At 45.9% G+C, this 132,230-nt stretch overlaps 5 protein-coding genes and 1 long non-coding RNA gene across 17 annotated transcripts; 4 read left to right on the top strand and 2 right to left on the bottom strand.

Annotated features, from left to right (window-relative positions):
* Positions 1-8,634: 8,634 nt before the first annotated feature.
* Positions 8,635-11,923, top strand: DEFB129 (defensin beta 129). Its single transcript, XM_004061626.4, has 2 exons — positions 8,635-8,723; positions 11,315-11,923. The coding sequence occupies exons 1-2, from the start codon at positions 8,666-8,668 to the stop codon at positions 11,806-11,808; spliced, it is 552 nt and encodes a 183-aa protein (XP_004061674.4). The 5' UTR covers positions 8,635-8,665; the 3' UTR covers positions 11,809-11,923.
* A 28,161-nt stretch (positions 11,924-40,084) lies between these two features.
* Positions 40,085-43,757, top strand: DEFB132 (defensin beta 132). The gene is made up of 2 exons (XM_004061627.5): positions 40,085-40,197; positions 41,733-43,757. The coding sequence occupies exons 1-2, from the start codon at positions 40,140-40,142 to the stop codon at positions 41,957-41,959; spliced, it is 285 nt and encodes a 94-aa protein (XP_004061675.4). The 5' UTR covers positions 40,085-40,139; the 3' UTR covers positions 41,960-43,757.
* A 9,666-nt stretch (positions 43,758-53,423) lies between these two features.
* Positions 53,424-100,027, bottom strand: C21H20orf96 (chromosome 21 C20orf96 homolog). 11 transcript variants are annotated; one of them, XR_010132318.1, is made up of 12 exons: positions 73,035-73,214; positions 72,706-72,754; positions 72,007-72,124; positions 66,342-66,460; positions 61,674-61,832; positions 60,954-61,053; positions 59,845-60,002; positions 59,663-59,764; positions 59,412-59,498; positions 58,586-58,704; positions 56,307-57,906; positions 53,424-53,830 (listed from the first exon to the last, which is right to left on the bottom strand). XR_010132318.1 is itself a non-coding variant. In XM_004061628.5 (11 exons), the coding sequence occupies exons 1-11, from the start codon at positions 73,052-73,054 to the stop codon at positions 53,770-53,772; spliced, it is 1,092 nt and encodes a 363-aa protein (XP_004061676.5). In that variant the 5' UTR covers positions 73,055-73,214; the 3' UTR covers positions 53,424-53,769. The 11 variants fall into 11 exon arrangements, 9 of the variants coding, with proteins under 9 accessions (XP_004061676.5, XP_018872984.4, XP_055229541.2 ...); XR_010132317.1 differs by having other exon boundaries at positions 59,412-59,582; positions 73,035-73,201; XM_004061628.5 differs by lacking the exon at positions 56,307-57,906.
* Positions 86,490-89,842, top strand: ZCCHC3 (zinc finger CCHC-type containing 3). The gene has a single exon (XM_031004901.3). It carries the CDS (start codon positions 87,105-87,107, stop codon positions 88,317-88,319), a length of 1,215 nt encoding a protein of 404 aa, XP_030860761.3. The 5' UTR covers positions 86,490-87,104; the 3' UTR covers positions 88,320-89,842.
* Positions 100,028-109,286: 9,259 nt separating the features above from the next.
* On the bottom strand, positions 109,287-114,898 carry LOC101131837 (uncharacterized). 2 transcript variants are annotated; one of them, XR_002003868.4, is made up of 3 exons: positions 114,756-114,898; positions 111,986-112,173; positions 109,287-110,383 (listed from the first exon to the last, which is right to left on the bottom strand). It is a non-coding gene; the product is annotated as an uncharacterized lncRNA (long non-coding RNA). The 2 variants fall into 2 exon arrangements; XR_010132311.1 differs by lacking the exon at positions 114,756-114,898 and adding an exon at positions 113,959-114,150.
* Positions 114,899-115,055: 157 nt separating this feature from the next.
* On the top strand, positions 115,056-118,347 carry SOX12 (SRY-box transcription factor 12). The gene has a single exon (XM_031004917.3). It carries the CDS (start codon positions 115,539-115,541, stop codon positions 116,484-116,486), a length of 948 nt encoding a protein of 315 aa, XP_030860777.1. The 5' UTR covers positions 115,056-115,538; the 3' UTR covers positions 116,487-118,347.
* The last annotated feature ends 13,883 nt before the right edge of the window (positions 118,348-132,230 follow it).

Here is a 132,230-nt window from a genome sequence, read left to right on the forward strand (position 1 = left end):
TATTTAGAAGGCTGATTTATTATCACCTCCTGCCAGTCATGGGAATGAGACAGAATCACCTTGAGAGTATCTACAGGGAGAATCTGGAGTCCAGATCCCTTCTTAATCAAGAAATGCTCTTTAATCAACTCCCTATATATAGGGAGGTTGATGTTGGGACAAGAGGGGCTGAATAACTTGGGGTTCTAGTCTTGGATATGGAATGGGGGCAAGTGTGTAGAATCTCTTTGATTTTCCCCAGGGCTTCCATCAATATTCCAAAAGACTAGAAATTCTGGACAGCAGCTTTTCCCTTCTCTCCCTTTCACACTTCAGTGACTTCTGTCTTCATCTTAAGACACTCATCTACACCCAATTTTCTCTCCTTCCTTTTTGCAGGAATGCTATTCATTCAAAAATGCTGGGATGAAAGAGCAAACTTGCAAGGATATCTGCTACAATAATTAAAGAGAAATAGATGCCTATAACTAAAAACATTGCTGCTTGTCTCTGAAATTATTTGAACACTGTATACATCATAATGTACATAATCAGTTTCCATCTGATATCCCAGACATCTAATCCTGGAAACAACGTCTAATATCTCTACCCCAAAGCAATAGAATTAGAGCTGGAAGGGGCAGGTAAGCAACAGTGTGGACCTTTCTCAGCAGCAGTGAACTTGGGGTGCTCACAACCTCTGCAAAACCAGCTGTGGTGGCTAAGGATTGCCTATGTCACCTCTCCCCCAACTCTAGGCAATGCAGCTTGGGGATAGACTCCTTCCACTTGGGGGAAGAAGAGGGAAGAGTACAGAGGGCTTTGCCTTGCAACTTGGGTACCAGCTCAGCCACAGTAAAGTAAAGTATCAAAAGTAACCCAGCACGGTGCCAGCTGTGGTGGCCACTGGACTTGCCCTTCCCCCAACTCCAAGCAGCCTGGCACAGAGAGAGAGAGAGAGACTCCTTTTGTTTGCGGGGTAAATGAGGGAAGAGAAGAAGAAACTCTGCCTGGTAACCCAGAGAATTTGGCCAAATTTTAACCCCAGCCCACTAAGGTGGTTCCTCTAGGACTCAGCGAGAGTTGCAGTGTTTCTGAGCTTAGGGCACCCTCTAGTGCTGATATAGTTTCAATAATCACAGGCTCAAATCACAACACTCAATCTCCTTCAAATACCTGAAAAGCCTTCCCAAGAAGGATGGGTGCAAACAAGCCCAGATTGTGAAGGCTACAATATGTATCTAACTCTTCAATGCCCAGACATCAACAACCCTCTTCAAGAGTTAAGAACATCCAGGGAAATATGACCTCATCAAATGAACTAAATAAGGCATCAGTGACCAATCTGAGAATGATGGAGACATATGACTTTTTAGACAAATAATTCAAAATAGCTGTCTTGATGAAGCTCAACAAACTTCAAGACAACACAGAGAAAGAATTCAGAATTACATCAGAGAAGTTTCACAAAGAAATAGAAGTAATTTCTAAAAAATCAAGCAGAAATTCTGGCACTGAAAAGTTTGATTGTCAAAGTGAAAAATGCATAAGAGTCTTTCAACGGCAGAATTGATCAAGCAGAAGGAACTGGTGAGAACTGAAGACAGGCTATCCAAAAATACACGAAGCCAAAAAAAGAATTAAAAAAGAATAAAGTATGCCTACAAAATGTAGAAAATAGTCTCAAAAGGGTAAATCCAAGAGTTATTGGTCTTAAAGAGGATGTAGAGGGAGAGAAAAGGGTAAATAGAGAGATCTTTTCCTCAGCACATGGAACATTTTGAGAGATCAGGGTAGAAAGATCAGAGAAATAAAAACAAACAACCTTCCAAACCTCAAGAAAGATATAAACATCCAGGTACAGAAAGGTCAAAAAACACCAAGCAGATTCAACCCAAATAAGACTACCTCAAGGCTTATAATAATCAAACTTTCAAAGATCAAAGATAAAGAAAGGATCCTAAAAGCACCAAGAAAAAAGAGGCAAATAACATATAAAGGAACTCCAATACATCTAGCAGCAGACTTTTCAACAGCAACTTTACAGGCCAGGAGGGAGTGGGAAAACATATGAAAACTGCTGAAGGAAAACCAACCTTCAACCTAGAATATTATCTCCAGCAAAATTATCCTCTAAACATGAAGGAAAAGTAGTCTCCCAGACAAACAAAAGCTGAGGAATTTCATCAATACCAGATCTGTCTTACAAGAAATGCCCATGGGAGTTCTCCAACCTGAAATAAAAGGACATTAACTAACAACAAGAAACCGTCTGAAGGTATAAACTCACTGGTGATAGTAAGTACACAGACAAATACAAATACCCTAACACTGTAATTCTGGCATATGAACCGTTCATATTTTTACTAGAAAGACTAAAAGACAAACCAATCAAAAATAATAATGACAACAACTTTTTAAGAGATAGTATAAAAAGATACAGAGACAATAAAAATCAAAAAGAGTGTAGAGTGTAGAGTGGTTGTCTCTTTGCTTGTTAGTCTGTTTTTCTTTTCTTTTTAATCAGGATTAAGTTGTCATCAGTTTAAAATAAGTGGTTACAAGATGTTATTTGCAAGCTTCATGGTAAGTACAAAACAAAAACCTGTAACAAATATGCAAGAAATTAAAACATACTACCACACAAAGTCAACTTTACACAAAGAAAGATGGAAGGAAGGAAGGGAGGGAGGGAGGAAGGGAGGGAGCAGGGAAGGGAAGGAAGGGAGGGAATGGAGGGAATGGAGGGAAGGAGGAAAGGAGGGAAGGAGTGAGGGAGGGAGGGAAGGAGTGAGGGAGGGAAGGAAGGAGAGAGGAGAAAAGGAGGGAGAGAGGAGAAAAGGAGGGAGAGAGGAGAAAAGGAGGGAGAGAGGAGGGAGGGAGGAAAGGGAGGGAAGGAGGGAGGGAGGGAGGGAAGGAAGGAAGGAAGGAAGGAAGGAAGGAAGGAAAAAGAGAACCGATGAAGCAACCAGAAGATAAATTTTTAAATGGCAGTTGTAAGTCCTTACCTATTAATAAGAACATTGAATGTAAATGGACTAAAGTCTCCAATCAAAAGACATAGAGTGGTTGAATGGATAAAAGAGCAAGACCCAACTACATGCTGCCTATAAGAAACTCACTTCACCTATAAAGAAACTCATAGACTGAATATAAAGGAATGAAAAAAGAAATTCTATGCAAATAGAAACCAAAAAAGAAGTTATTATACTTATATCAGATAAAAATATCTTTCAAGACAAAACTGTAAAAAGAGACGAAGGTCATTGTTTAATAATAAAGGAGTCAATTTTTGCAAGAGGATATAACAATTATAAATATATATGCACCCAACACTAGGGAACACAGATATATAAAGCAAAAATTATTAGTTCTAAAGAGAGAGGTAGACCCCAAAACAATAATAGTTGGGGACACTAACACCCCACTTTCAGCACTGGACAGATCATCAAGACATAAAATCCACAAAGAAATATCAGACTTAGTCTGCACTATAAACCAAATGGACCTAACAGACATTTATAGAACATTTCATCCAACAGCCATGGAATACACATTATTTTCCTCACCATATGAACATTCTCAAAGATAAACCACTTGTTAGGCCACAAAACAGGTCTCAAAAGAATCTAAATAATTAAAACCATATCAAGTATCTTTTATGACCACAGTGGAATAAAAGTAGAAATCAATAACAAGAGGAACTTTGAACACTATACAAACCCATGGAAATTAAAAAACATAATACTGAATGACCATTGGGTCATTGAAGAAATTAAGACAGAAATTTTAAAATTTCTTGAAACAAATGAAAATGGAAATACAACATTCCAAAACCCATGGGATACAGCAAAAGCAGTACTAAGAGGGAATTTTATAGCAATAAATGTGTGTATCAAAAAAGTAGAAAACATGATCAATAAAGCAGTCTCAGTATCAAAAATTATGCCATATGTCATTCCCTTCCCCAATATAGAAATTATTTAGAAATCAATAACAAAAAGTTCAAGAAAATGTATATTATGAAAAAAATCATGTAAGAATTTCAAAATGTTTTGCACCAAAATAAACTAATACTGACTGGTTATAAAATGTTTGAACAAGATCTAGTTTCAGACACTAAAAAAGATAAGACATCAGTCTGAAAAGAGCTCCTATCAGAGCAACATGAATTCTGCTAAAATTGAAGCAAGAACAAACATCAAATGTACAGTGAAGCTTGGGTAGAAGAATGATGAAATCATTGATGCTTTACAAAAAGTCTATGGGACGATGCCCCAAGGAAGTCAGCAGTTTGCAAATGGATAACTCATTTTAATAAGGGATGAGATAATATTGAAGGTGAAGCCACCAGCAGCAGACCACCCACATCAGTTTGGGAGGAAAAAATTAATCTTGTTCATGCCCCAGTTGAAAAGGACTGATAATTAACAGTAAAAACAATTGTCAACATCATAGACTTCTCAGTTGGTACAGTTAATGGAAATCTGACTAAAAAATTAAAGAAGAACAAACTTTCCACTTGATGGGCGCCAAAACCATTGTGCCAAAATCAGCTACAAACAAGAGCACAGCTTTCAATGAAACTTTAAACAAGTGGTATCAAGATCCTGAAGCATTTATTCAAAGCACTGTAACAAAAGTTGGGATTTGGCTTTACCAGTATGACCCTGAAGACAAAGCAAAATCAAAGCAAAGAGATGGAAGTGATCCAGTCCAAGCAAAAGCTGACCAGTTAAGAACAAAAGTCATGTCAACAATTTTTGGGGGTGCACAAGGCATTTTGCTTGTTGACTTTCTGGAGGGCCAAAGAACAACAACATCTGCTTATTATGAGAGTGTTTTGAGAAAGTTAGCCAAAGCTTTAGCTGAAAAATACCCAGGAAAACTTCACCAGAGAGTCCTTCTCCAACATGACAATGCTCCTGCTCATTCCCCTAGTCAAACAAGGGCAATTTTTCAAGCGTTTTGATGGAAAGTCATTAGGCATCCACATTGCCATCCTGACATGGCTCCTTTTGACTTCTTTTCATCTCCTAATCTTAAAAAAAATCTTTAAAGGACACCAATTTTTCTTCAGTTAATAATGTAAAAGAACACTGATGTGGTTAAATTCCCAGGAAGCTCAGTCCTTCAGGGATAGACTAAGTGGCTGGTACCATTGCTTACAAAAGTGTCTTGAACTTGATGGAGCTTATGTTGAGAAATAAAGTTTATATCTTTATATTTTTATATTTTAATGTCATCTTCCACAAACTGTTTGAAGTTCCCTCATAACTAAAATGTCCCCACATGCTCAGATAAGAAACACATTTCTCAACCAATGTTTCTCAGATATTAAAGTGCATACAAATCACCTGAGGATCTTCCTAATATGCAGATTTTGATTGACTCATTCTGAGATGAATTGAAATCCTGCATTTCTGACAAGCTCTCTGGAACTGTTGATGCTTCTGGTCTTTCCACCACACTGTGAATAGCAAGGTTCAAACTAATTCATATGTCAGAAAAGATGACACAGTGGAAATTGAAGTGTTTATTTTTAAGTGAATGATTATGATAACGAAACACTACAAATAAAAACTTATGAAGCCCAACTAAAGCTGCATATAAAGGGAAAATTAGAGTCTTACCCACTTGGTTATACTGAAGAAAAGCTGAAAATGTATGAGATAACAACACAAATAATAAGTTAGAAAACAATAACAGAATAAAATGAAATTTTATTCAAAGAATGAAATTTTATTCAAAGAAGTTCAAAGAAAGGAAGATAAAGCTGAGAGGAGAAAATAATTAAATATTTTTTAATTTTCATAATATTTAAAATAAAATATAATTAAATAAAAATCAAACATAGAATCAACAAAACCAAAAGCTGATTTTGAAATGACCAATTAATTAATTCACTATAGGAATAACAAAGAAAAAATTGAAAACACATTACCCATATGAAGAATAAAACACGTAGCCATCACTACAAACTCTATAGATAGTAAAGAGATCAAAGGACATATTGTGAGTGACTTTATGCCAAAAATGAAATTTAGAAGAAATAAACATTACTTGATGTGACCCAAGAAGAAATTGAAAATTTGACAGTTCTAAATTGTTAGGGAAATTAAATCTTTAAACTCAGTTGAGTTTTTCTGCTACATTCCAATGTCTGATCCCTAGCTCTATGGGTTTCAACAGACAGTTGTAGAAGCAGCAGAAAAATATCCTTGCTCTTATATTACAGCTACCATGGTGTGTTCTTGAAGTCCAACATGTCTAATCATGGGATCCTGTCACCGTACTTTCCTGACTATGAAAGAACTAGCAGATTCTCTGCTGGGCCAGTTTGTTGGGATGTTCTGGTAGTCATTCTGGGAGACCAAGCCCACAGTCAGCTTCTGTAGAGAGTTTATAAGCACATAATTCTGAGTATTAAAAATATTTCTGTTGAAAAAAGCTAGTGTTTTTCATTTCCCAACTGATACACATAAATGCAACACTTTGCACATGTGAATAATTTGTCTTTTTACAAAATTATGCTACACTGTTGATAGATTCATTCCATATATACATGCAACATACTTAATTTTTCATAACTTTCCAATTCTTATTAACTCAACTTTTTGTTCCATAATAACTGTGCTTCTCTTTGTACCAGTACTTTCCATATTCTTCTTGCTTTGGGACTAGCAAGACACAATGAGGTGAATAATGTTATTTCAATGCATCTTAAAACACCAGAAACCAATTAATATGTGATATTCAGGATTAACTGATTCCAAAGGGCTGTTAATTCCATCTCTTGATATTGACAAGTAGTAAGTAAATATGCCTAAGCTTGATTATTTTTGTTCATAGAAGTAAAATATACATTTCATAAAGTGAAAGTTCATAAGATTTGCTTTTATTGTTTTAAAAAATAACAGTTAATTTAAACAAAACTGAGGAGTCATTGGATACTATAGTAGCTAATGAAATCCTAAGAAGACATGAATTTCAGGAAGGCAAGGAACCAGGGAAACTCTTGAAACTTGAACAATTAATAATATTCAGAGCCAATGAGCTTCAATATCTGAGTTTCTTAGGAAATGTCCCAAATTAGCAGGGGAAAGCATCTGATTGGTAGGCTTGGTTCTATTGTTACACCTGGATCAATCAGCTACGACCAAGGAATCTGAGCAGTACACTATAAAAATTGCTGCTTTTAATTATTTCAACCATTGTGGAAGATAGTGTGGCAATCCCTCAAAAACCTAAAGTCAGAAGTACCATTTGACCTAGCAATCCTATTACTGGGTATACACCCAAAGGAATACAAATGGTTCTATTATAAAGACACATGCATGCATATGTTCATTGCAGCACTATTCACAATAACAAAGACATAGAATCAACCCAAATGCCCATCATTTGGCCATTTGGATAAAGAATGGATAAAGAAAATGTGGTACACATATACCACGGAATACTATGCAGCCATAAAAAAGAATGAGATCGTGTCCTTTGCAGGGACATGGATGGAGCTGGAGGCCATTATCCTTAGCAAATGAAGGCAGAAACAGAAAACCAAATACTGCATGTTCTCACTTATAGGTGGGAGCAAAATGATGAGAACACATGGACACACAGAGGGGAACAACACACATTGGAGCTTACTGGAGAGTGGAAGGTGGGAGGAGGGAGAGGATCAGGAAAAATAACTAATGGACACCAGGCTTAATAGCTGGGTGATGAAATAATCTATACAACCAACCCCCATGACACACATTTACCTATGTAACAAACCAGCACATCCTGCACATATACCCGCGAAGTTAAAAAAGTTTTTTTTTTAGTTGCTACTTTAAAAGGATGTGGGAATCATTGTAAACTCAAAAGTTAAAGATATGCCAAGAGCTGTCTCCCACAAACTTGTTTAACAAACGTACTGACTTTGTATGTTGATCCAATACCCATGCTGGCCACTGGACATACCAGTACAAACAAGGCAGAATCTTCACTCTCCTGTAGCTCTTCTAATTCTCATGCACTAAGTGCCAACCTTAGCATAACTGGGCTGACAATCAGTGAATCAAATATCTAACTCTTATCCTACTCCAACGTTAAGAAAGAGACATGCAACTGGGTGCGGTGGCTCATGCCTGTAACCCCAGCACTTTGGGAGGCCAAGGTGGGCGTATCACTTGAGGTCAGGAGTTTGAGACCAGCCTGGCCAACATGGTGAAACCCCGTCTCTACTGAAAATACAAAAGTTAGCTGGGCATGGTGGTGCATGCCTGTAGTCCCAGATACTCTACTTGGGAGGCTGAGGCAGGAGAATTGCCTGAACCTGGGAGGGGGAGGTTGCAGTGAGCCGAGATCACGCCACTGCACTCCAGCCTGGGCAACAGAGTGAGACTCCATCTCAAAAAAGCAAAAGAGAGACACATGCAAAGGGCTTGCTCTTTCTTTCTCATCTTACCTATCTTATGTTTTCCTCCAGGATCAAGAGCAAGGAATTTGTTGCATAGAGGTGTTCAAGAAAGGGTGTTTTCAAACAGAGTCAGAAAAAACACAACTATACTGCGAGCAGCATACAAACCTGCTTTGGCTGCACTTCACTGCTCATGGCATAAGGCCATGAAGAGGCCAATAAAGGCTGGAGCTCAGGAGGATCAACCCAGATCCAAGGCTTCCTCTCTGGCACCCAACCATGAAGCTCCTTTTTCCTATCTTTGCCAGCCTCATGCTACAGTACCAGGTGAACACAGGTAAGGTGGATTCCCAAGTTTAAGATGGGTAGATGAGAGGAACCAAGGATTTGGCTGCCCATGACAATGGAAACCCAAAGAGAGGAGACTGAAAGATTAGCTGTTCAAAAAGATGGCTAAAGAGCTTACCTATTGTATCAGTCATGCACTGATACATTCTCATAGGCCCCAACTGCCAGACTGTGTCCAGTGGAAATACCCAGGAAGCTACAGAGAAAGCAGGGTATTTTTTGTCTATTCAGAAACTATCCAAAATATAATGCTGCCTTCCTGCCCTGTATATGTCTATCATGCTAAGACTAAGCCCAGGTCTACCTCCTTTTAGCTCTATTTCTATCTTAAATGCCCTTTTTTTTTTTTAAAGTCCTGGGGTACCTGTGCAGGATGTGCGGTTTGTTACACAGGTAAATGTGTGTCATGGTCCTGGGGTACCTGTGCAGGACGTGCGGTTTGTTACACAGGTAAATGTGTGTCATGGTCCTGGGGTACCTGTGCAGGACGTGCGGTTTGTTACACAGGTAAATGTGTGTCATGGTCCTGGGGTACCTGTGCAGGACGTGCGGTTTGTTACACAGGTAAATGTGTGTCATGGTCCTGGGGTACCTGTGCAGGATGTGCGGTTTGTTACACAGGTAAATGTGTGTCATGGTCCTGGGGTACCTGTGCAGGACGTGCGGTTTGTTACACAGGTAAATGTGTGTCATGGTCCTGGGGTACTTGTGCAGGATGTGCGGTTTGTTACACAGGTAAATGTGTGTCATGGTCCTGGGGTACCTGTGCAGGACGTGCGGTTTGTTACACAGGTAAATGTGTGTCATGGTCCTGGGGTACCTGTGCAGGATGTGCGGTTTGTTACACAGGTAAATGTGTGTCATGGTCCTGGGGTACCTGTGCAGGACGTGCGGTTTGTTACACAGGTAAATGTGTGTCATGGTCCTGGGGTACCTGTGCAGGATGTGCGGTTTGTTACACAGGTAAATGTGTGTCATGGTCCTGGGGTACCTGTGCAGGACGTGCGGTTTGTTACACAGGTAAATGTGTGTCATGGTCCTGGGGTACTTGTGCAGGATGTGCGGTTTGTTACACAGGTAAATGTGTGTCATGGTTATTTGCTGAACCTACCAACCCATCGCCCAGGTATTAAGCCCAGGATGCATTAGCTATTTTTCCTGATGCTCTCCCTCCACCCAACAGGCCCCAGTGTGTGTTGTTCCCTTCCTGTGAAACCACCTCTTGAAGCAAAGGTTCCTATCAGTTTGTGCTTGGTGTAGAAAGGAGGAAGTTCTTCCCTCATGCTCAAAAAAAAACCCTTTCAAGATCAAGTAAACAGGCCTGTGTTCTCCATCTTGAATTCTTTCAGGTTTTCCAGAGCCTTTATCACTTCTCTCAGACTTTGTCTTCCTGAAAACCCCCAAACTACCATAAGAGCATCTAGGAATGCATTATAGCAAAAGGCTAAGCCAGGGGATTAACCATTGTTTTTGGAAAAGAAAGGAGAAGCACTGAGATTTGTTTCAGAATACAAGAATCATCCAGCTATTTGAAAAAATTAGCAAAGGGTTTCGGGGCAGGGAAAGTGGAAGTGTCAAAGATGCTTCTAATGTTTTTATCTTCTAATGTTTTTATCTTGGGACCCTAGGAAATGGGTAGTACCATAAGCAAGTATGGCTGTGTCATCTTGGGTAAAGTCACTTAACCACTTTGAACTTCAATTTCACATGAGTATAATGGGGTTAATCAATGCAGCTGATTCCAATATAAGAATTTTTCTGTTTCCCGTTTGATGAGAAAACAATGTGGAAATGTAGGCAAATATGCTTTGAAAATTAGCAGATGCTACATAAATCTCTTGTAATTTATGGAAAATCATTGGGTTATTAAGATGAACAAGGGAGAAAAGCTTTCTTGATTCAGAAAAAAGAAACACGAGACATTAGGATGGAAAAGTCATTCAGCAGATAAAGATAAGGTACTAAGCCGAGCAGGAAATTTAGAATTATAGATAACAATACAGATGTTACCTTGGTGGATATGAGGTTAAGGCTAGCATAATGAATGAGACTTCTGAGAGATAGAGTGTCCAAAGAGGCTAGAAGAGATAGAACACCATGCTTCAGGAATCACAGATCTAGTGATTGTTGAGAAGAGAGAAGTCATGGGCTACTGAGTTTGGTGAAAAGATAAGACTCCTGAAAATTCTATTGATTCTCTTTTGAACTTCTTTCTTAAATTAGTTTTATGATGGACTTGGCTCTCATTGGTATTTCCCAAGATTATGGAGATGGGATAGTGATGTCCGACAAGGTCTAAAATTCCATCCGAAAAGCAAATAATTACTCTATCATCTACGTGCCCTTTGCTTCTTAAAGTTACTCAAGGAAGGCAGACTAAACAGGAAATTTATTTTGGATTCAAGAGGGGCATAGAGACGCTCTCAGCCTGCACATTTGCCTTCATCAACATTCCTAAACGCTGGGCTTAAAATGTAGTACGAGTAAACTCTCTCTTAGTCTATCCATCTCCCACTAGCAGTTTTAACATCATCTCTAGTTATTAACCTTGGCTCAATGGCTTTCTCTTTTTTTATACAGAATTTATTGGCTTGAGACGCTGTTTAATGGGTTTGGGGAGATGCAGGGATCACTGCAATGTGGATGAAAAAGAGATACAGAAATGCAAGATGAAAAAATGTTGTGTTGGACCAAAAGTGGTTAAATTGATTAAAAACTACCTGCAATATGGAACACCAAATGTACTTAATGAAGACGTCCAAGAAATGCTAAAACCTGCCAAGAATTCTAGTGCTGTGATACAAAGAAAACATATTTTATCTGTTCTCCCCCAAATCAAAAGCACTAGCTTTTTTGCTAATACCAACTTTGTCATCATTCCAAATGCCACCCCTATGAACTCTGCCACCATCAGCACTATGACCCCAGGACAGATCACATACACTGCTACTTCTACCAAGAGTAACACCAAAGAAAGCAGAGATTCTGCCACTGCCTCGTCACCACCAGCACCACCTCCACCAAACATACTGCCAACACCATCACTGGAGCTAGAGGAAGCAGAAGAGCAGTAATGTGGATCTTTCCCTTAAAACTCCAAGTTCCTCTCTATTTTTGCTATCTATAAAATGACATAGAACTGTTTCCTCTGTCATCAGTCATTCAATAAACACTGTTTGAGCACCTACAGTTTATGTAATGTTATCATTCTCACAAGAGCCTCACAGAGGGGGTAGAGCTAGGGAGGGATGGAATTGTTTAAGTTTAGATGCCCAGGAGAAAGTAAGCCTCAGGAAGGTGACTACAGCATCGAGTTTGTCCCAAGCATGGCCTAGATTAGGCCTCTGTAGCAAGCATTTATGTCTCTCATATGGTGTGTTTTTCCTGGAGCAACAGTAAGGAAAGCATCAGGAGATGTATTTTCTTTTCTCATGTATTTGGGAGGAAAGGCCCAAATGCAAAATAGAATATGTAGGAATCAGAAAAAGGTTAAATTAATTGTAATAATATATTTTTGTTTCATTTTGTTTTGAGACGGAGTCTCAGTCAGTTGCCCAGGCTGGAGTGCAGTGGTGCGATCTCAGCTCACTGCAACTCCACCTCCCGGGTTCAAGCAATTCTCCTGCCTCAGCCTCCTGAGTAACCGAGATTACAGGCGCACACCACCACACCCAGCTAATTTTTGTATTTTTAGTAGAGACAGGGTTTCACCATGTTGGTCAGGCTGGTCTCGAACTCCTGACCTCGTGATCCGCCTGCCTCGGTCTCCCAAAATGCTGGGATTACAGGCATGAGCCACCACACCCAACCAATAATATGTTTTATTGAATGCAATATATCCAAAACATGATTATGTTGACATGTAATCAATGTAAAAATTATTTATGAGAGAGTTTACCTTTTTTGGACTACATCTTTGAAATCTCATATGTGTAATTACACATAGAGCACATTTCTATTCATACTAGCCACATCTCAAGTGCTCATAGTCAAATATGAATAGAGGATTTCATAGCATATTGAACAGCAACAAGGCTAGAGAGTTTTAGGGCACAAGTAATTATAGTGACTCTTCGGCATAGGGGATGCCCCTAATCCAGAGGAGACAGGCATATTTCTGAGGGCTGTGGCATATAATTTAAGAGTATAGAAATTCAGGTCTGATATGCCTGGACTAGCATCCCAGATTCTGGCACTTTTTAGCTGTGTGGTCTTGAACAAATCATTTATCCACACATAAGCATCAGTTTACTTATTCATAAAATGGAGATGTGAACATTATATTATATCCCAGAAATCAGCAATCTCAGATCACTCTTCCTCTTATTGCCCAAATTACAATGGCACAGCCACCTATTCTAGTTTTTTAATAGCTTTATTGAAGCATAATTGATATACAGAGAATTGAACATATTTAATGTGAATAATGGCATGAGTTTGGGCATATGCAAAATCCTGTGATACTATCACCACAATCAAGGTGATAGACGTATACATCACCTCCGAAAGTAACATGACCATATTTGTAGAAAACCCTGAAAACTTCACGAACACACACACAAAAATGTAGAACTAAGAAATAGATTCAAAAAAGTCAACATACAAATATCAGTGGCATTTCTATACACTTAACAATGAACCATTCCAAAAGAAAATCAAGGAAACAATCTATTTACAAAAGCAACAAAAAGAATAACATAGGAATAAACTTAACCAAAGAAGTGAAAGAGGTACATTAAAAACTTAAAAATATTGATGAAAAAATCAAAGGAAACACAAATAAATGGAAAGATATTCCATGTTTAGGTATTGAAAGACTTAACATTGTTGAACTGTTCATTCTGTCTAAAGCAATCTACAGATATAATACATCTCCCCACTTCCATATCCCAATGGCATTTTTTAAAGAAATGGAAAAAACAATCCCAAAATTCACAGGGTACCATAAAAGACCCAGAATAGCAAAATCAATCTTGAGTAAAAAGAACAAAGCTGAAGGCATCACACTTTCTGATTTCAAAATATATTACAAAGGTATAGTAATTAGGCCAGGCGCGGGGACTCAGGCCTGTAATCCAGCACTTTGGGAGGCCGAGGCGGGCGGATCATGAGGTCAGGAGATCGAGACCATCCTGGCTAACACGGTGAAACCTCGTCTCTACTAAAAATACAAAAAACAAAAAATAGCCGGGCGTGGTGGCGGGCGCCTGTAGTCCCAGCTACTTGGGAGGCTGAGGCAGGAGAATTGCTTGAACCCGGGAGGCAGAGCTTGCAGTGAGCCGAGATCGCGCCACCGCACTCCAGCCTGGGCGACAGAGCGAGACTCTGTTTCAGAAAAATAAATAAATAAATAAATAAATAAATAAATAAATAAATGGTGTTGGGAAAACTGGCTACCCACATGCCGAAGACTGAAATTGGATCCTTATCTCACCCCATATAAAAGAAATCAACTCAAAACGGATTAACGACTTAAACATACGACCTAAAACTGTAAAACTACTAGAAGAAAACACAGGACTGTTCTGTATTTAAGCTCCATGACATTGTTCTGGGCAATGATTTCTTGCATATGACCCCAAAGCACAGGCAACAAAAGTGAAAATAGATAACTGCATCCAGATTTTTTAACATATTCTTCTCTGCTACATATCACCTACCTCCATTCAAAGATCACCTTTCCCCATCCTACTCATTTTTTAATACAGTGTCACTCTAAGAAAGACAAAGATTTTTCATGATGCCCCACAGTGATTCTAGAATATAACTTTAAGAAATATTTTCCCGGAAGTGTTTGCACAACAGAAAGGAGTTGCAATACAAAGCATAAGTTTAACACCTGCTAGATATGTGTTCTCTGAGGAACCCCAAGCCTACCTGATGGGTGTCAGATTCTCTCCCTGCTACAGCTATTTGTCAGACTCTTGAAAGTCCAGCTTTCCTTCCCATGGAAGGAAAATTCCCACAGAATGCTCTCTTCCGTGTTTACCCACAGAAAGGAGAGAAAGGTTCTTTCTCACACAAGTCTAAGGCCTTCCTCTAAGTCACCTTTTCCTATCATAGAACTCACCCAGCACTTCCCAGGATAAATGATACTGCAGAATATGAGTTTGCTTCAGGGAAATCCCATACCCACTGTGAAAAATATGGTAACTCTCCAATATCAGTTCTCCCCCTTTGCTACGTAATAGAACCCTCCAAATATTAGGTTGACACAAAGCCGACCAGAGAAAAGGCTGAATTTCCCATCTAGAACTGGTCATTCTTCAATTCAGACCAGCCATAACTGGACACTTTTGCAAATATTCATTAATAGTCTTGGTAAAAACCTCAGATTTCCATTTTGCCAAAGTTTTCCAAAGGAAAAGAGGGCCTTTTTCTAAGCCCTGAGAGCCCCACAGTGACAGTAAGTTCTCCCTTGGAATTCACCCTGGCATACCTCGGTGCTACCCCAGATCCTTTCCCTCAGGGGCTATGAGATTAGGTTTCATGGCTGAATGTGATGGTTCATGCCTTTAATCCCAACACTCTGGGAGGCCGAGGCAGGAGGATGGCTTGAGCCCAGGAGTTTGAGACCAGTCTGGGCAACATCATGAGACTCTGTCTATGTAAAAAATAAAAATTAACCAGGTGTCATGGTACATAACTCCAGTCCCTGCTACAGTGGGGCAGGGGCTGTGGGGGCTGAGGAGGGAGGATTGCTTGAGCCCAGAAGGTTGAGGCTGCAGTGAGCTGTGGTCGTACCACTGCACTCCAGCCTGGGCAACAGAGCAAGACCCTGCCTTTTAAAGAAAAAGAGAAAGGAGGGTGGGCATGGTGGCTCATGCCTACAATCCCACCACTTTGGGAGGCCGAGGCAGGTGGATCACCTGAGGTCAGGAGTTCGAGACCAGACTGGACAACATGGTGAAACCCCATTTCTACTAAAAATACATAAATTAGCTGGGTGTGGTGGCGGGCACCTGTAATCCCAGCTACTCAGGAGGCTGAGGCAGGAGAATTGCTTGAACCTGGGAGGCGAAGGTTGCAGTGAGCCGAGATTGTGCCACTGCACTCCAGCCTGGGTGACAAAAGCAAAACTCCATCTCTAAATAAATAAATAAAAATAAAAAAGAGAGAGAGTGAGATTAGGATTCACCCTGGCCATCCCAGGTCCTGCCACTCCAGGTCCTGCCACTCAGGGACTGTGTGACTCTAAATTTTTTTTAATTTCTCAGGCCAGTATTAGAACCCAATCTGATCAAATTAGAAACCTATGAACATTCCACTTACTAGCAGTGCATTCATGGAGCACTTCACAGGGAGTCACCAAAGTATCAATCAATAAATAAACTACTACCCTACCCTGAACTACTAGGTTGGTGCAAAGAAATTGCAGTTTTTGCATTGTTGGAATTTGCTGTTTGATATTAGAATGCGTTCTTAAATAAATGTGGTTATGTTATACTTTTTTTTTTTTTTTGAGATGGAGTTTCGCTCTTGTTGCCCAGGCTGGCGTGCAATGGTGTGATCTTGGCTCACCGTAACCTCCTCCTCCCGGGTTCAAGCTATTCTCCTGCCTCAGCCTCCCTAGTAGCTGGGATTACAGGCCTGTGCCACCATGACTGACTAATTTTGTATTTTTAGTAGAGACGGGGTTTCTCCATGTTGATCAGGCTGGTCTCTAACTCCTGACCTCAGGTGATGCACCCGCCTCAGCCTCCCAAAGTGCTGGGATTACAGGCGTGAGTCACTGCTCCCGGCCTATACATCATTTTAATAAGCATTTCTCACTTTATGTTTTTTTGATAATGACTTATTACTTGCTGTTGATTTTATGTTTATTTTAGACTATGGAAATGATGTCAGACAAAAAGAAAATTCAAGCGATTTTCTTATTCAAGTTCAAAATGGGTCGTAAAGCAGCAGAGACAACTTGCAACACCGACTACGCATCTGGTCCAGGAACTGCTAACGAACGTACAGTGCAGTCGTGGTTCAAAAAGTTTTGCAAAGGAGAGGAGAACCTCGAAGATGAGGAATGTAGTGGCCGGCCATTGGAAGTTGACAACCACCAATTGAGAGCAATCATTGAAGCTGATCCTCTTACAACTACACAAGAAGTTGCTGAAGAACTCAACCTTGACCATTCTATGGTCGTTTGGCATTTGAAGCAAATTGGAAAGATGAAAAAGCTCAATAAGTGGGTGCCTCATGAGCTGAGCAAAAATCAAATCATCATTTTGAAGTGTCGTCATCTCTTATTCTACGCAACAATGAACCATTTCTCAATTGGATTGGGACATGGCAATGAAAAGTGGATTGTATATGACAACCTGCTACGAGCAGCTCAGTGGTTGGACCAGGAAGCTGCAAAGCACTTCTCAAAGCCAAATTTGCACCAAAAAAAAAGGTCATGGTCACTGTTTGGCACTGTGATCCACTACAGCTTCCTGAATCCCGGCGAAACCGTTACCTCTGATAAGCATGCTCAGAAAATGAGATGGAAATGAGATGCACCGAAAACTGCAATGCCTGCAGCCGGCACTGGTCGACAGAAAGGGCCTAATTCTTCACGACAAGGCCTGACCTCATGTTGCACAACCGACACTTCAAAAGTTGAATGAATTGAGCTACGAAGTTTTGCCTCATCTGCCATATTCACCTGACCTCTCGCCGACCGACTACCACTTCTTCCAACTTTTTGCAGGGAAAATGTTTCCACAATCAGCAGGATGCCGAAAATGCTTCCAAGGGCTTGTTGAATCCCAAAGCACGGATTTTTACACTACAGGAATAAACAAATTTATTCCTCATTGGCAAAAATGTGTTGATTGTAATGGTTCCTAATTTGAGTAATCAAGATGTGTTTGAGCCTAGTGATAGTGATTTAAAATTCACGGTCTGAAATCGCAATTACTTTTGCACCGACCTAATACGTATGCAGGTGAATTCTGTCTGTTTTTGCTAAGCAGTGAGGTGATTCCGTGCTTAATGATGTTGCTGCAAGCATGACAGCAGATAGAAGCGGGGAGGGCCAGTGATGAAGATAACTATGAGAGAGGGCATCCCAGTTGACTAGAAGGTCATCCCTAACTAACTACATCACTCCTAAAGGCCTGATTTCCAGTCCAGAACTACTCTGAAAATGTTGTTTATGAACTCAAATTGTTAGCTGTAAAAATTATAAAATGAAAGACTATTATGAGCATATGTAAAATAAATTAGCCAGTAAATAACCTAAGATGATGAAGAGAAGACCACTAAATAAAACCATAAATAAAAAGTTGGGAGCTTGGTAATGTCCAGAAAAAAATATATATTTATTGTAACAAAGCAAAGGCCTTTTGTTAGTACATGAGACTCAGAATGCCTTAAGGAATGTGCTGGGCTCTAGAGGGCAGGGCAGGCACACAGCAGCTGGCACTGCTTGTCCAGACTCCTGCCTGGACAAGTTGAATTAGAAAAATCCAAGCAAGAAACAGTGTCATTACTGGCTTCCCTGCTCTCTACTCATCTGCTCAGAGAGCTGCATGCTAGTTTGGCCTGTCCTGCACCCGTAGAGGACAATAGGTTATCTACATCCTTTACCACTAAGTGAGCCAATGGGCTGAACTGTGTCACCACTAAGTGAGCCAATGGGCTGAACTGTGTCACCACTAAGTGAGCCAATGGGCTGAACTGTGCTACCACTAAGTGAGCCAATGGGCTGAACTGTGCTACCACTAAGTGAGCCAATGGGCTGAACTGTGTCACCACTAAGTGAGCCAATGGGCTGAACTGTGTCACCACTAAGTGAGCCAATGGGCTGAACTGTGTCACCACTAAGTGAGCCAATGGGCTGAACTGTGCTACCACTAAGTGAGCCAATGGGCTGAACTGTGCTACCACTAAGTGAGCCAATGGGCTGAACTGTGTCACCACTAAGTGAGCCAATGGGCTGAACTGTGTCCCCTCAAAATTCACATGCTAAAGCTATAACCCACAATGTCACTGTATTTGGAGGTAAAGCCTTTAAAGAGGTAATTAAGGTTAAATGAGGTCATATGAGCAGGATCCTATCCAACATAATTGGTATCTTTACGAGAAGAGGAAAAGATACCAAGGATATGCATACACAAAGAAAAGGTCATGTTAGGGCACAGCAAGAGGTCAACCATCTGCAAGCCAAGGAAGGAGGTCTCAGGAGAAACCAAACCTGCCAGCACCTTGATCTTGGACTTCTAGTCTTCAGGACTGAGAGAAAATGAGTATCTGCTGTTTAAGCCACACAGGCTGTGGTATTCTGCGATAGCAGCCCTAGACTAATACAGGCCATAAAAAAGATAATATCCTTTCTTCCTACTTTCTGAGCTCTGGGTAAATGGAGGTCAGATAAAGCCAAGTGTGATGGCACATGCCTGTATTACCCGCTACTCAGGAGGCTGAGACAGGAGGATTGCTTGAGCCCAGTAGTTCTAGGCTGTAGTACACTGTGATTATACCTGTGAATAGCCATTGCACTCCAGCCTGGGCAACATAGTGAGACCCTGTCCCCTCCCCAACCAAAAAAAAAAAGAAAGGAGGAGGGGGAGGAATGAGGTAGGAACAATAGGAACAACAGATGCTTTTTTTTTTTTTTTTTTTGAGACAGAGTTTTGCTCTTTTCACCCAGCCTGGAGTGCAATGGCGTAATCTCGGCTCACTGCAGCCTCCGCCTCCCAGGTTCAAACGATTCTCCTGCTTCATCCTCCCAAGTAGCCAGGATTACAGGCACCCACCAGCATGCCTGACTGATTTTTGTATTTTTAGTAGAGATGGGGTTTCACCATGTTGGCCAGGCTGGTCTCAAACACCTGACATCAGGTGATCCACCCGCCTCAGCCTTCCAAAGTGCTGGGATTACAGGCGTGAGCCACCGCGCCCGGCCAACAGATGCCTCTTAAAACACCCTGAGCTTCTGCCTTTATTCTAAATTTGTCAGTCACAGGCCCGGGAGAAAGCTGAGCAACTTCAATAGGATTTTTAACTCAAATCTAAGACAGAAGTTTATATAAAGTTGTAGTCAGACTCGGCTGACTACTATATTTCTTCCATTGCTCAGCAAGTATTTATTAGCATCTATTCTGGTCTCTGGGCAAACATTAAGGACTAAGAAATGAACGAACTCTAATCATTTTCATTCTTTAAAAATTGTGCAGCCAAGAAAGAGAAATAAATAGGCAAATGACCACATAACAGCAAGACATGTATAGTGAAAGTCATGCTCACTGCAGATAAAAAGAACCTCTAGCTCTGAGTGAGGAAGGGGGAGTGGGTGCTGAGGATGTGGGAAAGAGGAAGCGTGGGTAGAGTGAGGCAGACTGCTGTGGAGTGGAGCTGTGGGAGTGGCTTAGAGCTTGCAGGAGTAAGGGAATGAGGTGAGAGTGGAGGAACAGCAGAGTGCATATTCTCAGTTGCCAGAGATTCTGGGCAGCTTCTTTCGATCTTTGAGGATTTGGGCAGGAAAGGGTGAGAAAGGCCCATCTAACAATCCTGTGCTTCATAATCCCCTGAATCCTTGAAATTATTGCTAAAGCTTAATGCTGGGAAAGATCTCTGATTCCCCTGAATCTGATTTGGCAAGCCAATCAATCATTTGTATTAATCGGGAAAGAAAGCAAATATTTCTGTGTGAGTATACTCATCTCAAAACATTTTCAAGATAAAGTGTTTTACAAACTATGCTTCTGAGTCAATAGGATTCAGCTGTTCCGTTTTCATTTCAGCAACTTAGAGGAAGTTTATCTTCAGAAAAAATTGCTATAAGACACTTCCTATAAGCCAGCCCTGTGCCAAATTATTTACAAGAATCACCTTCTCTAGTCTTTAAACAGCCCTATTATGAATGGACAATTATCTCAATTTGACAGATGATGAAACTGAGGCTTGAAGAGATTGAGTTACCTAAGATCACACAATATGCCTCCAAAATTCGAAGAGGGCCGAAGGTTGTAATTGTGCAAGAAGAAGCAAATTTTCTATCTCTTTGGACCATAGACTGTGGATCCACTGCAACCTTGCTGAAATGGAAGTCTTTGTTGTTTCATGGGGGTTTTGCTGAATCTTCTGGCCTGTAGCAAGAAACTACTTTATCTTCACCAGATCTTATCAGCACATTGTATACCTGTGTGATACTCTGTGTGCTAATAAAATTATCAAGCTTCCTGCGGGTCCAAATTATGGCAAAAACGTAAGACAAAATGATAATCCCAGCACTTTGGGAGGCCGAGGTGGGTGGAACACAAGGTCAGGAGTTCAAGACCAGCCTGGCCAACATGGTGAGACCCCCGTCTCTACTAAAAATACAAAAATTAGCTAGGTGTGGTGGTGCGCACCTGTAGTCCCAGCTACTCAGGAGGTTGAGGCAGGAGAATCGCTTGAACATGGGAGGCGGAGGTTGCAGTGAGCTGAGATCACACCACTGCACTCTAGCCTGGGTGACAGAGCTAGACTCCATCTCAAAAGAAAAAAAAAAAGAAAAAGCACACGACTAGTTATCATAGATACTGTTGGCTACTGTTTCCTCTCTGTTGTGTGGGTCTGAGCAAAGAGAGGGAATGGGATGCACCATGCTTTCAGCTCTCTATAGTCTCTTCTGGATTTCAGTGTTTCAGCACAGCCCTAAAAACTAACGCATGATCATGCCCCACATAACAGTCAGATCACCTTGTCTCTAGAGAGACCACGCATCCGTAACGAAGAACCTCTTATAACCGTGGGTTCCACATCTTTACGGCTTAATCACTGATGCTCTCAGTGAACCTGAAAATTGATCCTGCTGAACAAGATCAATAAACAGAGTTTTGATTCAAAGGCAGCCTGATGAGTTAATAAGTGCTCCATGACAATGCCAAAGAGGATTAAGGAAAGAATAGCAACCTGGAGGAAGATGTATAGAAAAGCAGACCAGGTGCTGTGGCATGCGCCTGTAGTCCCAGCTACCCAGGAGGCTGAGGCAGGTAAATCATTTGAACCTGGGAGGTGGAAGTTACAGTGAGCCGAGATCACGCCACTGCACTCCAGCCTGGGAGACAAAATGAGACTCTGTCAAAAACAACAACAACAACAAAAAACAATATTAATAATGCAAATATTTGAGTTACAGGGCATTTTTAAGAGCCAGATACAGTACTGGGAACCTTGAGTATATTATCTCATTTAGTCCTTAAAACAACCCTATAGATGTTATATAAATAATACAACTGAAAGTTTAACTTAAGTTGCTGAAGTTCACAGATAAGCAGTAGAATCAGGATTGGAACCCATGTCTCATCATATCAGAGCCCCTACGCTTAAGTGCTATGCTTCCTTGACTCTCACTGGCAACAGCTTTGGTGCATGTACCTAATGCCAGTTATATCACAAAGGATCTACATGGATAAGCTTATTTCATACTCTTAGAAATGGTTTGGAAGAGGCCAGGCGTGGCGGCTCACACCTGTAATCCCAGCACTTTGGGAGGCCTAGGCAGGCAGATCACGAGGTCAGGAGATCGAGACCATCCTGGCTAACATGGTGAAACCCCATCTCTACTAAAAATACAAAAAATTAGCCAGGCATGGTGGCATGCGCCTGTAATCCCAGCTACTCAGGAGGCTGAGGCAGGAGAATTGCTTGAACCTGAGAAGTGGAGGTTGCAGTGAGCCAAGATCACGCCACTGCACTCCAGCCTGGGTGACAGAGTGAGACTTCGTCTCAAAAAAAAAAAAACGGTTTGGAAGAAGCTATCGAAGTCTTGATATTACTGGTGACCCAGTATAAGGAGGAGTGGTGAATATCCCTATTCTAAAGGATTTCCTAATCCTGAAGGATTTGGACAGCTCCTGCAATTGCCAAATGTAAGCGGCCTGAAAAGTTCACACTTAGATTATTGCCTTTATTTTTGGCTCCCACACTGTAAAAGAAATTAGAATTAGAGCACAGATACAAAAGCTATGATAATGAAAGTCCTAAAAAAAATTCCATTAAGAAACACACACATATAAGTCAGAAATTCAGTGGGAATACCTTTGCATTTTAAGAGATGAGAAGGAAAGAGTTAACAGTAGTCCTGAAATCAATTCTCTCTCTTTAACAGGGGATACTTCTGGCAGGAAAGAAAAAAAAAAAAACTTGACTCTGACTCTGTCAGATCTCCTTATAACATGCTAATAAGAGACCTTCTGGTAAATATGCTAATGATATTCACTAGCAGAGGGGTCTTTATCTAGCAGAATGCATCTGCTCAGTCCTCAATTGCTTCTGGTAAACAAACTTCCATGAGTCTATGAATTTACAGGGCATGGCTCCTTGAAAAATGTCATGTGTTTGTAATGCTAAGTAATTGCCAGAGAATAAAATGGAGATGTTTCTAGCTAAAATAGCCCCTTTGGGTAGCTGATGGGCACCCATGCATCACAGACATCACTTAGAGATCTTTCATGTTAAACCTATCCCATGGCTTATTTTCATGAGGCAAGAAAGGACCTGGGAAGTGGTGTGGACATCCCAGACTTTTGCATTTTTACCTGCTTCATAATTACCCGTATCCTTGAAATTATTGCTAAAGCTTAATGCTGGGAAAGATCTCTGATTCCCCTGATTCTGATTTGGCAAACCAATCAATCTTTTGTATTAATCAGGAAAGAAAGCAAATATTTCTATATGAATATACTCATCTCAAAACTTTTCAGAAAAGATGTTTTCCATACATGGAAATAGCTTAATTAACTTTTTCTGATTATGAGGTTACATATAGTCATTTTGAACACTCAGACAAAACAGAAAACTTTATGGAAGATAAAATAAGAATCACAAAATCTTTCCCAAAGAGAAAGACCACTAAATTTTTGTATATATCCTTCCAGAGAATACACAAATTATATGTATATATATTTTACATGTATACATATATAACAAAGACTAGCTTATACTACCCACACTTTCCTGTCATTTTTCTTTTCTACCTAAGATATCACTGACAGTCTTTTATACAATAAGGATAGTCCTCAATTATCATCATTGTTTAAATGGAATTCTAATGTGTTAAGTGCCATAAATTAGCAGATTCTCTATTGATAGACATTTAGCTTACTTTTCACATTCTCACTATGAGTAATGCTAAGAAGGCAATATAGTTCTTGCACCTTCATGAACATATTCTTTTATGCTATGTGCATTATTTTGGGTCAAAAGGCAAGCAGAGTTTCATTTAATTTTGTTTTAGACATGGGCTATATATTGACAAATTGCCCTCCCAGGAACAGTACACAGTTTTTCTTATGTTGCCTCACCCATGCCAGCAGTAGCTAGAAAATGCATTTCCAAAGACTGGTGCTAATTTTCTGTGCATTCTGTGAGTGCTCAGTCAATTTAAGCAATAACCACTTAGAGTAACAAAATCTATTCACCCTAATAGCAGAGATTTCTACTTCATCCCTGGCTCACTGCCCAACTTTTGATCTCATCTAAGGCCAATAAATGTAGCTCCAGACAAGTGACACAGGTAGCTCTGTCCCCATCCAATCTACCCAGCTACATTCTCTTAAGGCACGTTCTGATCCTTCAAGCATGAAGTTCTTGCCTCTGGCTTTTGTTTCTCTCTTGTTTCTGGCTTCAGTGACCTTGAGTACCCTGGAATCTTCCATATTGAGAAAGAAATGATAGAGGGGAGGGGACATGGAAAAAAGAATTAAATATATCTATTTTTAAAAAGAAAGAAAATTTTAGAATGGACATGTCTAGAAGGAGGAGGAAACAGAGGAGGGGGGACAGGTATAAAAACTGGACTTCTCTGAATATACTCTGCTTTGAAGGTTTGACTTTGGAATCATCTATATATTTTATCTAATACAAGAATATCAAAACTTAAATGGCAATCCCAAAAATCTAAAAGGAATAGAAATCAAATTAGCCTCTGTAATAAATGGGTTGTATAACCACACAAAGGACTATTTGAAATGACTTTCAAAGAGTAATTTGAGAATACTTCCTTATTGGAATATAACCTAAAAACAGAAGAATTGCAAACTGTTTTCAATGTTTTCAGTAATCATATTGAGACTTTAATACATATGTTGTGGGATAAAGGAAATGAATGTTGGTGTCACTGATAGAGATAAGAAATAAAAGTTCAGGTAAAAATTCTGTAAATCCTAAATTTGAATTGGAATCTTATATTTTATTTTTAAAATACCTTTTTCTACCCCCATCCACTGAAAAGCCCTAGAAATATTGGCCAACCTAGTAGAAATGATTTCCCTCTCACCCGGGATATTATCTCTAAATATAATTTACCAAAGTCTTATTGAAGAAATTGCTGTTTCTGAGCTTGAAGCAACTATACAAATGTACCTGGAAGATTTTACCATACTGGAAAAAAGCAACTTGACAAAGACTACTGAAGTCATGTCAAAAAAACAAAGAAGTCAACTTGAAGAGGCTTTCTCTTGGCAAAGATGGGAAAATGTGAACCTTGATAAAAAATAATCGCATGCATTATTCACAGTAACCAAGATATGCAATCCACCTAGGTGTCTATGGATGGATAACTATATAAAGAAAATGTGATACACACAATGAAATATTATTCAGCCTTTAAAAAGAAAGAAATCCTGCCATTTGTGACAGCACAGATGAACCTGGAGGACATTATGCTAAGTGAAATACGCCAGACACAGGCAGGCAAATACTGAACGATCTCACCTATGTGTGGAATCTTAAAATGTCAAACTCATGGACACAGAGAGTAGGATGGTGGTTACCAAGGGAGTTGAGGGAAATGAAGAAGTACTAGTCAAAGGGTGCAAAGTTTCCGTTATGCAGGGTGAATAAGTTCAGGAGCTTACTGCATAGCGTGGTGACTACAGTTAATAATACTGTGTTGTATACTTGAAATTTGCCAAGAGTAGATCTTAAATATTGTTACCACAGAAAAAAATGGTGACTATGAGAGGTGATGAATATGTTAATTAGCTTGATAGTGGTAATCACGTCACAATGTATATGTCTATCAAAACATCACGTTGTACGTCTTAAATATGTACAATTATTATTCGTCAGTTATACCTCAATAAAGCTGGAAACATAAAAATAAAATAACTACAATTAATTGAAACATATCAAACATGTCCAAAACTGATAAAGAAAGGTAAAGAATTTGGCCTGGCACAGTGGCTCACACCCACAATCTCAGCAGTTTGGGATGCCAAGGCGGGCGGATCACCTGAGATCAGGAGTTTGAGACCAGCCTGGCCAATATAGCAAAACCCCATCTCTACTAAAAATACAAAAATTAGCTAGGCATGGTAGCAGGCGTCTGCAGTTCCAGCTACTACTCAGGAGGCTGAGATACAGAATCACTTGAACACAGAGGTGGAGGTTGCAGTGAGCCGAGATCATGCCACTATACTCCAGCCTGGGTGACAAAGTGAGACTCTGTCTCAAAAAAAAAAAAAAAAGAAAGAAAAAAAGAAAGAAAAGTGAAGAATTTATCCTGGCTTTTCTGTAAAAACTGCACCTCAGAAGAACCAAATTATTGATAAGGAATTTTGCTCTTTAGAAATATTTCCAGCTAATAAATGAAGGAATAATAGCATTGAGACAAATCGCCATTTTGTAATCTCAGGTGAATTTACGGATCTAGGCAATGATCATTAATGGCTGAGAAAATCACAGCAAAAAGAACAATTAGACATTTGTGCCTCCTGATAGAAGTATACAATATCACCTTCAAAGCTGTTTTGCCAAAAAAGAAAAAAAAAATCAACCCAAATCTAATCAAGGCTCCCACTCTAACTCCCAAGCTCTAGGATATACCAAGGACAAAGGAAGATCATGAAATACCACCATGGGGATTCAATCAGCAAATTCTGAAATGCAACATTATCCTTCACCCTGCTTGGCCTAAAAGTACAAAATAACACCAGGAAAAATTAGTTTCCAGAGCCAGTTATATTTTGAAAAATCATCAGAAAACTGAGAATCAAGGATAGAATTTCTAGAAAGTTCCTTCCCCTAAAGCTTTCACACTTGCCTCAGTGTATATATGTGGCTATACCTCTGCTTGTCCCACTGACGGGCCGCCAGTCATTAAATTCAAGCTCCAAGAGACAAACTCTTGAAAAAAAGGCAGCCTAGGAGAAAGCAACATGATTTTTCACATATTTTAACTTGGTTTTTCTCATAAAATGGTTTCTGAATGTTTCTTAGCTTTCAATGGGCAATAAATAACTTTTAGGGAAATAGATGTGAGCCAATCTGAGGAAGTATTTGAGGTGAAGAGAAGGCTTTGCTGTCTATGAGGAGTGCATTAGAATAGAATCGCTCCAGGAAAAGGTCACCTATGTTGATTGCCTTTATGAGGTGACATTTAAATAAAAGTACTCGTTCAGTTTTCATTGAAAAACATTAAAAGACGTCTCCAAAAATTTTTTTGTGAATGTGAGAAACTCTGCTGCACAAATGATCATGTTTTGTCAAATAAGATGAAAAGAAAAAAAACACACACAAAAATGAAAAAACAGATGGAGGGGTAACATAAATTAAGAAACTCAGAAGACACATCTACAAATTACAATTTATGGATCATATTTGAATGCTGATTCTAAAAATTTGAAAAAATATACATTTGAGAAAATGAACGCTGACTTCATAGTTTATAATATGAAGTCATATTATAAAATATAATAAGAATGAAATATTAATAATTTATCAGGTATGATAATGGTTTTAAGGATGTGTTTTTTGTTTGTTTGTTTTTTGAGACAGAGTCTCATTCTGTTGCCCAGGCTAGACTGCAGTGGCGCGATCTCGGCTCACTGCAAACTCTGCCTCTTGGGTTCAAGCGATTCTCATGCCTCAGCCTCTCGAGTAGCTGGGATGACAGGCACCCACCACCATACCTGGCTGATTTTTGTATTTTTTTATTAGTAGAGATGGGCTTTTGCCATGTTGGCCAGGCTGGTCTGGAACTTCTGGCCTCAGTTGATCCACCTGCCTCGGCCTCCCAAAGTGCTAGGATTATAGGCATGAGCCACCACGCCCAGCCTAAGAATGTTTTTTAACTGTATACATTTAAGGTGTACAACATGATGTGTGTGTATATATATACACATATATATGTGTATATATATATATAGAAAGAGAGAGAGAGAAATAATTTCTATGGTCATGCAAATTAACATATCCATCATCTCACAGCTACAATTTTTGTGTATGTGTGGCAAGAGCACCTAAAATCTACTCTTAGCAAAAATCCTGAATACAATACGATATTATTAACTATTGTACATTAGATCTCTAGACTTGTTTCTCTTACATATCTGCAACTTTGTGTCCTTTGACCTACATTTCCCCATTTCCTACCCCTCCACCACACCCCAGTAGTAACCACTTTATTCTCTATCTCTGCATTCAACTTTGTTTTTTCTAGTTTTTAAACTCTGCATATAAGTGAGATCATGCAGAATTTCTCTTTCTGTGTCTGGTTTATTTCACTTAGTACAATGTCCTCCAGATTCACTCACGTTGCCCCATATGGCAGAATCTCCTTCTTTTTTAAGGCTGAAAAATAATCCATTGTATATATACCATAGTTTCTTTGCCCATTTATCCTTCAATGAATACTTCAGTTGTTTCCACACCTCGGCTATTGTGAATAATGCTACAATGAACGTAGGAGTACAGATATTTTATGAGGTGATGATTTCACTTCCTCTAGGTATATACCCAGAAGACGAATTGCTGGGTCCTATGGTAGTTCTATTTTTAATTTATTTAGGAACCTTCATACTGTTTTCGATAATGGCTCCACTAATCTACATTCCCACCAAAAGAGTATACAGGTTCCTTAAGGGTGTATTTTTCAAAAGGGTCACCGAGAGATACCTATTAAAATATATACAAGAGAAATCTTATAATATCAGGGATTTGCTTCAAAGGAGGGGAAATCCAAGAAGGGGAAAGTAAATTGGGTTATATAAGAAACAAGATTGGCCATGAGTTAATGTTGAATTTGGATGATGAATACATGGGGGCTCATTATATTATTGCTTGACTTTTACACACATTTAAATTGTTCAATAGTATGTATTAGTCCATTCTCACACTATATAAAGACATACCTGAAATTGGGTACTTTATAAAGGAAAGAGTTTTAATTGTCTCACAGTTCTGCAGGGCTGTAGAGGCCTCAGGAAACTTACAATCATGGTGGAAGGGGAAACAAACACATCCTTCTTCACATGGTGGCAGCAAGGAAAAATGCAGCACAAAAGGGGGAAAAGCCCCTTATAAAACCATCAGATCTTGTGAGAACTCACACACTATCACGAGAACAGGATGGGGAAACCACTCCGTGATTCAATTATCTCCACCTGGTCCCTCCCACAAAACGTGGGGATTATGGGAACTACAATTCAAGATGAGATTTCGGTGGTGACACAGCAAAATCATATCAAGTAATAAGCTGAAAATACCCTTTATATAAATAATGATAACACTGCATGGAAATAAAGAAAAATCTTTAGGATGCAGCCTAACTGGTATTTACGATTTTTTAAACCCTGGATTAAATGCATCTTTTTATAAATGGAAATAATTAATGAAGAACTGAGATGAAATCAAAATAGCAAATCATGCACACACACACACACAAATTCTGTTTAGAGAACTAAAACAATATGTCAGAAACGTTGAAGAGTTCATGTGCATCAGTTAGTTCCTGCCATGTAACAAACCACACCAAAATTTAGTAGCTTAAAGCAAAATCATTTATGTATGTCATAATTCTATGAGTTACAAATTGAGGCTGGGCTCAGCTGAGAGGTTCTTCTCTTCACTTTTGGGCTCATGCACGTGAGGATTAATGGGAGCTGGCAGGTCTAGGGTGGACTCTACTTGAATAGTCTGTCTCTGTTCCAAAAGGTTAGCTGAAGCTTGTTTTCCTGGCAACAGAGCAGAGTTCTGAGAGAGCATGAGTATGCAAGGCCTCTTGAGGCCCAAGCCTAGGTTCAGAACAGGAATCACTTCTGATATACTCTATTGGCCAAAGTTAGTCCCAAGTCCAGATCCAGGCTTGCTCAAAACAGTGACCCATCTCTCTGGCCCCAATCTCCATAGTTCTGGCAAACAAAAAAAAAAAGAAAAAGAAAAAGAAAGAAAGGAAGGAAGGAAGGAAGGAAGGAAGGAAGAAAGGAAGGAAGGAAGGAAGGCTGAGATAACATTGGGTTTTTCCAATGATAAAACCTAGAATTAATGAAGAGCTAAAATTAGTAAATTTTCAAAAATACAAAACACATAAAATGTAAAACTGCTGAAAAGATAAGAAGAAATGAATAAATCTATAATTAAGACGGAAATATTTAATAGGCCATAGGCCTCAGGAGTCCTCAAAGTAAACAAAAAATGCACAAGCATGCTTATCTTAAAGGATTAAAAAGGTATTTTTAAAATATGGATTTAATACACATGTAGAACTATTAAGTAACAAAATAGATACATACAATTTTAAAGCATAGCTAAAAAATGGCTAAAAATTGATTATTATAATACATGTGTATTTCAAATATTCCAAAAGAAATCAGTCCACTCATATAAACTAACCACAATATAACAACATTAGAACTTCCAAAAAAGGTATGTGTATATGAGGTGGGGTTTTTTCAACCTTCTAAATAATTGTGGATTAAAAAAACATAAAAACTACAAAATTTTGGAAATGAATCAAAATGAGAGTTCTACATATAAAATCTTCATGAAAATGGTTAAAGTGGAAATTAGATGAAAGATTTAAAGGCATTTACTAGAAAACAAGAAATTTTACATTTTTAAATTAAAAGTTAATTAAATTCAAAGTTAAATTTAGTTAATTAAACTCAAAAAGCTAACAGACCTGAACTTGCTCAGCAGCCTTACCTAAGAATCATCTATTTTACTGATCTTTTCAAAGAAATGTTTTGTTTTTATTGATCAATGCCTCCATATTTTTGAAATTTTTATAATTTTCATTTATTACATTGACAAATTTTTTTAAATTATTAATGTGGCGCTGGCAATACACTTGTGAAGCACTTAGTTATTTATCCTTAAAATATATTAGTACTTGGCGGAGTGCAGTGGCTCACGCCTGTAATCCCAGCACTTTGGGAGGCTGAGGTGGGCAGGTCACAAGGTCAAGAGATGGAGACCATCCTGGCCAACATGGCGAAACCCCGCCTCTACTAAAAATACAAAAAAATAGCTGGGCGTGGTAGCACACGCCTATAATCCCAGCTACTCAGGAGGCTGAAGCAGGAGAATCACTTGAACCTGGGAGGCAGAGGTTGTAGTGAGCCAAGACTGGGCCACTGCACTCCAGCCTGGATGACAGAGCAAGACCCTGTCTCAAAAAAAAAAAAAAAAAAATTAATCCATGTGCACAAAGAGGCATAATCAGAAATAATCATTTCCAATTTTGGCTGGGCGCAGTGGCTCATGCCTGTAATCCCAGCAATTTGGGAGGCCGAGGCGGGTGAATCACCTGAGGTCAGGAGTTCGAGACCAGCCTGGCCAACATGGTGAAACCCCGTCTCTACTTAAAATACCAAAACTAGCCTGGAGTGGTGGTAGGCGCCTGTAATCCCAGCTACTCGGGGGGCTGAGGCAGGAGAATTGCTTGAACCTGGGAGGTGGAGGTTGCAGTGAGCCGAGACAGTGCTATCACACTCCAGCCTGGGGAACAAGAGTGAGACGTCATCTCAAAAAAAAAAAAAAAATCATTTTTATTTTGTTTTTAAAAAGAAAAAATGGGCCGGGCGCGGTGGCTCATGCCTGTAATCCCAGCACTTTGGGAGGCCAAGGCGGGTGGATCACCTGAGGTCAGGAGTTCAAGACCAGCCTGGCCAACATGGTGAAACCACGCCTCTACTAAAAATACAAAAATTAGCCAGAAGTAGTGGCACGTGTCTGTAATCCCAGCTACTCAGGAGGCTGAAGCAGGAGAATCGCTTGAACCTGGGAAGCAGAGATTCCAGTGAGCTGAGATTATGCCATTGCACTCCAGCCTGGGTGACAGAGCAAGACTCCATCTCAAAAAAAAAAAAGGAAAAATTGGAAAAATAAAGTACATGCAGTTTATTTGACAGAGGGATGTTTAACTGAACCACACTACATCCATATATATGAAGTTATGCAGCAATAGAAAAGAATAATGGACACTTATATTTTTAGATATAAAAAGAGCTGTTGAATCTATCATTGAAATTTTAAAAGGAAGCTGAAGAACAAGTACAGTGTAATAAATTATTTGTTTTTTACAATTTAATTATAGAGTAAATGTGATCTTTTTTGGTATATTGTTCTATAGATTTTAATAAATATTTGGATTCATGTAACCACCACCACAAATAGGACACACAACAGTTTCATCACCCTAAGAAAAAGTTCCCTGATGCTAACCCCTCTGTAGTCAAACCGTCACCCCACCCATAATCCCTGGCAACCACTGATCTATTTTCCATCACTATAATTTTGCCTTTTCCAAGAATGTGACATAAATGGAATCATGTAGTATTTAACGTTTTGAGATCAGCTTCTCTCAGCATGTGATATGGTATGTACCTGTGTCTCCACCTAAATCTCACGTTGAATTGTAATCCCCAATGTTGGAGGTAGAGCCTAGTGAGAGGCGATTGGATCATGGGGACAGATTTCTCATGAATGGTTCAGTATCATCCCCTTGGTACTGTCCTAAGGATAGTGAGTGAGTTCTGCAGAGACCTGGTTTAAGCGTGGAGCACCTCCCCACTCTCTTGCTCCTGCTCTGGCTATGCCATGTGCCTGCTCACCCTTAACCTTCCGCCGTGATTGTAGGTTTCCTGAAGCCTCCCCGGAAGCCAAGCAGATGCCAGCATCATGCTTCCTATATAGCCTGCTGAACAGTGAGCCAATTAAACCTCTTTTTTTAACAAATGACCCAGTCCCAGGTATATCTCTATAACAATGTGAGAACGACCTAATAACAGCATGTCTTTGAGATTCATCCAAGTTTCTACCAGTAACAATAACTCATTCCTTTTTACTGCTGAGTATGATTGTATTCTATGGATGTGGTACATTTGTTTATCCATTCATTCATTGAAGGGCATTTGGGTTGTTTTCAGCTTTTGGCTATCACATAAAGTTTCTAAGATGGCCAGGCATGATGGCTCACATCTCTAATCCCAACACTTTGGGAGGCTGAGATGGGCGTTGAGGTCAAGAGTTTGGGACCAGCCTGGCCAACATAGTGAAACCCTGTCTCTACTAAAAATACAAAAATTAGCTAGGTGTGGTGGCACACACCTGTAATCCCAGCTACTCAGGAGGCTGAGGCAGGAGAATCACTTGAACCTGGGAGGTGGAGGTTGCAGTGAGCCAAGATTACACCACTGCACTCCAGCCTAGGCAATAGAGAGAGACTCTGTCTCAAAAACAAATAAATAAATAAATAAAGTTGATATGAGCAGTTTTTACAGATGTTTGTGTGACCATAAGTGTTCGTTTCACTAGGGTAAATACCAGGTTCAGGATTGCTAGGTCCTGAGGTACATGTATGTTTACCTTTCAAATAAACGGACAAACCATTTTCTAGAGTGACTGCAATTTCCAGTTGTTCTGCAAACTCACCAGCAACTGGTGTTGTCAGAAACTTTTTATTTTCGTAATTCTTATCAATGTGCACAATTGTTTTTAAAATTCACAGAATTAAAGGAAAATATATTGTGCACTATTTGTGTAATTAAAGCAAAACACAAACACATAAACGGAAGATAAAAATAAGAAACTAATTCAAGAAACTAAAGAAAGAAAAACAAAATTAACTTTTTAAAATTAGAATAAAGGCATATATATGTAATAGGGATAGTTTGAAACACTCCCAAACATCTGCTCTGAGCCAACAACAATCGGATAGTGTGAGGGCAGATACAAATTAAATATGAGACTTAACTCTCCCCGTTAAAAATAAGGAAAGAGACTTACCCAACACCCCTCCCCCCCGCCCTTCTCTTTCTCTGTCTCTTTGAAATGTATGTAAATCTTTTTAAAATGGAAATAGGCCTCTAGCCAGTTTTACAACCCAGGAATATCTTTCTCAAATACCTAGGAGCCATCTCTTTGAAATGTAAGCATCCAGAAAGATAGTGCTCCTATCTCTGAATTTATATGAGTGGGTAGGTCTCTAACTTTGGCAAGTTCCTTGCTCCAAGTTACAAAGCCACTTCCTGTCACAAGGATGCGAGAATTTTGTTTTTCCTTTGGTTAAAGCCAACCAGCAAACACAGATGGCCACTCCAATTATCAGGTGAATCTAGGATGAACTATGTGAATGTCAAATGGTACTTCTAAGTTCTCCTATTTGAGAACCAGTTATTGTTTGTCTTGAGAGCATATCTGTAATGGGTTTTATCTTCTTCAGGATATAAACAAGTAGGATTTCTTTCTTTCTGTCTTTGCAAAAACTCTTTGTGAATTGCCTGTGATGTGTCTCACATTCTGGTTCAATGCTTATTCAATGGCAATTGTTTTCTTTCTCTTCTACCTTTGTGGAGAGGTTTTCTAGGTTGAGAGAAGATTTTGTTTTTAATTATATTTCCCCCACAATAGCAAACACATCCCCAACCACATACACACACACACACACACACACACACACACACACACATAACAGGTAATTAGACAGGCCTGAGCAGGGCAGGAGAGGGCTCTTCCCCCACCCACTACGAATGTCAGTGATGGTTCCAGAATTATCACATTGCCTCTCTAAAAGTGATAAACTGGGCAGCGCAGTGGCTCATGCCTGTAATCCCAGCACTTTAGGAGGCTGAGGTGGACAGATCACTTGAGGTCTGGAGTTCAAAACCAGCCTGGCCAACACGGTGAAACCCCGTCTCTACTAAAAATACAAAAAATAGCTGAGCATGGTAGTGGACACCTGTAATCCCAGCTACTCAGGAGGCTGAGGCAGGAGAATCGCTTGAACCCAGAAGGTTCAGGTTTCAGCGAGCCAACATTGCCCCACTGCACTCCAGCCTGGGCAACAGAGTGAGACTCCATCTCAAAATAAATAAATAAATAAAATAAGTGAGAACATATGGTACTTATCTTTCTGTGTCTGACTTGCTTCACTTAAGATAATGGCCTCCAGTTATATCCATGTTGCTGCAAAAGACATGATTTTTGTGGAGGGATTGTATTCCATTGTATATATAGACCATAATTTCTTTATCCAATCATCTGTTGATGGACACTCAGTTGATTCCATACCTTTGCCATCATGAATCATGTTGTAATAAACATACAAGTGCAGGTATCTTTTGATGTGATTATTTCTTTTCCTTTGGGTAGATACCTAGTAGTGGGATTGCTGGATCAAAATGGCAGGTGCCTGTAATCCCAGCTACTCCAGAGACTGAGGCAGGGGAATCGCTTGAAACTGGGAGGTAGAGGTTTCAGTGAGCCAAGATCGTCCCACTGCACTCCAGCCTGGGTGACAGAGCAAGACTCTATCTCAAGAAAAAAAAAAAAAATGCTGTGTGATTACCCTTATATGGGTTTCCTGGATGAGCCATTTGTTAAATTAATTTTTGTTGGAAATTTCCCCGCAGAGCTGTTGCACATTGTGGGGGGTTAATCCCCAGACACTCCCATGAGGCCCCAGTCACCCAGGGGTGCCTTTGGCTGGGAGGAGCAAGTGCCCTTTCTCCTAGGAGCTGAAAAACTCAGTCTCTTATTTATCTATGAAAACAACAGTTCAGTTTCTCACATAAATGTGCACAGATAAACCGAATTTAGACAGATTTTAGGAGAAAAAGCAATTGAGAATTCCTTTTAGAATGCATCTCCCAACTAGAATTAGGATCCTTAAACAACAACTTCTTAGGAGAAAACCAGCTCAGAATAAATCAAGGACCATCAACCAAAGGGAGGTCTGGGGCTCAGGAGGACTTACCAGTTCCACCAGAGGAGAAGCTCGAAGCTTCAATGGGCCCCTGCTGGCACCTTAGCTCTGGTTTTGGGCAACTCCTTTAGGGTCCTGAGTCTTCTCTGAGGCCTCACGTGTTTGGGCACCAAATTATTGTTGACGAAAAGAGCCAAACTCTGTAAAATATTTTAAGAGATTTATTCTGAGCCAAATATGAGTGACCATGGCCCGTGACACAGCCCTCAGGAGGTCCTGAGAACGTGTGCCCAAGGTGGTCGGGGTGCAGCTTGGTTTTGTGTATTTTAGGAAGGCATGAAACATCAATCAAATACATTTAAGAAATACAGTTGGTTACTTGGAAGTCCCCGTGGGGCTGGGGGCGGGTATCAATGGAAAGGAATGTTCAGGTTAACATAAAGGATTGTGGAGACCAAGTTTTATTGTGAAAAGAAATCTCTCAGATAGCAGACTTCAGAGAGAGAGCAGACTGTAAAATGTTTCTTATCAGACCTAAAAGGGTGCCTGGCTCTTAGTTGATTATCTCCTGGATCTGGAAAGGAAGGGGGGAAAAAAAGGGGGTGGGTGGGTGTGGGGGATATAGAATGTGGATTTTTTTCCACAAAAGATTTTGTAAGGCAATTTCAAAGTATGGCAAGGCAATATATTTTGTGATAAAACACTGTGATTTTTTTTTTTTTTTTTTGAGACAGAGTCTCACTAGGTCCCCCAGGCTGGAGTGCAGTGGCGGCATCTCAGCTCACTGCAACCTTCGCCTCCCAGGTTCATGCCATTCTTCTGCCTCAGCCTCCCGAGTAGCTGGGACTACAGGCGCCCGCCACCACGCCCGGCTAATTTTTTGTATTTTTACTAGAGACAGGGTTTTACTGTGTTAGCCAGGATGGTCTCGATCTCCTGACCTCATGGTCCGCCCGCCTCAGCCTCCCAAAGTGCTGGGATTACAGGCGTGAGCCACTGCACCTGGCCAAAACATTGTGATTTTCTTCCTTGTTATGCCAGAGTCAGATTGAAAAGTAAGTCACAATATACAGGGTCAAATAAAACCCATCTTGTAAGAATTTATGGTTTGTAGGGCATATCTCCCTAGACCCCTTAGGTAGGAATTTGGGCAAGATAAAAAATCAGAGTTTAGTCCTCAATTCCTTAAGATAAATCTCTTTCTCTCTATATCTCTCTCTCTATCTCATATCTCCATCCTATTCTCTGGAAAACTCTGACTAATGCAAGAAATTAAAGAGACAAAACACATAATACAATATCTTAAACAACAAAATACTATTCAGCCATAAAAAAGAATGAAATCCTGTCATCCATGGCAACATGGATGAGCTAGAGCAGTGGTCCCCAACCTTTTTGGCACCAGGCACTGGTATAGTGGAAGACAATTTTTCCATGGTCGGAAGGGGGTGGGAGGATGGTTTTGGGAAGAAACTGTTCCATCTCAGACCATCAGGCAGTAGTTAGATTCACATAAGGAGTGTGCAACCTAGATCCCTCGCATGCGCAGTTCATAATAGGGTTTGTGCTTCCATGAGAATCTAATGCTTCTGCACATCTGACAGGAGATGGAGCTCTGGGGTAATGCTCACCTGCCACTCACCTCTTGCTGTGCTCCCAGTTCCTAACAGGCCATGGCCCCATACCAATCTATAGCCCAGGGGTTGGGGACCCCTGGCCTAGAGGACATTATGTTAAGTGAAATAAGTCAGGCACAGAAACATAAATCCTGCACATTCTCACTTATATGTGGGAACTAAAAAAGTTGAGCTTACAGGCCCAGCGCAGTGGCTCACACCTGTAATCCCAACATTTTGGGAGGCCAAGGCGGGTGGATCACCTGAGGCCAGGAGTTTGAGACGAGCCTGGCCAACATGGTGAAATCCCACCTCTACTGAAAATACAAAAATTAGCCGTGTGTGGTGGCAGGTGCCTGTAATCCCAGCTGCTCAGGAGGCTGAGGCAGGAGAATCGCTTGAACCTGGGAGACAGAGTTGCAGTGAACCAAGACTGCACCACTGCACTCCAGCCTGGGAGACAGGGTGAGACTCCGTCTCAAAAAAAAAAAAAAAAAGTTGAGCTTACAGAAGTAGAGAGTAAAATAATGTAGCAGGTAGAAGAGGATACGGAGAGGTTGGTTTTAACAAATACAAAATCACAGCTAGATAGGAGGAATAAGTTCTAGGGTTCCATAGCTCTGTAGGGTGACTGTAGCCAACAATCACTTATTGCATATTTTCAAATAGCTAGAAGAGAGGATTTTGAATGTTCTCGCACAAAGAAATGAGAAATGTTTGAGGTACCCTGATTTGATCATTACAGATTGTGTACACTCATTGAAATATCACTCTGTATCCCATAAATATGTATAATTATTATGTCAATTAAAAATAAAATTTTAATTTAAAAACACATTTTAAAAATCAATACAATATCTGACCTGACACTGCAATCTCAACTCAAGGAGGAAATGAATGCTATAAAAGGCATTATTAGGTCAACTGGCAAATTGGAATACAGATATATATATATGTGGATAGACAATAGACTAGATAAAAGTGGTGTCCATTTAAATTTATGGAGTTAGTAACTATACTGTCATACAGGAGAATATCCCTATTCTTAGGAAATACACACTGAATTATTTGGGAGTAAAAGGCCACGACAATATAAGGCCATGAACATATAACTTATGCTCAATAGATTCAAAGAAGAAAATATACAAATATAGAGAGACTAATATAGATATGTATATATCCATAGATAGAGAGAGGTGGGGCAAATGCTAAAGCAAGAAAGATAAAATGTCAACAACAGGCAAACCTCAGGGGAGCTGGGGAAAAGGTATTGTACAATTTGTATTTTGCAGCCGGTATGTTTTAAATTATTTTTAAATGAAAAGATTTTTTAATGGGTTGAGGAAATTGGAGTGACTTATATTTATGACATCCAATGGACTGTGCATGCTGTATGGAAACAAGGAGAAAATAAATGTCATCATTGCTTAACAAGTGAAGGGTAAAAAGACAATTAACTCATTGAAGACTATGCACAGAAACACAAAAGCCTTTGCTTCTGTGGTTATAGGTTTACCAAAGGCACAAAGGGATTTGTATTTATTTTAGGATTATAGTTTACATCACTTAGTTGGAAAAATTACAGATTTTAAGATATTTTTACAAATCTGAGTGACTGTAAAGACTGCTAAAGTCTTGGGACATATTCTTACCAAGTCCCAGATCTTTTGTTTTGTTTTGTTTTGTGCCTGAAATCAAACCAGGTTTTTTAGACCAGGAAAACGTGAGAGGCTAGAGCTGCTCTACTCAGTTGGCCCAAACCAGGACTCCTGAGATTATTCCCTTATACAGCAGGCACCACATTAGAGAAAGGATTCTGGAGAAGTGAGCTGGAACAGAAAAGAACTGTCTCGATGGGAAACAGACTCCAAAGGACGCTACTGGGGGGAGGAAAACACAAAATATTTCTTGAGAAGAATGTGGAAATGGCAAAGTCTCTAGCCTCCAGAAACCTTAAACTCTAGGGGAAGAAAGCAAAAATTTAGAGGTAAGAGTATTCATATTAAAATTCAAACAATAAGTAGTTTTTCTATAAACCTTTTTTTCTAATCATGAAAGTACACATAATCATTCTCTCCAAACTCAGACATTTTAGACAGACAGATAGATAGATGATAGATAGATAGATAGATAGATAGATAGATAGATAGATAGATAGATAGATAGATAGATATACATACATACTACATACATATATACCTACATATGTTGGCACATAGATGTTCCTTTACCACAGATTAAGTTATTCTAGATGCATATCTTGTACCCTACATTTTTATACTTTTTCATCACTTTTAATAACTGCATACTGCTCTATTATATTCTCTATTTTCTATATTAGATTAGATCCATGTTTTATCACCATTTAGGTAGCTTTTGGTTTTCTGTTACTGTAATGTTGAGATAAACGTCTTTATGTACTTGTTCAATTATTCCCATTAAACAAAAGCCCAAGGTACAAAGTTTCTGAGTAAAAAAATAGGCACATTTTAAGGCTTCTGATATTTTGCCAAATTGTGCTATGAAAGAAAAACTGTACCAATTAACACTCCCAGCAACAATGCCAAGAGAATGCTAGTTTCCCCACATCTCACCAACACTGTCTAGAACGCATAGTTTTAGAGATGAACGCTGGGAACCGACGCACTGTTTGCTCTACCTCTCCCCCTCCTAACAGTCTAGAACACAGGCGCTCAATAAATCAATCCAGGCTCCAGTCCAGTAGACATTCTGATCTAATCTGACTGCTCTGGGTAACAGAAAAGTCTCCCTTGGTTCACTGCCCAGTATCCTGGCATCATGTGGATCCTATAAAGGCAGTAGCTCCAGGCACATTACAGAGGGACCCAACTCCATTAAACCACCACCAGCTCCCCAAGCCACCCCTTCAGCCATGAAGTTCCTGCTCCTGGTCTTGGCAGCCCTCGGATTCCTGACCCAGGTGATCCCAGGTAAACTGGATAAATAGGAGGAAAGGAAAACTGGGAATGAGGAACACTAGCAGATCTGGTTGCTCTGGTGATAGATGAGCCAGGTTGGGTGGAGGCAGGGCTCACCCCACTGAGTTCCAGTCTAAGGTAGAGATCTCCTAACAACCACCACTAGCCTTGATATCCCACACCCAAACACCACCCTATATAACCTTTACAAAAATTTGTTTTCTATTCTAAAATGATAGTCACCCTCAACCTGAACCAAAATGTCTTCTTTCACTTTATGTGAGCTCCTTATATCTAACCTCCTAAGACACACTGAAGGCTTCTGTCATCACCATGTGCATCCATTGAGATCAGCCTGGGTTGGAGCTCAAAGGAGATTTTGAGCCTAGAAGGAAGAGATTGAGGTTCCCATCCCTATGCTCAACAGACAGCTGGCAGGTGGGGGATGGAAGCAGACCTCTTAGAGGGCTAGTTCCCACAGGATGGTAAGCAATGGGTTCAGCTCAAACCCTGGGGCTAGGAGATAATGCGGGGTCAGAAAGAGAGAGAGACAGACACACAGAGAGCAGGGAGAGAGAGAGATCAGAGGAGGGCCAGGCAACGGATGTGAAGAAAGCCAAAGAGGCTTGAGGGTGCTCCGAAGAGGCCCCTGCTGTGAGCCAATGGCAGACACAGAGCACAGAGGCAAACAGATTTCACCAGATGGTGAAATGGTGCACAGCACTGTGTGAATGCAAAAATGCCCTGTCACTAGCAACCATTATTTTCTTTTTAATGATTTTGGAGAATGATTTGACTCCTCCCACTTTGCCCCAGGTTGACTGATATTTACAGTTTAAGAGTCTATGAAAACAAGAAAGGTAGAAACACCTTAAAAGGGAGCCTGTGGGGTGAGTGAGACGAGCCCTATTTCTCCCTTTTGAGTATCCAAGCTCCTCCCTGACCATGAAGACCTGGTCCCCACCCCCGTTTTCACCCATGAAGACCTGGTCCCCACCCCCGTTTTCACCCATGAAGACCTGGTCCCCACCCCCGTTTTCACCCATGAAGACCTGGTCCCCACCCCTGTTTTCACCCATGAAGACCTGGTCCCACCCCCGTTTTCACCCATGAAGACCTGGTCCCCACCCCTGTTTTCACCATGAAGACCTGGTCCCCACCCCTGTTTTCACCCATGAAGACCTGGTCCCCACCCCCGTTTTCACCCATGAAGACCTGACTCCTCACCCCCTGTTTTCACCCATGAAGACCTGGTCCCACCCCCGTTTTCACCCATACATCCTATTCTGTAGTATCAGATTTAGCAAAAAGCTTCAAAGATGCCGATACTGGCAAAGAAGAAGAGCTCGTCAGACAGAGTTCCCCAAGGCCATCAATCCAGGAAGATTTTTGTCTCCTCATCACTGGCTTTCCCAAGTCTCATTTGCACAACATCCTAAGGATACACCTCAGAACAAAAAGCCAAACACTCCCATCTGGCGCTGACGCTTTAGCAGTCCTGTGCTGCTTCTAACCATGACTTCTCTGTCTTGTCCTCTCCCATACAGCCAGTGCAGGTGGGTCAAAATGTGTGAGTAACACCCCAGCATACTGCAGGACATATTGCCACTGGGGAGAGACAGCATTGTTCATGTTCAACGCTTCCAGAAAATGCTGCATCAGCTACTCCTTCCTGCCGAAGCCTGACCTACCACAGCTCATCGGTAACCATTGGCAATCAAGAAGAAACACACAAAGGAAAGACAAGAAGCAACAAACGACCGTAACATCATAATAACCACTGCTATCGCCTCCACCAACTCAGAGAAATATCATTTCCACAGTTCCAATTCCTCCTACATTGCTGAGTACTAGCCAAGGCTCCTCTTTATGGGGCAGATATCTATAGCCAACCCCAAAACTTCTGTCTTCTATCATTCTGTCACTCATCTAATAACTAATTTGGAGTTTGTATCTATCTTACGAGAACAATCATCATGCAGATTCATCCACAGGGGATCTGTCAGTTTGGGTCCTCCAAATGAAAAATGTCAAGACAGAATTGGACATGCAAAAGATTGACTGGGAGAACACACCTCTGATGGACAAAGGTGAGACAGAGCAGCCACAGGCAGGGAGAGCCTTCAGACTGCAATGCTGGCCTGATACATGTCAAAGGAGAGAGGGATAGAGGAGGATTGAATAGAAGGAGACGAAGACTGCAGCTCTAAGAAAGTCTCAGCCAAACAGATGGGGAGGCCCAAAGCAAGGCTTGCCCCTCAGAGGAGCTCACGCAGGGCAGGAATAGCCAGGTTCTCATATCCCAGGGGTTCAGACTTTGGCTGAGAACAGCCCCTGGAGAACATGGGGTGACTGCTACCATAGGTCTGGAAGTATGACAGCTTGAGGCTGTCCACCAACTATCCCCTTGAAGCAAGTTCTCTTGAAAGGAAATCTGAACAGTGCACCCCCATGGCTGCCACGGAGTATAAGGAGGGAGAGAAAGGAGCTGAAAGTCTAGGTTTGGCCAGCTAGGTAGACTGACTTGTGAGGTATTTATTTATTCATTTGAGTAACAAAGCAGACAGAATACATAGCCACCACTGGTAGTACACCCCAAAAGCAAGGATGGCATGATGCTGGTGACTCAAACGTGCCTACTCATGGTGTCAAATTGGCATAATCCTCTTGGGAAGCTGTGTGGAAATAAGCACAGAGAAGCAGAACTCTACTTGCTTAATCCACTAAACATTACTTCTGGGAACTGGCTCATCATAAATTATCCAAGAGAAGCACAAAGTTATGGGCACAAAGGTTTTCCATATAATATTATTTAAAACGCTGAGAAAATGAAAAAATCTAAATGGTGAAATATATACTAATGCCATCTATAAATACAAACAAATAGAATGTTTATAGAATAATGGAACATAATAACATTATTCAAAATTGCATTTATGCTGTAGTTGTCAAAATTGTCTCCTTATATGATACAAAACTCATGAAAATTATGACTTTTTTGTTTGGTTGGAAAGCAGAATTTTGCATAAATTTCCTCTTACAGTTCGATGCCCATTAGTTTTATGTAATATTTATGTGACACGTACTGACTTCTATCTGAGAAGAACAAACCAAAACACTCAGGCCTAAATAATTAAAAACGGTCCTAAAAACTAGCAAACCAGATAAGAAAAGATGTTAATGCCCATTCCCTAACTTATATCTTAGACCAAAATTAATTCTAGATGGTTTTAAAATGACAGTGTAAAAGTAAAGTATTAAAAGATTGTGTGGTCAAATATTCAATTTAATAGCAAGGAAATTCTTATAAATATAACAATAGAGGCAGAACTCATGTAAGAATAAATTGATTAGGTGGTATTAAATATTAAGTTCTTATGTATGTCAAAAGATATCATTTTGAAATTCATCCATCTTATTGGGTATTGCAGGAGTTCATTCCTTTTTGTTTATAAATACTCTTCCGTCATATGAATAGTATTCATTTGTATACTGGTTTGTTGATGGACATTTGGGTTGTTCCCAGTTTATGGCTATTACAAATAAAGCTTCTATGAACATTTATGTACAAATCTTTGTATGGATGTATGCTTTCATTTCCCTAAGGTAAATACCTAGGGGTGGAATGTCTGAATCATGTGGTAGGTGAATGTTTAGCTTTTTTTTTTTTTTTTTTTTTTTTTGAGATAGAGTTTCGCTCTTGTTGCCCGGGCTGGAGTGCAACGGTGCGATCTCAGCTCACTGCAACCTCCGCCTCCTGGGTTCAAGCAATTGTCCTTCCTCGGCCTCCTGAGTAGCTGGGATTACAGGCACGCACCACCCCCCCACCCCGGCTAATTTTTGTATTTTTAGTAGAGACGGGGTTTCTCCATGTTGGTCAGGCTGGCCTCGAACTCCTGACCTCAGGTGATCCGCCCGCCTTGGCCTCCCAAAGTGCTGAGATTACAGGCATGAGAATGTTTAGCTTTTAAAGGAAATACAAAATTGTTTTCCAAAATGGTTGTGCCAGTGGATGTGCCCATCAGCAGGATGTGAAAGTTCCAGCCGTTCCTCATCCTCACCAGCACGTGATATAGTCAGTCTTTTGCATTTTCATCATTCTCATAGACGTGTAGTGGTATTTCATTATGCTTTCAATTTGCATTTTTTTAATAACTAGTTATCAAAAAAGTATATTCTGTATGATTCTATTTACATAAAGGTCTTTAAATTCTTTTAAAATTACATACAATTCTTTAAAATAGAAAGTAAGAATCTAACGACAGAAAGCAGATCACTGGTTGTCAGGGGATGTGAAAGGTGCATGGAGAGGGCTGAAAGAATGTAAAGGGACCTGAGGACACTTTGAGGGGTGATCAGTCAAGACACATACATAGGCCGGGCATGGTGGCTCACGCCTGTAATCCCAGCACTTTGGGAGGCCGAGGCAGGTGGATCACGAGGTCAGGAGATCGAGACCATCCTGGCTAACACGGTGAAACCCCGTCTCTACTAAATATAGAAAAAATTAGCCAGGTGTGGTGGTGGGCGCCTGTATTCCTAGCTACTCGGGAGGCTGAGGCAGGAGAATGGCGTGAACCCAGGAGGTGGAGCTTGCAGTGAGCCAAGATCGCGCCACTGCACTCCAGCCTAGGCAACAGGGCGAGACTGTCTCAAAAAAAAAAAAAAAAAAGATACATTCATAATCTTGATTGAGGTAATGGCTTAATGGGGGTGTACATAAGTCAAAAAATTACCAAATGGTAAACTTTAAATGTGTTCAGTTTATTGCATGTCAATTTAAACTTCCAAAAAAGCTATTATTTTAATAAAACAAATAAATCTCACAGTGAAACAGAAATATTAAAGTATCATAAATAGTTTAAAGACGTATGACAAACTGAGACATGTGATGAAGTATCGATACCAATAAAATATAACAAGTTAACATGAAGCAACAGGGAAAGCATGAAACCCCTAGTAGAAAATGAAAAAGTAACATGAACTAGCTTTTTAACTCTATAAACGGCCTGAAAAATGGGAAAAAATCTGTCTGACTTGTGATCAAATAAATGCAGATTAAAACTACAATGAGATCTTGTTTTTTACCTATCGGATTGTCAGAGAATTAACAAACCCAAGTCTGACAAGGCATAAATAGAAATAAGTCTCATCATCAGATGCTCCCGTTTATAACTAAATATGTCAATTCTGGAAGACATTTATCTATACACCTTTCAAAACCCTTAAAAATGTTCATGTTCTGTGGCTCAGAGACTCTACTTTTAGGGATATATTCTGGGGAAATAATTAGAGTTCATATCAAAAAGATTAATGTATATACAGCACAATCATAGCAGCATAGTTTAAAGTAGTGAAGAGGCAGTAGTGTAAGACGGCTGAACAGAAGCCTCCACTGATCATCCTCCTCACTAGAACACCAAATTTGACAACTATCTACACAAAAAAGCACCTTCATAAGAATGAAAAATGAGGTGAGTGATCACAGTACCTAGCTTTAACTTCATATCACTTAAAGAGGCACTGAGAAGGTAGGAAAGACAGTCCTGAATTGCTGACACCACCTCTCCCCAGTCCTCAGGCAGCAGCTGTGTGGTGTGGAGAGAGAATATGTGTACTTGCAGGAGGGAGAGCACAGTGATTGTGGGATTTGACATTGGAACTCAGTGCTGCTAGCACCAGGCAGAACTCAGCAGGTGCCTAAAAGGGATCATTTAGACTATCCCTAGCCAGGGGGAAATCACCCATCCCAGAGGTTGGAACTCCAGTTTCCGCAAGCCTCACCACCATGGGCTAAAGAGCTCTGGGGTCCTAAATAAACTTGAAAGGCTGTATAGGCCACAAAAACTGCAATTCCTAGGCAACTGCTAGTGCTGTGCTGGGCTCAGAGGCAGTAGATTTAGGGAGCACTCAACCTAGTGAGACACCAGCTGGGGTGTGTGTGTGTGTGTGTGTGTGTGATTCTCGTGCCTCAGCCTCCCAAGTAGCTGGTGATGGCAGTAGTGGCCCATCTGGAGTGGACGCTGCCATCAAGCCAGCTGCAGCAGGGAGGGACAGCTGGGGCTGCACATTCCACAGAGCTGCAGAGCTGGGGACAATGAGAGCCCCACACCTTCCAAGTTGGTGCAGCAGGAGCTCCCCAGGTGCAACTGCAGCCACTCAAGTCACGGCTGTGAACCCCGGCCTCCCTGTGTTCTTGTGGGTGCTGGGAGCAGGCAGGGGTCCTGCACTTTTGGGTGCAGCTGCAGGCGCCCAAACCATGGCTGCGGAACCAGACATCTCTACACTCTTGAGGGTCAGGGAAGTCCCCACTGCCCTCACAGGCTTAGAAGTGCCTGCTCCCACAGCCTGGCGCCTCCCTGCTGTCGGTGCCCGCTCTAATCTTGGAGCAAAGTTGAGGCCAAGCCCAGGTGCTGTCATAGCCTGTTGGGTGTGCACACGCTTGGGGCAGTGCTGACATACCAGCCCCCTGCCGCCTCGGACCCCTACAGACCTCGGGTGCTGACGAGCATAGGAGGAAAGCCGAGGTGGGGCTGAGGGCAGCTCGGCACCTACAACCTGGGTGCCATGAATGGCAGTAGGAGTCTTCTCAGTTCTGTCTCCCTCCCTTCAGTGTGGATGAAGGGGTAGAAATGAGGTACAGCATCCTGTCTTTCCCAGGGGTCGTGTTGCATCCTTTAAAAGTTTACCACTGACAGCACTACCAACGATTTGGGGATTGTGTCTCGAGGAAGCAATTGACCTAAGTTTCATGTATCAATGAAACTGTTTTTCCTTATAGTTTTAATTATTTATTTGTTTTATAAAATAAAATAAATAGGCTTTTAATATATAATGAAAGCCTTTTAATGTTAACATGCAAGGACTGAAAGAATACCTGTTGGACTGCAAGATGGCTGCTCCCTCTACCCTCAGCTTCAACTGGCCTGTCAGCCAAGCTTTGATTTCCTAGGCAGAATATAAAAGAATTCCTCTCTGTGGTGGTCCAGGAGACCAAGGGAATTTGGGGAGGTGATAGAACTGCACCCTGATCGTGCTGGTGGTGAAAACTCATGCAACTGTACACCCAAATGTCATCTTTTTTACTGTATGTTAATTTTAGAAATCAGAAAGTAAAAGATGCAATCACAAAAATATCATTTGGTAGGACAAACTTATTCAGTATATGAAGATAATAGAGAACTTTTATACAAAAGTAGCTCTTACAAAATATTAATATAAAATATTAAAATATAAATTCTCAAGAGCTATAACTTAAACTTCTATGTTAATTTAGGTAAGCAATTCTCCTATGAAAAGACTGAAGGAATTCTTTCCTTTTCTTTTCCTCTTGTCTTTTCATTTTGCTGCAAGGAGCAGCCTTAAAGCTGACTGAAACAGTTATTGTGACCAGCATGTAATGCTTGAAAAGATGAAAATCCAGCTTTAAATATGCTCAATCTCAATAACTTTTCTTTTCTTTTTTTTTTTTTTTTTGAGATGGAGTCTTGCCTTGTCACCCAGGCTGGAGTGCAATGTCACGATCTCGGTTCACTGCAACTTCCGACTCCCAGATTCAAATGATTCTCCTGCCTCAGCCTCTTGAGTAGCTGGGATTACAGGCACTGGCCACCATGCCCAGCTATTGTTTGTATTTTTAGTAGAGATGGGGTTTCACCATGTTGGCAAGGCTGGTCTCGAACTCCTGACCTCATTATCTGCCGCCTTGGCCTCCCAAAGTGCTGGGATTACAGGCGTGAGCCACCGCGCCTGGCCTCAATAACTTTTTAATAGGTATGTGCTTAGTTTATTCATGTTTCTTTGCTAGTTTTTTTTCCCTGCAAAGAAGAAGAAGAAAAATAATTTTAAATCTTATTTGAAGGATGATTGTACACTGTGTTATTGGCCTTGGAAAGGAGAGAAGGAGGAAAAGGAGTAGGAAAAGGGAAAATATCTTAAGAGGTTGTACTGTTAATCTACTTCCAGGCAGATTTTAACCACTAAAGCTAAAATGCTATTATGAAATTGAATATTTCAATTGAATATTGAAAATCGTATAATGGTGCCGGGTACGGTGGCTCATGCCTGTAATGCTAGCACTTTGGGAGGCCAAGGTGGGTGCATCACTTGAGGTCAGGAGTTCGAGACTAGCCTGGCCAACATGATGAAACTCTACCTCTACTAAAAATACAAAAAAAAAGCCGGAAATTGCTTGAACCTGAGAGGCAGAGGTTGCAATGAGCTGAGATCATGCCACTGCACTTCAGCCTGAGCAACAGAGCAAGACTCCAGCTTAAATAAATAAATAAATAAATAAATAAATAAATAAATAAATGAAAATGGTATAGTGGCTTGAAGATGCAGGGGCCCATGAGGAAGAACATGGATGGCCCCTAGAAGCTGAAAGCAGCCCCCAGGTGGCAGCCACCAAGGAAGTGGGGTCTTCAATTCTACACGTGCAAGGAACTGAATTCTATCAACAACCTGAATGAGCTTGGAAGCTGATTCTTCCCCAGAAGCCGCAGATAAGAGCTCAGCCTGCTAGGGGCTTGAGAAAGCGGAAAGTGACTTTAAAAATGTAACTCGAGGGAGTTCCAAAAGGCTAAGCGATTCGGTGAATCTAATAAACATGTTAAAATGCATAAAGTTCGGGTGTGGGAGAAAGGGAAGGGAGAGCATTAGGACAAATACGTTCTTTTCTGAGTTCTGGCCAGGAGGCTTCTTGATCAGTTCAAATTGTTACAAAGTTCACCTGGAGGTTTCCTTCTTTCCTTCAGAGGGTCGGTGGGTTCTCTTGGCTTCCCTAATGCGTTCCTGCAGTCCTTCTGAAGCAAAACTTAATGATGCGAGCCTCCACACGCTGCTCTGTCCGTCCGAGTGGGAGCTGCAATCTAGTCCTGCCTCCCGTCTGTCATGATCCCTGGTGGTTTTTGACTGCAGCTCAATTGTTTTAGATTCCATGTATAAGTGAGAACATGAAGTATTTGTCTTTCTGTGTTTGACTTATTTCACCTAGCAGAATGTGTAATAAACATTAACAAAATGAATGTGTAAAATCAGGTAGTGATCACAGCTACAAAGAAAATAAAACAGAGTGATAGATGGAAAGTGATGGGGAGGAAGAACCTGGTTAGAAATGGTGGTCAGGCCAGACCTCTCTAAGAAAGGAAAAGAGCTGACTGCATGATAAGCCAGCCACGTGAAGACCTTGAGGACAACATGCAAAGCTGATGACCCACCGGCCCTGCAAAGACCGGGCAGGAAATAAGCTTGGTTGGCGCGAAGAAAGAAGGCTGGAGGGAGTAGAAATGGCGACAGGAGCTGCACGCTGGGAGAGGGGGCTCAAAGCCAGCTCGTGTAGGCGGGGACTGGGCACTAGCAATGCGCGCAGAACAAAGGCCTCTCTCTCTTTCGCCACACTAAAGGCCAAAATGGTCATCTCCAATCGCGGATTCTGCAATCAAATGCGCCCTTGGCGACGTACAACCAGGATGCATCCACGCCGCTCCCCCACGCCCCGCAGCCCGCCCTTGAGGCTGCTGGCCGATTGATCTGTGCCGGGCTTTACCGCCACCTGCCGGCAGCACTCGGCATACCCGCGCCCTGGAGGTCGCACACGTTGGCCAAACGCGGGTACACCAGACCCTTTTCAGGGCCTTGCCAAAGACCTCCCAACGTCTATTGGCGTCCCAGACACAAGAGATCCAGGCCAAGACTCACACTTCACAAGATACACAGACGTGGGCCTTAGGGAACAGGAAATTCCACGAAACTTCCATTTACCCAATTAGCCGGACTCACTGAGCCCCAGAATAGGGTTTTCAACCAACTCCTACTAAAATTAAAAAATAGTGTGTGGTATAGATTGGAATAATAGACATTGGAGGCTACAAACGATGGGAGGCGGAGAGGGGTGGGGGTTGAAAAATTACCTATTGGGTGCAACATTCACTATCCGGGTAATGGGGCACAAGAAGCCCACTCCACCACTATGCAATATATGTATTTGTACCCCGTAAATCTATAAAAATAAAAACTACATTCAAAATAATAACAATGTCTGGTCATCTAAATAGTACCTCTACAGCTTATTAAGTGCTCTGGAGACGTCCCAGTTGCCTGTCCTTCCCTTTAAAGGTGATATCCAGTGCTGATTTCCCCTTCAACCTCGGGTTCCCATAAACCTTTCTCACTCCTGCTGCCCTCCGGTACTCCAATAAAGAATGATAGATGGGCCGGGCGCAGTGGCTCACGCCTGTAATCCCAGCACTTTGGGAGGCCGAGGCGGATGGATCACCTGAGGTCAGGAGTTGGAGACCAGCCTGGTCAACATGGTGAACCCCGTCTCTACTAAAATACAAAAATTAGCTGGACATGGTGGCGGGCCTCAGTAATCCCAGCTACTCAGGAGGCTGAGGCAGGAGAATCGCTTGAACCCGGGGGCAGAAGTTGCAGTGAGCAGAGATTGTGCCACTGCACTCCAACCTGGGCGACAGAGCAAGACTCCGTCTCAAAAAAGAAAAAAAGAAAAGAAACAGTCCCAGTATGCATCCATGTGCATGTGCATGCAGGTGTATCTGCTTGTAATAGCTGCGCACGCGGCTCTGAGTACCTGGGAAGACACCCATGTACAGATGCTGTACATGTGCGGGGTCACTCTCTGGCGCATTCGGAGGCATGAGGGCTACGTGCAATGCGAGGGAACCTATGTCCAGGCTTCCTTTCTTGGTTTTCCTCCTCTGAACTCATGCATCCCTTCACAAAAAGTCCAGCTCCTGGCTAAAAACCTGTGTAATTGTTCAGCCCAACCACAGGCAATGACAGGTTTTACCTGGCAGGCCTCACAGCTGAGTCGTGCACAGCTGATGCGCTGCAGTCTTTAAAGACAGTTGCAGACACAGACTCAGGCCTCCTGGACAGTCGACCTCTCACACACATCTCCGCTCCCAACCCAAGTCTTCATTCAGACACGTCTTCATTGCAGTGGGGTAGGCCTTCGGCCAGGACCTCCTTATCATGGGGAGTGGAGAATCCTTGAAGACACTTTCCTCCATGCTGACTCAGAAGTTTTCCCACTCTCCCTTCCCCACCCCATCCCTGGCCCCCAGGTCCGTACAACTTCAGGAGCCTTTTTGTTGGAAGCTTTTCTGCAGTGAGACCAACCCCACACCTGTGCTCATCCACCCGACCCCAGATGGCATCATTCTATGAGGAAATTAGAACAGGTGGATCTGTGTTCTACAAAATAAAACAAACCAGGTTCTCTGGTTTAGCCTCTTTCTTGTACTGTAATAATAAGAGATTTGGGGCTTGGCTATTACTTGCTTTGACTTTTTTTGTTTTGAGACAGGGTTTCACTCTGTCACCCAGGCTGGAGTGCAGCAGTGCGATCTCGGCTCACTGCAACCTGCGCCTCCTGGGCTCAAGCAATCCTCCCACCTCAGTCTCCCTAGTAGCTAGGACTACAGGTGCACACCATCATGCCCAGCTAATTTTTATATTTTTTATAGAGATGGGGTTTCACCATGTTGTCCAGGCTGGTCTCAAATTCCTGAGATCAAGCAACCCACTGGCCTCAACCTCCCAAAGTGTGAGGATTACAGGCATGAGCCACCATGCCGGGCCATCATTAATCAGCTACTCCAGCACTTAGCAGTTCAGCTCTCTCCTGCTCAGCTGAGCTCCTGATTGTACAGTGGTTAAGAGCAAACTGCCTCTGCCACTTAGTAACCTGGTGACTTGAAAAATCACTTTGCCTTTTCATCCTTTGGTTTCTTCATCTGTAAAATGAAAACACAATAAACAATACCTACTTCACAGGGTTGTTGTTGTGAGGGTGTAGTGAGTTGATATATGTAAAGCATAAAGAAGGTTCCATTGAAGTGTTTGCTGTTGTGTTCAACAGGGTCCATTTCTGCTTGGAGATCCACATGGCTCTGGGGAGTATCTGTTGGCTCAGCCTAGGTCACGTGTTCCACCTTAACCATCCCTTCCCTGCTCCAAGGTAGAGCCCGTGACCTGAACTAAACCAGCAGGCACGCTCCAACACCGGCTCAAGCTGGTTCAATTAGAGTGAATCCTTTTTTTTTTTTTTTTTTAAAGACGGAGTCTCATCCCCCATCACCCAGACTGGAGAGCAGTGGCACAATCTCAGCTCACTGCAACCTCTGCCTCCCAGGTTCAAGCAATTATCCTGCTTCAGCCTCCTGAGTAGCTGGGATTACAGGCGCCTGCTGCCACACCCAGCTCATTTTTGTATTTTTAGTAGACACAGGGTGTTCCCATGTTGGCCAGGATGGTCTCGAACTCCTGACCTCAAGTGATCCACCCACCTCGGCCTCCCAAAGTGCTAGGATTACAGGCGTGAACCACTGTGCCCAGCCCAATTACAGTGAATCTTAATACACTGGCTAAAAATTCTGGGACACAGCCAGTCTCTCTCTTTCCAACAGGACATGTACAAGGACCTGTACAACCCTGGGAGATGCTGGCATATCGGGGCCACAAGCAGTGCTGACCTGAAGAAAAGGGCAACACCTCAGAAAACAAAGTAGATAAATAGAAACCAAGTCCTTGGTGCCATCACTTGATTTCTGGATAAAGCCTCACCTAAGCTATTTATTGACCTGAGCCCTTCATAGTTTAGGCCAATGTGATTTGGTTGTTTTGTTACCTGTAACCAAGTATCTTAACACAAAGTGGATCTGTGAGTGAGCAGAGCCTCTTGGGGGTTGTAGCAATCTAGTAGTTGGCCCAGAAAGGCCAACTCTGAGATGGAGTGTAGGGTGCAGAATGTTGATTAATGAGTGCTCTTGGAATCAACAACTGAGGAAGACAGAAATATGCAGGATTGGGCACAGGGAGAAGTTCAGCTGCAATGCAGGCCCAAGGGTAGTTGCAGCTGAGCCTTCAGGAAGTTCTGGAGCCAGAGTAGCCCTTCTGAGTTGTTCCAAGCACTGAAGGCCTAGCAAGTTCCCAGGGGTATTAAAATCAATAAGCCTGTGAGCCCCGACAATGCCCTCAATAGGTCTGGGCACAGATTGGAGAGAAACTGGGCTCCCACTGCACCGGGAGGGAGTGGCCCAGAGCCACTGAGCCATGGAGACTCAGGCAGGGGGTTGCTCCAGCACTTCTTCTGGAGAAGTTTTGAGCCCCAGATGCAGTTAGCACAGTTGCCCGCCCCTTATCATAAGACGAAGTCCGTTCCCACCACATCTTCTGCAAGGCCTAGCTGGGGACCCCGAGACACTGGCAAAAAAGCAAATGTAAATCCAGCTTTATTGGTAAAAAGGGAATAGCAGATTTAATCAGAAATTCCCACCTGGCCCAGCAGCACCAACCAGAAAGAAGGGAAGAAGAGAGGAAAAAACCGCAGGAAGAAAAGAAAGGAGGGAGGGAGGGAGAGGAGGAAGGAAGGAGGAGGGAAGGGAAGGGAAGGGGGGAAGAAGGGAGGGAGGGAGGGAAAGAAAGAGGGAGGAAGGGCAGAGGGAGCAGGGAGACTGTAGATCGGGGTCTGAATGGAGATCCAGTCCTGGAAGTAAATGATCCAAGGCTCCAGGTGCTGGGAAGAGAGCAGGGGGGGAGGGCGGCCCATGGCACTGCCATCTAGAAGGGTAGTGGCTCTTCCACAGGAATGTTGAGGATGACATCCATGTCTGGGGTGCACCTGGTGGGAGGCAGCACAGAAGGCCATGAGAGACCAGAGGTGGCAGTGTGGGAGCACCCGCTCAGAGGAGCCCTGCTCTTTAGAACTCTGGTACGTACTTGGGTTGGGGGGCAATCCCAAAATACAATCTGTGACCTATCTGTGACCTCAAAGCCCAACTGTGCATACACAAGCATACACACACACACACACACACACACACACACACACACACACACACACACGCACATCAAAAATGGAAAAGAAATGAGTTTGGCAGGACGAATGTTCCCCTGACAAGTCTGAGGTCAAGAGGGAGCAGGAACTCAGCTCCGAAATGCTGAGGGTCCTCAAGATGGTCACTGGCTTTGGAGTGAGGATGACAGGTTTGATAACTTTGACCTGTGTCACCTTGAGCAAGATATTTCTACTCTCCCAGCCTCACTCCTTCAGTTGGCACTTAAGTGAAAAGCACTCATTAAGTGCCAGACCCCAGGTGAGCCTCAGTTTCCTCATCTGTCAAATGGGTTTAATATTCTAACCTCAGTCATTGGTGGAAAGATTAAATGAGACCATGCCAGCAGGTAATAAGTGCTCAGTAAATGACAGGCATTATTATTTCCATGAAAGTAGCAAGAGAGATGGATTCCCATCAGCAATATATTCCCCATTGCAGGGACCAGCACAAATATTTAAGAGGCTGAAGGATTACATTCTGTTTCACTCTCTTTTCTCTCTTCCAAGGAGACCATCCTCTCTCATGGTTTCAATAATCTACTGATACACATGAAGTATTTAGGCAGGAAATGTCAGGATACTTGCAATTTACAAATACTATTAAAAAAATGAACATGAAACCAACATGGAAAAAAAAAACAATTTCTAAATCTAGATGGGCAAAACTGGCTATTCATTATATCATTCTCTCTTCTTTATATTTGAAATTTTTCATAATAATAGTAAAAAAAAAAAAAGTTCATCTCTATGCTGGCAACACCTAAATTTCTACTTCCAGCCAATATCTGTCCTCTGAGGTCTACACTCATCTTGTCAATTGCCCACCCAATGACTCCACCTTGGCACCTCATATAAATCAAACTTACTGTCCAAGTCAACTGTATGGTTTTTGTTTTGTTTTGTTTGAGACATGGTCTCACTCGGTCACCCAGGCTGGAATGCAGTGGTGCAATCACAGCTCACTGCAGCCTGGAACTCCTCAATCGATCCTCCTGCCTCCCAAATAGCTGGGACCACAGGCACGTGCCACCACATCTGGCTAATTTTTTTATTTTTTGTAGAGATGGAGGTCTCACTATGTTGTCCCCCTGGTCTCGAACTCCCAGCCTCAAGCGATCCTTCTTCCTCATCCTCCTAAAGCACTGGGATTACAGGTGTAAGCCACCATGCCTGCCTCCAAGTAAACTTTTGACTGTGCCTACATACACATCCCTCACCCCGCCCCAGCCTTCCCAATCTCTGCATTTGACATCACCACCACCCCATTACAAAAGTCAGGAATCCAGGGGTTATTCTTGATACCTCCCTTTCCTGTACTTCCCAAGTCATACAAGTCCTTCTTACTTTCCTAAAGATTTCTCCAATCTATCTATTTCTCCCATTTCTTCTGCCACACTCTTGGCCAGGCCACTTCCCATGTTCCCCTGGACAACTGCCCTCACACCCACTAGAATTCCAGCTGCCATTCTGGCTCCTTGCCAATCTCATCCCCATGCTCTTTTAAGAAAGAGTCTTGCTCTATTACGCAGGCTGGAAGGCAGTAGCACCATCTTGGCTCACTACAACCTCTGCCTCTAGGGCTCAAGCAATCCTCCTGCCTTAGCCTTCACTGTAGCTGGGACTACAGGCGCACACCACCATGCCTGGCTAACTTTTGTATTTTTTGTAGAGATGGGGTTTCACCATGTTGCCCAAGCTGGTCTTGAACTCCTGGGCTCAAGCAATCCTCCCACCTTGGCCTCCCAAAACGCTGAGATTACAGGCATGAGCCACCACACCCAGCCCACCATGCTCTTTTCAAACTGACTTTTTTGGAATACAAATCTGATCATGTGGCTTAAGATCCTTTGCTTCTGGGATCAGGCAGAACATCTGGGCCTATAGGGCACTGCATGGAGGTCCCTAGGGGCTGAGTTGCCCTGCTCCCTTCCCGCCACTCTCCCTGTCACTCTGCATTCCAACCACTCTGGCCTCACTCAGCTCCGTGTCAATGCCAAGTTCCTTCCAACCATAGCTCCTTCACAGCTCAAGGCTCAACATGTGGTTGGTTCATAGAGCAGTAACATAAGCATCACCGGGTAGCTTCTTAGAAATGCAGAATCAGGCTGGGCATGGTGGTTCACACCTGTAATCCCAGCACTTTGGGAGGCCAAGGCAGGCAGATCACTTGAGGTCAGGAGTTTGAGACCAGCCTGGCCAACATGGCAAAACCCCGTTTCTACTAAAAACATAAAAATTAGCCAGGCATGGTGGTACACACCTGTAATCCCAGCTACTCGGGAGGCTGAGACAAGAGAATCACTTGAACCCAGGAGGCGGAGGTTGCAGTGAGCTGAGATGGCGCCAGTGCACTCCAGCCTGGGAGACAGAGCTAGACTCTGTCTCAAGAAAAGAAGAAAGATGGAAGGAAGGAAGGAAGGAAGGAAGGAAGGAAGGAGGGAGGGAGGGAGGGAGGGAGGGAGGGAGGGAGGGAGGGAGGGAGAAAGAAAGAGAAAGAAAGAAAGAAAGAAAGAAAGAAAGAGGAAAGAAAGAAAGAAGAAAAAGAAAGAAAAGAGAGAGAGAAAGAAAGAAAAAGAAAGAACGAAAAAGAAAAGAGAAAGGAAGGAATGAAGGAAGGAAAGAAAAGAAAAGAAAAAAGAAATGCAGATTCATGAGCCCCACTGAGACCTACTGGCTTGGAATCTGCTTTTTAACGCGATCTCCAGGTGTTTCCTGGGCATGTTCCAGTTGGAGAGGCTCTGCTTAACAGTGTGCCATTTCTACTTTTTAGGAGGGAAAATCTGCTTCCTTGCTCCTGGTGTTCCCTTCCACGTGGAAGGGCATCCATGAGTGTATTGCTCCTGGCCTCTCTCTGCCCCTTTATATTCTGCTTTTGGAAAGGGGGTATGACCACCAGAATGGTGAGTGTGAGGAGAGGAAGGGGACACAGGGAGCCCAGTCCCTTTCTCTCTCAGCAGCAAGAAACCCGAAAGGACTCCACTCTTCTCTGCCCCAAGGCCTGGCTCCACGTGGATCCAGCTCCACCATATCGGGTGGTTCAATTTGCCTAATTCTGGGTTCACTATTCAGAGGCCAACACAGTCTCTAAAATCAGCTTTACCAGAATAAAGGTGATAACCTGGCCCACATGCACCTTACCCCTTTCAGTCTCATTCACTGTGTTCAGAGCTCAGGTAAAGACAACAAGTGACTATTTATTACGTCCCCCGGAGACCCTAGCACCACCCCCTAGAATTGCTCTTCCTTCAGCTCCCCCATCAGTCTCTTTCACCTAGTGAATTTCTATGCATCCTTCAAGCCTCAGTTCAAATGTCACATCCTCAGGAAAACCTTCCTTGACTGCCCAGACTTGCTGTCCTAACAGTTGCTTTCTTTTTTCTTTTTTTTTAATTAAAAAAAAATTTTTGTTTAGATGGAGTCTCGCTTTGTCACCCAGAATGGAATGCAGTGGCACAATCTCGGCTGACTGCAACCTCCGCCTTCCAGGTTCAAGCAATTCTCTGCCTCAGCCTCCCGAGTAGCTGGGATTACAGGCACCCGCCACCATGCCCAGCTAGTTTTTGTATTTTTAGTAGAGACAGGGTTTCATCATCTTGGCCAGGCTGGTCTTGAACTCCTGACCTCGTGATCCACCCGCCTTGGCCTCCCAAATTGCTGGGATTACAGGCGTGAACCACTGCACCCAGCTCCTAAGAGTCACTTTCGCAGTGGCATGTACTCTGCTCAGCAGCTCTGGGCTCTGCTGCAACTCCACATTTATTTGTGGCTCATTATCGACTCATGTCCAGTTCCCTCTTTAGTTCCATGAGGGCGGGACCAAGGACTGTTTTCACTCACATGGTGCCTGGCATTCAGAGGCACTTCATAAATCCAATAGTATTTTGTTTTGGGGGCGGGGGGCGGTTTAGAAATAGAAGAAAAGGAAGAAATTGCGATAGGAGAGGAGAAGGAAGGAAAACGACAGGAGGGAGAGACAGATGAAGAAGAAAAATTAAAGAATTTGCAAATGCTAGGCTCTGCCACACATGGTCCTGTGGTGTCATCAAGGAGAGGTATGCCTGGGGGACCCCCAACCCAACCGCAGAGGGCTTGCCCCAAGGAAGGGCAGGCAAAGAATTGGTTTCTGGGGCCCAGAAACCTGCCAAGTGAACAGGACATCCTTCTCTCCTTGTAGAGTGTCTTCCAGGCTATTCTTCCCTGAAGCCAACCACCCCACTCCACTCTGCCTTCCTCAAAAACCCGGAAGTGGAAGGCTGTACCCACTTGGTTGACACATGGGATCTGGGAACTAGAAGGGCCCTTAGAGATTACACCACCCAGCCTGCTGTGTACAGATGGGAATTGGAGGCCTTTGCAGAGATGGGAAAGGTCACCTCTGCCCCTGGTCAGTGGCAGATCCAAGGTGGAAACCCAGGCCCGCCCCTCCCTCCCTGTACAGGGTTCTGCCATCCACACCAGGCTGCCTTCCCCAAGAACAGAGAGCCTCCGTGAGCTCAGAGTGTGGCTGGTTTAAGAGGCAGTGGCAAAAAGATCACATACTTGGGTCTCCGAAGCAGAACATCCTCAAATATGACCTCTCGGGGTTCCCGGGTCTGGGCTTGGAGCTCTTCCACCTCGGCCCTTAATACGGGCATGTTCTCCTCAAACTGGTCAATAAACTGAGAGGAAAGGCACAGCAGGGGAGAAGGGAGAAGCCAAATGGCCCCCAACCAAAGGGAGAAAGGCCAAAATGAACGAGGAGCAAAGCTATCTGGGGAAATGGTATGGGTTCCGTCAGTGGGACTTGCTGGACTCCAGAGAGGGGACTTCCCCATGCAGGGTGCGGCTGGCTCCCAAGTTAGTGACAATATTCAGTGGTGCTGAAACAGGTGAGGGATCATGGAGAATGGAGACAGGTTACAAAGTGGCGGGGAATACTCAATCATGGGAATGAATGGAGGCTGGCAGAGATAGTGAAGGGCATGCACATTAAAAACCAGTGAAGAGGCAAGATAATGAAAATTAATTCAAGAAGGCAGTGATGGTGAAGTTCATTAACACTGATAATGGGTGGTGGGCAGTGACAAGAATCAAGGGGTAAAGATGCACGGTGGTTAATGGCTGAATAGGTGATGTTTGGTGATGGTTGTAAATGGGTCATTAGCCAGCAATGCTGGCTAATGAGGCAAGGCCTAGGTCAGTGCCAATCGCCTTCCCAGATGAAAGACAAGTGACAGTAATGGCACCAGCAAGGAGGGAGGCCAACACCAGAGTCAGAGACCTCCTGAGCGCCAGATCAGGAGAAGCCTGACTCATTCCCACAGGCCGTGGGGACTGCCCATCCACTGCTTCCCTACAGGGACCACCACCTTCCTTGCCCACGCACTTCTCTGAACCTTTGCATGCATTTCAGGAAGTCCTGGCTTTCCCACATCTTCTGTAGGAGAGCCTCTTCACAGGGACGCTGGGTTTCCTGTGGAGGGAGAAGAGGCCTGGCCCCCAGGTGCCTCTTCCTGGGCAGCAGAACATGGTAGAGACCGACGGGGCTGCAGTGGGCCTGGAGGCAGAGGATGGGGAAGAGGGCGGGGTGGGGGTGAGACCTGGATCCCCGCTCCCACACGGCAACTGGCTACTCACCGCCACCACAGAACTCAGAATTTTTTTCTTCTTCTTCTGAATCTTGTCGGACAAGGATTCCAGGACCTTTCTGCGCATCTCACTGAGGTCATCCAGCTCATCCTGGGAGCCAGCAGAAGGGTGTTGGCCGCCAGTCCTACCTCCCACACAGTCTGGTGGGAGAGGGGCAGGGGCTCCCCTACCTGCTGGCTGTCCTTAACCTGCTGCAGCTGGCGCATAAGAGTGGAGATCTGGACAGACTTGATGGAATACTCATGGTCCATGTAAGTGCTCAGGAAGTTCACTTCCTCCTGGGTCTTCTCAATCTTGGCATTCAGCTGCTCTGCCTGTTGCTCAAGATCTGGGGAGGGGTTAGGGAGGTCAGCAGGGACAGGAGGCAAGACCTTCCCTCAAGCACCTGGGCCCCAGGAGGCCCCAGGAGGCAAGGTCTCCTTGGCCAGTAACTGGGGTCAGGGCTGAGGCGAGCTCACACAGGGCTGGGAGGTGGTTAAAAGTTAAGGCTCTAGAGGGTTTTCCACCCCTGCAGGAGAAGAGGCAATGCTGGGTAGGAAAAAGGAAGGGAATTGGTGCACGATCCCTAGACTAGTGCCCACTCTGCCACTGACTTGTGGTGTGGCCCTCGCCAAGACTGTCCCTCTCCAGACTTCAGTCTCTCCAAAGACACACTCAAGGAAGTGAGACCAGGCAGGATGGGGTGACAGTGGCTCCCAAGACACAACCCATGGCAGGATTAAGACAAAGTCTATCCTGTCTCCTCCAGAGAGAGATCCCCAATGTCTGGGGTTGACTGATCCACCACCCCTCTGCTCAGCAGGTGTGTAGTCTGCTCAGGGAAAAGGAACCACAGGCCAGGCAGGATGGAAGCCAGGAGACCTAGGTTCTAGCCCAGCCACTGACTCCCAGAAGGACCTTGGCAGGAAACAGAGCCAGGCTAGGATTGGATTCTGGCTCCTAGCTATATATAACCTTCCACAAGCTACTGCACCTCTCTTAGCCTCGGTTTCCTCATCTGTAAAATGGGAGGACAGCTTCCCTGCCTCCAAGTAGTTGCAGTGACTGAGTGTGTGCCTGTAACAATGCAGACATTGGTAGAGACCCAGATACGGGGCCTGGAAAGAGCTAAGTGTTGGGTAACTATGCTATTCGCTCTGTATCTTAGCCTTCCCATCTGCCAAGAAGAGAGCCGATGGGGCTGAGGGTTTCTGAATGGCAAGTACAAGGTGAATGCTCTGCTGCTGACCTCCCCAAGGTGCCAGGGGGGAGGGTCAAGGAATTTGCCAAGGATTCTTACAGCTCATCTTGCATTTCTTCTTTTCTTCCCACTCCTGAAGCTCAGATTTCAATTGCTGCAGCCTCTTCTCGTTTGAGTACTCCAAGATGTCGATGACGGTCTGCGGGAGTGGTGGAGTCAACTCACCCACAGGCTCTGCTGGCTCTCAGAGGCGGCCACCCAGCACTTCCTCAGAGGAGTCCCCAATCCCAACCTCACTCCCAGAAACCTGACCAGAGGCTAATCGGGACAATAACAGTGTCCACCCATAGGGTTGTTGTAAGGACTATATAAACACATACAGATCGCTTGCTATTACACGTAGAGGTGTTTGCAGATGCTGTTGCTGGTAGCAGCGACCTCTGTCGCACCGGTACAACATGTGCCAGGTGAACCCCCTCTGGGACCGGTGCTATGGTGCCGCATTTCACAGAGCTCGGGGAGGCAAAGTTAACTAAAAGTCTCCCGGCCAGTGAGTGCTGGCGCGTTGGGATGAAACCCATCTCGGGCCTCTTGCAAAGCCCAGGTGAGGGGAGTGAAGGGTGAAGAAACGCGTCTTCCAGTTGGAGGAAGCACCACGTGCAGTGGGCGGGGAAAGGCGGGAGAGGGCGCGCGAGTGCGCGGAGGGAGGGAAGGAGGGAGGGAAGGAGGGAGGGAGGGAAGGAGGGAGGGAGGGAAGGAGGGAGGGCGGGCGGATGCCGCGGGCACGGCCGGCGCCGAGGGCAGAGGCGCGGGTCTCACCGCCAGGATGTCCCGCTGCTGCAGCAGGGCCCGCACGTTCACGGTCGTGCTGTTCTCCACGTCCCGGATGGTCTCGATCAGCTCCTCGCTGAGCTTGGTGAGGAAGTTCTCACGGCTTTGGAGCTCTCGCAGAGCCGCCCTCCCGTTCCTGAGCAACGTCTGCGGGCGGAGGGAAGAGTAGCGAGGCGGCGCTGCGCCCTGCCCGGCCTGAGCCCCGGAAAGCCTGTGGACCGCCGCCCCAGCCCCGCCAGACGCCCGCCCCCGTGCGGCCTCCTGCTGGTAAACGCGGCCCTCCCCATTGTCTGCGCCGCCCGGGAGCTCCGGGACTCTCATCCGTTCGGAAACGCACGTGTACCCATCATTTCACATCCCTGAGGTGCGGGTGCATCTTACAATTGGTGGCGTGTCACCAACTAATCAACAGATATATTATTAGTGGGTAAATAAAGATGTGCCTTCATATCAATGGCTTCTCAGAATCAATGAAATATAGAAATAATAATAAGGGCCGGGCGGGGTGGCTCATGTCTATAATCCCAGCACTTTGGGAGGCCAAGGTGGGCCGATCACGAGGTCAAGAGTTCGAGACCACCCTGACCAACATGGTGAAACCCCGTCTCCACTAAAAATACAAAAATTAGCCGAGCGTGGTGGCGCATGCCTGTAATCCCAGCTACTGGGGGAGGCTGAGGCAGGAGAATCGCTTGAACCTGGGAGGCGGAGGTTGCAGTGAGCGAGATCGCGCCACTGCACTCCAGCCTGGGCGACAGGGGAAGATTCCTGTCCCAATAATAATAATAATAATAATAATAATAATAATAATAATAAACGCCCCAGGTAGGTTAAGAAGGTGGCAGAGCGACCGCCATGTCTGGAGGAGAAGCAGGGGAGGCAAAATGGACGATAAACGTCAGCATTTCCTGGCAGACCGCGGAGTCAATGAGTACTCTCATTTCACACAACAGCCCCCTGCGGAACAAGGAAGGTCTGAGGGTTAAGTGACTCCCCTAAGGTTACACCCAGCAGGTGCATAAAACCTACAGTAACAATAACAATAACAATTGTTGAGGGCCCTGTACATGCCAGGCCAGGTGCCGTGCCTTGCTCTGCGGGTTGCACATGGTATCTGTTCACCCTCCAACAGCTTTATGTTTACTAACTCTATTTTGCTGATAAATGGAGGCTCAGAGAGTTTCATGACTTGCCCAGTGTCACACAGTCAAGAAGTGGCAGGGCTGGAACTGGAAAGCCAGACTTCTGAATCCCAATGTCTGTCTTTCCGTTATGCTAAAACAAGAACTGAGTAGCCTTAAAACTGCAAGGCATGGCTGAACCACGTAGTGACTAAGACTTGGATGTTGAACCTAGACACACCTTGGTTCAAATCCCAGCTCAGCCACTTACCATCTAAGAGAATCTGGGCAAGTTAGTTAATGTCTCAGAGCCTCCTTATACTCATTCTTAAAGGTAAGGAAACTAGTATCTGTTTTAGAGAACTGCCGTAAAATATAAATGAGATTGGACAGGTGCAGTGACTCACGCCTGTAACCCCAACACTTTGCGAGGCCCAGATGGGAGGATCACTCAAGGCCAGGAGTTCAAGACCAGCCTGGGCAACATAGTGAGACCTCATTTCTACAAAAAGTAAACAAAATTAGCTGGGTGTGGTGGTGTACACCTACAGTCCTAGCTACTCAGGAGTCTGAGGTGGGAGGAATGTTTGAGCCCAGAAGATCGAGGCTGCAGTAAGTCGAGATTATGCCACCACACTCCAGCCCGGGTAACACAGCAAGAACTTGTCTCTAAAAGTAAATAAATAAATAAATAAATACAATTTTAAAAAATTAAAATGTTCGCTGGGCATGGTGGTGTGCACCTATAGTCCTAGCTACTTGGGAGGCTGAGGCAGGGGGATCTCTTGAGCCCAGGAGTTTACGGCTGCAGTGAGCTATGACTGTGCCATTTCACTTCAGCCTGGGTGACAGAGCAAGACCCTGTCTTTAAAAAAAACAAAGAATAAATAAATGAGATGAAATTCACAATCAAGCCACTTAGTGAGAGTGCACTCATGTGCACTCAGTGAACAATAGCTGATACCACTGTCTCTGGCTCTAACCCTCTACCCCTGCCATAAATATTTGCTCTTTTATTTGTTCCTGTACTTCCTCATTTCTCCGTCCTTTACTAAAAACTACCCCTTCCTAGCCCTCAGCTCCTTTATTTCTCATATAACAGTAATCATGCCGACGTATTGAGTGCTTGCCATGTGGCTGATACCGTGCTAAGCACTTCATACGCACTGCAGCCCATCAGCACGTCACCCTCACAGCAAGACTAAGAGATGGGCACTATTATTAGGCCAACTTTATAAAAGTGGACAGCAGTCAGGCACAGTGGTTCACACCTGTAATCCCAGCACTTTGGAAGAGCAAGGTGGAAGGACTACTTGAGCCCAGGAGTTAGAGCCCTGGGCAACAAAGGGAGATCCCATCTCTACAAAAATTAGCTGGGCATGATAGTGCATGTCTATAGTCCCAACTACTCCGAGAGGCTGAGGCGGGAGGATCACCTGGGCTCGGAAGGTCCAGGCTGCAGTGAGCCATGATCATGCCACCGCGCTCCAGCCTGGATGACACAGCGAGACCCTGTCTCAATCAATCAATGTGGACACCAAGGATTAAATTCAGTAACTTATTCAAGGTCACACATAGCAGAGCTGTCATCCTTGAAGTCTTGCCTCCTAGCCACTCCACTATCTTGTCTCCACATCTCCAGACCAAAATACCTAGAAGTATCTTGTGAAAAATGTTATTCTCCGAGTCCTGGGCCCACTGAAACAGCAGCACTAGGGTCTCAGTTCAAATGTCACCCACCTTAGCAGCCTCTCGTTAGCACCTAAGCAATTACTGCCACACTCTCCTCCGTGCCTCCAGCCCCCTAACCTTATTCTTAGGCTTCTCTTTAGCTCTTATCATCATTTCAAATATCTTTCTCTTGTTGATTGTCAGTCTCCCCCATACAATAGAATGGAAGTCCCCTAAGATCAGAGGTCACATTACTGGTGAACCCTCATACTCAGAATAGAACCTGGCACATGGTAGGTGCTCAATCAATATTTGTTGATTCATTAAATGAATGAAAGATTGCAAGAGACAGTATTAAGAACTGGACTGGTTAGGAGCACAAGTTTTAGAGCCAAATTGTCCACGTTCAGCTTCTACATCAATCAAAAACACCTAAAGTTTTTGTAAATTTATCCTAACCCTCTAAAGTTAGGATAAAAATAACAGCAATGGCTGGATGCGGTGGCTCACACCTATAATCCCAGCACTTTGGGAGGCCAGGGCGGGCAGATCACCTAAGGTCAGGAGTTGGAGACCAGCCTGGCCAATATGGTGAAACCCCATCTCTACTAACAATACAAAAAATTAGCTGGGCGTGGTGGTGGGCATCTGTAATCCCAGGTACTCCGGAGGCTGAGGCAGGAGACTCACTCAAACCTGGGAGGTGGAGGTTGCAGTGACCTGAGATCTTGCCACTGCACTCCAGCCTGGGTGACAGAGTGAAACTCTGTCTCAAAAAAAAGGTTTTTTAAAACTAAGAGAAATGTGAGTTCCTCCTTTAAGAATACTGGGCTACCTCTAAACCATTTTGCAAGATAAAAGGTTAAAGGGGAGAAAAAGGTTTCAAAGCAAATTATATTTTCCCTTGTTCTTTATATAGTAGTCATTGTTCATTGAGCTATTAAAAATTTTCTTGAAGAATTGTTCTATAGTATTTTGTAGTCTTTATAATACTTAGTATTTTAGTTTCTGCTATGTATGCTAAGGACTTGTCTTCCTTTAGGCATTTCAAATACTTTGAAACATTGTTCAGATAATTACAGAAGCCATAAAACAATGTATAGCGAGGAAATTAATTACCTACAATTGTAGCGATTGATGTGAAAATTTTCATTGTCAGTTTCTAAGGCTTGCTTCAAAGTACACCGTAAGAAAATTTAATTTACTGGAATTTTTTTTTTTTTGAGATGAAGTCTCACTCTGTCTCCCAGGCTGGAGTGCAGTGGCACCATCTCAGCTCACTGCAACCTCTGCCTCCCAGGTTCAAGCCGGTCTCCTGCCTCAGCCTCCCGAGTAGCTGGGACTACAGGTGTGTGCTACCACACCCAGCTAATTTTTGTAGTTTGAGTAGAAACGGGGTTTCACCATGTTGGCCAGGCTGGTCTCGAACTCCTGACCTCAAATGATCCACCCACCTAGACCTCCCAAAGTGCTGGGATTATAGGCATGAGCCACCACACCCGGCCAAGTTGCTGGAAATTTTAAGATAAATAAGCCACTAGATCGTGTTCCTAATGCAACAAAATAACAAGCAATTCTGATTATTTCTTGAGTCTTAAACAGAACAGCAAATGCTTTGTTTAACTGGCTTTGACCCCTGATCCTGCCATTTCCTGGCTGTGTGACCTGGTGCATGTCATTTATCTCCCTGCGCCTCAGTTTCCCGGTTTGTAAAATAGGAACAAGGATAAGCGTGCTCACACAGTTCCTGTGAGGAAGAAATGAGTCAAGTCTGGCACCCACAAAGTTCTCAGCACATGTTTGCTACAGCCATCATCCCCGTCTCTGTCCTGGGCCCAGTGTCCAGGGAAGATGTGCCTCATACCTTCATTAACCAGATTTTGGCATGCATCTTCCCAGGGTCCAACTTCTGCCTTCTATGTAGTTCTCTTGGATTCTTCGGCTGGCAGCTTGTCACCACCGTAGTGGGCTTGGAGTGAAACACTAGGGGTAGACAGGAAAGGACAGGGAGAGAGTGAGGGTCCAGGAAGGCCTGAGGCCAGGTTCCCAGGAGTGCACCATTAATGAGAGGAGGGCCAGACGCCAGCTCCACCCTCTGACTGCCTTATAATGTGACACTAGACTGAGGGTGAAATTCACGCCCTTCACTAAGCTCCCAGGACATACTCTGGGCCTCTACATAAGGGAGGGACAAGCCCAGGTGAAAGCAGTAACTATGGACATGGACAGAGGGGAGGGCAGGGCAGCCAGGAACCCTGCTCTCAAATGTCCAGTCAGAAAGAGAGTCGGGAACTCCCACTCCTTGTGTCTTTCCAGTAGCTACTGCAGCACAGGACAGCAGAAAGACCAGAGTCTGGCAGGCCTGAATCCAAATCCCTGCTGTCCCACCAACCTGGCTGGCAGAAGGCCTGATGGGGTAGGGGTTAAGAACAAGAACTAATGAGCCAGACAGTCCAAGTTTAAATCCAGGCTCTTGGCCAGGCATGGCGGCTCACACCTGTAATCTCAACACTTTGGGAGGCCAAGGCGGGCGGATCACCTGTGGTCAACAGTTCAAGATCAGCCTGGCCAACATGGTGAAACCCTGTCTCTATTAAAAATACAAAAAATGAGATGGACATGATGGTGGGCGCCTGTAATCCCAGCTACTTGGGAGGCTGAGGCAAGAGAATTGTTTGAACTCGGGAGGCGGAGGTTGCAGTGGTACGAGATCGCGCCACTGCACTCCAGCCTGGGTGACAGAGACTCTATCTCAAAAAATATATATAATCATAAAAATAAATTTTTAAAAATTCCAGGTTCTGCCTTCTACTAGCTGCGTGACCTTGAGCAAGTCAAATGACCTCTGTGTCCCTCCATTCGTCCACCTATAAAATGGGAATAATCATCACGCCCACCTCATAGAGTCTTCCTGAAGATGAAAGAAGTTACTATACCTTAAAGGTGTTTGGAATAGTGCCTGATGCATATTCAGTGCTGGATACACATTACCAGTTGTTACTCTTACTTCTAGTGACCTGAGAAGTGGGACCACAACACCAGACGAAGGCACAGCAGCTATGCAAAACTCCAGCTGGCTGTCTCTGAAACACTCTAAGAGCTGTGGTTCTGCCAGATAAGAGTATAGGCATTTGGGGGGCATATTCTTAGAATCCCTGTTTCCTCTCTGCCTGTCGTGCAATGACATGAGACATATCACCCAGGTGGATCCAGCTGTACTCTCAGTCCCCACCAAAATCCCTGCTTCAGGTACAACCCAGCTCATCTGGGAAAGATACTAATCTCTTTAATAGATCAATGAACTTCATCCTGAGAAATGCTGGCATTAACTATGGAGATGATTAAGTAAATTAATTTTGTGTTTAATTTATAAATTACCTGTATATATCCGGTTTTTAGTTGTATTGTATAAGAGATAGAATGATTAATAGGTTAATCTTGTGATTCTAATTTTAAAGTTAATAGATTAATCTTGTGATTCTAATTTTAAAAGTGTAAGTGGGATTTTGATTTAGATTTAAGTTGAAAGGTTTAAGACACTCTTATTAAATATGTATAAATAACTTTTATTACTTAAGAGAACATAAGATTTTTTTTGAGAAGGAGTCTTGCTCCGTTGCCCAGGCTAGTGTTCAATGGTGAGATCTTGGCTCACTGCTAGTTCTGCCTCCCAGATTCAAGCAATTCTCCTGCCTCAGCCTCCTGAATAGCTGGGATAACAGGTGCCCGCCACCAGACCCAGCTAATTTTTTAATTTTTAGTAGAGATGGGGTTTTGCCATGTTGGCCAGGCTGGTCCTAACCTCAGGGGATCCACCTGCCTCAGCCTCCCAAAGTGCTGGGATTACAGGTGTGAGCCACCGCGCCCAGCCAGATTACTCATATTTAGAAGTTTAAGTATTAGATATACAAGAATTATGTAAATACCCAATGGTTTTTGTTAATCAGACAAGTGAACCATTTGAAAATGAAAATGAATACGTTAAATTTTAAGATGTGGCTTAAAAGGTTTAGGAGAATTTAATTAACCAAGTTCCAAAACCCTCTTACAAGTGTTTATAAAAATTGTAAGATTCTTAAGTTGAATTTAAATGCTTAAGGAAGATTTGCAGTTTTAATAATGAGTATTTATTTTCATTATTGGTAGTAGCCCTAATTTATCTTTTTTTAAATTAAATCTTTTATTACAAGATAGTTCAGATTCACAAGCAGTTTTAAGAAATAATACGGAGGGGCTGGCCGTGGTGGCTCATGCCTGTAATCCCAGCACTTTGGGAGGCTGAGGCATGTGGATCACCTGAGGTTAGGAGTTCAAGATCAGCCTGGCGAACATGGTGAAACCCCATCTCTACTAAAAATACAAAATTTAGCCAGGTGTGGTGGTGCACGCCTGTAATCCCAGCTACTTGGGAGGCTGAGGCAGGGGAATCGCTTGAACCCAGGAGTTGGAGGTTACAGTGAGCTGAGATCACACCACTGTACTCCAGCCTGGGTAAGAGAGACAGAGAGAGAGAGACTCTGTCTGAAAAAAAGGAAAGGAAAGGAGAGGAGAGGAGAGGGGAGGGGAGGGGAGAGGAAAAGAAAAAGAAAGGAAAGGAAAGGAAACAGAGGTAGTCTATGTACCCTTTACCCAGTTTCTCCCAGTGGCAACATCCTGCAAAAGTACAGTACAATGTCACAACCAGGATATTGACATTAAGATGAGCAAGATATAGGACTTTCCCATAACCACAAGGATCCTGCCTGTCGCCTTCTACAACCACACCCACTTCCCTCCCCTTACCACCCTCCTCACAACTCTGTCCCTAACTCCTGCAATCACTAATCTGCTCTCCATTTCTATACTTTTGTGATCCCCAGAAGGTTATATAAATGGAATCATCCAGTATGTAACTGTTGGGATTGGCTTTTTTTTACTTGGCATAATTCTCTGGAGATTCATCCAAGTTGTTGAACATATCAGTAGTTCTTTCCTGTTTATTGCTGTGTAGTTTTCCACGGTATGGAGGCACCATAGGTTGTTTAAACATTCACCCATTGAGGGACTTCAAGGTTGTTTCCAGTTTTGAGGTATTATGAACGAGGCTGCTATGAACATTCACATACTGGCTTTTGTGTGAATATAAGTTTTCATTTCTCTGGAATAAATGCCCAAGAGTAAAACTGCTGGGTCGGATTACTAGGAAGTGCATGTTTCATGTTGTTAGAAACGGCCACACTCGTTTCCAGAGAGGCTGCATCATTTTACCTTCCCACCAGCAATTGCGCACAATCTGATTTCTCCTCTTTGCTAGCATTTGGTGTTATCACTATTTTTTTATTTTAGCCATTTCGATAGGTGTGCAGTGATATCTCACTGTGGCTTAATTTGCATTGCCCCAATGGCTAATGATGTTGAACATCTTTTTAATGTGCTTATTTGACATCTGTATATCTGCTTTGGTGAAATGTCTCTTCATGTCTTTTTCCCATTGCCTAACTGAATTGTCTGTTTCACTGTTGAGTTTTTACTGTTACTGATATATTCTACATAGTAGTCCTTTGTCAGATACATGGTTTGCAAATATTTTCTCCAAGTCCATAGCTTGTCTTTTCATCCTCTTAAAAAGGTCTTTCATAAGGCCAGGTGCAGTGGCTCTCACCTATAATCCCAGCACTTTGGGAGGCTGAGGCGGGCAGATTACTTGAGGTCACAAGTTCGAGACCAGCCTGTCTCTACTAAAAATACAAAAATTAGCTAGGCATGGTGGCACACGCCTGCAGTCCCAGCTACTTGGGAGGCTAAGGCAGGAGAATCGCTTGAACCCGGGAGACAAAGTTTGCAGTGAGCTGAGATCGCGCCACTGCACTCTGGCCTGAGCAACAAAGCGAGACTCCTTCTCAAAAAAGAAAAAAAAAAAAAAAAGTCTTTCACAGAACAAAATTTTTAATTTTGATGCAGTCCAATTCATCTATTTTTCTTTTATGGGTCAAGCTTTTGGTGTGATACCTAAGAACTCTTCACTTGGCCCTAGGCCCCAAAGATTTTTCTCTCCTGTTTTCTTCTAAAAGTTTTTCAGTTTCACATTTTACATTTAATTTCTATTTTATTTTATCTTTGAGCTACTTTTTATATTCGTTGTTAAATCATTTCTTTCTTTTTCTTTTTCTTTTTTTTTTTTTTTTTTTGCCTATGGGTGTCCAATTGCTCCAGCGCCACCCATGGAAAAGGCTTTCTTCCTCCACTGAATTGTTTTTCCACTTTCTGAAAAACCCATTGGGAATATTGGTATGGATTTATTCCCTTTTCCTCACTGGGAAGTGTTGGCGGTGTCCAGCAGGTAGCTGATCCTTCATTCCCTGCTTGGTGGTGCTGATTCCCCAACTGGGATAGTGCTGGCAGGGATGAGTGGGGAGGTCATCTTCTAACCCCCACCTGGCAGAAGACAGTGCTCTGACTCTCTCTCTAGGGTAGTGTCAACAGAGTCTAGCAGTGACAACATTTCATGAAGTGTCATGAGGTGGGACTCATCACCTCTGGGCTTCACTCCCCTCCCCCAGCCTACCTATGTCAGTAGAGCCTGGTGGGAGCCTGAGCCTCTATCCCCACCCAGCATCAGTGAGGTAAAATAAGGTAGTGAGATGCAGGGCAACTTGGCATTCTACTCTCCCATCTCCTTTCTGTGTTTCAGTGTTGCCCACAGGGGAGCTGATCTAACATTACTTACTCAGAGGCAATGAGGTGGTATGAGTGATTTTATACATAGGTGTATACACAAGTATGCTAGATTGTCTATGAAGTTCATTTCAGGATACCAAAGAAATATTACAAAATATTTGTTATTAATTCTCACAACAATCCTAGGTGGTATTAGTGTCCCCATTTCACAAATGAGAAAACCAAGGCTCAGAGAGATGAATGATTTTTCCAAGTGAGTAAATGGCAGAGCCAAAATCTGACCCCATGTCTGCCTGAGCCTGACCCAAGGCCTCGGAACTCCCCTGTAAAGCATGATAATGATGTGGCAGAGTTTATTCTATGATTTCACCAAACCTTGTTTTCTTTTCCTCCTGGAAAAACAGATGGACTACATTTCCCACCTTCCCTTGTGGTTAGCAGAGGTCATGTGGCTAAATTATGGCCCCTGAAACATGAGTAGGAGTAACATTTGTCACTTCAAATCTGGACCCCCCCCCAAAAAAAATGCCCACCTAATTGTCCATGTTCTTGTTCTCTCTCTTCCCTCTATGCCAGCTGGATGCAAAAGTATCCAGCAGAAGACTTCAAGACCTTACAAAATATCAGACCCACAAGGTCAAAGGAACCTGGATCCCTGAATGACCATGTGGAACAGAATCCCTCCTTCCTCAGATCCACAAATGTACTGTGGCATAAATGAGATATAAACTTCTATATCAATACTTGCAATTTGGGCATTGTTTATTACATCAGTTAGCCTACCCTAATATAAGTGGTGTCACCAAGAGCCAAAAGCAGCCACTCTATCCTGCCTCCAACCCCCACACCAGCTCCCAGGTGCCTCCGCCCACCTGGTTGGACCCTAGTCAAAGTCTTCATTTTGCTTGTATAAAGGCTGTTGGCTTGTTGGACTGGAGGCAGAGTAGATGGCTTGGTTTCCTGCTTGGACTGCTGCCATGGAACATAATCCTACAAAATATACAATCAGTCACATAGCACCATGAGTTTATATCCCAGCTCTACCCTTTTCAGATATCTGTGACCCCAAGCAAGTGACTTGACCTCTCTGAGCCTCAATTTTCTCATCTGTAAAGTGGATCTAATAATAAAACCTACTTCTGTGGATTGGCGCAAGAATTCTGAGAGATATTTATGAAGCATGTGGTAAGTGCTCCATAAATGTTAGCTATCACTTTTTTTAATCAGCCAGCCAGAATTTACTAAGCACATCCAGGCTGTGAGGTGCTAAGAACTGTGAGAAACAGAAGGCATGGAAAAGACGCAAACATCCACCCTCAGGAAACCAGAGCAGCAATCAGATGAATAAGAGAGCAGCATAATATACCCTTACATTCTGATAAGACAGTGAGAGGAGAAAAATGAGGTTCTGAGGCTTGCTCTGGGTCCCACAGCAAAGTGTGACCCGGCTGGGACTGGAATTCGGGTCTCCAGCCTATATCCGCGGAGCAGTCACGACCGTGAGAGTGGAGAGCAGGTGGACTGCAGGGCCAGCGAGCCTCCCACCCCAGCCCTAGTCCCCCAAGACTCACCGGAACCTGGAACTCCTGGACTATGGAGTGAGTCCCAGAGTGCTTGGGTCTGGAAAGAGTTGGGAAGGGAAAGAACTTCCATTATCCCCAGCCCAAGGGGCAGCAAGCAGCAATTCGAAACAGGATTGGAGTCTCGAACCAGAAACTGCAGTTTACCGGGGACAATAGCCCCGCGGGAGTGGGGCGGGGCCAAGGAGATGTGGGCGGGGAGAGGACGGGGGTCAGAAGACCGAGGGCCGACCTCAAGGCGAGGGCGGGACAGCGGCGGGGTGTGAAGTACGCATGCATATTCCGCCTTTCTTCCAATTTTTTTTTTTTTTTTTACCTACTTTTGTAAGACATGCGCCATTGGGGAAAATGGAAGAGAAGTTGCGAGTCTGTGAGACCCTGATCTTCTAGTATAACTACTCGGCTTTTCCAGCTTCCTTGTCTCAGTGTAGATCGCGCGGTAACCCAGGCCACTCAGAAGTCCCGAGACCCGGTGCTTTCGCCAGCGTCTCGGTCTCCAGGGAAACGCGACGCCGCCTACGGAGCGCCTGAAGGGACTAACCTCTCAAGGCAAAATCTAGTTCGGCCCGCTTTTCAATTTTCAAATTCCCTTCAGTTTGCTCTGCCCATAATCCTAAAATATTATATCATATTTCTCCACTCTCATCAAACTTCCACCATTTCCTTCGCCATCTTCACTCTTGGCTAATGAGTTTGCCTCCAATTTTACTAAGAAAATTGTGGGAATCAGTAAACCCACAAGTTCACGGCATCATTTACTCGCCTACTTGCCTCCCTCCTGTAACTACGTATAAACTGCCTACTAGGACCAGTTCCTACATTTATGCACCGAATCCTATCCTCTCACGTTTTCTCAAAGATATTGGCCGAGCAGTTCTCCGTTTTTTCCTCCTCTTTTCTCTCTCCTTTGTATCATCAGTATACCAACATATTTTTAAATTTCTTCTATTTAAAAAGATTGTCCACAGCCGGACACGGTGGCTCATGCATATAAGCATGAGAGCACTTTGGGAGGCCAGAGGTGGGAAGATCGCTTGAGCCAGAAAGGTCCAGTCTGCAGTGAGCCACGATCCAGCCACTGCATTCCAGCCTGGTTGACAGAGCAAGACCCTATCTCTAAGTAAATCAAACAAACAAACCACTTCCCCTCCAGCCAGCTCCCATTTCTGCTTCATTTTAAAGCAAAACAAAACTCCTAGAGAGGTTTGCCTACTCTGTTTCCCATTTTTTTCCCTCCTTTCAATCAGGCTTTCACTCTCCACTGAAACTGCCCTCGTCAACATCATTGGTGACCTCCACTTTGCTAAACCCCATGGTCACTTCTAGGTCCTCCCTTTATTTGGCCTGTCTGCAGCATTTGACACAACAGATCACTCCCTCCCCTGAAACACTTTCTTAACTTAGTATCCAGGAAACCACTCTTGAGTTGCTTCCTGCCTCCTTTTCAGTCTCCTTTGCTGGTTCCTCCTCTTCTCCCTTTATCATTGTAGTATCCCAGGACTCAGTCCCAGCCCCCTCCCTTCCAGTCTCATGGTTTTGAATACCATCCGTACCCAGATGCCTCTCAGACTCACGTCTCCATCCTCCCCCTGAATTCCAGCCATATACATCCAACTGCCTGCTTGGGCCCCTTATAAGCAACTCTAATGTGCAATATTTTTCCAGAAACATTTTTCCCGAACTCAAAATGGGGCAACTCTCTTCTTGGAATCATCCTTAACTCATCTCTTATCCCACATCCATCAGCAGATCCTGTTGCAATAACTTCAACGTATATCTGGAATAGGACCACACATAAACACACACACACCCCTTTTTCCTTTTGTACCCCAACTAAAGCACTAGTTCCCACCCTTGCCCTACACCAATTCTATCTCTACACACCAGATTTGCTAGATAGAGCACGGATTTAAAAGTGAATTCCAGTTTAAAAGATAATTGGGAGGGAGCAATAATTTTAAATCACTTAAACTTCAATAGGGGAATATTGCTATAGAATACCATGTCAGAGCTCCCAACCTTTTCTGCCTCTTAAAAATCACATGAGAATGTGTTTAAATGCACTGTGGTAAATAGAAGCAGCTGCTAGGATAAAAAGCAATTAGCCCAGGTACTCTGGCTATTCAGGCCCCTCCTGGCTGACCCTAGAGCTGAGGGAATCACTGTGTTGGGTACCCTCATTTGCAGAGCACACCATATGACAGCACTCTTGCTGGGCAACTCTGTACCAGGAAACCATTAAAAAGTAAAAGATAGCTCCCTCTCCCTCTCCCTCTCCCTCTCCCTCTCCCTCTCCCTCTCCCTCTCCCCACGGTCTCCCTCTCCCGCTCTTTCCACGGTCTCCCTCTGATGCTGAGCCGAAGCTGGACAGTACTGCTGCCATCTCAGCTCACTGCAACCTCCCTGCCTGATTCTCCTGCCTCAGCCTGCCCAGTGCCTGCGATTGCAGGCGCGCGCCGCCACGCCTGACTGGTTTTCGTATTTTTTTGGTGGAGACGGGGTTTCGCTGTGTTGGCCGGGCTGGTCTCCAGCTCCTAACCGCGAGTGATCGGCCAGCCTCGGCCTCCCGAGGTGCCGGGATTGCAGACGGAGTCTCGTTCACTCGGTGCTCAGTGGTGCCCAGGCTGGAGTGCAGTGGCGTGATCTCGGCCCGCTACAACCACCTCCCAGCCGCCTGCCTTGGCCTCCCAAAGTGCCGAGATTGCAGCCTCTGCCCGGCTGCCGCCCTGTCTGGGAAGTGAGGAGCGTCTCCGCCTGGCCGCCCATCGTCCGGGATGTGAGGAGCCCCTCTGCCTGGCTGCCCAGTCTGGAAAGTGAGGAGCGTCTCTGCCCGACCGCCATCCCATCTAGGAAACGAGGAGCGCCTCTTCCCGGCTGCCATCACATCTGGGAAGTGAGGAGCGTCTCTGCCCGGCCGCCCATCGTCTGAGATGTGGGGAGCACCTCTGCCCTGCCGCCCCGTCCGGGATGTGAGGAGCGTCTCTGCCCGGCCGCCCCGTCTGAGAAGTGAGGAGACCCTCTGCCTGGCAACCGCCCCATCTGAGAAGTGAGGAGCTCCTCCGCCCGGCAGCCGTCCCGCCCCAGAAGTGAGGAGCCCCTCCGCCCAGCAGCCACCCCGTCTGGGAAGTGATGAGCGTCTCCGCCCAGCAGCCACCTCGTCCGGGAGGGAGGTGGGGGGGTCAGCCCCCCGCCCGGCCAGCCGCCCCGTCCGGGAGGGAGGTGGGGGGGTTAGCTCCCCGCCTGGCCAGCCGCCCCGTCCGGGAGGTGAGGGGCGCCTCTGCCCGGCCGCCCCTACTGGGAAGTGAGGAGCCCCTCTGCCCGGCCAGCCGCCCCGTCCGGGAGGGAGGTGGGGGGGTCAGCCCACCGCCCAGCCTGCCGCCCTGTCCGGGAGGGAGGTGGGGGGTCAGCCCCCCGCCTGGCCAGCCGCCCCGTCCGGGAGGGAAGTGGGGGTTCAGCCCCCCACCTGGCCAGCCGCCCCATCCGGGAGGTGAGGGGCGCCTCTGCCCGGCCGCCCCTACTGGGAAGTGAGGAGCCCCTCTGCCCGGCCACCACCCCGTCTGGGAGGTGTACCTAACAGCTCATTGAGAACGGGCCATGATGACAATGGCGGTTTTGTGGAATGGAAAGGGGGGAAAGGTGGGGAAAAGATTGAGAAATCGGATGGTTGCCGTGTCTGTGTAGAAAGAGGTAGACATGGGAGACTTTTCAATTTGTTCTGTACTAAGAAAAAATTCTTCCGCCTTGGGATCCTGTTGATCTGTGACCCTACCCCCAACCCTGTGCTCTCTGAAACTGTGCTGTATCCACTCAGGGTTGAATGGATTAAGGGCGGTGCAAGATGTGCTTTGTTAAACAGATGCTTGAAGGCAGCATGCTCGTTAAGAGTCATCACCACTCCCTAATCTCAAGTACCCAGGGACACAAACACTGCGGAAGGCCGCAGGGTCCTCTGCCTAGGAAAACCAGAGAACTTTGTTCACTTGTTTATCTGCTGACCTTCCCTCCACTATTGTCCTGTAACCCTGCCAAATCCCCCTCTGCGAGAAACACCCAAGAATGATCAATAAAAAATAAAAAATAAATAAAATAAAAAAAAAAGTAAAAGATAAAGGCCGGGCACCGTGGCTCATGCCTGTAATCTCAGCACTTTGGGAGGCCGAGGCAGATGGATCACCTGAGGTCAGAAGTTCGAGACCAGCCTGGCCAACATGATGAAACCCCATCTCTACTAAAAATACAAAATAGGATTAGCCAGGCGTGGTGGCGGGTGCCTGTAATCCCAGCTACTTGGGAGGTTGAGGCAGGAGAATTACTTGAAGCAGGGAGGCTGATGTTGCAGTGAGCCAAGATCACGCCACTGCACTCCAACCTGGACAACAATAATGAAACTCCATCTCAAAAAAAAAAAAAAAGTAAAAGATAGGAATACATGACAGATCCAGGTAGTGACTTACTCAACAGCCATTCCTCCCCGTCATCGCAGCTATTGGATCCTGGTCTTGTCCATGTATGCACTTGCCTTAACGGAGGCAGGCCCCAGGTCCAGCCTAGCCCCAGTCCCAGCTCCAATAGTCATGACTGTCTGAGGCTGGACTTGGTGGGCCAATTTCCCTTTCCAGTTAGAGGTCTAGTCATAGATACATGATGAAAGTCTGGCTAAGGAGACAGGATGAGAAATCTACTCAAAGGCTTTCGGGAAAGGTTTTCATCACACTTTTAAAAAAAGGCATTGCAGAAAAACATCCCTTCATCTGCTGGTAGACATTGTCATATCTGTGTGGGATTCCTGGAATCGCGGAACTGTAGGGGAGTTGGCCAAAGAGGATATACTGTGAATGGTAGAGAGGAAAATGTAAAAACCTTCTTCCTTGATAGCACTGTTGAGCCATTAAATTAACCAACCCTAGCCTGGCACAATAGTATGTGCCTGTAATACCAGCTACTTGGGAAGCTGACACAGGAGCATCGCTTGAGGCCAGGCATTTGAGATCAGTCTGGGCAACATAGTGAGACCACATCTCAGAAAAAAAAAAATTGTTTTAATTAGCCAGATGTGATGATGTGCACCTGTAGTCTCAGCTACTTGGGAGGCTGTGGTGGGAGGATTGCTTGAGCCCATGAGTTTGAGACTGCAGTGAGCTATGATTGTGCCACTGCACGCCAGTCTGGGCAACAGAGTAAGATTCTGTCTCTAAAAGAAATTAATTAATTAAATGAACCTTTCACCTATCTAGAAATTACTTGAGATTAAATAAGAAATCACATTACTGGGTGAGCAAATTTGAGTTGCGTTTTCCAGTACTTGCAGACCAAAAGCATTTTACTGAACCCTACGTCTGGAGGAACAACAAGACAGAAGGAACCTGGGTGGGTCCCTGACAACCTTGCAGGAGAGAGTCACCTACCTGTCCTTACTGCCTGCCAAATTCCGAGCTGCTTCATCAAAGAGAAATAAACCTCCACCTTGTCTGAGACCCTGTATTTGAGAGTCCCTTTGTTACAGTAGCTTAACCTCTACCTTGATTAATACAAAGAAGAGCTTGGCCCCTGTCAGACAGCCTTCCTCATCAGACATGCTGACCCAGCATGGACACCCACTGAGAGCTGCCTGTGCCCCACATCTCAGGCACTTAACCAGTAATATAACTGCCTCCCACTTCATTTTTTTTTTTTGAGACAGAGTTTCACTCTTGTTGCCCAGACTGGAGTGCAATGGCGTGATCTTGGCTCACCACAACCTCTGCCTCCCGGGTTCAAGTGATTCTCCTGCCTCAGCCTCTCGAGTAGCTGGGATTACAGGCATGCACCACCACAACCAGCTAATTTTGTATTTTTAGTAGAGACGGGGTTTCTCCATGTTGCTCAAGCTGGTCTCGAACTCCTAACTTCAGGTGACCTGCCCGCCTTGGCCTCCCAAAGTGCTGGGATTACAGGTGTGAGCCACCGCACCTGGCCCCACTTCAAATTTTAAAATAAATACACAAAAACATTTGCAAAAATGCTGCCATTTTAATCAAAGCCAAAACACACTTGAGGGGCCACTGACAATCACCTGTAACAAAGCTGTTGGAACTGGGATTGAATCAGATGGGGTCCATTTGCACTTACACCTGTTCAGGTGGCATTTCTGTGTTCACAAACACCTGATGAAACTTCCTGCCCCCAGGATAGGTGGGCAAGACGAGCTGGCCTTTCCTTCCTGCACATGTGAGGTGATAAATGTGATAGAGGGCCTCTCAGGCCTGCTTGGCTCCAGGCTCAGCAATAGCAGCCTGGGCTCTGATTCCATCAACATCTTGCTGAGAGGTGGACTAGGCTGAGCAAGCAGTCTCGGGCTTCCATCCATGTCATTTGATGTGCTGGCTTTGTGGCAAATGTGCACAGCAACCTAAACCCACAATCCCTACTGTTGTCACTGGGTAAGATGCCGTGGTTCTTGTGGAGACACCTGCTATACTCGACATAACAAGATCCTGGACATTCCTTCTTATCATCTGCACAGCACTCCAGAGCTGCCTGCTCTTCCATCCCAAGACCCCCAAGTGAATTCACTGCTAGGCCCCAGCACCCTGTTGTCTTCCTGTTGTGCATGGATGCTGCTCTTCAGTTGTCCTTGTGCCCTCTTCCAACCCTATTCAGTCCTGATTGTGAGCACAACTTCATCCCGTAACTTGGAGATGGCCAGGCCAACCTTGACTTTGCTGTTAAACATGGCTTCAGGGGGGCTGTGGCAGATAACCTTGTGGTAAGTCGAGTTTTTCATCATCTGAATGAACTACAGACCCTGAAGCCAATGATGTGTGTCATTGGTCTGCATCCAGGTAGTCAGCATGTAGTGTGTGTACTGGGTTGAATAGTATTTCCAAAAAATACATGCCATTCCCAGAACCTTATTTGTAAATAGAGTTGTTGCAGATGTAATTAGTTAAGACGAGGTCGTACTGGAGTAGGGTGGGCCCTTAAAAGACTGGTGCCATCATGAGAAGAGGAGAAGACACACAGAGGCAGACACAGTGAGAATGCCTTGTGACAACACAGGCAGAGATTAGAATGATGTGTCTACGAGCCAAGGAATGCTGGCAACACCAGAAGCTAAGGGAAAGGCATGAAACAGATTTTCCCCTAGAGCCTTCAGAGAACATGGCCCTGCTGACACCTAGATTTCAGACTTCCAGCCTCTAGAACTGTGAGAGAAAATATTTCTGTTGCTTTAAACCACTCAATATATAGCAGGGGTCCCCAACCTTTTTGGCACCAGGGACCGGTTTCACGGAAGACAATTTTTCCATGGACAGGGCTGGGGGGTGGATTCGGGATGAAACTGTTCCAGCTCAGATCATCAAGTATTAATTTCTCATTAGAAGCATGCAACCTAGATCCCTCGCATGTGCAGTTCACAATGGGGCTCCCACTCCCATGAGAATTTAATGCCACTGCCTATCTGACAGGAGGTAGAGCTCAGATGGTAATGCTCACTTGCCTGCTGCTCACCTCCTGCTGTGTGGCCCGGTTCCTAATGGGCAGACCCAGGGGTTGGGGACCCCTGGTTTATAGTATGTTCTTATAGCAGCCCTAGGAAACTAATACAGTCTGCATGATGCCATTGACTCCCACCACAGAGCTCTGACCCTGTTCATGAACCATCTTCAGCTGCGTTAGCTCCCCGACAATCTGGATGAAGAAATACCCTCAATGATGTCTGCAAGACACTGGGGGCCCTGAACAGTGAAGATGTCCTACACGATGTCCTCCTGGATGCACCTAGAGGTCAGAGGATATAAGACAAACTTGGTCAAGTGGTCCTGAAGAGCCAGAATAAATGTGCATAGCCTGGCAGGATTTGCTCGCATGCTGATGAACTAGACTTGGTATCTGCTGCTGAGCACCTTGGAAACCAGTCAGCTTGGATATCAAGCCACAGTTAACAGGACATCAAGCCACAGTTAACAGGTCATCAAGCCACAGTTAACAAGGTGCTCCTTTGCTGGCAGAGTCTGCAGTGTCAGGTAGAAGGTGCTGCTATCACATGAGATGTTCTTGCAACTGTGCTCCAGCTCCTTCCCCATGCACTTGCACTTGTCATGTCCAGTGCCAAGAGGGGTCTCAGAAAAAATGTCAAAGAGTTTATCCACGTGGATGTAATACTGGACTTCTGATGATGTCTCCTTCATGGACTCCACCAGCTTCTCATTCCCAGTGGGTTGGGATGATGTTGATCCAGGCCAGACGATGACAGTCAAGTGCCTCCTTCTTCCCTTGGCCTCAGCCTCCTTCTGTCTCCTGGGTCAGCCGGCTCTACTTCCCTTTGGTGGAGATTGCAATTTGTGGACTTACTTTCTAACAGCTATTGCAAGTAGCCAAGGAACAACACAAACATGTGGCCCCACTGCGTCCTGGCCTTGGAAAGGCCAGTATCTCCTCCCTCTGGACATGGTCACAATGCCAGATAGTAGGCATCCAGAGGTAGATTTGCAGCCCAAGGAGTGGAGACACCCTTGCTAATGGCATACTACTGAGTGAGAAGGAAATCAATGAGAAGTGGCAACACTCACAAAAGACAATTCCAGTGAAAAGGAATAGAATACTGTGGGTCAAACATGAGTCAGGATTCTAATCCTAGCTTACCCTTAAATTGCTCCACCTCCCTGAACCTCAATTTATTCATCAGTAAAACAGGAACAATAATGCTTACTTTACTGGTTTGTTTTAAAGCTTAACTAGGCCGGTTATGGTGGCTCATACCTGTAATCTGAGAACTTTGGGAGGCCAAGGCAGGAGGATTTGCTTGAGGCCAGGAGTTTAAGACCAGCCTGGGCAACATAGAGAGACCCCCTTCTCTGTAAAAAATAAAAAAATTAGCTGGCCATTGTGGCACAGGCCTGTAGTCCAAGCTACTCATGAGGCTGAGGCAGGAGGATCACTTGAGCCCAGGAGGTGGAGGCTTCAGTGAGCCATGATCACACCACTGCACTCCAGCCTTGGTGACAGAGCAAGACCCTGAAATAAATAAATAAACAAACAAACAAATAAATAAATCTTAACTAACACTATCGTAGCAGAGATTGCTAATACCCTCCCACATCCACTCTACACTTCTGTAGTATTAGAATTTTTACTGGGCACATGGGCTGCCCATCTAAAGACCTCATTTCTTGGCCAGGCGCGGTGGTTCATGCCTGTAATCCCAGCACTTTGGGAGGTCGAGGCAGGCAGATCACCTGAGGTCAGGAGTTTGAGACCAGCCCAGCCAACATGACAAAAGCCCGTCTCTACTAAAAACACAAAAATTAGCTGGGCGTGGTGGGCATCTGTAATCCCAGCTACTCGGGAGGCTGAGGCAGCAGAATCACTTGAACCTGAGAGGCGGAGGTTGCAGTGAGCCGAGATCATGCTGCTGCATTCCAACCTGGGCAACAGAGAGAGACTTCTTCTCAAAAAATAAATAAAATAAAATAAAATAAAAACCTAATTTTCCGGCCTCCCTTGCAACTAAGGTGGCTGCATGATTAGGTTTTAGCAAATGTGATGTGAGCAGAAGAAATGTGTGCAAGTTCTTGGTCATGCCCTTAAAAGCAAAGGAGCCTAGCTTGTGTGCTAATGCAACCACAAATGCAAGTTGTCAATAAATAGTAACCTTAACATAGGCATTATCTCCATTTTATAGACACAACGCAGACTTGTATAAGTGGCTAAGCATATAAGCCTTGGAGTCCACTTGACATGGATCACTAAGCCACTACTAGCTTTGTGACACTGTGACATTGGGCAACTCACTCTACCTTTCTCAGCCTAGTTCCCTCATCTGTGAATATGAGCAATAATTCTAACCTCATAGGTTTGTTTCTGTATTGCTTTCCAAAACCTACTTCTTCTTTCAAGGTCCACCTCAAATCATGCCTCCATCTCCTGACTTTCTAATGGTCACTTCAAAAATAATGCAAATCCAAAAGTGCATTATTAAGAACTTGGACTGAGATGCAGATAGGCTTGACCAAGTTCTAGTCAATGGAATATAGGCAGAAGCGCAACATCTGCAAATGTCCTTATAGAGGAAGCGGAGGAGACATGCCCTTCTCTTCCACTTGTTCCTTTCAGCTGCTGGAATGGAATCTCATAGTTGGAACTCAGCAGCCATTTGGGCCATTAAATATTGTCAGAAGTAGGTCATATATGGCAGAACATAAAGATAGAAGGAGCCTGGATCCCTGACACTATGCAGCCATGATATCAGCTCTGAGCTGCCTACCTCCAGACTTATTCTATGAGAGAAAAAATAAACTTTATTTGCATATGTTACCATTATTCTAGAATTTTCTGTTATTTAGCTATTCCCAACTAGCATTAGTGAGTTTCTTTTCTTTTTTAAGACAAGGTTTCTCTCGATCTGTTGCCCAGGATAGCATGGAGTGATCACAGCTCACTGCACTCACTGCGGCCTCAACCTCCTGGGCTCAAGCCATCCTCCCACCTCAGCCTCCCTAGTAGTTGGGACTATAGGTGGTGCCCCATCACGGCTGGCTAGTGTTTTTTATTATTTTTGGTATAGATGGGGTTTCGCCATGTTGCCCAGGCTGATCTACAAACTCCTGGACTCAACTGATATGCCCGCCTCAGCCTCCCAAAATGCTAAGATAACAGGTGTGAGCCACTGCGCTGAGCCAAGTTTCTTAACAATTCAAAAATAAAAAATCAGCTGCCATTTACTAAGTGCTTACAGAACACTGGGCAATTGTGTTTTCTGTTCTTTTTTTTTTTTTTTTTTAACAGGGTCTCACTCTGTTACCCAGAGGCTGGAATACGATGGCAGGATCACAGCTCACTGCAGCCTCAACCTCCCAGGCTCAAGTTATCCTCCTACCTCAGCCTACAGAGTAGCAGGGACTATAGGTGAATGCCACCATACCTGCATGCACTATACCAGGGACTATAGGTGCATGCCACCATGCCACTATAGGTGCATGCCACCATACCTGGCTAATTTTTTAAATTTTTTGTAGAGATGAGGTCTCACTATGTTGCCCAGGGTGGTCGAGAACTCTTGGGCTTAAATGATCCTCCCACCTTGGCATCCCAAAGTGCTGGGCTTACTGGCATGAGCCACTTCACCAGGTCAGTTGTGTTGTCTTCACAGCAATTGTCTGTGAAGACAGAGAGCAAGACATGCCCCAGTTATCAAAGACCTCATAGATGCTTCTGAGACAAATCCCTTCACCTCTCTGAGCCTCAGTTACCTCCTTTGTAAAGTGAGGATAATTCTGCCTAAGCCAAAGATGGCAAAATAGTTGGTCAGGCCCATTCTGCACACATTTGTCTGTTCTGTTATTTTTTAACTAGAATGACTGAGCCAGGCACATTCTAAGCAGTTTACATGATAGTGCTTGGAGAACAGGTGAGAGTGGTCAGATTGGGGATATATTTTGGAAGAACTGCCATCAGGATTTGCCAAAAGAATGGATGTCAGGTTTGAGGGAAGAAAAGGAGACAGAAATGCTAAAAAGGAACACAGGTGGAAGCCAGCACACTAAAGACCGAAGAACATAAAGAGAGAAGAGGCCTCACAAGAGAGACTCTAGACCCTCACGTGTTCAAGTCGCTGAGCTCAGGCCTTGTTCCAGGCAGCCAAACACTGGATTTCCGATCTCTCTTAGAAAAGCAGACATCTAGCAACACTGGGTCTGTTTCCCTCTGTGACAATAATCTGCCAGAAATGAATAAAGGCTGCTCTCTTCATACGGCCTCAGTGCCCATCCGGACTGCTTTCCTTGCAGGGTACCTGCCTGGCCCCTGTAGCTCCTGATGTAATAATCTCTGCAAAATTTGACCTGGAAAAAATGAAACTGACCAAAAGGATGGCCCTACACATACCAATGAAATCGTACAACAGAAGAAGATATGATTAGCAAAATTGGACATGCAGCCAGAACCTAATCCACAAGTCAAATATTTTCAAAATACAGACAGATGCCTTTAAAGTCCAACACAAAACAAAAATGCTCAAAATACGTTGATTATATGAGCGTTCCTGACTAGTGCAGTAAGACAAGAAAAAGTATAAGATCTGAAAAAAGAGACAAAACCTTCATTATTCACAGACAATATGATTGAAAATACAGAAAAGTAAAGAGATTCCAAAAACCACTGGAAATTTTTTAAGGTTTCAACTTTGTTGCCAAATATGGGGTCAGTACACAAAATTCAATCGTGTTTCCTCTAACGGACACCAACAAACAATATGTAACTTCTGATTTACAATAATTTCACTTACAATAGCAGTCAAACCACGTGGTATTTTGGAATAAATCCCCAAAAGTATGTAAGACCTTTATGAAGAAAACTATAATATTTTATTGAAATTCATAAAATAAGGCCTAAATAAGTGACAAATCAAGTGGGGTCATTGATGGAAAGACTCCGTGTTATAAAGTGGTAATTCTGTACAAATGCAATGCAACGCCAATTAAGATCTCATAGTTTCCTGGAACTTAGTATGCAGGTTGTGAAATTTATACGGAGGTTCCAAATACAGCTGAGACCATCTTAAAGAAGACGAAAGAGAGAGAAGAATGTTTCCCATAAAAGAAGAAACTGGAGTTCAGATTTCTCTTTGGAAGCTGAAAGATCCGCCCACAGTGGACCCTCACTTCTGGAGAGGAATATTCAGCTACAGTTGACTAGCAGTTGCCCCTTCAGATAGAATATTCGATCTCCAGTTCACCCAGTATATCTTCTACTTAAGGCATCTGCCTGACCCTTGCAGATATTTGCTTATGTGATAGTTACCTGGAGTGAGGGCTTAAGATAAGAGGAATGGAAGAGATTGTTTAAAATACATATATTGTTTGGTTGTGTAAGTATTCTCCTCATGGTGAAACTTGACCAGGCAAGTAGAAAGAATAACAGAGAAGTATGTGAATCTAAGACATTGATGTTTCTGGTAATGGTGAAGTTCCGAGTATGATCACGGGAATGCGTGGCTGAGAAGGGATGAAGGAAATGGTGTCTGAGGATATAAAGTGAGAGGACTGGAAAGTGCAAACGGCACAAGTCAGTGGCTCCCCTGAGACCAATACCAGCAGTTGGGATGAAGGGAATCTGCCTGTTAACAAGGTTTCCTAGGGTCTGATGCACAGTTCTTGATCCACAGCGTCCGAAATAAAGCGGTTAAATAAATATAAGCTACCGGCGGGGCGCGGTGGCTCACGCCTGTAATCCCAGCAATTTGGGAGGCCGAGGCGGGCGATCACGAGGTCAGGAGATCGAGACAATCCTGGCTAACACGGTGAAATCCCGTCTCTACTAAAAATACAAAAAATTAGCCAGGCGTGGTAGCGGGCGCCTGTAGTCCCAGCTACTCGGGAGGCTGAGGCAGGAGAATGGCGTGACCCTGGGAGGTGGAGCTTGCAGTGAGCCGAGATTGAGCCACTGCACCCCAGCCTGGGCGACAGACCAAGAGTCCGTCTCAAAAAGGAAAGAAAGAAAGAAAGAAAGAAACATAAGCTACCTATACGTGGGGCTGCCTATTAACTCCGCCAAGTGACTTAACTCCTGCCTCTTTATCTGTAAAATGGGCATAATTACAGCATTGTTTTTGGAAGATTCCATGTAATAAAGTCTGAAGTGTGCTTAACACAGTACTGGGAACTTAAGCAGCACTCACACTTCATCCTAAATACGCCGAAAGTCTTTTCAAAAAAATAAAAATTAGTGCAATATGACTTACTTGGAAATGTATCAAAAAATAAAGACCGATGAATGGATCGAGGCGTAGTGTGATAGAGTAAAATTTTAATGATAAAAAGTTAATGGTAAAATGTTCACTGTAAAACTTTCAACTTTTCTTCTTGAAAATGTGCATAATCCGACGTGGGAAAAAAAATAATGCACTGCAGTCAGTTCTGGGGAAACGGAAAGCTAAGTTTTAATTTTGCTATTGCTTTTGCTTTTTTAACAGAAAAGGTACGAAAAAGAAAAAAATGGGAGAGATGTTCCTGAACTCCGTCCCGCCTGTGGGCTGTGGGCCGTTAGCAAAGCTGGTAGCATGAAATCGTCGAGCACCGCTTGCGAAATGCCAAATCCTCGAGAGCGAGGCCGGAGGCTGCCAAACCCGCGCTGGGGAAACGGACGCCTCCGGGCGCCCCATCCCGCTGCGGACGGAGGTGAGGTTGGAGCGAGCGCTGGCGGAAGAGAGGCTCAGCGCAGGGGGCGCAGAGCCGGCGCCGGCCAATATGCGCCGCATGTGATACCTTTGAGGGCGCGGCGGGGGAGGGTAGCGTCAAATTTCAAAAAAAAAAAAAAAAAAAACCAAACCCACACAGCCCCGGCGGGCGGGCGCGCGCGATGGGCGCCCTTTGGCTGCGGGAGCGAGTGGAGGATGCTGGGAAGGAGGTAAAATGGCCACCGGCGGCGGCGCGGAGGAAGAGAGGAAACGGGGGCGGCCGCAGCTTCTGCCCCCCGCGCGGCCCGCGGCCCGGGGCGAGGAGGCCGACGGCGGCCGCGAGAAGATGGGCTGGGCCCAGGTGGTAAAGAATCTAGCCGAGAAGAAGGGCGAGTTCCGCGAGCCGCGGCCGCCGCGGCGGGAGGAGGAAAGCGGCGGCGGTGGAGGGAGCGCCGGGCTCGGCGGCCCCGCGGGCCTGGCGGCGCCGGACCTCGGCGACTTCCCACCGGCTGGCCGCGGGGACCCGAAGGGCCGTCGGAGAGATCCGGCCGGCGAGGCGGTGGACCCCCGCAAAAAGAAGGGCGCTGCAGAGGCGGGCAGGAGGAAGAAGGCCGAGGCGGCGGCGGCCGCCATGGCGACCCCGGCCAGGCCCGGCGAGGCCGAGGACGCGGCCGAGCGGCCCCTCCAGGATGAGCCGGCGGCGGCGGCGGCAGGCCCGGGCAAGGGTCGCTTCCTCGTCCGCATCTGTTTCCAGGGAGACGAGGGCGCCTGCCCGACCAGGGACTTCGTGGTAGGAGCGCTTATCCTGCGCTCCATCGGCATGGACCCGAGCGACATCTACGCGGTCATCCAGATCCCGGGCAGCCGCGAATTCGACGTGAGCTTCCGCTCAGCGGAGAAGCTGGCCCTGTTCCTGCGCGTGTACGAGGAGAAGCGGGAGCAGGAGGACTGCTGGGAGAACTTTGTGGTGCTGGGGCGGAGCAAGTCCAGCTTGAAGACGCTCTTCATCCTCTTCCGGAACGAGACAGTGGACGTGGAGGACATTGTGACTTGGCTCAAGCGCCACTGCGACGTGCTGGCCGTGCCGGTGAAAGTGACCGACAGGTTTGGGATCTGGACCGGGGAGTACAAATGCGAGATCGAGCTGCGCCAGGGGGAGGGCGGGGTCAGGCACTTGCCAGGGGCCTTCTTCCTGGGGGCCGAGAGGGGCTACAGCTGGTACAAGGGGCAGCCCAAGACATGCTTTAAATGTGGTTCCCGGACCCACATGAGCGGCAGCTGCACGCAGGACAGGTGCTTCAGGTGCGGGGAGGAGGGGCACCTGAGCCCTTACTGCCGGAAGGGCATCGTGTGCAACCTCTGTGGCAAGCGAGGACACGCCTTTGCCCAGTGTCCCAAAGCAGTTCACAATTCCGTGGCAGCTCAGCTAACCGGCGTGGCCGGGCACTAGACACCCGCCTGCCTGCCAGGGTGAACACACAGCCAGCTTACCCCTCTTAAGTGCCAAAACTTTTTTTTAAACCATTTTTTATCGTTTTTGAAGGAGATCTTTTTAAAACCTACAAGAGACATCTCTCTATGCCTTCTTAAACCGAGTTTACTCCATTTCAGCCTGTTCTGAATTGGTGACTCTGTCACCAGTAACGACTGCGGAGAACTGTAGCGTGCAGATGTGTTGCCCCTCCCTTTTAAAATTTTATTTTCGTTTTTCTATTGGGTATTTGTTTTGTTTCTCGTACTTTTTCTCTCTCTCCTTGCCCCCCTCCCGCCCTCCCCGCCCCATACCTTTTCTTCCCCTGGATTTTCACCCTTTGGGCTGCCTTGCTCATCTTTATGCCCCAGCACTAGGTACGGGGCCCAACACGTGGTAGGCACTCCATCAGTGTTTGCTGAATTGAAAACATTGTTGACTGTGGCTTCTATCAGAGTGTCTACCTTTTGCAGCTCTTCCCCTCCCTCATTTAATTTGCTGCTTTTAATCTACGTGGTCTGAGAATTTGTGAAACCAGTGTTGTTAGAAGTGTATATAATCTGAATCAATAAGCTCTGAATGGTGGCCAAGGGCCTCTCTTATGGCACAAAGATGCATGGACTTCATGACAGCTCTTTTGGTGACTCAGAAGCCATTTTTTATAGAATCATGGAATCTAGAATATTCCTGCTGGAAAGAACCTGAGAGTTGGTTTGGACCAATTCCCTGGTTTTCCAGCAGATGAAACAGGCCCAAAGAGGTTAAATGACTGGGTGAAAATCACATAGCTGTCTGGTGCCAGAGCCAGCCTATAGTAGAGTCCCCTGACCCCAAGCCCGGTGCTCATTCCACTACCTCTCACACTTCACAACAATTTCCTCAACACTTGAGGGCCCAGAAAGTCTGATCTCTCCAGAATGATCAGCCCAGAGGAATGCTGAGAAATCATCTGGAGGAGGGAGCAGAAAGAGAAGGTTTTTAAGGAGGGGCTTCTGAATACTTGGGAGACACGGAACGGACCAAGGACCACACTCCAGGGTGCATTCGTTGCTCCCTGGGGCACCACTTCTGGATTACAGTGTGCCAGGTCCTTTGGAGGCCCTACCCCTTCCCCATTCATTGCCACCAGTGAGAAATGGGGGTGCCCCTGTGTAAAGAAACCTACCAAAGGTTTACATTTGCACCTTAGCCTCAATAGCTACGAACCCTAGAGAAGCAGCTAGCTGGAGCTCATCTGCAACTCCTGATTCTCAGGAGAAAGATGGATTTTAACCCAAAATTATGAGTGAGCTGTTAACTCTAAAATGTACTTGGGAGATAGGCCAAGCGAGAGGTCATGGGCCGACTAAGTGTTATCCAGTAGAAAAGACAGTACACTGCTTTTCTTTTAGTGTTTGCTTTTCCTTTGCTATATGTTTTGCTATTTCCTCGTGGCTTAGAATGTAAAATTGATTGTTAAAAGTTTTGTTCTGAATAAATATTTATCTTTTGTATTGCTAAAACTGGTGCACTATTTCCTTTCAAAGTGTTAGATGCAGTTACCCAGCTCCAGACCGTATTTCAATCCCACTTCCCCTACACTCCATTTGTTTACCTTGCTAAATACATTTCCCACCCCTGCAGGCAACACTTAGCACCTACTACGTTGTGCCGGTCCCTTTGCATCACAGTCAGTTAGCACACTGTTAAAACGGTTTTATGTCCTAACACAGTTCCAATAAATCAGAATCACTGTTAGAGGAAGTGAAACATTTTAGTTAATCATCCTCAAGCAATTCTGATGGGCAGCCAGGTTTGAGACCAGAGTATAAGATGTGTGAGCTGAACCCTGCCCTCAGGGAGATTACAGACCTGTGGGAAAGAGAGGTGGTTTGCCAGCTTCCTCGTCTTTCTGTTACTGTAAGCGCTGTGGATGGGATGCAAAATATTCTTGGGTTCTGGGAAAATGCCATTTCTTCCAGCTGTTGAAAAAGCGGGGTCCAGGGAGCTGACTTCTCCAACTTAGCTCCCACTGGAGACTGGGCCTGCAGGCAGAATAGGGTCAAGGTCTCTGGACTTTAGGTGCAATACCCTGCAGACCCCAGATACAACTCTCTGAAGGATTTTCCAGCTGGTGATGCTAGGATGATCTGATCCTGAGAGTTAAACGTTCCCAGTATATTGACTCTGACTCAGTGATTTGAGGATATTTCCAGAGCTGATCTGGAGTTGGGACCTGGTAGGCTCTTGGGAATCCTGTCTTTCAGAGCCAGTTCAACCCCTCTCCTTGTCTCCCAAAGCAAGCAGACTCTCCCCTCCCTCCCATCCCTCTTTCCCGTCTTTGCCAGCGGTTTCCCTCCCTCTCACAGAGCTGGAGGCCAGGGGCCAGGAGAAAGCCTGCATTCACCATACTCTCCACTCCGTTCCTCAAAGCAGGCACTGTGCCAGGGAGCCTCCTTGAAGGAACCTTCCCTCTCCTGGCCCCATCCCCCCACTCTCCAGGAGGGAGGAGAGGAAGAAACTGTTTCCCTGCCCATCCCCCACAGGATCTGCTTCAAGGCCTCCTGCCTGGTGGCCCAGGGACAGCCAGGGGCTGGAGCTGAACAAACCTCCCCCAGCTTCCTTTCCTGATCAAGCAGCCCTCAAATTACAATTCTTCACTGTTTTTGGGCTCCTGGAAAGTGTGCGGAGATGCCCGGACTGAGGCTGGTTGACTAGAGGACATTGATTCATTCCACTTCAACAAATACGGAGGGCATTAGAGCTGGGCCCCATGCAAGGCCCTCTGCATAGGCTGCCTTGAACAAGACAGTGCACTTGCAATGGAAGGTACAGATAAGTAACAGTAGGCAATGTTTACAATCATATATTTAACAATTTTTTTTTGAGACAGAGTCTCACTCTGTTGCCCAGGCTGGAGTGCAGTGGCATGATCTTGGCTCACTGCAACCTCCACCTCCCGGATTCAAGCGATTCTTGTGCCTGAGCCTTCCAAGTAGCTGGGATTACAGGCACGTGCCACCACGCCCGGCTAATTTTTGTATTTTTAGTAGAGATGGGGTTTCAGCATGTTGGCCAGGCTGGTCTCGAACTCCTGACCTCAGGTGATCCACCTGCCTCAGCCTCTGAAAGTGCTGGGATTACAGGCGTGAGACACCCCACCCAGCCAACAACATTTGTCCTGTATAGAATTGTCTGAAGTAAAGGTTTCCCTAGAAGAGAAAACGTCCTGACTGAAACCTGCAAGATGAGTAAGAACCAGGCTAAGAGTGAAGAGACAGCCAAGCAGCAGAAATAGCAGATGTAGAGGCCTGGAGGCCAGAGAGCACACAGCGTGTTTGGACTGGCCAAGAGTCAGGGGAAGATGTGGCTGGGAGAAAACGCCGAGAAGAGGTGTCACAGGGCTTACCAGCCATATTTAAAAACGTGGATTTTGTCCTCAGAGCCTCCAATCAGGCCTCCTCCATTGCATTCATTCTTTCAACACATGCCTGTTAAGCGCCAACTCTATAGGGGCCTTTTCTAAGCAATGGAACACAGCGTGGAGCAGGATAATCAAGTCCCTGAAGCTCAGATTCTAGAGTCACACAAGTACATAATTACAGACGACGATGATGCACTAAAAGAAACATACAGGGTGAGATCCCTGTTTAACAAGCAAAGCTGATCCAGTCTTAAGGGTCAGGGATAACTTCCCAGAGAAAATGTTTGAACTGAGATGGAGAAGACATATAAGGAGTTAATCGAGAGATGGGGCTGGGGATTAAGGGATGGCAAGGGTATTAACCTAGGCAAGAGGGATAGCAAGTAAAACAACCCTATAGTGGGAGGAGGCACGACCACTTCTAGAGACGAAATGAATCAGTCTAAGTTTAGAAACAGAAACCACTCTTGCTGTTGAAGAAAATGCTGGTCCCTGGGCTGGGTATTAGGAATGACTCCTAGAACACCATAGAACTGCCAGGGGAGTTACTACCTCTCACAGTCAGAAAGACAGAAGCCAGGAGGCCACCACTGGAAAGGCTGAGCATGAGGACACAATGGTGAAGCTGCCACCCAAAGACAGGATCCTGGGATCGGAAAGTCACTGCCAATGCCACTGGCAGGACAGTGAAATGCCAAGTCCTTTTCCTGCCTCTACAAAGCCAGGGACTGTGCACTATTGTCTCCGCAACCATTTACAAGTAAAAACAGCCCAAACTGTCTGGCTTACTTATGCCTCTCTTCCATCTTTTATGCAAATACATCTAAGTACTAGAGCCCTAGCTGCAAGGGAGTTGGGAGATGTTTTAGCTTTCCAGCATCTGCAGCATAGGAAGGCACATAGAATGGGGATGGGTGCTGTCTGTCAAAAGACGATATCCAGCACAAAAAATGTGACTGCAATGCAGAGGAGAGGAGCTCGTGGGGGCATCTGGCAGGCCACGTTAAGAATGTGGATCTAAGAACGATGTGCCATTGAAGGACTTGCAAGCAAGAGAGTGACATGATTAGACTGGTTGTTTTACAAGCGCCATTCAGGATAGTTGGTGGAGACTGGGTCAGAGGAGAGCCCAAGGGGAAATACAGTATAGTTCACCCAGGTCTCTCGAGAGATGAGGACATCTTAGGCATGGGAGGCGGAGATGGACAGAGAGAAACAGCCGGGTAAAGAAATCTTTCAGAGTTCAAGTCAACAAGATTTGGAGCTATATTTGACATGGGCTGGGAGAAAGTTAAGTACCAAGGATGTTGCCCAGGTTTCTAGCTTCTGCAGCCGGATGGATGGTGGGGCTTTTCCCTGAGATGCGAAACAGAAGAGAAAATCCAAGTTTAGGGTGAAGGGCTTGAATTTGATTTTGGATATATTGAGTTTAAGGTCTCTGTAGAGGATATCTAAGAGGAGATGTGGAGTAGGCGGTTGGATACACACAGATCTTACATTCCTAGGAGAATTCTGGCCCTGAGAAATAAACACAGGAGTTGTATAGCTGTGGCTTTCAAACTGTTTTACCACATCCCACAGTAAGATATATATTTTACATTGCAGCCATCATACATATGCATGTGTGTATTTATATCTAAATCTGAAATAAGCTTCCTCAAACAATATTTGCCCTGTGCATGATGCACCTTGACACTTTCTATTCTATTGCTTCATCCTTTTGTCAATGCTTATATGACGTGTTAAACTGATTTCACACTCTCCTAATGGTCAAGAGAGAAAGCAGAAGGAAAGATTATGCCAACTAAGATTGTGCCTCAAGCAACTTTGACACAGTTTTCCCTGATGGAAAAGGAGATGGTGAAAAACTAATAAGGGACAGCCAGAAAGGGAGAAGGAAAACAAGAACGTGCAGAAACACATAAACCAAGGGAGGACATTTCAGGTGGTAGGGGTTAACAACTGTGTCAAGGGCTGCAAGAGATCAAGTAAAATCAGCTCTAAGAAATGTCAATTGAGGCTGGGCGCGGTGGCTCACGCCTGAAATCCCAGCACTTTGGGAGGCCGAGGCGGGCGGATCATGAGGTCAGGAGATTGAGACCATCCTGGCTAACACAGTGAAACCCCGTCTCTATTAAAAATACAAAAAATTAGTTGGGCGTGGTGGCGGGCGCTTGTAATCCCAGCTACTCGGGAGGCTGAGGCAGGAGAATGGCGTGAACCCAGGAGGCAGAGCTTGCAGTGAGCTGAGATTGAGCCACTGCACTCCAGCCTGGGAGACAGAGCGAGACTCCGTCAAAAAAAAAAAAAAATGTCAGTTGAGATCAGAACTGAAGAGTGCCCTAGGATTGAGTAGTGTGGAGGTTATCAATAAGGGCCTTTTAGAGGAAAGTGATGGGGGCAGATTAAGGAGCAAATGATCTTTCTAAGATGTCAATCTGGCACGCTGACCATTTTATTCCCATGTCACGTCCTCTGGGACTCCCTTGTGCACTTGGAACCCAGCCTGGTACCCGATCCCTTTCACAAGAAGCTCCTGGACTCCTTTCCAACCTTATTCTCAGCCAGATTGCCCATTACATCCCTTTATGTCAACTCCAGTTACAGCTGACAAACAGCAACCAGAAAGAATTCTGGAGTATGGAGTGGTACAAGACCAAGCTAAGGGGCCAGGTGCAATGGTTCATGCCTGTAATCCTAGCACTTTGGGAGGTCTAGGCAAGTGGATCGCTTGAGGTCAGGAGTTCGAGACCAGCCTGGCCAACATGGTGAAATCCTGTCTCTACTAAAAATACAAAAAAAATTAGCCATGTATGGTGGCATGCACCTGTAGTCCCAGCTACTCAGGAGGCTGAGGCAGGAGAACTGCTTGAACCTGGTGATACAGGAAGGGAAGTGCTGGGAAGGGAAGGGCACAGTCCCTTTAAATGACATGGAAGGGAGCAAGGGCGTGGTCCCTGGCTAGGGCTCCACCCCAGCCTGTGCCCATGGACCTAGGTGAGGACAGGCATTTTTGTTTTCCTGCCCAAATGTTGCATTTCCCAAGACCACCCTGGCTGGCCACGCCCCCATCCTGTGCCTATAAAAACCCTAGCAGGCAGACACACAGGTAAACTGGACGGCTAGAGGAGCACATCAGTGGAGGAACACACAAGCGGCTGGACGTCGAGAGGAACGCACCGACAGGCACTGACACACCAGCACACCACAGGCCATCGACCAAGAGAACTACGCAGAGTTTGGCTGGGGCAGTCGGAGGGGAGCCTGGGCCACTGAACAGTCCGACTCCAGGGGAAAACCTTCTCACTCCATCCCCTTCTGGCTTCCTCCATCTGCTGAGAGATACCTCCACTCAATAAAACCTTGCACTCATTCTTCAAGCCCAGGTGTGATCCAATTCTTCTGGTACACCAAGGCAAGAACCCAGGATACAGAAAGCCCTCTGTCCTTGCAACAAGGTAGAGGGTCTAATTGAGCTGGTTAACACAAGCCACCTATAGATGGCAAAACTAAGAGCATACGGTAGCATAAGCCCATTGGGGCTTCAGGAGCTGTAAACATCCACCACTGGACACTCGTGGGGTCGGAGCCCCACAACCTGCCCATCTGTATGCTCCCCTGGAGGTCTGAGCAGCGGGACACTGAAGAAGCGAGCCACTCCCCCGTCACACGCCCTGGGACGGGGACAAGGGAACTCTTCCCGTTTCAGTGGGAGGCAGAGGTTGCAGTGAGCCAAGATTGTGCCACACTGCACTCTAGCCTGGGCAACAGAGCGAGACTCCATCTCTAAATAAATAAATAAAAGGACCAAGCTAAGGGTGAGGAGACGTCGGATCATGCTGAGCTGAGGGTGGAGGCGCCACAGGAGTGCACCAAACGTGTACAAAGGCACTGAGACATACAGCCCCATTTGCTGGCTTGTCAATGTGACTAAGATTTGGGGTAGGACATAGTAAAAGAAAATAAACACAGATATATTATGGAACAGAATGTAAACTTTGCAGAGTTTTAAATAAAATATGACTTTTTTTTGTTTTTTGAGGCAGGGTCTCACTTTGTTAACCAGGCTGGAGTGCAGTGGCTCACTGCATGGCTCACTATAGCCTCCAACTCCTGGGCTCCAGCAATCCTTCTGCCCCAGCCTCCTGTGTAACTGAGACTACAGGCACGCGCCACCACACCCAGCTAATTTTTTCTTTCTTTCTTTCTTTCTTTCTTTTTTTTTTTTTTTTTGAGACGGAGTCTCACTCTGTTGCCCAGGCTGGAGTGCAGTGGCACAATCTCGGCTCACTGCAACCTCTGCCTCCCGGGTTCACTGTGGATATATCCCCTCCCGGGATATATCCATCACTGTGCCTGGCACAGCTGCAGCCTCCCGAGTAGCTGGGACTACAGGCACCCACCACCACGCCCGGCTAATTTTTTGTATTTTTATTAGAGACGGGGTTTCACCGCATTAGCCAGGATGGTCTCCATCTCCTGACCTCGTGATCCGCCTGCCTCGTCCTCCCAAAGTGCTGGGATGACAGGCGTGAGCCACCGCGCCCGGCCTCTCTCTTTCTCCTCTTTCTTCTCTTTCTTTTCTTTTCTTCCTTCCTTCCTCCTTTCCTTCCGTTCCTTCCCTTTCTCTCTCTCCTTCCTTCTTTCCTTCCTTCCTTCCTTTTTCTTTCTTTCTCTTTCTTTTCTTTCTTCAGGGTCTCAATACGTTGGCCAGGCTGGTCTTGAACTCCTGCCCTCAAGTGATCCTTCCACCTTGGCTTCTCAGAGTGCTAGGATTACAGGTGTAAGCCACCACACCCAGCCCAAGAAAGATTTTATTTTATTTTTTTATACAGACAGGGTCTTGCTATGTTGCCCAGGCTAGACTCAAACTCCTGGACAACATAGCAATCTTCCTGCCTCAGCCTCCCTAGTAGCCGGGACTACGGGTGTGCACAGAACAAATTATATGTATTAATATGGAACAATCTCTAAGACACATTATTAAATGAAAAAAGCAAGATATGGTATCCTACAGTTTACATTTTTTAATGTTGGAATAAATACATACATACCCTCAGCACCATAGGAAAGATTTTAAAAAAGAAAAAATATATATATACATATGCTTATTTTTGTACAAATATGTAACACTGGAAGGATATTAATGAAATTCGTAATTTGTAACTTTGGAGAACTGGATATTTGGGGTTTGGGATAAAAGGAAAGTTTATTTTCCACTGTGTATCCCTGCTTTTAAAAAAATATTTCATCTATTATCTCTAACAACAACAAAAACAACTTTTAAGAACAAAAATAAATGCAAAACACAAGGCTTCAACGAAATTCCTATAGACTTTAGAGAGACAGGAGTCCATCTCCTCTATCTTTAAAAATAAAGGCCGGGCTTAGTGGCTCATGCCTGTAATTCCAACACTTTGGGAAGCCAAGGCAGGAGGACTGCTTGAGCCCAGGAGTTTGAGGCCAGCTGAGGCAACACAGGGATATCCTGTCTGTACAAAAAAAAAAAAAAATCATTGGGTGTGGTGGTACATGCCTGTGGTCCCAGCTACTTGGGAGGCTGAAACAGGAGGATCACTTGAGGTTGAGGCTGCAGTGAGCCGTGATGGCACCACTGCCCTCCAGCCTGGGCCGCAGAGTGAGACCCTGTCTCTAAAAATAAAATAAAATAAAAATAAAAATAAAAAATAAGAACTTTGATGGAAGAGTTTAAGAAATTCTATAGCAGACAACACATTGGTCTCCCTGCTTCCAGGCTCCCTCTCCTTCCAACCATGGAATCCACCCCAAAACAAAATTTGATCACATTTCTCCCCTGCTTAAAGAACTTCAAAGATTTTGCGTCCTCCCTGGTGTTCACCAGGGCCTGCCTGACCAGCCCTGCCTCCTCTGGGCCTCCTCTCTTGTCGGGCCTCACCCCCTTACCCTGGCTTGGCTTCCCCTTCTGCTCCAGCTGGTCATTCCTGGAAGCAGATCTCTTCCTCCCCTACCCATGGTTAATCCTTACCTGCCTGGGGCACTCAGCTCTAATGCTGCTTCCTGACTAGAGCCTCTACCCTAACATCCTGTATCAGACCCTCTTCCACCATCCGTTACCTCCCTGGCCTCTCTTTCAGCAGTTACTCGGGTGCAATGATATACTTATTTGTGCCATGGTTTGATTGATATCTGCCTCTGCCTCTCCACTTTGAGCTCCCTGAGGGCAGGAACCAGTCTCTTTTGGCTCACGGTTATAGCTTGAGCAATTAGCACTATGCCTGGCACAGAGTAAAGCCTAATACATATTTATTGCATGCATGATCTAGAATCACTTGGCTGAGGTTACAGATTAAGACACGTGTCTACTTGTCCTTCTTTAATATACTTAACATACCTTAGCACTCTGTCATTGACACATACCGAGCAAGGGCTTATTCATTCATCTTTTAAAAGCTAACTCACTCTTTTAGTTTTCCCACCTTTGATAAGGGAGGATAGGACCTGGGAGGTCAGGCCCTCGGTTTACTAGCTCATCCTCCTCTATTTCTCTGAGAGCATAAAATCACTGGAAGTCAGCCAGCATGCCCCATGGCACTGTGAGGCACAGGGGAGAAGCACCAGGCTCCTGGATTCTGAATGCGTGGGTTTGAAGCCTGGCAAGAGTGGCCCCTCCCCTGAGTTCCCCACCACCCCTCCCCATGGGGCGAGGATTCTGCAGGCATGAGAAGTGCCCACCCAGAGTCTGTGCCTATGCCTTCTAGAACACGCTCTGATACCCCATAATTCCCTTCCAAAATGTCACTAAGTTAATTCACAGGGCTCTTTGTGGGCCTCATCCCTGGCTTCATCTCACCTGAGGGCAAACTATACTGCCTGATGCACATCTTATAGACCTGAGCCTTGGGCCTCAAGATAGCTGTTTGCAGGTGACAGCTAGGTGTTGACCCATGCATGCTAGCTCCATCACTGATGGGACGAGAGGTAGCTGGATAAGGGATGGATACAGGTTCCAGGGGACAGGTCTCCTTGGGCCTACACATTCTGGCACATAACTCCAACGGTCTTAGAATTCTAATTTGAACATGGCCTTCCAGGTTGTTAGAGGATATATCCATCAAGGAAGAAAACAGAACATATTTCATTTAACACTTGCTGGACCGTTGTATAATTTCTAACTATAGAGACATATGGTTTATGGGCCTCCAACTCTACTCTTGTTCTGAGCCCCACAAATGCCCATTTGGTTCTGTCATTTCTTTGCATAGACAAGCTACATAACCTCTCTGAACTTGTTTCCTGAGCAGGAAAATGGGTCTATGGTAATAACTACATTATCAGGGCTGGTGAGAAAATGAAATAAAATAATCCATGTCAAGGGCTTGACAAGAGTGCCAAGCCCTCAGTATATAGTTGCTAGCATTGTTATTTCATCCTTTATTTTATGCCCTCTGGCTGTCATCTCCTATGACTTCCTATACGATCTCCAAACTGGTCTCTTTGTAGGGTTTCAACACTGCTGCTCCCTCCTGCCTCCTTACCCACAGCCAATAACGTCCCCATTCTCTCCACCTAGTCAAATCCCGCCGTCTTCAATTGTGATAATTGCTAGTTGATTGCACGTTTACTACGTTTCAGGCATTGCATTAAGAACTTTCCATGCATTATCTCTACTCAGTTCTGACACCAACTCGATGAAGTAGGCACTGTTTATTATTCCCCAAACACAAAGACACAGGGATCTGGAGACTGGAAGCACTGGCGGCTGCAAGTGGCAGGGCTGGCGGGGTGTGAAGCCAGAGAGGAGTCTTTCTGCAGTCAGGCCTCCCAAATCCCGGGATGGAATCAAGGAGCCTTTGGCTGTCCCACCCTCTTTCAGTGCCCCGGCGACCCCTCCTCCTCCAAGCCCCCAAATCCAAGTCTGTTATATCCCGTCAGCTCTACGGGTCTGCCTGCGACTTTCAGCCCAAGGGGGCGGGCACTTCGTGTCACGCCACGTTGTCCACATCATCGATCCTCCCTCCCTTTCTCCCCTTCCTTCCTTCCCTCCCTCTCTTCCTCCCACTGAGTGCCAGTTCTGTGCCAAGCTGTGGTGTTCAAAATGTTACGAGTGGAGAAGTCAGGGAAGGATGGAATGATAGGTTTTTCTTCTTCATACCTTTCTGTTTGGCTGATTTTTTTCAAATGAGCACGCAGGCCCGGTTCCTCAAACCCACTTCAAATGTGGCATTGCTGGGTTGGTTTGGTCCAAGGAAAGCCCTGTCTCCTTAACTCCCAGCCCCCACGCCTCCTCCGCCGGCCCTCAAATCCAGGCCGCCCTGCCCCCTCCGGAAAGGGGAGTTGGGGGCGAGCGCCGAAATCTGAGTGGCTCTTTCAAGCCTCCGTTGCCATAGAAACCGGCCGCACAGGCCTCGGCTGTCCATTACACCATCCTCTAGCCTCGCAGCCAATGGACTCCGAGCTCCATCGCCAGAGGCCCCGCCCCCAGCTCTGGGGAGTCCACCAATCAGCAGGTCCCGTGACTTAGAGCCCTGCCCTCGGCCCAGGGACACCACCAATGCGCTTCGACCCTGCCCTCCTTCTCTTCGGCGTAACAAGAAGACTCGATTTTTTTTTTTTTTTTTTTTAGGAATTCTCCAGATTAGAAGGAATTGGCAGTAAGGCCTCTGTCAGCTGCACCCTGAATAATCTTTGGCTGCTATTTTATTTAAGGAGAGCAAAACTGTTTCACTTACGCAACAATATATACCATTCTCTACTAAAACAATTTTGGGAAATGAAAATGTAGGCAATGGGATGATATAGTCTGCTCTATATGAATGTCTTTCATTATAGGTATTTTAATTTAACTTAAAATGATCAAGGAACTAGTCATCTTTCCTTTGTATTTCAAATGCATACAAAATTAAAGAAACCGAGTTTTTTGATGCACAGTTCATGAGACATTGACTTAATTAGTTGGTAGACAACTTTTACTGAACCATCTAATTCCTGGTTCAGAACATTACAACTGGAGGATAAATGAATATTTCTCTTAATCCATGGAAGAAATTCTGTTTTTGAGGCGGGCTGCGTAAATGGCTCTGACACTCTGGAGTCTAAATAAACCAAATGTGTTTTTGAAACCTGTTTGCCATTACAAAAAAAAAACTTCAATTTTTTAGAACACTTTTAGATTTACAGAAAAACTGTGAATATAAAGTTCCCGTCTACCCCACCCACCCACCCTGTTTCATTCATTATTATTATTATTATTGAGACAGGGTCCCGCTCTTTCACCCAGGCTGGAGTGCAGTGGCGTGATCTCGGCTCACTGCAACCTCCGCCTCCCGGGCTCAGGCGATCCTCCCACCTCAGCCTCCCAAGTAGCAGAGACTACAGGGGCATGCCACCAAGCCCAGCAGATTTTTGTATTTTTCATAGAGATGAAGTCTCGCCATGTTGCTCAGGCTGGTGTTTCTGCTATTAACGTCACATATGGTATTGCAGACTCATGGTATATTTGTTCCAATTAATAAACCAATAATGATACATTATTTATTAATTAGAGTTCACAGTTTATTCAGATTTCCTTCGTTTTTACCCAACGTTCTTTTTCTACTCCAGGATCCATCCAGCATGCCTCATTGCACTAGCTGTCATGTCTCTCTGGGCTCCTCTTGGCTGTGGCAGTTTCTCACATAGCAACATGACATCACTGTTGATGCTGCGTCAGGTTTCTCTACTGGAAAGTCAGTCTTCTTTTGCCCCTTTTCATACTGTACTCTTTGGAAGGAAGTCACTATGCTCCGGCCACACTTAAGTGAGGAGTTATGCTCTATCTCCTTAAGGTTGGAATAGCTACATAGATTATTTGGGATTTTTCTACACTGAAGATTTGTCTCATTTATTCAGTAATTTATTTATATCAGTATGGATTCACAGATAATTATTTCATACTTTAGGTTATAATCCAATACTATTTAATTTTGTTGCTCAAGTTGTTCCAGCTTTGGCTTTTGGGAGCTCTTTCGGTTGGCTCCCGTCTCCCTTTGACACACCCCTATTTTTGTGGGGTTTTCTCGTTGCTGTCAAGCACTTCCTTACTTTCTGGTACTATAAGATGCCTCAGGCTCATCTTTTGTATTTCCTGCCCCAGTCCTCAAATCAGCCATTTCGCAAGAGCTTTGATTGTTTCGGAGAAGGGTATTTATTAGAAACCAAGAACTGGGCGCAAGGTGCGCTCATTGCTACTAGGGTGTCATTTATTTCCTTCCTTCCTTCCTTCCTTCCTTCCTTCCTTCCTCCCTTCCTTTTTGAGACAGAGTCTCACTCCATCACCCACACTGGAGTGCACACTCATGGCTACAGCCACGTAGCCATGGTAATGAAGCCATGACCTCACGAAGCTTCCAGTTTACACAATTAGAGGATTAATTACCAAGTTGCCCAGCACTCTGCAGTGGGCCGTGTAAGCAATGAGGGGGTAAATTATCTGCAGAGAATTTAAAGACAATAAAAACTGCAGCCTAGACCTCCTGGGCTCAAGTGATCCTCCCTCCTTAGCCTCCTGAGTAGCTAGGACCACAGGTGTGTGCCACCACACTCAGCTAATTTTAATTTTCAATTTTTTTTTTTTTTGTAGAGATAAGGTCTTGCCATGTTGCCCAGACTGATACAACTCCTGGCCTCAAGCCATCCTCCTGCCTTGGCCTCCCAAAGTGTTGGGATTACAGGCGTGAGCCACCACACCTGGCCTTGGGGTATCATTTCTTTTAAGCCTTCTCAACTGACAGAACAAAGAAATATATCTGTATATACCAATGTGTATATATATACACACATATCTCTATTTCCATTTGTAACCATCTGTATATATATTAAGCTAAACATGAGTTCCTGTTTATATTTACCACTTGAATCCAGGGATCATTTGGCTTGCTTCCTGCTTGCTTATCTCTAAATTCCCACTCCAATAACGGGAAACCTGGTTCCCATCATCCACATCCACCATCCATTTACTTAACTGTTCAAGTCCAGTATACATGTGTAGGATTATCAAAATTGTTAACCCATACCCCTGTGGGAAACTTTATCAAGTAGAGAACACTTTCTTTTGCCTTTAGTGTTCCAGCAGACTCCACTTGTTTCTTTTTTCTTTTTCTTTTTTTTTTTTTTTTTTTTGAGACAGACCCTCACTCTGTTGCCCAGGTTGGAGTGCTGGAGTGCAGCGGGGCCATCACAGCTCACAGCAGCCTTGATTTCCCAGTCTTAAGTGATCCTCCTGCCTCAGCCTCCCAAGTAGCTGGGACTACAGGCATGCGCCACTACACCCAGCTAATTTTTTAAAATTTTTGTAGAGATGGGATCTCACTATGTTGCCTAGGCTTGTCTCCAACTCCTGGGCTCCAGTGATCCTCCCGCCTCAGCCTCCCAAAGTCCTGGGATTAAAGGCATGAGCCACCACGCCTGGCCCACTCATTTCTAAAGTTACTTAGGTCAGCACTTTTTCCTCTGTCTTCTTCATGAGGTCATTTCACACATTTGTAATATGGTGAAGATGTTTGTCATATTCTGCATGACATTTTGGAATTATCTAAATGCCCTAAGTGATTTTTTTAACTTTGCATGCATTAAGGTTCACTTTTTGTGCTATTAAGTTTAATGGATATCAACAAATGCATAGTCATATACCCACATTTCTTCACCCTAAAAAACCCCCTGTGCTCACTTATTGAACCCTCTCCCCGCCAAACACTGGCAACCACACATCCGTTTACTGTATCTATGGGTTTGCCTTTTTGTGCCATTATTAGAAAAAAGAAAGACGCACAATATTTTTGTTGTTGCTCTTGTCACAGCTGCCACCCATTGAATCCTTACTATGTCCCAGGTCCAGAATTACGCTGTCCCATTTTGAAGATGAGGAAACAGATGCAAATGAGTTGAAGTACTCCCTAGAGACTCATAACAATAAGCAAAGTTTGACTTCTATGATTAACTTCTGAGTCACCTCTGGGAATATTTGTAATATGTCTAATAGCCACACTTCTTTTGTTTGTTTTGATACAGGGGTCTTGCTGTTGCCTAGGCTGGAGTACAGTGGCTACTCACAGGTGCAATCATAGGGCACTACAGCCTTGAACTCCTGGGCTCAAGCAATCCTCCTGCCTCAGCCTCAAAAGTGGCTGGGACTACAATGTGTGCCACTGTGCCCATCTATATTGGCCACATTTCAAGTACTCAATAGCCGCATGTGCAGTTTATACTATTATATTGGTTTTTGAGTTTTGTTTTTGAGACTGAGTCTTGCTCTGTCACCAGGCTGGAGTGCAATGGCACGATCTCGGCTCACTGCAACCTCCACCACCTGGGTTCAAGCGATTCTCCTGCCTCAGCCTCCCAAATAGCTGAGACTACAGGTACATATCACGAAGACCAGCTAACTTTTGTATTTTTAGTAGAGACATGGTTTCACCATGTTGGCCAGGATGGTCTCGATCTCTTGACCTCGTGATCTGCCCGCCTCGGCCTCCCAAAGTGTTGGGATTACAGGTGTGAGCCACCGTGCCCGGCTATATTGTTTTTTAAAAGATCTCTTATTATTTAGTGAAAAGAAAGGAACTGTAGTCTCAGTTACTCAGGAGGCTGAGGTGGGAAGATCATTTGAGCCCCAGAGTTTGAGGTAGCAGTGAGCTATGATGATGCCACTGCACTCCAGCCTGGGCAACAGAGGGAGATGCCATCTCACACACATACAAAAGAAAAGAGACCTTGTAATGCACACACTATCATAATCTCTGATTTTTCTTTTCTTTTTTTTTTTTTTTTGAGACACTGTCTTGCTCTGTTGCCCAGGCTGGAGTGCAGTGGGGTGATCACTGCTCACTGCAGCCTCAACCTCCTGGGCTCAAGTGATCCTCCCCCCTCAGCCTCCCCAGTGGTTGGGACCACAAATATGCACCACCACAACTGGTAAATGTTTTATTTATTGTAGAGATGTGGGTCTCAATATTTTGCCCAGGCGGGTCTCAAACTCCTAGGCTCAAGCTAGCCTCCCAAAGTTATAGGTATGAGCCACTGGCTTTTTTTGTTTGTTTGTTTGTTTGTTTTTGTTTTTGATACGGAGTTTTGCTCTTGTTGCCCAGGCTGGAGTGCAATGGCGCTATCTTGGCTCACTGCAACCTCCGCCTCCCAGGTTCAAGTAATTCTCCTCCCTCAGCCTTCTGAGTAGCTGGGATTACAGGCATGCGCCACCACCTCCAGTTAATTTTGTATTTTTAGTAGAGACGGGGTTTCTCCATGTTGGTCAGACTGGTCTCAAACTCCTGACCGCAGGTGATCTGCCTGCCTCAGCCTCCAAAAGTGCTGGGATTACAGGTGCGAGCCACTGCCCCTGGCCTGACTTTTTTAAAATCAGGAAATTTAGATGAATCAAAAAACAAATTACCTTGTCCCTATTGTTCTCTTCTCATTATGAATGTCTTTGAGGACCATGCCAGTTGGCAAATAGGTATTTTGGAGCTAGACACAGTTAGGGTGAGTGGAGTAACATGACAGTACCCAGAACAGCCACACCCACACCTGAGTTGGCTTCATCCTGCCTTCAGGTATTATTAAGAATAGGTATTATTATTATTATTATTATTATTATTATTATTATTATTATTTTGAGACCAAGTCTCACTCTGTTGCCCAGGCTGGAGTGCAGTGGCACAATCTCCGCTCATTGCAACCTCTGCCTCCCAGGTTCAAGCGATTCTCCTGCCTCAGCCTTCTGGGACTACAGGCCCATGCCACCACGCCCGGCTAATTTTTTGTATTTTTAGTAGAGATGGGTTTCATCATGTTAGCCAGGATGGTTTCCATCTTCTGACCTCATGATCCTCCTGCCTCAGCCTTCCAAAGTGCTGGGATTACAGGTGTGAGCCACCACACCTGGCCATATATATATTTTTTTTCTTTGAGACAGTTCCACTCTGTCACCCAGGCTGGAGTGCAGTGGTGTGATCATGGCTCACTGCAGCCTGGAACTCCCAGGCTCAAGAGATCCTCCTGCCTCAGTCTCCCAAGTAGCTAGGACTATAGGCACACACCACCAGGCCCAGTTAATTTTTCTGTTTTTAGAGATGGGGTCTCACTATGTTGCCCAGACTCGTCTCGAACTCCTGGGCTCAAGCAATCCTTCCAACCTCTACTTCCCAAAGTGTTGGGATTGTAGGCATGAGACACCACATCTGGCCTATAATGGAATATTATTTGGCAATAAAAAGGAAGTTCTGATACATGCTACAACATAGATGAACCTAGAAATCATGATGCGAAGTGAAAGAAGCCAGGCACAAAAGGCCACATGTTGTATGATTCTCTTTACATGAACTGTCCAGAAGAGACAAATCCATGGATACAGAAGCAGATTAATGGTGGCCTAGGGCTGGGGATTAGAGGGAAGGCAGAGCAGATGGGAGAGTGACTGCTAATGAGTACTGATGCTAATGGTTTCTTTTGGGGATGATGAAAATAGTCTAAAATCCATTGTGGCAACAGTTACACAACTCTGTGAATGCACTGAAAGCCACTGAATTGTAAACTATAAATGACTGAATAGTGTGGTATGTGAATTACATCTCAACAAAGCTGTTTTTTTTTTTTAATGTTCTGGAAGAATCAGGATAGACATTACCTCAGGTGAAGGAAGGCAGGAGATGGGATGGTAAAGGAATTCATTGGGGAAAACAGGTTATCAGTGTTCCAGTTCTTGTGTCAGATTGCTGACTCCACAGATTTTTATTATGTTATGTAAAAATAAATACACACAGGGCCAGGCATGGTGGCTCACACCTGTATCCCAGCACTTTGGGAGGCTGTGGTGGGAAAATCGCTTGAGCCCAGGAGTTCAAGACCAGCCTAGGAAACATAGTGAGACCCTGCCTCTACAAAAAAAATTTCTCGAAATTAGCCAGCCATGGTGGCATGCATCTGTAGTCCTAACTACTTGGGAGGCTGAGGCAGGAGGATCACTTGGGCCCAGAAGTTCCAGGATGCAGTGAGCTATGATCGCACCACTGTACTCCAGCCCAGGCAACAGAGCAAGACCAGGTCTCTAAAAAAACCCACACAAGCATAAAGTGAGGGAATCACAGGCAACAATGAGAATGTGTCGCAGATGAAGCGATTCTGTATACCTGAGACAGAGGGAGATGGACGGGAAACGGCAGAGAGTGGTCAGGACAGTCCTCTCTGGGGAGCCCATTTGAGCCGAAGCTAGGATGAGTAGATGCTCCAGCCCATGTGGGGATGGGGGTGAAAAGAGTTCCAGACAAAGGAGACAGCAAGAATGAGGGCCCTGAGGTAGGCCCAAGCCTGTTGTGCTTGGGGGACAGCCAGTTTAAATGTCTGTTCTGTTATATTGTGGAGTCTCTGTGTATGAATTTTTCCTAAAGAAATAACAGACAGGCCGGGTGCAGTGGCTCACGCCTGTCATCCCAGCACTTCGGGAGGCTGAGGCAGGTAGATCATGAGGTCAGGAGATCGAGACCATCCCGGCCAACATGGTGAAACCCCATCTCTATTAAAAATACAGGCCGGGCACGGTGGCTCACACCTGTAATCCCAGCACTTTGGGAGGCCAAGGCGGGCAGATCACAAGGTGAGGAGATCGAGACCATCCTGGCTAACACGGTGAAACCCCAGCTCTACTAAAAATACAAAAAAAAAAAAAATTAGCCGGGCATGGTGGCGGGCGCCTGTAGTCCCAGCTACTCGGGAGGCTGAGACAGGAGAATGGTATGAACCCAGGAGGCAGAGCTTGCAGTGAGCCGACATCAAGCCACTGCACTCCAGCCTGGGTGACAAAGCGAGAATCCGTCTCAAAAAAAAAAAAAAAAATTAGCTGGGTGTGGTAGCGCACACTTGTAATCCCAGCTACTAGGAGGCTGAGGAAAGTGAATCGCTTGAACCCAGGAGGTGGAGATTACAGTGAGCCAAGATCGCGCCACTGCACTCCAGCCTGGCGACAGAGCGAGACTCCATCTCTAAATAAATAAGTGGCCAAAAACATACATACAAAGGTGTTCACTGCCATATTGTTTATAATAGCAAAAAGGGGTAAAACAATCAAAATGTCTTTCAAGAAGGAACTGATTCACTTTGGGAGGCCGAGGTGGGCAGATCACCTGAGGTCAGGAGTTTGAGACCAGCCTGACCAACATGGTAAAACCCCATCTCTAATAAGAATACAAAATTAGCCAGGCGTGGTGATGCACGCCTGTAATTCCAGCTACTTGGAAGGCTGAGGCAGCAGAGTCATTTGAACCCAGGAGGCAGAGGTTGCAGTGATCCGAGATCACGCCATTGCACTCCAGCCCAGGCAAAAAGAGTGAAACTCCGTCTCAAAAAAAAAAAAAGAACTGATTAAATGAATTACAATATACTCGGCAGACCTGGACGAGAACCTACGCACTACATGGAAAGAGAAAAGAGATGTGAAAAAAGCAGGTTACTAGAAATTACATATAGTAACATTCCACTTGTGTAAAAAAAACTATGTGTGCATGTGATTATAAGCATTTAAGTTTCTGGATGGCCAGGTGAAGTGGCTCATGCCTGTAATCCCAGCACTTTGGGAGGCCAAGGTGGGCAGACCGCTTAAGCCCAGGAATTTGAGACCAGCTCGGGCAACGTGGCAAAACTCAGTCTCTATAAAAAATACAAAAAATTAGCCCAGTGTGGTGGTACGCGTCTGTAGTCCCAGATACCTGGGACACTGAGGTGGGAAGATCACTTAAGCCCAAGAGGTTGAGGCTGCAGTGAGCTGTGATCGCGCCACTGCACCCCATCCTGGGTGACAGGGAGAGACCTTGTCGAAAAAAAAAAAAGGCCGGGCACGGTGGCTCACACTTGTAATCCCAGCACTTTAGGAGGCCAAGGCGGGCAGATCACAAGGTCAGGAGTTCCAGACCAGCCTGGCTGATATGGCGAAACCCTGTCTCTATTAAAAATACAAAAATTAGTCAGGCGCAGTGGTGGGCGGCTGTAGTCCCAGCTACTTGGGAGGCTGAGGCAGGAGAATCGCTTGAACGTGGGAGGCAGAGGTTGCGGTGAGCCAGGATCGCGTCACTGCACTCCAGCCTGGGCAACAGAGTGAGACTCCGTCCCATCTCAAAAAAAAAAAATTCTGGAAAATTACATTAAAATTTAAAATTTACTCATTATAATGCCATTTTTCTAGATTACAGGAGACGTTCACTTTTCACCTTATATAATTCAGTATAAGGCCGGGCGCAGTGGCTCATGCCTGTAATCCCAAAACTTTGGGAGGCCGAGGCAGGCGGATCACTTGAGGTCAGGAATTCGAGGCCAGCCTGACCAACATGGCGAAACTCCGTCTCTACTAAAAATACAAAAATTAGCCAGGCGTGGTGGCACGCACCTGTAGTTCCAGCTACTCAGGAGGCTGAGGCAGTAGAATCGCTTGAACCTGGGAGGAGGAAGTTGCAGTGAGCTGAGATCACGCCACTGCACTCCAGCCTGGTGACAGAGCGAGACTCCACACACACACACACACAAACACACACACACACCATATATATATATATATAACTTTTGTAATAATAAAAAACATACTCTACTTAAAGAGAATATCAATAAGCCCTAAAGTTTTTCACAGTGAAAGCCCTTCAAAATTGCTTGACAAATAAATTCTAAGTATACTAACTATGGGAAAAAATGTATGCTTGCGAAGACTTTGTTAGACACATTTTCTTAAATGCTGAAGCTATAATTTAAAAATGAAGATTTCAGGAGACAAAATAAAGTCAGCTGGATAAAAAATGCGCAGAGAGAAAAAATATACCAAAATGTTAAGAGTGAGTGTCTCGGCCGAGCGCAGTGGCTCATGCCTGTAATCCCGGCACTTTGGGAGGCTGAGGCGGGCGGATCACGGGGTCAAGAGTTCGAGATCAGCCTGGCCAACATAGTGAAACCCCGTCTCTACTAAAAATACAAAAATTAGCCGGGCATGGTGATGCATGCCTGTAGTCCCAGCCACTTGGGAGGCTTAGGCAGGAGAATCACTTGAACCCGGGAGGCAGAGGTTGTGGTGAGCTGAGATCATGCCACTGCCCTTCAGCCTGGGCAACAGAGCAGGACTCTGTCTCAAAAAAAAAAAAAAAAAAAAGAGCGGGTGTCTCTTGGCACTGAGACAATGAATCCCAACAAATTCCCAACAAATGATATTTTTTCCTTAAATTTCAGAATTTTTGAAGTTTTACACAATGAATATTTTGTGATCTGAAAATTTTTTCTTCCCCTCCTCTTCCAATTCAACAGCTGAATAATAATCTTTTCTTCATTGTCTACTACTGCTTAATACACTCTTTCCAGACTTAGAGGCTTAACAAAGCAAACAGCTACCATCTCAGTTTCTGTAGGTCATGAATCCAGGCAGAGTTTAGTTGCATGGTTCTGGCTCAGCGTCATTCACGAGGTTGCAGATGAGATGCTGCTCAGGGCTGCAGTCATCTGAAGACTTGACTGGGGCTGGAGGATCTGATTCCAGGATGGATCACTCAGATGGCTGTTGGAAGTAGGTCTCAGTTGCTTGTTGGTGTTGGCAGGAGGCTTCAGTTTCTCACCACGTAGAGCTTTCCACAGGGCTGCTTGAGTGCCCTCGCACGACAGCGGACTTCTCCCAGAATAAATGATACAAAATAAGACAGCCAGGAGGAAAACATAGAGCCTTTTATGTCCAATCTTAGATATCACAAACCATCACTTCTGCCATATTCTATTAGTTAGAGGCAAGTTCACACTTCACTGGGAAGGGGAGGAGGAATTAGGCTCTTCCTTTTGAAGGAAGAAACATTAAAGAATTTGTGAAGGGCCGGGCGCGGTGGCTCATGCCTGTAATCCCAGCACTTTGGGAGGCTGAGGGGGGCGGATCATGAGGTCAGGAGATCGAGACCATCCTGGCTAAAACGGTGAAACCCCGTCTCTACTAAAAAAATACAACAAAAAATAGCAGGGCATGGTGGCAGGCGCCTGTAGTCCCAGCTACTGGGGAGGCTGAGGCAGGAGAATGGCATGAACCCGGGAGGCGGAGTTTGCAGTGAGCCGAGATCGCGCCACTGCACTCCAGCCTGGGCAACAGAGCGAGACTCCATCTCAAAAAGAAAAAAAAAAAAAAAGAATTTGTGAACATGTTTTTGAAACACAAGAAAATTTCCAGCTGATCTTTCCCCCACCAAATTTCCCTCCTCCAATCCAACTACAACACATGAAACTCCTTAATCTTCCTGAAGCGCACCTCTTATCATGTCATCCTGCAATAAAAAAACTGTCCCTGGCTCCCCACAACCCAGGGAACTCCATAACTTGGCTTCTGAGGACCAACTACCGTATTGCCCTTCAGCTCCAGCTCAACATAAACGCATCGTATTCCTCAGGTACACTCCCCCATCTCTGGTCTTGGCACCTGTCCATGCCGTCTCAATACCTCGTCCCAGTCTCTTTCCCATCTCCAGTCCCTTGCACTTGCTGTTTCCTCTGCCTGGAATGTTTTACATGGATGGTTCTTCATCATCTTGAGATCTAAACTCTCCCCCATCTCTATCATCCCCTGTCCCAGTCACTCACTCTCTCATTATCTTGTTTTCTTTTCATTGTTGTTTGAGACAGGGTCTCACTCTGTCCCACAGGCTGGGGTGCAGTGGTACAATCACAGCTCACTGCAGCCTCAACTTCCCGGGCTCAAACGATCTTCCTGCCTCAGCCTCCCAAGTAGCTAGGACTAAAGGCACGGGCCATCACACCTGGCTAAGTTTTGTATTTTTTGTAGAGACAGGCTTTTGCCATGTTGACTAGGCTGGTCTTGAACTTCTAGGCTCAAGCATCTACCCACCTCAGCCTCTCAAAGCGCTGGGATTTCAGATGTGAGCCACCTTGCCCAGCCCCTCCCTCCCTTCTTTCCATCACCCAGTCTGGGGTGCAGTGGCACCATCATAGCTCACTACAGCCTCAAAATCTCTGGCTTAAGCGTTTTCCCACCTCAGCCTCCCCAGAAGCTGAGACGACAGGTGCTTGCCACCATGCCCGGCTAATTTTTGAATTTTTGTGGAGGTGGGATTTCTCTATGTTACCCAGGCTGGTCTGAAACTCCTGGGCTCAAGCGATTCTCCCGCCTTGGCATCCCAAAGTGCAGGGATTACAGGCGTGAACCACCACACCCAGCCCAGCTTTATTTTCTTTATAGCAGTCACAACTATCTGAAATTATCTTATTTGTTTACCTGCTCTTTTCTGTTGCCCTCACTTGCTCCTTAAGAACAGGGACCTCTGTCTTGGTCACTGCTGTAACCCAGTAGCCCCAGTTCCAAGTTCACTGCCTGGTGCACAGTAGGTGGCCAATAAATTGTTGAATTAAATGTCCTCTCTTCCAGGGAGTTGTTTTAGAAAGAATCACACACTGCATAAATGTCTGTTGAGGAAGAAAATGAAAAAAATAAAAGTGAAGACATTATCTTCTCGGCTGAACTTCCCACACCATCTTCTCTGTCATTAATAAGTCCTGGTGTCTACACTGGGGAAGGCAGTCCAAGGTTCTTCCAGGGCCTAGATTCAGCCAGACTTTAACCATCTCTAGCTCCTCAGAGTCCGTCAAAGGGCCTAAGGAATGGTAAGTATTAATAATGTTTGTTTATGTATTTATTTATTTATTTATTTATTTTGAGATAAAGTCTCTGTCTCCCAGGCCGGAGTGCAGAGGTACAATCATTACAACTTCCACCTTTCCGGCTCAAGCAATCCTCCTGCCTCAGCCTCCCAAGTAGCTAGGACTACAGGCAGGCACCATCCTGCCCAGCTAATTTTTGTACTTTTTTTTGTAGAGTAAGGATTTCACCATGTTGCCCAGGCTGGTCTTGAACTCCTGGCCTTAAGTGATCTGCCTGCCTCGGCCTCCCAAAGTGCTAAGATTACAGGTGTGAACCACTGTGCAGGGTCAAATGTTTATTAATGGATGCATGCATGGATGGAAGAAGGAAAGGAGGCAGGGGTGAATAATGAATGCAGCATTTTCACTGCTGAGAATAAAGAGTGAAATCCTGGTCCAAATCAGTTTGGCAGTGAGTAAGGTTAGGAACTATTCACATACGTTGGAATAATAATAGCAGCAGCAGCTACAGGGTCAGAGACAGATCTTTGAGAGGCCATAAGCATTGAAAAGATTGTGGTGCCTATCACACACCATTTAAAATAAAACAAATATTTTATTTATGGGAAAAGTGTTAAGGTGTTGATAATTCCAAGAAAGCTTTTATTTGTCCTACAATCATTACTTTGATACCTTTTCTGAAATCTTAGAGCTGTCCCCACTCTGCCCATTTTTTTTTTCTCATTATGGTGATGTCTCTGGGTTGCTGGTGACCTGCGTAACTATTGGGAAATCTAGTTTCTCAAAACTTTTAGTTTTTTTTTAGACAGGGTCTCACTCTGTCACTCAGGCTGGAGTGCAGCGGCTCACTGCAACATCCGCCTCCTAGGTTCAAGCGATTCTCATACCTCAGTCTCCTGAGTAGCTGGGATTACGGGTACGCGTCACCAAGCCTGGCTCATTATTTTGTACTTTTAGTAGAGACAAGGTTTCACCATATTGGCCAGGCGGATCTCGAACTTCTGACCTCAAATGATCCGCCCGCCTTGGCTTCCCAAAGTGCTGGGATTACAGGTGTGAGCCACCGCGTCCCGTCTATCATAAGTTTTATTGAACATTCCCTAGGTATCAGGATATGTTTACATGCATTATCTCATTTAATCTGTAAAACAACCATGTGAGGGAGAAACTGAATTATCCCCATTTTCAGGATAAGGAAAAGGAGGGACTGGGAATGTGAACTCAGGAAGTGTGACTCCATCGGGTAGACTGCTCAGGCTGCAGATGTAAAGGTTTTACACGTAGGGTTTTCCAGATCTCAGCTTCTGAAAGGCGGAGGGACCGTTTGGACGGGAGCAGGGCCTCCTCTTTCCAAGCACCCTGTGCCTTTAAGAGTCGCCCCCTCCCTCCAGGGATGCTCCAATTTCTTTCTCCCCACCACCCCCACCCCGTCCCCCGCGCCGCGGAGCCGCACCTCGGTCCTTCCTCCCCGCCCCACACCCTCAAGCTCGGCTCTTGGCCTTCGCTCGTCCAGAAGTGGGTGAGCTGTACCGCCAGAGGCGCATTCTCCTAGCCCCAAACCATGCCCGCTACGCCCCAGCGGAATGCCACCTTAAAGACCCTAATCCGGGCACCTCCCAGCTCCTGCTTCCCAAGGGCGAGGCCTCAGCGCCCCCTCCCATCGCCCATGCTCACGACGCCGTGAAGGTGACCTCCCCCAGGGGCGGCACACGCCCAGTGGTGCCCGAACTGGCTCACACGTGGTGAGCCGGGAGCGCGCGGCCCCTCCCCGCCACGCGCCTCGTGCCGGCCACCCGGCCACGCCCCCAGGACTGGCTCCGCCCCGTGCCCCTGCACGCTTCTCCAGGCTTGGGTGGGGCGACGCGCCCAAGTCGGGCACCGGGCAGGCTACGGGCTGGGGTAGGACCTGGGAATGGCGCACCCACGCATCCTCGAATGTCGCCTGCGGTTTGTGAAAAGCGGGAAGTCCGCCCAGCTCAGGACCTTTGGCTGGCAGGGGAGGTGCCCCGCGGCCCTTGGTGCTGAGCAGGGGAGAGACAGCTGGGACCGCGAGCCTGGGAATCGAATCCTAGTCTGCGTGTCCTCGGTGCTTCCTATTTGGAAACTGGGCATCATATTGTCATATTCCCTTCTCCCTCCGGATTCTTATGGAGCTTCGAACGAGATTAAATATACATATATATGAGAAAGGGATTTGTTCACTGGGTCCAAAAGCATTTGCTGGTCCCATATGTGGTCGGACCCTGTGTGTAGTAGGCGGGCGGCAACATCTACGACAACCTGAGTTAGTCCCCTTAAGAAGCTTTCCTGAGTCTTGGGCCCCCCAAATTCTCTTCTGGGATGGTCCGAAAAGACGTCCCTGAAAGAGGGAAGGGCGGAAATCCTACCTGACGGCAGGTGTCTCGGAATGAGCTAAAATTTAAAAGGCAACGCGGGGCAGGGACAAGCGTCCAGCGTCAGATGGAAGCAGGCTCGCGTCCCCTACCCTTTCTCCAACCCCTAACCTAAGAAAAGAAACCGATCTCGCCGGTCTCCCCCAATCCTAGCCGCGAGACCGCCCAGCCCCGCAGCCCGAGCCCCGCCCCCCTCCGGCGGCCAGCGATTGGGAGATGCAAATACCGGCTTCTCTGCCCAGCAACCGGTGACGCGGCGCCCGAGCGCGAGGCGTGGCCCGGCCGCAGCCCAAGCGGGCACCTCGGTGTTTACACGGGGCGGCCCCGCGCGCGCCGCAGCGGCCCGCAGACGGCGAGGGGGAGGGGTGGTGCGCGCGCCGGCGGGGCCGCGCGGGGAGAAAGACACTGAAAGGCGTCGGCGGCCGGGCGGGGAGCGGCGCGCGCGGGCCGCGGCGGAGCCAGAGGCTGCAGGAAGAGCCGGCGGGGGCCCGGAGGGTGCGATTCCTCGGCCCCCGCAAAACAATGTGTGTTGTGCGCCAGGACGCAACTTGCCGGAGGCGGCGGGGGCGCGCCGAGCCCGCCTGAGACCGCGCTGACCTTCTCCCCCCGCCGTCCGTTGGGCCCGAGCGCCCAGCTCCTCGCTCCCCAGTTCGCGGGGGCCGGGCCGAGCCGCGGGGCGGGGCCGCCCCTCCGTCGCCGCTGCCTCCTCCCCCACCCCCAGCCGCGGAGGATGCGGACGGCCCCCGGCGGCGTCTAGCGGCCCCGGGCCCAGGCGCGATGGTGCAGCAGCGGGGCGCGAGGGCCAAGCGGGACGGCGGGCCGCCGCCCCCGGGACCCGGGCCGGCCGAGGAGGGGGCGCGCGAGCCCGGCTGGTGCAAGACCCCGAGCGGCCACATCAAGAGGCCGATGAACGCATTCATGGTGTGGTCGCAGCACGAACGGCGGAAGATCATGGACCAGTGGCCCGACATGCACAACGCCGAGATCTCCAAGCGCCTGGGCCGCCGCTGGCAGCTGCTGCAGGACTCGGAGAAGATCCCGTTCGTGCGGGAGGCGGAGCGGCTGCGGCTCAAGCACATGGCGGATTACCCGGACTACAAGTACCGGCCGCGCAAAAAGAGCAAGGGGGCGCCCGCCAAGGCGCGGCCCCGCCCCCCCGGTGGTAGCGGTGGCGGCAGCCGGCTCAAGCCCGGGCCGCAGCTGCCTGGCCGCGGGGGCCGCCGAGCAGCGGGAGGGCCTTTGGGGGGCGGGGCGGCGGCGCCCGAGGACGACGATGAAGACGACGACGAGGAGCTGCTGGAAGTGCGCCTGGTCGAGACCCCGGGGCGGGAGCTGTGGAGGATGGTCCCGGCGGGACGGGCCGCCCGGGGACAAGCGGAGCGCGCCCAAGGGCCGTCGGGCGAGGGGGCGGCCGCCGCCGCCGCCGCCTCCCCGACACCGTCGGAGGACGAGGAGCCGGAGGAAGAGGAGGAGGAGGCGGCAGCGGCTGAGGAAGGTGAAGAGGAGACGGTGGCGTCGGGGGAGGAGTCGCTGGGCTTTCTGTCCAGGCTGCCCCCTGGCCCGGCCGGCCTGGACTGCAGCGCCCTGGATCGCGACCCGGACCTGCAGCCTCCCTCGGGCACGTCGCACTTCGAGTTCCCGGACTACTGCACCCCCGAGGTTACCGAGATGATCGCGGGGGACTGGCGCCCGTCTAGCATCGCAGACCTGGTTTTCACCTACTGAGCCCACCGTCAGCGGGGCGCGCACGCCCCCAAACCAGCTGTTTACATACAGGAATCAGGTATTGGGGCCCCTCGGAGGCCGAGGCTGGCACCCCATCTCCCGCGCAGCCTCCCCCCTCCTGGACGTGCCCATCCCCCCTCAGATCCAGACATGCCCCTCCCCCGCAGACACACCCCAAGGCAGCCCAACCCCCACCCCTTCCCTGACACCCAAGCCCCTCCCCACGTTGCCCCCTCCTGCACAGCCACCAGCAGCCAGCCCCCTCCGATACACCTCCCGTCCTCTCCTACAGACCTGCACCCCTCCCCCCTTTTGCACACGCCCCTCCTCGTGGCCGGAGGACCCGCCCCCTCCTTTGCTCCGGAATCTCTCCTCCCTCGCCCAGCCTGCCTTCTCCGGGTTAGGGGGGCGATGCGGCTGGGTGGCAACGCACGCTCCTCCTGTGCCCCTCCCTTCCCTGGGGGGAGGGGCGCACTCCTTTTATCCCCGGAGCGCTAGGGCCCGCCTCTCCGCTGGGGCCCACCCCCTTCGTGCGCATGCTTAATGCTTCTGGGGAGGAGGGGGCTGGTCCCAGTGGAGCCGCACTCTTCGCCCGCTCCGGGCAAAAGCGGGGGCGAATGTAGAGCGATCCTGGGAAATCCTTTGATCCGGGAGCCCTAGGTTTCCTCTCTCCACCCAACGGGGCGTCGCTGCCTTCATGGGAGGAGCACTTGGAAGGGTTGGTTTGGGCCTGAAACTCTCCCAAGTGGCATAGCCCCTTTTCCGGTATGGGGTCTCCTACACCCACGCGCACCACCTCTCCGGTCGCGTGGCTGCCTCTACAGCCTATCTATACGTCCCTTTTTTCCCCCAACTGGGAATTGAGAGGTAAGGTCTTTCTCTGGAAATCCAGCAGTAGAGGAAGGGACCACCCAAGAAAACTAAAAACCAAGGCACCTTACCAGTCTGTTTGGGGACAGGATCCCTGCTGCACCTTCCCCACCCCCTCCTGGGAAGTGCCCCCTCACCTCAGGGCACCCGCAACCTGGGCTCCTCCCTAAGCCCACCGGCCCTTCCTGTCACCCAGGTCCACCCTCAGTACTCAAGCTGCAGTATACAGCGGGAAAAACTGAGGCACTTTGGTGCTAGGGGTTTGGGACTGAGGCGTGGATAGCAGATGTGATGGCAGAAAGACTCTCGCTTTTAAACATCTGGTTTGGGAGAGACCATCGACTTGGCCAGTGAGACTGAGAATGGATTCCGAGTAGTGATGGGCCGTTTGCACCTCGGTTTTTCCACGTGAGAAATGGGGAGAACGCTGCTGTTAGGAGGAAGTTGTGTCCAGTTCAGGGTGCCCTCGGGAGCCCTGTCCCTGTTGCTGTGACCCCTCTCACGCCGCCATCTCTCTGCCCAGCCCCGCCCCTCCGGCCTCCCCACACCCCCCTTGCCCTCACTACCTGTATCTCACCGGCGTGTGTTCACCCTCCCGGGTGGCTCACACACTCTCATTCACACACACAAATCTCAGGAACAAACGGTCCCAGAGTCCTCCGGACCCCTGCCCAGGGTCTCTGCAGGTCTCTGCCCCACGCGTTCCCGTCGCTGACAAAGCCACCAGCTGCCTCCTTTAAGCTTGGTGCTCCGGCTCTGGGCCTTTCTTGCGCTCTTTCTTTCTATTTTTTTTTTTTTTTTTAAGAAAAACAACAACAAAAAAAGACAATGAAAAAAAAAACGTCATGTGAGTGAAGAGATGTCACTGTCTGTGGTCTTGGAGAACTAGTATCGTAGCTGAGGGGTGGGGTCCCTCTGTCTGGGGCACTGGCACCCACAGCAGGACTCCGCCAGTCTGATGCCAGGACTGAATAAAGTGTATTTGCCCCGACCTTGCCATGTGGTTCTGCATGTCTGTGCTCTTCCTCAACCCTCCCTAAACAGTTTGCCAGATTCAAGTCCGTGTGATTTGGTCCCGAGCTGGGTGTCCCAGGGCAAGCCACCTTGCCTGTCTAGGCCTCTATGTCAGGACTCCCTGGCCTTCATGAAGAATAGCAAACTCATCCCTGTAGGGACCAGGCAGGTAACGTAGACGAGTGACTCTGGGTGGACACTGGTGTCATGACCCACTTCCAGGGGCCTGCCTCCTGCCAGTTGTGGCCCTGTGGGAATGCAGTCCACAGTGGCCAGGTGGCCAGATTTTTCAAGAGAAGCTGGATGGATGTTTCTGAGTCATCTTAATTTCAAAATGAAAGCTGACTCATATTTTAAAATTTCTGTGGGCCAAATGAAACAAGTACGCAGGCAGGTCTGGTCCGAGGGGGCTGGCTTGACCATGCCTTTCTGTGCCTTTAATGAGGACTAAGAAGCAAGATTGGGCCACACTGTCTGGACTCAAAGCCCAGCTCCACCACTGAGCACCCCTGTGACTCTTTCCATATGTATAACATGGGGATAATAATAATAGCTGCTTCACGGGATGAAATGAAGTTTGAGGTGAGACGCATTCAACATGGTGCCCATCGTGTTACTCCACTGTCAGAGGAGGAAACAGGGTCACGCAGGAAAGCAACTTAAAGGAGGGCCTGCAAGCGGCCAGGGTCAGAGACAGGGCTTGGTTCTGCCTCCTGGTGAAGCATGGCTTCGGGGTGCTGCCTCTCCCTCCCTGTTTCAATCTGTGTTAGGCCCCCAGCTGAGGGCCTGGAGTGGTGGGATTGGTCCCAGTGCCTGGCACACATTGGCCTGCAGAGTAGATTAACTGAATGGCCAAAGAGCAACAGAAGTGTAGTGATTCTTGTCTTTGAGGTTCTGACTGGTGTTTTACAACTGAGTCCAAGGCTTTTCCCTCCTTTGTCCCTCTGACACCCCTCCCCCTAATTCTCATCTGTCAGATCCACTGTATTCCTAAGCTGGGACAAAGCCTCTGTTTTCCCAGTAGGAGCCAGGGCCGAGTGTGGAAATTACAGTGACTGCGTCTTCTCAGCCTCTCTGGTTGAAAGCAAGCTGGCCAAGAAAAAAAAAAATCCTATAAGAGGAGGTAGAGTTGAGAAGGTGTGGAAGATAGGGACACCTGCCCCCAGAACTCCCTTCAAGGGAGGACTTCCCCAGCTATGGGAAGTGCCATCAGGGTGGCCGCAGCTGCAGAGAGCCACTTCACCTGAGACCACGCCCTCCCTGGGGTAGCCTGTATCTGGTGTCTGAGTGAGGCATGGTATAAACACCTGGTCATTTCAATCCAACATGGGACAGACACTGACAGACAGTACTCCCAGCAGGCCCAGGCCAGCCAGGGCTTCGTCAGGCCTGCAGCACAATTTGACTTCCTATGCCCAGGCCTGCTTCCTCTTCTTTTCACAGGTGCTTATTCCTAATAAACATCTTGCAACCCAAACTCAGTCTCATTGTCTGTTTCTAGAGAAACCCAGTCTACAACAGAGGGTTCAAGAGACTGGACAAAGGGAATTGGGTCAGTGGCCCAGCAACTGCAGCTAGGCCTGTCGGCTATATCCTAATGTCAAGAGTCTGTTCACCGATGCCATCAGCACCAACCTAGGGGCTGCACACTTTCCTAGTCTGCACACCAGTCACGTCAATTAGAGACTCCAGCCTCAGCCCGAAGGCCTTCCAGGGCCCCCTGCTGATGCCATTCTCACTGCCAGTCCGTCCCCTGGTAAAAGCAGGTGGGAGGGAGGTCGTCATCTGAGTTTGTCTTACAGAATAGCCTGGAATGGGGTGCACGGTAAAATGCCTGATCGGAGATAATGCTAGAGCTGTGGAACCTTGGGCAAGCCTCTTCCCCTTTGTGGGCCGTATTGGGAGTCGGTAATAGGACTAGAAGAGGGACCATCTCATTTTGGTTCCTTCCATTTCAGATGCTGACCTGAAAGGTCGGGAAGACAGCTCCTTATGGGGTCTCTGGGGCCACCTAGTGGCTAAGAGGAGTAGAACCAAGGTTCTGTGCAGTTGGGAGGTGGGAGTCAGGGTGTGTCCCAGGCCAAGGAACTGAGTCCCACTCCAGTCTCCATTCATTCATTGACTCATTGCCGGGTCATGCCCCTTGCCTGGGTGGTGTGAGCCACCCTGCTTCCAAGGCTTTCAAAACACCATACGCTGATGTATTGTTTCTCATCTATTGCTGCGTAACAAATTGCCACAAGCTTAGCAGTGTAAAACAACATGCATTTGTTATTTCAGTCTCCATGGGTCAGGAGTCCAGCATGCCTTAGCTGGGTCTCTGCTCAGGATCTCACAAGGCAGCAACTGGGGTGCTGGTGGCCCGCATTCCTTCCTGGAGCTCAGCAGCCTTTTCCAAGCTCTCACGGTAGTGGGCAGAATTCAGTTCCTTGTGCTTATAGGACAGAGATCCCTGTTCTATTGCTGGCTGTCAGTTAGTACCACTCTTGATTACTACAAGCTGCTCAGTTTCTTGCCACATGGCCCCCACAGGGCCTCCCCAGCCTTCTCACAATATTGCAACTTATTTTGTCAAGGCCAGAGGAGAATTTTTCTGCTGCTTGGAGTCACTTGGCTCAGGGAAGGTTTAAGCTCTCTTTTAAAAGCCTCTCCTGGCCGGGCATGGTGTGTTCATGCCTGTAATCCCAGCACTTTGGGAGGCCAAGGTGGGTGGATCAGCTGAGGTCAGCAGTTCGAGACCAGCCTGGCCAAATGGTGAAACCCCTTCTCTACTAAAAATACAAAAATTAGCCTGGCGTGGTGGCAGTCGCCTGTAATCCCAGCTACTTGGGAGGCTGAGGCAGGAGAATCACTCGAACCTGGGAGGCGGAGGTTGCAGTGAGCCAAGACCAAGCCACTGCACTTCAGCCTGGGCGACAGAGCAAGACTCTGTCTCAAAAAGAAAAAAAAAAAGAAAAAAAAGAGAGAGAGAGAGAGAGAGAAAAAGCCTTCCCTAATTAGGTCAGACTCACCCAGGAAAATCTCCTTTTTGATTAGGCATCAACTAATGTGGGATTTTATATCTGCAAAAAATCCCTTCACCTTTGCAGTATATTGTAGCCTTATAAGAGTGACAGCTGTCATACTAGATTTGCCCACACTCAAAGGGAGGAGGCTGTCTAGGGCAGCTACACCAGAGACTGGGAATCTTGGGGGCCATCTTAGAATTCTGCTTATCACACACCTGTAATCCCAGCACTTCGGGAGGCCAAGGTGGGAGGATTTCTTGAGTCCAGGAGTTCAAGACCAACCTGGCCAACATAGCAAGACCTAATCTCTACTAAAGTTTTTTTTTTTTAAATTAGCCAGGCACGGTGGTACATACCTGTAGTCTCAGCTACTTGGGAAGCTGAAGTATCATAGCTGAGAATTCTCAGGTCTACATCTCCATCCCAGACATGACTAGACTAGCTGCCTTCTTGTCATCTCCACTGGTATATCTAATTGGCACCTCAAACTGGACATGCCAAAAAATGAACTGTTTCCACAGTGCTCCCAAGCCTGCTTCCACAGACCACATCTTCACAGCTGATGTGAAATGAAAGGCTAACGCCTCTCAGTTATCCTTGATGCCTCTTTTCCTCCCAGCGCCATCTCCCTTATACCCTGTTGGCTCTACCTTCAAAATATGCCCTGTGTCTTGTCACTTCTCACATCTTCCATGGCCTCTGGGTCCAGGATATAAGGGCACACGAAGGGCTCCTTGCGTTTTCCTTTGCCCCACTCATAGTCTTATTGTCCACACAGCAGCCGGAGTGATCTGGTTAAACTGTAAATCCCAGCACACCCTGCCACTGTTCAAAACTCTCCAAAGACTCTCATTCAGTAGAAGCCAGAGTCCTCAGCATGGCCTGCAAAGCCCCATGAGAAGTGGCCTGTGGCTCAGCCTGGGCTTCATCTTCTACTTTTTCTGTTTCTCACATGCCCAGTCACACTGGTCTTGCTGCTCCTCAAAAGTGCCAATCACACTTCCGCCTGAAGGCTTTTGCACATGCTTTTCCCTCTGCTTAAAATACCCTTCCTCCGGCTGGGCGCGGTGGCTCACGCTTGTAATCCTAGCACTTTGGGAGGTCCAGGTGGGTGGATCACCTGAAGTCAGGAGGTCGAGACCAGCCTGGCCAACATGGCGAAACCCCTTCTCTACTAAAAATACAAAATTAGCTGGGCGTGGTGGCACATGCCTGCAGTCCCAGTTACTCAGGAGGCTGAGACAGGAGAATCACTTGAATCCAGGAGGCAGAGGCTGCAGTGAGCTGAGATCGCATCACTGCACTCCAGCCTGGGCAAGACAAAGCGAGACTTCATCTCAAAAAACAAACAAACAAAAAAATACTCTTCCTCCAGATAGCCACATGATTTACTTCCTTCAGGTCTCAGCTCCCAGGGCGCCCTAGAGTAGGCACAGGGAGTACCTCACAGTGTCCTCCCTGACCATCCATATAAAGTAACATCCTCCATAAACTATCCTGTTACTTTGCTTTATTTTTCTGAATGGCATTTATCACTCTCTGGCATTTATCACCTGTAGTTTTTATTTGTCTCTCTCTCTAATTTGTATGTAAGCTTCATAAGGAAGGAATGACTCTGGACTGGACTCCATGCCCCAGCACATTCACCCACCCATTCAACAAACGTTCTTAAGGATCTAGGCTGGGCATGGTGGCTCACGCCTGTCATCCCAGCACTATGGGAGGCCGAGGTGGGAGGATCACTTGAAGCCAGGAGTTTGAGACCAGCCCGGGCAAGAAAACAAGACCCTGCCTCTAAAAAATACAATTTAAAAAAGTATCCAGGCACAGTGGCGTGAGCCTATAGTCCCAGCTACTCGGGAGGCTGAGCCGGGAAGATCTCTTGTGCCCAGGAGTTCAAGGCTGCAGTGAGCCATGGTCATGCCACTACACTCCAGCCTGGGTGACAGAGTTAGACCCTGCCTGTAAAAAAAAAAACGGGGGGGGCAGGGTGGGGAAGGTTTGCCTTGACCAGGCCGCGTGCTAGGTGCCGGGCATACAAAAGTGAAAAAGCGTGATTTGTCCTCAGTGAGCTCACAGGTCTGAGGAGACACATAAACCCAGGAATGGAAATGCTTTGCTGGTGATGGACAGTGAGTCTGGGAGAACATTGAGGAGATGTTTAACCCAGACGTGGAGTGGGGTGTGGTCAGGTCATTCCCTGGAGGAGGTGATGTTTAAGCTGTGGCGTGAAACCTCAGTAGGATGTGATGACCTTAGAACATGGCTACACGTTCTTTGACATTCCTCCTTTAAATTACCTTCCCTTTGAATCTGGGCTGGGCCTTCATGATCCACTTGTAACCAACAGGACACAGCAGACATGGTGCTGCAGGATTTCCAAGGCTAAGTCACACTGAACCGCCATGTTGAAAGGCCAACAGCCAAGACTGCCACGTGGTGAAGCCGCCCAGGCCACGTGGGAAGACCATGTGTAGGCAGGTGCTCCAGTTGACAGCTGAGCCCAGGCACCAGAGTTATGAGTGGAGAAGCCTCCAGGGGATTCCAGCCCCTCATAATTCAAGTCACTCCCAGCTGTTGGAGGGCCTTCCCAGCAGAGGCTCAGCCATCACAGAGCAGAGACAAGCCATCCCTTCTATACCCTGTCTGAATTCCTGACCCAGAGTCCACGAACATAATGAGATGGCAGTTGTCCACACTATTAGGTTTTGGGGCAGTTTGTTATGAAGGAATAACTGGAACAATAGGATAAGGAAGAGTGAGGTGAAGGAAAGGACTTTACAGATGCCAGCAACAGTACATGGGAAGACCTGGTAAGAGTGGCTGACACAGAAGCTAACCAGCTTGCGGGGAAGGTGTGGAGAGAGGAGGGTGACGGGCAAGAGTGAGAAGGACCTTGAAGGTATTTGGACTTTATCCCGAGTCTTCACACTGCAGCCCAAGGGGTCAAGGAGTCTTTTTTTTTTTATGGTAAACATGGGGTCTTGCTATGTTGCCCAGGCTGGTCACAAACTCCTGGCCTCCAGAGATCCTCCTGCCTTGGCCTCCTAAAATGCTGAAATTACAGGTGTGAGACACTGTGCCCAGCCTCCAAGGGGTCTTCTCTTTTTTCTGAGACCGCGTCTTGCTCTATTGCCCAGGCTGGAGTGCAATGGCGCAATCTCAGCTCACTGCAATCTCCGCCTCCTAGGTTCAAGCGATTCTCCTGCCTCAGCCTCCTGAGTAGCTGGGACTACAGGCATATGCCACCACACCTGGATAATTTTTGTATTTTTAGTAGAGACAGGGTTTTAACATGTTGGTCAGGCTGGTCTTGAACTCCTTACCTCATATGATCTGCCCACCTCATCCTCCCAAAGTGCTGGGATTACAGGCGTGAGCCACCATGCCCAGCCGGGGTCCTTTGAAAACACAAACCTGACCACTGCTGTAAACCTTTCGATGGCCCCTTACTACCCTCAGGATAAACTCTTGAAATTCAAGGCATTTTGCAGTTGACTCCCTCACTCTTTTATAGATTTATCTTCGGTCACTTTATCCTCAGCTACGCCAGGCCACTCTCCAGTGACAATGCTTCCTGCCTCACCCATGCTATTTATCTTTGCTCATGTGGAGGAATTAGTGGGACTTCGGGCTAATCACCTTGCCTTTCGAGGCCTCAGTTTCCCCATCTGTATGATTAGGTGGTTGGACTAGAAGTCTGTTTTTGTTTTGTTTTGTTTTTGTTTTTGTTTTTGTTTTTGTTGGTTTTTTTGAGACCGAGTTTCACTCTGTCGCCCAGGCTGGAGTGCAGTGCTGTGATCTTGGCTCACTGCAACCTCTGCCTCCCGGGTTCAAGTGATTTTTCTGCCTCAGCCTCCCAAGTGACTGGGATTACAGGCATGCACCACCAGGCCCAGGTAATTTTTTTGCATTTTTAGTAGAAACAGGGTTTCACCATGTTGGCCAGGCTGGTCTTGAACTCCTGATCTCAAGTGATCCACCTGCCTTGGCCTCTCAAAGTGCTGGGATTACAGGTGTGAGCCACGATACCCAGCCTTAGATGTCTCTGAAGAGCATATCTAGCCTGGCATTCTAGGAGTCTATGAAAAGGAGGGAGAAAGGTGTCTGTAGCCAAACCTGGCTGTCTAGCTTCTTCTAGGTTGCCTAGCAATGGATGCCAACCCTCTCCCCCATCCTTGGGGGTTTCTTAGCAACCCAGTTTCTCACCCTCTGCTGTTTTCAGGGTTTCCTTTTAACTAAATGTCAAGTTTTGCTCTTTCTCCTCCAGAAAACCCGAGGCCAAGGGTCTCTGTGTAGAGCTGGATACAACCCAGAATACACAGAGACCTGGGTTTGAGGTCAGTGGAGGATTTGCTGTGTGACTTGGAGGTCTTTGACCTCTCTGGCTTTCATTTCAGACTGTGATTCCCTGTCATATGCTCCTCAGAGTTCTTCTTCTTCTTCTCCTTCTTCTTCCTTCTTTCTTCTTCTTCTTCTTCTTTTTTTTTTTTTTTGAGAGCTAGTCTCACTGCGTCACCCAGGCTGCAGTGCAGTGGGGCGATCCCGGCTCACTGCAACCTCCGCCTCCCTGGTACAAGCAGTTCTCCTGCCTCAGCCTCCCAAGTAGCTGGGATTACAGGTGCACGCCACCATGCCCAGCTAATTTTGTATTTTTAGTAGACACAGTGTTTCACTATGTTAGCCAGGCTGATCTCGAACTCCCAAACTCTGGGATTACAAGCATGAGCCACTGTGCCCAGCCTGTTCTTTTCTATTTTTTGAGATGGAGTCTCACTCTGTCACTTAGGCTGGAGTACAGTGGCACAATCTCAGCTCACTGCAACATCCACCTCCCAAGTTCAAACGATTTTTCTGCCTCAGCCACCAAAGTAAGCTGGGATTATAGGTGAACACCACCACACCGGGCTAATTTTTTGTATTATTTGGTAGAGACGGGTTTTCACCATGTTACCCAGGCTGGTCTCAGACTCCTGACCTCAAGTGATCCGCCAGCATCAGCCTCCCAAAGTGCTAGGATTACAGGCATGAGCCACTGTGCCCAGCCCTCTGTATTGTTCTGATTTTAGTATATGTGTGCTGAAATGAGCACTTCCCTCTTCTCTTGTATGCGTTTGGTTCGACTACTAAATTTATTCACTTTTGCAATAAACCGTCACTGAGCACCTACAATGTTCCAGGCACTGTCTTAAGGACTGGGGATTCATCAGTGAATAAAGCAGACATAGTCCCTTCCCTCACAGAGCTTATACTCTAGTAGATGGAAACATATAATGAATAAACAGATAAGTGCACATAATGATATCATGCAGTGAAGGGGACAAAGTGTAAGGAGGGGCTACTATTTCAGATGAGGGGGTTGTATCAGTCAAGATGGGCTAGGGAAGTCAGAGATGGTTGGGAAGAAAAAGCCTGGCTTCCCCCTTTCTCCCTCCAACTTCCTGTGGGTGCCTCACCTTGGGTGACCTCAGCTAGAAGCCAGCTGACAAAGGAGGCTGAGTAGTTTCCAGGGGTCAGCTCTGCAAAGCAGGAAAGAGCAAGGAATCCACTGGAAGCAAGAAGGCCCAAAAGTACCTTGGGAGGTATGCAGCTTTTTCAGCTCACTCACTGCCTGTAAACTGTCAGGGACCCTAGGATCATTAAAAAATATTTTGAGGGCCAGGCGTGGTGGCTCACGCCTGTAATCCCAGCACTTTGGGAGGCCGAGGTGGGTGGATCACTTGAGGTCGGGAGATCGAGACCAGCCTGACCAACATGGAGAAACCCCATCTCTACCAAAAATACAAAATTAGCCAGGCGCGGTGCTGTGTGCCTGTAATCCCAGCTACTCGGGAGGCTGAGGCAGGAGAATCACTTGACCCTGGGAGGCAGAGGTTGCGGTGAGCTGAGATCACACCATTGCATTCCACCCTGGGCAACAGGAGCGAAACTCTGTCTCTCTCTCTCTCTCTCTCTCTCTCTACATATATATATATATATAGTAGTAAAATACAGATGATAGCATAGCATTAACCATCTTAACCATCTTTAGGTGTACAACTCATTGGATATTAAGTATAGTCACATTGTTGTGCAACCATCACCATCATCCATCTTGAGAACTCTTCATCCTGCAAAACTGAAGTTCTGGATCCACTATGCACTAACTCTCCATTTCCCCCTCCCCCTAGCTCTTAGCAACCACCATTCTGCTTTCTATATGTATGAATTTGACTATGGTATATGTCTCATATAAGCAGAATCATACAGTGTTTACTTTTCGTGACTGGTCTATTTCACTTCGCATCATGTCCTCAAGGTTTATCCATTGCAGCATGTATCAGAATTTCCTTCTTTTTAAAGCTGAGTAATATTCTATTGCATGTGTATATCACATCTTGCTTATCCATTCATCTGCTGATAGACACTTCGGTTGCTTCCACCTTTTAGCTATTGAGAATAATGTTGCTATGAAAATGGGTTTGGAAATTTCTCTTCAAGATACACTGCTTTCAGTTCTTTTTTCTTTTTTCTCTGAGACAGTCTCACTCTGTTGCCCAGGCTGGAGTGCAGTGGCACAATCTCTGCTCACTGCAACCTCCACTTCCTGGGTCCAAGCGATTCTCCTGCCTCAGCCTCCCGAGTAGCTGGGATTACAGGCTCACACCACTGCACCTTAGTGTGTGTGTGTGTGTGTGTGTGTGTGTGTGTGTGTGTGTGTGTGTGTGTGTGTTTAGTAGAGACGAGGCTTTGCCATGTTTGTCAGGCTGCTCTCAAATTCCTAACCTCAGGTGATCCGCCTGCCTTTGCCTCCCAAAGTGCTGGGATTACAGGAGTGAGCCACACCCCTGGCTTCAGTTCTTTGGGGTATATAACTAGAAGCAAAATTGCCAGATCATGTGGTAATTCTATTTTTACTTTTTCAAGGAATCACTATGTGTTTTCCACAGCATCTGCACCATTTTTCATTGTTATCAACAATTCACAGGGTTCCAGTTTCCCCCTATCCTTGCCAAAACTTGTTATTCTGTTTTGTTTTATGGTAGTCATCCTAATGGGTATGAAGTGACTGGGATCATTTTGAGACCCAAACAGTCACAGGCTTTTTTGTTGTTGTTGCCCAGGCTGGAGTGCAGTGGTGCAATCATAGTTGACCGCAGCCTCAACCTCCTTGGGCTCAGGTGAACCTCCCACCTCAGGTTCCCAAGGAGCTGGGACTACAGGCACACACCACCACATCCAGCTAATTTTTGTGTATTTTGTAGAGACAGGGTTTTGCCATGTTGGCCAGGCTAGTCTTGAATTCCTGGGCTCAAGCAATCCACATGCCTCCAGCCTCCCAAAGTGCTAGGATTATAGGCGCCCAGCCTCATAGGCTTTTTAGCCCAGGCTTGTGATTTCTTTGGCAGTACAATTCTCTGAAAAACTTAGGTTTCCGGCAGGGGGCAGTGGCTCACGCCTGTTATCCCAGCACTTTGGGAGGCCGAGGCGGACGGATCACCTAAGGTTAGAAGTTCGACACCAGCCTGACCAACAGGGTGAAACCCCATCTCTACTAAATACAAAAAATTAGCCAGGCATGGTAGCATATGCCTGTAATCCCAGCTACTTGGGAGGCGGAAGCAGGAGAATCACTTGAACCCAGGAGGTGGAGGTTGCAGTGAGCCAAGATTGTGCCATTGCACTCTAGCCTGGGCAACAAGAGTGAAACTCCATCTCAAAAAAAAATCTTAGGTTTCTTATCGATTTGACTGTAGTTAATGGTACTAAAACCATACCCACAATACTTTTCAATATATTGTCCTCAAGTCTGCTTTTTCCCTTTGCTTTCTATCCTAAAGCTGTCACTCTCAATGTAATGGCAATTAGCAAGAATAACAGGTGGCAGAGTTGCACCTCTAAAGTGATCTTGGCTCTGAGAGTTTTTACAGGACATTTTTCACTCAAAGCCTTTTAAAAATCCAATCTCGTACTTTAGTTGATTCTAGCCTTGAAGTACTTTAATTGATAAAAAAGAAAGTTCATAAGGTCATTGGGAAGATTAATTATCCCAGCATATAGTTCTATAAATGATACCCATCTTCGTCACATTTTTTTTTTGAGACGGAGTCTCACTCTGTTGCCAGGCTGGAGTGGCACAATCTTGGATTACTGCAACCTCCGCCTCCTGGGTTCAAGCAATTCTCCTGCCTCAGCCTCCCAAGCGAGTAGCTGGGACTACGGGCAGCATGCTGCCACTCCCGGCTAATTTTTTTTTTTTTTTTCAGTAGAGCTGGGTTTCACCATATTTTCTTTCTTTCTTTCTTTCTTTCTTTCTTTCTTTCTTTCTTTCTTTCTCTTTCTTTCTTTCTTTTTTCTTTTTCTTTCTTTCTTTTCTTCTCAGAGTCTCTCTCTCTCACCCAGGCTGGAGTGCAGTTGCATGATCTTGGCTCACTGCAACCTCTACTTCAAGTGATTCTTCTGCCTCAGCCTCAAGAGTAGCTGGGACTACAGGCATGTACCACCACGTCCAGATAATTTTTGTATTTTTAGTAGAGACAGAGTTTCACCACGTTGGCCAGGCTGGTCTCAAACTCCTGACCCCAAGTGATCCACCCACCTCAGCCTCCCAAAGTGCTGGGATCACAGGTGTGAGCCACCATGCCCGGACAAATTTTCCTATTTCTTAACAGATAATCCATCTTGTTTTTCTCACAAGTAGACAGTTTATCAGGTGTCATATCTCTCACCTTCCCACCCTACTCACCTATAAACTAATATAACAATAACAGTAACAATAACCATAATTTGCTGAGTTCTAATTTTGTTCCAGGTACTTTGGATAAGTGTCTTATATGCCCATTTCATTTCACTCTTTCAACCCCTCTGAGAGGCAAGTACTTAAATTATCTTCATTTTACAGTCAGGGAAACTGAGGCACAGTGTTTAAATCATGTAAGCACTAAGTGGTGGAGCCAAGATTCAAACGCAGATCTGCTGGACTCCAGAGTTCAACTTACAGACACTACATTGTGGCTCTTCTTGGTGGTCCCCTCCCCTCCTCCCCAGGCTCTCAGAGGATACAGGATCCCTCCTTTGCTAGTCAAGGCCAGCCCATCCCCCTGTATATTTGACTTCATCTCTTCCCACTGCCCCAGGATTTCATCCACCCCTGCTCTGATATCAGGGGCCCCCTCCCCTTCTGTCCATGGTGTGGGGCTTTTTGCACTTCACACACACACACACACACACACACACACAGGTGCACATACATACACACCCCTTCTCCAAACCACTCCACAAAGGGCCCCTGCCTCCTCACTTTCTTGCCTTCCACATCACCCCTCAACCTAGTGCAATGTGGCCGCCTCCCCTATCACACCCTAAATTCTCCTGGCCAAGGTTCCCACTGACCTCCTTGTTGCCAAATCTAAGTCCTGTTGTCCTGCTGTGTGTCTCTTATGCACTTGGCAAGGCTGAGCAGGCCCTTCTTGGAAATGTGTTTCTTTGGTTTCTATGACACAATGCACCCCCACTCCAAAACACACATACACACATCCCAGATTCTTGCCCCCACCCACCACCACCCGCTATCTCTCTAGATGCTTCTGTGGTTCTTTCTCCTCCTCTGACCTCTTCAAATGTAGTATGGCGGTTTTAAAACATGTCCATAATTTTTTTTTTTTTTTGAGATAGAGTCTCACTTTGTTGCCCGAGCTGGATACAGTGGTGCGATCAGGTGCGTGCCACCATGCTCAGCTAATTTTTTTTAACTTTTAAGTTTTTTGGAGAGATAGGGGCTCCCTATGTTGACCAAGCTGGTCTCGAGCTCCTGGGCTCAAGCGATCCTCCCATCTTGGCCTCCCAAAGTGCTAGGATTACAGACTTGAGCCATCGTGCCCAACCATGTCTGTAAATTCTTTAAGACTCCTCCCACTGAGTAACAGAGTCTGTTTCTTCCCCCTTGAATCTGAGCCAAACTTAGTGACTCAGACTACAGTAGAAATGATTCTATGGTGACTTGTGAGGCTGGGTCATAAAGGCAATGTGGCCTGACTCATGGGAGTCCTGAGCTACAGTGTAAGAGGTGTCAACACTCTCAGCTGCCATGCTGTGAGGAAGCCCAACTGGCTCATGCAGAGAGACGACATGGAGAGGCCTTGAGGCTACATGAAGAGAGATGCTTGGCCAGCTCCCAGCTGCTCCAGCTTCCACTGTAACCACAAAAGAGACACCAAGGCAGAACCACCCAGATGAGCCCTTCCCAAATTCCTGACCCACAGAAATTGTGAAAGATGATAAAATCACTGGATTTGGAGTGGTCTGTTATGCAGCCATAGACAGCCAAACAGAGGCATCTTAATCTGCTTGGGCTACTATAACAATTTAGCATGGAGCAGGTGGCTTGACAACACACATTTATTCCTCAGGTCTGCAGGGTGAAGAGTCTAAGATCAAGGTGCTGGCAAATTCCATTCTGCTGGCAACCAAGGGCCTGAATTCTGGTGTACAGACGACCATCCTATTGTAGCCCCAAATGGCACAGAGAAGAAGCCAGCTCTCAAGTCTCCTCTTATCAGGCTGTAATCCCTCCCACAGGCCCACTTCCAAATAACATCACCTTAGGACTTCAACATATGAATATGAGGGAGATACAAACATTCAGTCTGCAGCAGAGGGCTTCGTTAGAGCTCTGACCTGAGCACGCTTCATCTCAATGTCATTGTTTTTGCCAGCTCTACATCCACTGCCCTTTCTTTTTTTGCTTTCTTTTTTTTTTTTTTTTTTTTTTTGAGACGGAGTCTCACTCTTATCACCCAGGCTACAGTGCAGTGGCACGATCTTGGCTCACTGCAACCTCCGCCTCCCGGCTTCAAGTGATTCTCCTGCCTCA

Source organism: Gorilla gorilla, chromosome 21 (genome assembly GCF_029281585.2).
Source record: "Gorilla gorilla gorilla isolate KB3781 chromosome 21, NHGRI_mGorGor1-v2.1_pri, whole genome shotgun sequence".
Classification (NCBI taxonomy): domain Eukaryota; kingdom Metazoa; phylum Chordata; class Mammalia; order Primates; family Hominidae; genus Gorilla; species Gorilla gorilla.

What these genes read in the sequence shown, in the direction of transcription:
- DEFB129 (XM_004061626.4), top strand. Translation starts at nt 8,666, where the DNA reads ATGAAGCTCCTTTTTCCTATCTTTGCCAGCCTCATGCTACAGTACCAG. An exon ending in ACAGTACCAGGTGAACACAG is followed by an intron (nt 8,724 to 11,314) that starts GTAAGGTGGATT and finishes TTTTTTATACAG; the next exon opens with AATTTATTGGCTTGAGACGC.
- DEFB132 (XM_004061627.5), top strand. Translation starts at nt 40,140, where the DNA reads ATGAAGTTCCTGCTCCTGGTCTTGGCAGCCCTCGGATTCCTGACCCAG. An exon ending in CCTGACCCAGGTGATCCCAG is followed by an intron (nt 40,198 to 41,732) that starts GTAAACTGGATA and finishes TCTCCCATACAG; the next exon opens with CCAGTGCAGGTGGGTCAAAA.
- C21H20orf96 (XM_019017439.4), bottom strand. Translation starts at nt 73,054, where the DNA reads ATGGCGCATGTCTTACAAAA. An exon ending in TCCAGGAGTTCCAGGTTCCG is followed by an intron (nt 72,125 to 72,705) that starts GTGAGTCTTGGG and finishes TATATTTTGTAG; the next exon opens with GATTATGTTCCATGGCAGCA. An exon ending in TTCTGAGTTCTGTGGTGGCG is followed by an intron (nt 59,583 to 59,662) that starts GTGAGTAGCCAG and finishes CTCTGCCTCCAG; the next exon opens with GCCCACTGCAGCCCCGTCGG.
- ZCCHC3 (XM_031004901.3), top strand. Translation starts at nt 87,105, where the DNA reads ATGGCCACCGGCGGCGGCGCGGAGGAAGAGAGGAAACGGGGGCGGCCG.
- SOX12 (XM_031004917.3), top strand. Translation starts at nt 115,539, where the DNA reads ATGGTGCAGCAGCGGGGCGCGAGGGCCAAGCGGGACGGCGGGCCGCCG.